Genomic DNA, 144,179 nt, shown 5'->3' with positions numbered 1-144,179 from the left:
TGCCAATGTAGAATGTTACTACTGCTACTTCCAATTTGATAATCATTTATTCATTCATAATATTCTGCCTTTATGTTCAGATCCTATGTCATGCTGCTGCTCTCCATCTTATTCTATCATTTGCTAACCTCTTTTTTTCTGCATATTTTCTCTTTTTCATAATCCCATCCATCATTTGAGATCTCTTCCTTTCCTTCCATTCACTAAGCCTTCTATCATATAAACTAATAATTATCTTCTTCTCATACAATGTCCAAGCCAGTTCCTTTTACTAAATTTAGTATTTCACATTTAGTATTTTCCTGTTCTCTCTGATTTTCCTTAATACTTCATCTGTTACATGATCTTGCCATCTGACATTTATCATTCTGCACCACACCCATACCTCAAATGCCTCAATTCGTTTTCTGTCTATCTTTTTCATCGTCCAAGTCTCAGCTCCATAGAGTATTATAAAACATCTCATTAATCTCTTCCTTAATACTAAGTTCAACTTTCCACACAACAATCTTCCCTTCTTATTAAATGTCTGCTTACTTCATGATATTCTTGTTCTAATCTCTATTGTGTAAATCAAGTCATCATTTATAAAGCCCCCTAAGTACTGAAATACCTTCACCTGCTCTAAAACTTCCTATCTTAATCTCAATCTCTCTTTTATTCTACCTGATACCATACATTTTGTCTTCTTTTTGTTGATATTCATAAGGATTTTCACAAGTCCTTTTGAGGATAAGACTTTCCTCATGATAACTTTTGCAAGCTTCATTTAAGTCATCAAACATTTAATTTAATTTACTTGAGCTTTCCACCAGTACCACCGTGTCATCAGCAAATCATATAAATTATATTCTTCTCCCCCTGATCTTTATTCCTCTTTTTCCATTCAGACAGCATTTAATTATTTCTTCCAGATATATACTAAACAGTGATAGTGACATGCACCATCCCTGTCTCACTCCCCTTTCAATCCCTATTCTTCCTGTTATTTTGTCTCCTACCCTCACTTTTATTCTCTGGTTTTAGCACAGCTCTTTTATTAGATGCCTATCTTTCCAGTTAACTCCCTTCTTTTCCAAAATTAGCAGTAATTTATCCCGTCTAACTCTGTCAAACACCTTTTCTAGGTCGACAAATGCAACATACATTCTTTGCCTCCTTTCCATTACGCTTTACGTAGTACTCTTAGCAGGCCTTTATCGTCCCTTGTTCTAACACCTCTTCTAAACCTATACTGTTCTTCCTCAATACTGTCATCCAATTTATTGTACATTCTCTTATTTAGAACCCTTAATAGTACCTTACGGCATGTGGTAGGCTAACCATTCTATGTTCTTCACTTTTTGTGTATTTTTTGTACTTCTTTTCTTTTCTATTGATACTATAATTGAATCCTGGAAGTCCACCAGCCACATTCCTTCTTCAAGTATTTCATTAAATAGAGGTAATAATAATTATTCTATCTCTCCTAGTGCTTTGAACAGTTCAACTGGTAATTCATTACATCCCTCAAATTTTCCTTTTCCAAGGTTTAATATAACCTTGTTTCAAGCTTCACGTTACTTCAACTAAGATTATTTCCATACATTATTGTCATATTTGATCCATTTTCTTTCACCCATAATGAATGCCATTATCAAAAATGGTTTGATTTCATTCCATTTTAACAGAGATTCACAGATGGAAATTCATTCCATTAAATTTTTCGTTGTTATATAGCACCCAAACATTGATTTTTTGTGTCCAGCCTTCTACAAACATTTTAAAACTATTTTAGGGTGGATTTTCAATTCGCTACTGATATCACAACTGCAACTTGTCAGTCTTGCTCAATCTTTTCCAAGGTTTCATCAATTTTGTTCAAATACTGGCTGGTCAGAGCAAGGTAAGTCAAAATTTTCAAACAAAAAAAACTTGAACCAACCTTGTGCCACACACATTGACTGCATCATGTCCTAACTTCCCAAATAATTTTTGGCAGCCTAAGTTGCATTCTTCCCTTTTATGTAATAAAATTTCAAAATTTTCTTTTTTTCATTCACTTTCAAAACGAAATAAACATCAATGAATTAATGCCATAACCCTTCTAAAAATACTCATTGATATATCACCTTTCAAAAGCATGCAAGTGTTGCCAGATTTCATTAATATTACCAGATATATGAAAAACTTAAGCCTTGTATCTAATTTGAGTTTAAAGAAAATTTTACCCAAACCTAATAAAATAGAAAATTTAATTTTGGATTTTAGGGTTTTTAGAAATTTCCTTAAAATCAAACTTTACAATACACTGTGAATTACAGAATACACTGTGTATTCACACTGTGTTTTACACTGTGCTTTACAGTGTAAAAACATTATTTTTATTAAAATTAATTTAGACTATTTTGTTCAGTTTACTTTTTAAAATTTTATAAAGATTTAAATATAAATAAATAATTTATCAATTTTTAGTAAGGTATATAAACAGAATGATACTTTAATTAATTTATTACTACATAATATTTGTATCTCTATTTTACATCTTTTTTTTTGTATTTTCGGAGTTATAACATAGAATTAGACTTTTTATTTTGAATTTATACATGATTAGAATATAGGGACCGTATTTCACATGTTACAGTATGCAAATGTAATTTTATTGTGTAAAGTCAATATTATATTATATATTTACAATTGGGTGTTTTTGTTATCTTATTAAACAAGGTTATGAAATCTATGTTAAACAAATTAGTAACAGAGAGATGAAGAAAATGAGGAGAAAAAAATTAAAACTATTTATTCACTATACGATCATGTATTTAAAATTATTCTAATTATTAAATAATTATCAAAATATTTTGATTTTATGATGATTTCACAATTTTTTCTCATTAACTATTAAAAAGAAGTTATATTTCATTAAAAATACTCATATACTTTAATGATAATGCATGATTCTTATACCTAGTTAAGAAATTAACTGAATGTAAAATCTATATAAACAAAAATATAATGGAAATATATAATACAAAAATTTTTTATTGTTTTGTTATTCATTAATTATTAATGTACTTATTATGACATGTTTTTTTTTTTTGTAAAGAAAACTCTCAGACAATGAATTTTCTTCAAATGAATGTCATTAGAAAATGCTTAAATTTTAGATTTAGTATCTACAAGTTTTGGTTACAACTGTATGTTTATGCTTAAATTACCAATCAAATCAACTTCAACATATTGTTCATTAATCTATAATTATACACTGTTTTTCTTTTTATTTCATTATTTTGCTATTTATGCTATTTTTGCTATTAATCAAATCAACTTCAACATATTGTTCATTAATCTATAATTATACACTGTTTTTCTTTTTATTTCATTAATTTGCTATTTATATATATCATCAGATTTTCACTTATAATAATTTTTATGAATACAGATCCAAAAAAGGCTGTTAGCTAATTCTTTAACATTAAATTTTTAAGTGCATCATTTTTTTATGTTTTGTAAATTGTAAAATGTAAATTACCATAAAATTTTTAATATTAAATTTTCCCGGCTGAGGTGAGAGAGTGAATGTAATACTTTGGTTCACCACAAAAAAGGGGTACACTAATTTGTTGTATTATCCAATTTATCCCAGACTGTGATACATGTAAAGCATCCGAGATAAAATAGCTTAATTAGAATTGTTCTTTTGAGACCAATAATATTAATTATATAGCTATTCCCTGTAATGAGGAGATAGAAAATGTCATCTGAAGAGCTAAGTGTAACCTGTAATTCAGTGTGCATGTTATGTGCAAAATTATATTTGATTCAATGAAGAAGATTAAGGGAAGCCACTTCACTTCTTATTTTCCACCATCATGAAATCATTTATTATACAATTAGTGACATTATACCATTCTTTAGGAGTGAATGACATCAAATCAAATGAAAGTTTAGCGAAAACAAAAAATTTCTGCAATTATATAGTTTTTATTATGGCAGCTCCAAATTAAGCCAATTATTGAAAATATGAATTTCTATTTTATTTTTCTACTTCCCACTTATCATGAATTTGGCCAAAATTGGTCAGTTTATTTTTAATTCATTATAATACTCACATTCTTAGTAGCAAAAGTGCCCTGAAATTTTTTAACTTATATTTAAATAAAATGCTTCCGTTCTTTACTCATGTAAAAATAATTTATTATCTATTTACATAAAATTTCTTTATAAAAAATAACTAAATTCAGTAGTATTAATATTTATATTTTTATAAATATAAATTTAAAATTCTAAATTTTTCTTGGGGGTGAATGCAGGTGGTAACGCTCACTGCCCATACATTCATATTAGTGTATTACATGTATTCTTGTATAAAGACTTGAGAACAATAATATTAAATGTACTGGTGTTACTTTTTAATTATTATGAATGTGAAGATTGTGAAAATATTTTTTATTTATATTAATTTATTTTTTTATTTTATTAAATTAAATATGGAAATTAATGAAAATATGAAATTTATGCATCCAAATGGTATAGACGTCGGCATGTAGCTACTTTTATTAATTAGTCTAGCTCAGAGCCCAAAAATGAAGTAGAGAGTTCCGATATCTTTGTGATTTGTTGAAAATATTCATTTATTCATTAAGAATGGGATGGCTGATTTAAGCATATATCTTTTAAGGATTTAGTATTTATCCTTTCCTCAAAACTATAATTGACTTATATATGATTAAAGGTATTTGATATTCTGTATTTTAAATCTCTAAATATAATTTATACATATATTTAATTATGTAACCACTTTTCACTCAAAAAATACTACTATTCTTTTTCATTTAAATGAATTTTGAAATACTTTTTACTGAAAAATGGAATTTCATTTAATCAAAACAAATATTTTGAAGACTGAACATTTTCTTATATGTTATAAAATGAATATAAAATTTTAAGTTATAGGTTGCAGATGCTTTAGATTTCTAATTTCAGACATTCAGTAAAAATGTCATAAGCTTGATATATATATAAATATATATATATATATCAGCTTATGACATATATATATAATGATAAGCAGTGAATATATATAATATATGCATTATACTAAAAAAAAACCCATAAAATAATGAATTTTAATTACTAAATTCTCTTTGAATTTCATTAGGAAAAGAGGAAAATGATTAATCCTCTGACAAACTAAAAAAAAATTCAAATAATCTGAAATTTACTAAATAATATAAATTTAATAATATTCATAGTAAATTTATATTTATCTGTTGTATAGAAACTGATTTTGATTTCTGAAGTGTATGATAATTTTTTGTATATACTGATATATTTCACTAAATTATTGAATTTTTATAACAAAAGAGCAGTAAATATATTGTTCAGTGGTCTTTTTAGCATTATATTCAGTTGGACGATATGTCATCAGATAGTTCTTAAAGGGTAAAAATGATTTAAAAGTAAATAGGTTAAAGTTAAAATTAAAAAAATTTATTGATCAGTTGAACAATATAGTGTTTAATTAAAATAATGACCCTAACAAAAGTCAAATATCTATCTAAATAATATTCCACAAATTTCTAGTTTAATATTTTTTTCTTATATCTCTACGCAAATTATCAGAATTATGAAGAAAAAAGTCAAGGATACATGACCTAAAAAACATATACTATTCCTTTACTTTGTGAAAACAAACAAAATCATAGCAACATATAAAGCAAATGAACAGTACTTGTACTTTTATAAGTAGCCTCAGTAAATTCATTGTTTACCTAATATTAATATTTTAATTTTGAGACTAATTGTTGAAATTTTTATTATAATTCAGTATTAATATTCAGTAATTATATGTTTCATAGAGATACCATGTGTACACCCATAAATTATTTAGGCGTAAAGTTATGGTTTTTTAGATCTCCACAGTTCTCTTATATTATATTCAGCTCAAGAAAAGTAAAAGAAACTACATATATAAATTGTATATAAAGTTATTTTTTTAAGAAAATACAATTCGTGAACTAAAGATGTATTTTTGGGTTAATTTTTTTAAAGAACTATAAACATAGAGAAACTTTAAATATCAGAGGTTTTTTTAATAAAAATGCATCTAAGTCTTTCATTAGTGTAAAATTAAAATATAATACTTTTCTTTTGTAATTAGGTTGTAATCCCCAAATAGAAACTGAATAAAATGGAATGATTTTTAAACAAATGTGGAACTGCATTTATGTTTTAGTTACATTTTATTTAAAAATAATAAATTCCCTATAAATTATTTAAAGATTATTTTGTACAACAATAGATGCAGAATCATTATGATAAAATTACTTTTTTTTCTTGTTAATGTAATTAATGGACACCTAAGATATACACTGGATTAACTCGTCATCGCAAATCAGCTGATTTTAAAGTCGAGAGTTCTAAGGCTCAAATCCTAGTAAAGGCAAACCTGAGGCTGTTCAAGATTACACTTCATTTGCATTCATACATACCATCCTCATTCATCCTCTGAAGTAATACCTGTTTGTAAAATTTATAGCTTATGTCATTTTTCCACTTTTAATTATAATATATAAATAATAGGTATATATTATAATATATATATATATAATATATATTATAATATATGATATAAAGTTATGGGTTTTTTAGAACTGTTTAAATGAAATACAATTAATTATTTTGTTTAAATTAATTTTCCTAGTCATTAGACCTGACTAACAGCATACCACTCTTCAGGGCAGCTGAAATCAGAATTTTTTAACTTCAGTGAACTATATTTAAAATTATTTCAATATAGTTCACTTGCATCTTTCTCACTTTATGTAGTTTAATTCTGTTGAAGTTGGAATCTAAAAAAAATTATCTGCTTTATGGAATCATCAGGTTATAATAAATTTAATATTCTTACGTGACCATGAACTGTTTGATCTTTTATTAACAATAACAATAATAGGTACAAACAAAAATGAAATTATTAAAATTTCTTGTGCACACACTTACTCACACATATACACACACATGTGCACACATACACACACAAATTATTTAATGTCATCCATTATAAATGAGTTAATTATAAATTCCTAACATATATATTACAGGAAGTTAGAAAAGTTAGAAATATTTTTATATAATTCTTGGTATCTTTAAATACTTAAAATCCAGTCATTGTAGGAGTCTTCAAATAATCAGTGATGATATTTTTTTAATATTAAAAATCATAACATTGTTACTTGGGTTCTACAAATACATAATTCTTTAATATAGTAATAAAATATATAAATAACCGTTGGGTTGAGAACATAGCAAAAATATGTAGCAGCAAAACTTATTGTGCATAAAAATAAACACATTAATAGCAACAAATCAAAACAAAGTAAGAACATTCCAGCATGGTATGTTTTTTTTATATATTGGTGAACTGTTCAATGCACTGAACAGTGTATGTCAACTGTTCCATACACTGCGTCGATTACATCTAAACCCTTAAGAGAGATTTTTTTAGAACTTCTGATAGGAAGATTTTTAAAGTAAACTAGGTTTTATTTAAAGATCATTTGGTAGAAAAATTCATTATAGAAAGTAAAAAAAGTTCATAACAAAAAAATTGTATCATAAAATATACAGATGGAAATTGACTTGATAGGCTACACATTTTTTCCAGTTGCAACACAACCTAGTTATTTTTTATTCTTTTCTATAATTAATGCTTACTGTTGAACAATAAGATAAATTCATATATCTATTATTTTTCATCTGTATTAAAATATAAAAAATAATTCAACTACACATCACTTACATTCACAATCTTCACAGTTATAATAAATAAAATCGTCCATGGACATATATTGTTTGTGATATGAGTGCATTAGTTAATTAATTAATTATAATTATTATGTAATTATAAAATATAGTATTATGATGTAAAAACTTATTTGTAATTATATACTATATATTATAAGAAACATTAATTGTATGTGTAGTATTTTTATATAAATTATTATATAAAATAGTAGGTAAAATGCAGCTTATTTATTTATTATGCGAACTGTGCTTTAGTGTAGATTTATATTTGTTTTTATTATAAATTATTATTATTATTATTATTAATTCATTTAAATTAATTGTAATTATTTATAAATTAATTATTAATTAAATTGTATACATGTGTTATTGTAATTATATATTTATATATTATAGTAATATAATTATGTTATAAAATAGTATTTTATATTGTGTTGTTAAAATGAAAATAATGACGACTGATGATTTTTAATTATTGTATTTGTTATTTTTATTTGTTGTTATTATTATTATTATTATTACTACAATAAATAAATAAATTTAAATAAATGTATGTCAAATTTTTAAAAAAGTATTCAGAAATTGATAAATTTTTTATGTTTTCATTAATATTTATAATGCTCATAATGATCAACTGTGAAGATGTTGCCAAACAATTTTTTTTTTATTAACTTGGCAGAAGATTGCTCCACTTCAGGATAACAAACATTTGACAACCCTAACAAATGATGCCTTCATTTTAGAGAGCAGTTTTAATCAGTATACCAGGAGTTTAATGAGGATAAAAGTTCTAATGTCTAAGGATTTTATTCATTGAACTGACCTTGATGTTCCTCTGGTTACTGTAGAAGATGTTCTTGGTGTTATCAAGACCTTTAAGCCAAGTTCTGGTTCGGGTCATGACAGTATTCCAGCTTATATCATTAAGAGTACTGGTCATACAATTGTTCCTGTTCTCACATCTGTTTGCAGCTGCAGTTTTCAAACCAGTACTTTTCTTCAACTTTGTAAGAGGGCAGTACTCACCCTCATTCCTAAGCCTGGTAATCTTGCAATCAGCAATTTCCAACCTATATTTGTACTCAGTTCTTTCTCTAAAGTCATAGAAAAGATTATTTTCATCCATGTTTATAATCATTTATATCACCAGTTTTCCATCCATCAGCATGGTTTCAAAATTGTTCATTCCACTCTCTCCAACCTTAGTTCTTTCCTTCACACAACCAGTAGTAATGTTGAAGAATGAAGCCAAATCAACAGCATCTATTTTGATTTTCAGAAGGCCTTCGAAAAGACGCCTCATCACATTCTGTATCAAAAACTTCAGAAATATGGTGTCAGTGAAAGACTAAGAACCTGAATATTTTTGTATTTAAGCAATAGAAGTTTTGTTGTCCAATTTGTTAGTGAGACATCCAGAAAAGATTTTCCTATAACATCCTATCCCCACAGAGTTCCAATTTTGGCCCCTTGCTTTTCATTCTATTCATTAATGAAATTTCCGAGGGTATTTCTGTTAACTTTGTATTATATTCTAACAACTTAAAGATTTTTCACAAAATTGAATCTTTTGAAGATCATCACACTGTAAAGTTACACTGATGCAAGTTCTCTTTGGTCCGAGATAGATTTTATGCTTTTGAATGCTGATAAGGTCCAACTGGTCTCTTTCTCTCGGAAAACTAATGTGTCATATCATGCATGTAATATTGGTAGTACAATTCTACATTTGCAGAATTCCATTAACGATCTAGCTATTTTTTTGAGTGCTAAATATTTTTTAACTGACCAAATAATTACAGATAAAACAAAAAAAATCTTGGTCTAATTAAGTGTCTTCCTAAGGCATTTCAAGATACTGTGACTTGTATTGTGCTCTTCAACACCCTATGCAAAGAAGTTTTGAATATTGATGGCTGATATGGAGCATGAAGCAGAATTGTACAATTGATAAAATAGAACCTGTGCAGAATAATTTTCTATGCTGACTTTGTCATAAGTTCAGACTTTCCAATTATAATAATGATGACCTTTGGCAACATTTCCATCTGCCATTGCTATCAGCCTAGTGAGATTTCTTATAGAAATCTAATTAGGTTAGCAAGTGAAGCGAACGTAGATTAAGTTTGGTTACATTATATTGATTCTGTGTACTGATGAATTGTATGTATATTAACATAACCAAACCAAACATGTTTGGTTTAAACATAATAAACACACTAACTTACTAAATCGACAAAAACAAAAATAATGTTCATTTCACTGAATAAAAGCCACTAATGTTTTAATATAATAATATTAATTAAATCTTCATTTTTATGCCTATTACACCATAAGATTTCACACAAATATGAATCCAACATTTGTCGAGCGGTTCCAGTTTCCTTCTTATTACGTTTTTTAAAACAAGCCCACAAACTTTTGATATTTTATATATGAGGTCCGGTGATAGGATCTACAAAATTTTCTGAGTGATTTACAGTATAATGTTGTATAATTATATCCATCTATTATGAGAAATACCACCATAGGCTTTCCATTTGTTAGACATTAATTTTAATCCTTTTTCAATACATGCTGTTACTGTCCTAATTAATGTATCTTTGATATGATCCAGAACATTGTGCATGAAACAATTATGTGTTTCACTGCAAATACCTCCAAATACCCATTGATTTGGAAGAATTCTGCCTGCATTCTACTTTCTTTTTGAAAATGAGGACTTGTCTATATCTACCACCATTCCTGGACCACCTACCTTTTTTTGGTTTTTTTATAAATTATCAACACACCTCTCTCAGGTACATTTTCCAGTACCTTATTACTTCACTTGACATTTGCAATTCTCTCGAACAAAACTTTGTTGTTGTATATTTATGAGCCTAACAGTATATAAACAACACAATATTTTGTGGCGATAGTTTACTATCTGTGTTTTCTCTCAAACCAAATTCTTTTCTGCATGATCTTTTCTTACATATCCAACACGAATCTTTTAAATGAAATTGCAATTTCATTTGATGTTTTTTTACAGATTCTTGTAGGATGTATTATTTTTTTTGATTACAAAAATTTTGCAGCACTTTCTTCGTCATTGATATCACTAATACAACAAATAAAGATGTGCGATTGTTCCATGACGTCTATGAATGCAATAATCTAATAACATAAAATAATGTAGTATATTGTTTCACTATTTAAATAATATTTTTCAAAATCCAGTAACCCAAAATAATATGCATTGTATCGCTAAATTTGACTAATTTTTATACGAATAGTGTTTAAAATTAAAGGGAATATGAACATTTTTGTAAAATTTTATTAAAATATATTTATGGATTATTGGGTTATTTTTAATGAATTATAGGGTTACTACAGTATTTCTCTAATATTTTAATAATCAATTATTATAAAACATGCTTCATTAATAGGCTTACCATATTTTTTTTTGGATCCAACCCAGGACATATTTTTAAAATTACTTAAAATAAACTTTATTTATTCAGTTGTATTTTTCACTAGACATAACTTTTTCAGAAATGCTTTGTTTGTTTTAATTACATCATAAAATTAACAACAAGAAGATTCTGAATCAATTTTAACATTTAGCAGATGTTTAACAGTAGATATTGAAAGTCTACTCCTTTCTGCAGATCAAAAGTTCCCCATAATTGAAAAAACTTTCTCAACTGGAGCAGATGTCCCAGGCAAGGACATTGTAAATTCAACCATTTTAGAAATATTGCAACATGAAATATCAGTCTTTTGAATCATTTTAAAAATTGCTTTCCACTTCTCTTCAGTAGTATCTGGTACTTTTTCAGAACTTGAACAACAACTTACCCTTTGCTTTTGAATTAGCTGGTTCAACAATGTACGTTCATCAAACAGTTCATCAGTATTTATGGAATCTTTTATAATTTCATTAACAATTTGTGCACTCTCTTCTAAATCATCAGACCAGGCAATTTCAGTTCATAAATTTATCCACTGAAACTTACTAACTTTATCAAAACTGGTTCTCCACAACTCTAAGCATTGGAATTATAACAATTATCTACGCTTGAGAAGCGTAGACAATAATGATGTTCCTGAACATCATTATTTTCTTGAATGCAAAGCAATTTTTTGGTATAATTTTTTGGTAGCAGAAGATGGTATAAACTTGTGGGTTTTTCTTTCCTGAAGTTGACAAATTAATTCAGAATATGTCTGAAATGCTTCTGTTGCTGTGATAGAATTAGCTTCCAATTTTAGAACTACATTATTAAATAACAGAGTGCCATATAAAAATTTCAAAAACAGTTCACTTTCTAGATTTTCAAAAACAATCAAATAATAATTTTGAGCATTTGTCACAATATAAGAAGTATGATTTTAGGTCATCAAAAATGTAAAGAATTCTTTCTATTGCAAGTAACAAACTACGTAACCTTGTGCTGCTATGAGATAATACTTTTTGGTAGATTTCATAAGAAAGCTACCTAATATAATGGATACCATGAGTCAACTTCCGGAAAATTTTGACATATCTTCGTGTTTTATATCCCCAGACCCCAAAACCACCATCAGCTCAAAAGTTTATATATATATCTAATATTTCACTTTCTTGTGAACATGAGAACTGCCGTAATTTTTCGCCAATCACTTTCTAAATGTTCGTTAAAAATAACTTGTCCCAAAATCTCAGTCAAGTTCGTTAATGTTCAAAATTGACATGGGGTGGAAATGGGGAAGCTTTTTTAAAAAAACAAAATATAGCTATAACTTACTTATTAAGTAAAATATGGAATTCGCTTAAAGTTCCTACTATTCTTTGGATAAGAACCTAAAACTTATGTAAGTAAAGTTTTTTGATATCACCAACCATTGGCCGAGGGATGGAAAAATGGAGTTTTGAAGGCAAAAAAAATCATACCTCCCTTAATAGGCACAGTATCAAATCGGTTTAAAGTGGTCGTTAGTTCTCTAACCATTTCCTAAAACCTTTGTCTGAAACAATTTTGAATATGACCAACCCTTATGGCAAGGGATTACCAAAATGTAGCTGGAATTGTAAGAAGATGGGGCTTGTCCTATGGTAAACATGTGAAACTTTTTTCACATGCAACCATTGTCGTATTGAGTAAATTTGAAATTTTTCTTAACTTTAAGGTGGAAATCTTTTTTATCCCCTACTTGGCAGCGATGAAATCTTACCTCCACCTTCCAGCGTGCCGATAGGAACGTTTTTGTAATCTGTTTCCATAAATTCACATAAGTTTCATTACTCTTAGTGTATATGTGAAAATATTTATAAATTTTTATAACAATAACTTCTATATTCAGTAGTAGAGAATCACTTGTTGTTTGTACTGAATTGTGTACAGTGTGAGCCCATTTTCCTAGGTTATGGTTTTATTAGCTAATATCCACCATCTCAATGGCAGAATAGTAGCGTCTTGGCCTTTCATCCAGAGGTCCCAGATTTGAATCCTGATCAGGCATTACATTTTTCATATGCTACAAATTTTAATTTTAATATTCTCATGTAAAAGCTTCTTTGTAAGCTTCTGTGGTGAATTAATTCATCAGTCAAAAAAAAAGCATATATATAGATCTAAAAATTAGAAAGAAATTCTTAAAAATATTTACGGTTGTGAAAGAGATAAAGGATAGAAAAAACAGAGAGGAAAAGATATTGGCCTTTGAAATCATCATTTATTGATCTGCCTGGCGACAGGTAGGTAAAACAGCTAAACTCTTTTCACGTGTCATCAATATCACCCTTTCCTTTATGTGCAACAGAAAATTCTCCAGTACATAATTTTTGTGCTATAAACATATTAATTGTTACTATCATTACACAATTTCAAAAATTTGTATTCCTGTTGGAGGTTAACATTAGGTTAACACATTTTCTTTTGTCCATTGCTAAACAGAGAGACAAAACACGAATAGAGATAAAATGATCAAAAACCTGTAGACGAGTTACTCACACACGAAAACAACATAAACACATTGCCCCTGTTGTGTTGCCAAATGATTAAGTAAAAGGTTGTAGCGCAACCTTGGAACAAGCGCTGACGTCCAAAATGGACGTGGGCACTTGTTCCAAGGTCAGCTGAGAGAGAATGTTTAAAAACACGAACAGTAGGTCTAAAATTAAAAAAAAACCGCCAGTCATAAAATTCTCAAACCCCGTACAGTACTAAAAAACCAGGACTGTCCGGGATAATCCCGGACGTATGGTAAGCCTATATATTAAGTAACTTTTATGTGAAAAAATGCGAAAAAAGTTGGGAACTTAAAGAAAACTCATTTTTACCCCCACTCCTACCTTACAACTGAGAGTAACAGTAAGTTTTTAAACTTTTCATAACAATAAAATTTTTTTTACAAAGGTCGTCCTAAAAAAATAATGTGTTCCTCGTCCGCATTTCTTCCAAGAAGTTCTCCACGGAATGCTATTGAAAGTATTGCAAATATTCAGGAGGATCATCAATGGTATCTTTCTGGTCCACCGGGTGCCTGCTCTACCTGTCTCTATCCACCTCACCACTTTGGTGAGGGCATCCACCGTAGATTTTCCCTTGGTAAACCCAAATTGCCTCCAATAGAAGCCATGGATGTGATTTTGCTAACGCCTTTAATAGGGTGCCCCGAGACCCCGTCTGGACCCGGGCTCTTCTTTGTATGTATTCTACCAACTGCTTCGTGTAATTCTGCTACAGTGAACCTTCTCTCTTCCTGTGTTGTGACAATCACGCGGGGCACTTCCGTGGTTTGAAATAATTCTGTAATCGCTCTTTTAGCTTAATCTCTGGATAATGTGGGCGGCGGCGAGTCAAACTTCCTTAGAATGACCCGATACTCCCGGCTCCATGGGTCAATATTTAGGTCCCCTAATACTTCTTCCCAGGCTCTTCTTTTTTCTTGTTTGATCGTGGCACTAAGATATCCACGTGCGGTCTTAATTGCGAACTCAGCTTCTGCCACCTCCGTCGGTCGGTACCGTTTTGCTATTTGCATTTTTCTCCTCGCTGCAAGAGTCACAACTCATAGTTCCGAAATTTCATTCCACCAGTGGACTTTACATCTGTCCCCACCGTTCCTTGGTTTTAGTTTTTCATTTTTTTCACAAAGAATTTTCTGTAAGAACTCTGGAGTCCAGTCCTGCATTCCACTCTCTCAATAACGGCATTAGCAAAAGATTGGGTCTGTGACGTCGCCGTTTCCATTTACCACCCTTGGCCTGAATTACGGGACTCTTCAGTCCAGTGTAGTATCGAATCGCCAAGTGATCATTCATCAGTTCCTCGTCCAAGACGTTCTATTGAATCATTCTCGGAAGCAGCCCTTTCGTTACCGCAGTTATTGTGGATCCTTCTCCACGTCCAATAAAAGTGCGCACTCTCGGCGTGTTTATAACCGACAAATTTAGAACTCCGAGAAGAGCAGCCAGTTTAAACCTCGACAGGTCGACTTGTTCCCTCAACTCAACACATTCTGCATTAAATTATCAGAAAGAACCACCGGCCTCCCCGCCTGTCTGATTACCACTTCCAAGTCCAACAAGAACTCGTCAAATTCGCAGTTTGGGGAAATGTAGCCACTCACAAGGGGGAAAGAATTTAACTTCACTGCCACAATTCCCTTGCCCATTGTGACATCCAATATAACGAAGCGTTGCTGACATTCTTTATTGCTACGTCACACTCTTCGTCAACTAGTCAGCCTCTAGAGGCCTTCTTGTGGTTCGGTTCCGCTACCAAAATAAAGCCGATGCTCTTCTCCATCGCAACATTCCACACTAACTCATGTACAACTGACCTGCCAACATTAATCTGAAGGCAGATTATACTCGGAGACGTCCACACTCCCGGCCACCGGTCCGGTGTCCTCCTACGCCATAGTCTAGGCACTTTATAGGTTAGACGCAATCACCAATTTTGTGGCCTGCCCCCCCGGGCCAGAGATTGGCCCGGTTGGGCCCTTTGCAATTCGCCGACGCATGCCCAAACCCCCGACATCTATAGCACCTCATGTCATCCAGTCGGGGTTCTATCCTACAAGAATGCCAACCCAGAATTACCCGGTCCTTGTTTGCCAGTTTCTTGACCTCTCGGGCCGGGAGGTGAGTGGTCGCCTTCTGGGTCCCCCGTAACCCAGTCTCAATTCTGACACCCGGACCGGTGTATCTGCTCCCATCTCTTTACGAATCGCCTTTACTATCTCTTCCGCTGTGGTATCTGAGTCCATCCCTTTGATGTGAAATACCGCTGTCCTCCCATCTTGTGGCTCTTCTGTTGCAACCACGTTTAAAATTTTGGTGCCTAGACGTCTCAGCATATCCTCCCTCTTCGCAGATAAACTCCCGACCCTGATTTCCATCATATCCGATTTCACCTTCTTTACTGACATAATATCCTCAGCCAGCAAGTTTATCCCGTAGATCCGTTTTCACTTGCTGGACCAGGTCTGCATAACTAACACTAGTCTTTTTGTTCGTTACTAGGGTGTTTGGAGGTACCTGCGTCTTGTTTCGGTTTGCCTCCTTTATCGATAAGGTAAAGGGGCCATGATCCCCCTGATTTACCCTCTCGTCTGGTCCAGAACTCTAATATCTTGGAGAATTTATCTTCTAGCTCATCATTGAGGGCACAAAAACATAGTTTATCTTACTTTTGTAAGGCAAACGCCTTACACGCCTTCCTTACTTTTGTGAGGGCCTTCATAACATGCCTCATCATGTTTTCAATGCCTTCATCCACAACTATGGCAAATACTGTAGTTTTGTCTTCATCTTCATCCTCCAGGTAGAGATACGCAGTATTACGAGCGTTCTTAACCACTGTGCCACTGGATATGCGGTTCCAGCGCTCAATTTTTCTTCCACACTCGGCGTCATCTCCCGTATTATATTCGTATATGTACTATCTTGCCATTTTTTTCCAGGAACCAGGAAAACTTCAGTTCCATCGTCCGTCGCTGGAAGTTTACCTCGAGTGACTTCTACTGTCTGGAATCTGTCCCGCTGCCATCGGGTCCCTATTACTGCTTCTAGATCTTTCATCGTACCCGAACATTATTAGTACATTATCTATTTCTTTACCTGATTTCCTCCTGACTCACCTCTAGCGTCTGTGTTCCTTTGTCGTCAGTGTCTTTAATCACGATTGGTAGCCCACAGACAACACCGACCACATCTCTGTCTCTGAGCGTCGTAGCCAGGCCTCTTACCATGTTCGCGGTCATAATTCTCCCTTCACTGAGTGATATCAAACTGTTGACAACCTTCATTAACCTATCACAGTTATCCATGGCCATCAGGTCCCCTTCAACCTCTGAGCTGGCTGGCTCTCGCCTCTTCTTCACGGGGGGGGGGGGGGGGCTAATAGTTGCAGGAAATACATTGGTCTCCTCCGGCTCCATTGTAGCCGCTCTCTTGGCCGAAACCTCAGCCAGCGCCATCCTTTCGTCGTGGGATACAGGGAATCCTCCAGCCCGGCCTGACTAAGATATCCCCCGGGCCCCCAAGGAGTTCACCCCTCCGCCCTGCAGCAGGCACTCAGTGTCGGTCATACTACGATCCGCCTCGCCGGTACTCACCTCGAGGCTCGACAAATAACTACGCCTGGCTTCCCGAGGTAATATCCAATTTTCCCAATCCTTCTTCCTAGGCAAGTCACACAGTATGAAAAAGAAACTTCAAAACTGAAGGTAGTTAAACAATATCGTACGTCTTGCAAACTTAATGTAAACAAACTTATTTACGTATATAAACAGACCTTAGCAACGCTAGATTACTACCAAAAATAACTTCTTAAATTGTAATTAATAGCAAGAACTGTCAAAAAGCAATACACTGCTAATAACAATGCACCGATAAATCTAAAAAAAAAAAAAACACGGCAAGACATCAGAACACCTCCAAAAAGTCACAAAGTTTAAAACAGGTTCCCAAAGCCTAGAACAAGATTTTTGGGAACTTTGATGGTCTTACAACTCTCGACTTCGAAATCAGCTGATTTTCAATATTGAACCACTAAACCAACCCGGTAGGTAGGTAGCTAACAAAACCTAAAACTAACTTTTTTTAACCTCCGGGACCACCGGAATGTTAGGTATTACTGCAGATGATGAAATGAATGACAATTTTTGTAGCGTGTGAAAATTCCATGCCTGACCGGGATTCGAACCCTAAACCTAGCTAACTTCGTCTAATTAAACGTAAATATTAAGGTGGCCGATTGTTAGGCTAAGTCAGTAATTGTATGCAATAACTAGATATTTAATCCAAAAATAATGTATAACGCACTTGTACAGTACTGAATTACGAAATTTTTGATGAGAGTACAGTGTAACTTATTACTCGGGTGAAAAGCATCGTATTGACGGTTTTTTTTATGGTATATGTGAATCATTTCCATTAGAGCAGAGTATACATAAAAATCTTGTTATTTGAATGTTAATGTTTGTGTCAAGTTATCTTTTATCCCCTTCTCATACGCTTACAAAAAGTAAAAAAAAACACAGTATTTTTACAACGAAAAGATTGTAAAATATAAAATCTGATGAAGACACCACATGACTTCCTTGTACGCCTATTAAATTACATATACACATTATCTGCTGTACTTCATTTAAACTTATTTCATTAAGTGAGATACCATCCTCTAATTTTTTTTAATAAAGTGGACAGTTACACAATTGCATTGTGGTGGACACCACATTGCATCACATTTTTTAGTGGTGTCCGTATCAGCATTCAGCACGAAGGGCAGCCACAAAAGAAGATTAAGATCTGCAATCCTCCTATCTATCTACCCATCATCCTTAAAACTTACAATTTATTTCAGTCCGCACATGCGACTCCCTCTGGAGAAGGGAGCGCATTGCTCCCTCCAAATAACTAGGGGCCCGGTAGGCGTATTCCTGCTAGCCCATGGTGCTAGTACCGAAAGGACTTCAGCGGACGGACTGAAGGGGAATCACGCCAGGAGTACGACGCTCAAAAGCCTAATATCCACGGTCAGACCCAGTAAATAAATTTCACGCTGGTCCATACGGATAAGAACGCAAATCACCAAATCCGTACATAAATAAAACTTAAAACTTATAACCGCCACTAAATAACACCCAATAATCCGCCCGATAATAAAAGACACAGCAGCAAGGGACATTGTCCAGGCTCTGTGATATGTAGGTAAACATAATGAAACTCCCGCCATTCTTGCCTTCCATTCCGTATCAGTATTTTATTAGTTTATATATTAATTTTGTTTCACGTCGCTCAAGTAGTTATGTGGTGTGAAAACGTGTCGGATCCATAACCACGCACTCATCGGTTCCAATCCGACTTCATATACACACAAATTTTTTTAACTTTTTTTTTAATTTAAATATATTGATTTATTAATAATTGAATAAACCTCTGTAAAAATATCTGAATTAAAATGAAAAGTACATAAAATTTTATTTCACTAATAACTTCTGAGTTTTTCATTTATTTTTTTTATTGTTATTATTGAATTATTATTATTATCATCATTATTATTTATTGTAATTCTTTTTACATTAGAGTTTAACAATTTATTAATAGATCAATATATTTAAATTAAAAAAAAAGGAACTAAAGTCTGATTTGAACCGATGTGCCTTCCCGGTGTAAGATCCAAATATTTCATTAATTAAAATTTCATTTGGCTAAAACTCTGAAACCAAGGAAAATAAGTACCACTTATGATATATCGTTGAAGAGCTCTCAATAAGGGCTTATTATTGTAGTTAACAAAAAGTACAAAATCCAAATGTTTTGGATGTTGGGCTTTTTTGGACACTTTTGGTCCAATCTATCGCAATCAATACCGGAGGTGCACTACTAGATATTACAAAGTCCTAAATCTAAAATTTCAACATCCTACCGCTAATCGTTTTTGAGTTATGCGAGATACGTAAGTACAAACATCATGCCGAAACTAGTCAAAATGGATTCAGGAATGGTCAAAATGAATACTCCATTGGAATCTGAAAACCGAAATTTTTCGCGATCATAATACTTCCCTTTACTTCGTACAAGAAAGTAAAAGCTAAGATAGAGCGATACTTTTTTCTTCTTTATTTTATTGATGTATATTTTTTTTGTATTTTATTAACATAATGACCATAACAACATATGCCAAGATTATTGACTTTTGAATACGCGTCATCTTTCTAAACAATTATCAAAACGACTTCAAAAAATACATTTTTCATCAATTCTTTAAATTTCGTATTTGTGAAATCGAAGTCAAATTGAAATGGTAGTAAGTTTTTGGTCATATACATTTTCTTGTTCTTTTTTTAGTAACTACAATACATAGAATTCATTTGAGGATAAGTTTAATTTGACACCAACTGCAAATGTCAAAAAATTTAAAGAAATGAAAAGTTTTTTTTTTTTTAATTTTAAAGGTTTTTTAGATAGTTTTATTAATTAATTTATTTTTAACCCAAACTTTTAGTTTCCAGTAAATAACTTATCAATTCTGAGACTTTTTATTATTCATCTTCCTTAAATTATTATGAAACCTAACCTTCAGTCATTGTTAATACAAATATTTTTTCATGTAATTTAAATTTAGATTAGACCATAGAAACCTGAATTGAATAGAATTGTTGTATATGTAAATAAATACATTTTATATTTGTTTTCATCTTATTTATAGAAAATAAATATAAATGTTTATTTGAGTCTAAAATTTGATTTGACGTGATGTTGAAAAACAGTAAATATTTAGTTAAACTTAAGAGATCCATTACTGTGTGTCAAGAAGCTCAAATAAATTCTTTGCCTGATTTTTATATTGATGAAGATGCTTTTAGATCTAAAAATTACCTCACCTTGCTACCAGAAATAAATAAACCATCTAGAGAGGTAATTTATTAATTACTTAAAATATTCATTTTAATTGATTATTCTTTTAGTATTATTGATAGAAAAGTGCAGAGAAATCACTGATTCATTCATTTCTGTGAGATATGCAAGATATTTTGTGATTTCTGTAAGATATTTCTTGAGAATTTTGTAATTTATGACGCAGCAACTTTGGACCAGACATTATTACATGACTGCTGAAGTTATGGTATGAGACTATTGTAGCATATTACAGATGAGGAAATAAGAGCATGAATGTGAGTGATTTCATAATAGATTCTAAGTAAACAGTAGGTCTGGTTTAGAGAGATGACATATAAATTGGGGTAAAATACTGCAGAGAGTGTGGAACTGGCAATCAGTAGGAACTAGGAATAAGGTACGGCCAATGAAGAGAGAGCAGGAGTGAAACGCATGAGGGCTACTTTACGTACAACTTTCAAGATAGCCAAAAATGTTTGTGATTACTGATACTTTGTAAGAACAAACTGGAGCCTTATTTTCTAGGTGAATTTTTTAACATGAGTTAAACTACTGTTTTTTATATATTTTGTGTCCATAATATGACAAAATTAACTTCAGAAATAACATATAAATTTGGGGTTTCAGAAGAATTTGGTTTACTGCAATGTTAATAATGGGAAAGCTTTTATCTTTTAAAAATTAACATTCATGAGAATCCTTTGTTCTACAAAGAATCAGTAGGATATTTAGAAGCACACAAGCATACAGTTACTAAAATAAGAATTACTAAATAAGAATTTGTCCAGCATCTTGTGGAAATATAGCAACAATAACAATTTAGGCAGACATAAAAAGATACATTTTTTATTTTTACAGACAAACTCTGGTTCTAATACTAGTTATAGTGATTACTAAATAGGGTAAGAGTGACTTTAGGTAATAATAATTTGTGGATTTTCTGAAACTCAAATCCTAAAATTTTAACAGAACATTAAAATGGGCGTTACTGAAAATCTGTACAAACATTTGATGAAAATATTAACAGTATATTCACTCCTTATTGGATAAAAATCACTTTGATATTACTATCACATTTTTTTTATATCATTATTTCATAATAAACACATTTATAAACAGATTTTCTGGATTACAAAGATGTCTTTCTTAATTATTTAAATACTTTCTTCACTAAGAAATTTCTTTATTGAGAATGAATATTTCTTTTTCAACTAGACCAGTGGCAAATGCTGTTCCAGTGTGGAAGCTGTTAATTAAAAATATATTTCTCTTTGTGTTAATGACACATTCAAATCTTCTTAGTTATACTATGCACTAAACATTCCTCTAAATTGTAATGATTCCTGGGAATAGCATTGGGTATGTTGCATGATCATATTCCCCTGCGAAATATTCTCCAATCCAATATTTCATAAACGTTACAAATCTTTGAATGTTTTCTCTTTAATTTTGGTGTATGTTTAATATCAACATTTTTAGTTTTCTCCTTCCAATCAAAGTTTCAGTAAATTAAAGTTGCACAATTGTTATACAGACAATTTAGTATTTTAAAGTAAAACTTTTTAGTCTTTCTTTTTTGTAAATAACAGAACAGAAATTAAGTTTATCATCAGTGTTTTTAATTGCTACACAATGTTATGTTGTTGTAATTTAAAATCTTCTATAAACAATTAAAACAATTTTATTCAGTGAAAAAACTTTAATCTGTACAATTATATTCAATTTGCAACAATGGCTTAAAAAAATTTAATTTTGTCCCAAGTAAATATCTTATCTTTATATTACGTTAGTACATTCATTTATTTTTGGGAGTAATACTCTCATCTCTCTAGCTCATTCCTACATGCCTTTTCTAATTGAGGATAGATGTGATGGGAGGACACACACATCCCAGTGTAAATATAAAACAAAAGTTTTATTACACTGAATCATTGATTTTTTAAAATTGTTTTTATTTATATATATAATGTATTTTTTTAGTATTTTACCTGAATTTTTACGTGCGTCATAATCAACCAAATTTCCATATTTTATTGCTAAAATAGTGTTTCTAATGTACTTTTATCATTTTTCTATCTTTATTAAAATTTTATGTGATGAATTAATTTTAAAATGGATTGCTACCACCATATTATGGTAATTTACTGTTATTTACGATGTGCTTAATGTTTCAGTATTACAGGTCATGTTTGGTATCAAATATTCAAAATGTAGAAGAAAATCATATTAATAAACAATTACATATGAATATACAAAAAACTGCATCTTCACACCATTTAAAGTTTGGAGAATTTAATTGCAGTTCATGCAGGAAATGGAGTAATAGTAGTGACCCAGTCGCATATTGTCCTTTACAAAATAATTCAGTTGTTAACTTCAGCAATGAAACTATATTTAAAAGTGCTGCTTTTAAAGATTCAAGTGATGTTTTAAAACAAGGAAACTGTATTAAAGAAGTTAAAAAATATATACCTATGAAAACTGTATTTGTATACAATGTGAACAGTCTTTCTTCTAATTTTAAACAGTACTTTGCAGATTTTAACCATTTTAAATCTTTTCTATTCATGAAATTTAAAACAAATTCAAATTTGGAAAATTATAAGTTTTTTCATACACAAAAGATGCCATTTAACCATGAAATTCATGTGAAGAATCAGAAACAGACTTTTCCAGAGAAACGTTACTATTCACAAACTGAAGAACAGTTTGAATGTCCTTACTGCCATCAATCATTTTCAAGTAGGGCATTATTAGAAAGTCATGTTATGTATACACATTCTACACATTCTTCGCAAGCAAGTAATACTTCTCTTTTTGACAGTTTTAGAGATATTATTTTTAGGAGAAATGTAGATGAGAAAGAAAATTCTGAAAACAAAGCTGCAGAGAGTGAAATTTTTGAAAACCAAGTTAGTACAGACAATTCTGAAAGTAAAAACAACGAAATTAATAGTAATGCTGACAATAAACTTTCTGAAAACAAAGAAAGCGGTAGGAATAAAAATAATGAAATAGATGAAATAGTTGTACCAAGTGATGGTGGTGGTGGCGGAGGTGGTGACTGTATGTGAGATAGTATAAAATTATAAATCTAAAGGAATGAAAAATAATAATCTGTAAATCTAAAGGAAAGAAAAATAATAATCAGTAAATCATATAAATTAATGGAATTATAAATAAATTATAACAAAATGTAATTTGATAAATGCCAAGATATAATTCTGAGGATAAGTATGACATAAGTCTGTGCTTGTGTAATTGTAAAATTGATTTATAACTAAATTAAACAATATTTTTAAATTAATTTTACTTTCACAGTTTCATTTTATTTTACCTCCTCTTGTGATACGCAATTATTTCATTAAATGCCATGTTACATGAAGGCTTGCACCTAGACCTGCCAGACTGGCTGCTCTGTTAACCAAATTTTTCTCAGTCTGCTCAAAGACTTTCAAATTCTGCTACAAGGAGGACTTCTTGCCTTGGAGAACTTTCAGTTAGCAGCTGTTTGAACTATTTAATTCATGGTTCAAAGGTTATCTAGGCACAAGAAGAACCAACAAAATTGTTTGATAAATAGGTTTAAGAAATGGTAATTGTAATTGCTCAATTGCTCAAGAAAGTCATTGTGCACATATGGGATACTAATGCAAACTCTGAATACAAGAGTAAAGTAATATTAGCCACATAGTAGGATCCACTCCTTGATTTCCAGATCACTGATAACCTAAATATACTTAATGTAGAAACAAATCTACTTGCCAGGATAGTAAAGTAAAATCCTGGGAATTTCTCATTTTACTTCTCATATTTCTCATTAATTTAGTATAAAAATGTGTCCCTCCTGTGACAATTTTTTTTTTGTAATTGACATGTTAAGGATACATTTTGAAAATGAATTTAAATATATATAAATTTATATTAAAAAATAAATATATAAAAATTTTTCCTTGAAAATTTACTTATTCATATCAAACATAAATAAGGGGTTCTGATGTACTTGCTGAGAATGCAGTTAAGGATTTTAATTGATAAAAATTAAAAAGGATTCTGGTTGCTTTTGCCGTTTCATAGGAAGTTTATTTTGATATACTCAATGGATGCTTATTTACAAAGATTTCACGGCCAAAACTGATGCAAATTAGAAATTACACCACTTTTTTTAGAATTTTTTATAGTTTCAGATTAGCATGATAGATTTGTTATAGCTAAATGGGACAAAGAATGATTGTATTATTCGTATGGGGGCATTTTTGAGTGGGGCATAAATAATTTATGCCCCACTCAAAATGGTAATTTGTGTTTCAATGACTCATTAAAAATATTTTTAGAAGTTATTTCTGCAGGTTTCTGCAGTGTCCCAGAGGACCTGAAGAACCAAATATTAAATATTTTATTTCCATCAATAAATATAGGCCCTATCAATTGTCCACAAACAATACCTGCCTGTACATTTACTGGAAGGTGTATTTGACTGGATGCTGTGTATGTGCCTCACAATACCAGTGAGAATTAATCTAAATCCAATATAGACAATTATGGAAATTTATATCATTTTTAAAAAAAATGTGGCCTCATTAAGAACTATGTTGTTTAATAAATCAGGATTTACAAAAATATTGTTTATCATTTCGCATACCTCAAGATAACAATAATAGTCATCTTTAAGTTCTTCACCAGATGCATTTTGAAGGGTTTGAAATTTTCATTTTTAATTTTCAAATCGCTTAACTTTGGCTAATGCTATGTCTCATGCTGCTATTTGAGTCCAGCAATGAGAATTCTCAATAAATTCTTGATCCCTCATCATTAAAAGTGACCCTCTCATGTTCACTAAGGGACATGATAGCAGTGTTAAAAAATAGCACAGAAAAAATTAATTCAAAAAAAATAAATAAAAAATATGTAAATAAAAAAAATTGCTTACAAATGCAGTAAAGTAAACAAATAAATTGGTCAACAGATTAAAATAAATTCTGATAAGAAACGAACAGTGTATCTTGTTTATAATACATTATTTGTCTCCAGCAAGATAAAAACATTTAAAATTAGTGACAATTTAAATATATACATTTAATAATTTTTTAGTATGATTTCCTTTTTTAATAACTCCCATGAAATCAATGCTAAATTATTTTCTTGTTTCTGAGCAATGATCTATGGTTAGAAGGAAAGATAATGGGCCATTCCTTTGTGAAGGCATATGATTACTGGAATATTCCATGGAGTAACATCCTGCAAATTGGTAAGTGTGAAATAAGATAAAATGCCAAAGGTTAAGCGAAATTGAACAAACTGTTTCCTGCAGATCATTGAAGTTAATCAATTCTGGAAATAGTTTAACTGCATTATTGAAATTTATTATTAGCTAGTGAGTGAAGAATAATATGGTAATGTACACGCATTACTTATTTATTTTAAATATCTTTTTACAATTTTTTTCTGATTAGGTTTTGCACCTATTTTGGACTATTTAATTTTTCTGCTGCCTCAGTTTCCTTTTAAGCCTACATCTTATCTTACTATTTGTTATACATTGTATTTAAATCTATGACTACAACATAATGTTGCAAATGAAAATCTACATTATATCTCAAGATTATGGTTATTATATTATGGTTATTATTATGATTATATCTCAATCTAAATGTCTGAAAGTAAATTTGGAAAGTGGTGACCTGTGCAAGGTCAAAGTTGTTACCACTACTCTTGTCAATTAGCTATCAGTTTTGTGAGTTATTGTGTTATCTGTTCAGATGCTGCAATATGTGAAGAGAGATTAGGATTAAGGCTAGAGTTAAAGATATATTTTTGAATAAAGTAGTTGGAATAAATTATAAAGGTATTGCTAGACATAACACCATCTTGTATGTCACTTGCTGAATTTGTTTAAATGGAAATAGTTGCTACAGAGAGAAATTACACCACATGTTCCTTGCTCTTGTTATATGTATGACAGATAATCACCTTATGAAGGCCGCAGTCAGTCATCTTCAACAGCTGTATCTGAGTCTGACTCTGCAGACTAGTAAGGTTAGTTTATAATTTAAGCATATGAACAGATCTTGATACAGTGGCATATCCAGCTCAAAACGGAAGGAGGCAGCTTTCTGAATTTAGTTTCTTTCATAACTATAACAAAAGGAATAAAATATTAATTTTTAAAAAAATCCAATTTTTTAACAATAGTTAGCGGGGGATTAGTTGTAATTATTTAACTACAGCTTCAACTAATTTCTCCTTGTTAGCGAAAACACAGTCGGTGAATACAAAACATAGCTAACTCATTTAACCTGTATTCATCAATGGTGCTTCTTAGCTATGTTTGAATTCGATGAAGAAAGCTAAATGAATGCTCAATAGTACTTGTGCAGGGTTATGAACATAATATCAGCAGTCTTTCTAATAGTCAAGAAAAAGATTATTCTTTTTTAAAACCTCAATTATGTCTGGCACTTCTTGTCCTCATTCCACATCTTGAATCGCAATTCCCTTTCTTCTTCAATGCCTTCTAAGACTAAGTACTTTCTATTCATTGCTCTAATGAAACATCTCTAATGTTACTTGGATGGAAATTTATCAATGAAAATGCAGGCGATTTGTCTCCAGAAAATGTGACTTATGATTAAATCCAAGTAAGGAATTAAAGAACAAAATTAGGGTAATTTTTTGGCTGGATTTTTACTTCTATGTTTCTGTCGGCCTGTAATGCAAATGGCGGTTATATTAACATTTAAATTGCATTGGAATGTCAAGTTCTTCATTTAAAACGGCAGTCGTGACGTTCTCCGCATCTTGTAGATGAACTCGTAGCATGTCAAAAATAGTTTGAATGTGCTAGTTGGATTTAACTATATCAACTGTCATCAATTGAAGTATAACGGAATACTTACTTAGCAATTAATGCTACTGACACAATAAATGAAGATCTACATGCCGCTGCATGCACTTTATAAGTATTTATTTCTTATTGCTGCATTTCGCTCTTTAAGTAAGGTCTCTAATGAAGCGATCCTTGTATTTCTCTGAGCACCTAATCTCACACAATTTAGGAATACTAGCAATAATCTTGCGTCGTAATATGGACTCGCGAAAAACTGTGATTCTCCTTAATAGTTCCAAAGCAGTTTCAAATCTCTGGGATAACAATTAAGTCGTTCAGTTCACCTTAAGATTAAGCTTGTGAAAAGAACAACGGAATAGTAGACGGAAACAGCACATAATATTTTCAGAAAACAACTTTGAGTCGCTACGCGTTCAGCCACTGGTGACTGAATTCCCTCTTGAGGTGTTTGGCATCTGCCAAAAAAATCGTAGTTCTTCGAAGGCATCCAGGTATTTTCCAAGAGACGTTTTGCTTAACAACCGGCATAGTGCTTGCCAGGCGAATTTTCCCATTCGTCTTCATGAAAACCGTCGTCTTCAATATTTAAGTTTATCAAATAATTGCTTATAAATACCCATTTATTTTTTACGACGGAAGTGTGCACTAATTGTGAATACAAACTGCTTTCTTTAAAAGTAATACTGATCATATATCTGTTGTAATGATGGTTTCCTTATCATAATATTACATTTTAATTTGTATTATATTATTATTTTATTTTAGAAACGTTCGAACACTGGCGATCTCTGTGGCGGATTGGTAGCATCTCAACCTTTCATCATCCGGTCAGGAAAGGTATTTTTCATACGCTACAAATTTTCATATTTCAGCGTACAAGCTTCGAACTTCTTTAATGAATCAATTCAACAGCCAAAAAAAAATCTGATGTGGACACCACATGACTTCCTTATACGCTTATTAAATTATATATACACATTTTTTTTAAAATGAAAAGTACACAAAATTTTAATTTAAAATACTTGAAAAAAAAAACATATCCTTTCAAGAAATAAATAAATTGCTTCATATTCATCATGAAAAAGATATTAGGTATAAATAATTTTATTTGTAATAAAAATTACTAGAACATTTTCATTACTATAATAGTGATATCATAATTAGATACGGTGTAAGTCATTGCAGATTAATTGATGTGACTTTTGGGATACACTACTTTGCCTGCTGGTGTGAGAAGTCGCTGAGTAATGTAAAGAGCAGTGGAGGGGATGCCATAGCTTACTACGGACCCGCCTTCAGATATTACATACACTATAGCAATAGTTGGTAACTATCAACTTGGCAGTTTTACGATGAATGGTTATAAAGTTATAAAATATTGAAATAATTATAAATGTTCTAAGGTTTTCCCTGTTTAGCCTCAGGGAATCACCGTCAGGTATTGTTGAACATATAAATAAAATAAAATGAATTGTTTTGAAATTATTGAGGATATAATTATTATTATTTCAGAGGATGTACGAGTGTAAGTGAAATGTAGTCTTGTACAGTCTCAGGTCGACCATTTCTGAGATGTGTGGTTAATTGAAACCCAACCATCAAAGAACATCGGTATCCACGATCTAGTATTCAAATCCGTATAAAAGTAACTGCCTTTACTAGGACTTGAACGCTGGAACTCTTTAACTTCCAAATCAGTTGATTTGGGAAAATGCATTCACCGCTAGACCAACCCGGTGTGGGTTAATTGTTCTAAGTTTTTTTTGTTTTTTTTTTTTGTTTAACCTCCGGGTCCGCAGTTAAGCATTTTTACCGCAGAGGCTGAGATGAATATTTTGTAGCGTGTGTGAAAAATTCCATGTCTGACCGGGATTCGAACCCAGGACCTCCGAGTGACCGGAAAGGCCGAGACGCTACCACTCGCGCCACGGAGGCCGGCTAATTGTTTTAAATTAATAAAGTGTAAACACATGGATACGCAGAAGCGATTGGGAGTGGCATGTTAATTGTTGTGGGCAATGCTAACACGGTCGCGGGGATGGTGTGATGCGATCAAGGACTGAGTAGAAGCGGAAATTTAGTTGGAATGGAATGGAATGCAAAGTTGACGGGAGTTTATTTCTCCCTACTTATCGCAGAACCTGGACAGAGTCCCTTGCTGCTGGATCATTCTAATCGGGCTTGTTTTTTAAAGGGTTATTTTAGATAGCGGGTCTAATTTTCTCAAGTTTTGGTTATTTTTATTTAGTTAATTTAAGACGGATTTAATTGCATTCCAATCCGTTGTTGAACCAGCGTTATCGAACCCATGGGCCGACCGCGGAAGGCTAGGCTTATAAAGCCTGTCCTCCCGACGTAATTCCCCTTCAGACCGTCCACTGAAGTCCTTTCGGTGCTAACGCTTAATAGGCTAGCAGGAATACGCCACAACGAGGCACTAGCTATAAGGAGGGAGCAATGCGTCCCCTTTTCTGGAGGAGTCGCAATTGCTGGGTTATTTTATCTTACTTGTAAGTTTTGAAAAGGAGAGGTTGTGTAGAAGCTCTTCATCCGCTTCTGGTATGGCCAAAAATTTAGTTGCCTTCTTTTATTCGTGAATTAGTTGGCCCAACGTATATTGTTACCGGCGTTTATAAACAGTATTTTTTAGTATTGATTATTTTTATGAACAGTATTTTTTAATACTATTTTTTATACAGTTTTTTCAAAACTAATTTTGTTTCGATTTAATTTACTAAGCATTTGGCACCGTTGGTATTAATAAAATTGTACAAATCAAATTTCCACTTAACAACAATTTAAAAAGTGTAAATCCTAGTAATAGTCGCAAACATCTTACAAACATTACGTTACTCTCTTATTGACGTACGAATTAATTTTATTCTTGACGACCGACTATTATCAACATAACAGTTTAATTTTAAAAACGATTATTGATTTGAATTTAAATTAACGTCCTTGAAAAGCCCTGAAGATGGAGTAACAGCTCCGAAATTACTAGGATTTATACTTTTTAAATTGTTGGTAAGTGGAAATTTGATTTATACAATAATTTTGTTTCATTAACGTTATTCTTAAATACTTAATCCTCCTAATGCCTCATCCAAGATGAAATCGTATATTAGGAAGAGGAATACCTCTAAAAAGCCAAAGTAAATGTATAATAACGAATGTCTATAGCATACCAGTCGAAGAAAATATAGCGATAGTACGTGCAGAAATTCAAGCTCTTTAGCAGATCTTTGTGGAGTATCTGTTCATATTGTGCGTAAAGTGATAACAGAATCAAATAAACCCGGAAAAAATGAGAATGTTAGTAAGCTGGGAAAAACTCGTAATAGAATGAAAATGAAAGTTAACATCGACAACTTCCAAAGATGCTCGTTACTTAATATCATAAACAATTTTCATATAAAACATAAAGCCCTGCCGACATTGAAAAAAAGTTATTATTCGTTTAAAAAAGTAAACATTTTAGCAATTTAAACAAACAAAAAACGTAGCGTAGTAAGTAAATGTAAATAAAAATAACAGAAGGGAAATGGTAAGACATTTATTCATGAGCATTCAGCGCGCTGATGAGCGTACGCATGCGCACAACACATACTTGCGTGTGTGTGAGTAGCCGATCCTCCGTTCCTCCCGCCGATCCATCCCCACCATGTGCATGGACTTGTGTGTATACACTTGCTTAAGTTTGAACACTTAAAATAATTGTTTTTTTTCTTTGGTCTGTAATACAAAAATAAAATCAATACAAGAATAATTTATCGTAAAGTGCTGAGTTAATGTAATATGACGATATCGATATAAATAAAATTGAAACATCTGTACAACTTCGTAGAATAATGAGTGTTGCAAAATAAGTAAATTACCAAAAGAGGCTCGTGGTAGCGATAAATTTACAATCGATTATTTGTCACTTTCTACTTGACAAAAAAAAAATATGTGATAAGTTAAATCTCTTAAGTATAAAACCACTTACGAAAAATAACAAATGTTTTAATAAAGCATAACATTATAGCTTACAGACTATACTGTCTCACTTCATGAACATTTTATTACTGCATCTATAAAATAAAATCGTAAGTAAAAACTCAGCATTTTATTTTGTTTAACTATATTAATGGACATTTAATTGAAACTGTAAACAATTGAGTTTTACTCTTTTATTAAATATGAATATATTTACATATAGTTTAGTATGACACAACCGCAAATCAACTAATTTTATGTTTGATCTTTAAATTAACGTAATCATTTGTCTATTAGACTTTCCCATAAATACAGACGACATGTAATATTTACTGTTTTTAAAAACTGCAGAATAATAATTATTTAAATTATAATAAAAATTTGCGTATGATTGCTTTAGATTTTTTTTTTTTGTCTTCAGTCATTTGACTGGTTGATTGCAGGTCTCCAAATCTCCTATCTGGTGCCGGTCGTTTCATTTCGGAATACCCCCTGCATCGTACATCCCTAACAATTTGTTTTACGTATTCCAAACGTTGTCTGCCTGCACAATTTTTTCCTTCTACCTGCCCCTCTAATATTAAAGCGACTATTTCAGTATGCCTTAATATGTGGCCTATAAGTCTGTTTCTTCTTTTAACTATATTTTTACAAATGCTTCTTTCTTCATCGATTTACCGAAACACCTCTTCATTTGTCAATTTATCCACCCATCTGATTTTTAACATTCTCCTGTAGCACCACATTTCAAAAGCTTCTGATCTTTTCTTCTCAGGTACTCCGATCGTCCAAGTTTCACTTCCATATAAAGCGACGCTCCAAACATATACTTTCAAAAATCTTCTCCTGACGTTTAAATTAATTTTTAATGTAAACAAATTATATTTCTGACTGAAGGCTCGGTTCGCCTGTGTTATTCGGCATTTTATATCGCTGTTGCTTCGTCCATTTTTAGTAATTCTACTTCTAAAATAATAAAATTCTTCTACCTCCATAATCTTTTCTCTTCCTATTTTCACATTCAGTTGTCCATCTTCGTTATTTCTACTACATTTCATTACTTTCGTTTTTTTTTCTTGTTATTTTCATGCGGTAGTTCTTGCGTAGGATTTCATCCATGCCGTTCATTGTTCCTTCTAAATTCTTTTTACTCTCAGCTAGAATTACTATATCATCAGCAAATCGTAGCATCTTTATCTTTTCACCTTGCAGTGTTATTCCGGATCTAAAATTTAGACTTAAACACCTATTTCAGGTTAAAGCAAGCCAAATTTCATGATGTTTTACTATCCCGGCTATAACGATATATGCTGTTACAGCAGTTATAACAAAAAGGTATTATAGACCGCTAAAAAAAAAAAAAATCTAAAAGAAATTGATCTCTTTTTAAGTTTTGTGCCATTAAAGAGCCATTTTTAAAAAAATTTTTAAAAAGTAGATAAATTGTAAATAATCTGCGAAAAACTATTTTTATTCAACACTCCCAAGTCCAAAATATATATTTTTTTGTTCGATGGACGTTTGTACGTTTGTATGTATTTACATTGGCCTGTATATTACCTTACAATTCTGAATCCCGTCGATGATTTTCTTCAGAATTGGTAGGCAAGTAATATCTTCGAGGAGGAAAGAATGTATTAAACTTTTGCTAAAATTGGAAAAGGGAGACGGTTTTGGCCAAAATAAATTTTTTAATCTTCAGCAAAACATTTTTCTTACAAATTTTAAAGATTTTTTTATCAAGATCACAGATTACTAAAAATTTTATTCCCTTCCTCAAAAATGACTTTATATATTTTCTTTTTTTAGATACATCTTACTTCAGAAAAGGAGTTTTTTGCATCAATATTTTCTACATCAATAGGTCATTAAATCATTATAAAAATTTGTTGTAAATCCCTTTCAATGGTATGTGGTCACAAAAAATATTTTTTAATTTTTAAAAATATATTTTAAATTTAAATCCATCTCGCAAGTTATCCTTTATATTTAAAATGTAAAGCTTTTAATTTTTTGATAGCTTTTACTCTTTAATATTTCTTGAAAAAAAAATTGCCAAATTTTTCATCTCTTCGTAGAAAATGATAGATAACTTTGTTTATTTAAATTTATTGCTGTATCTTTGTACTTCGACCATACTTGACCGGTCCGCCAAAACGGATTGAAGCATCTAAAAAATATACTTTTATCAAACTATGCTAAAAGTTTTTTAACGAATTACTAATTTTCATGATTTATTTAATATTTTTATAACATTGTTCACGCATACAACCATCCTTTTACAAAACAGAAATTTATCTCCGAATTTATTTTCAAAATTTGTGATCATTCTTTTTGTTACTAAAAGGAGTATTTAGGAGCATGTATGTCTTTACCTAGATGGAACTTTATAAAAAATTTCAACTCAACGCAAATAATGAAATCAAAACACATTATGTCAAATTTAAAATTAATTCGATCATTTTCCTGCTACATAAAGTTTCTTTTATGTTTAAATTTGACATTTTTTTCTACATACAACTCTAAGTAACTCCAAGTAACCACATTGCCCCACAATTTATTTTCAATCGCGACTTTGATGCGCCCCACTTTGATATAAAAAGACAACAACGCTAATCGAAAAATGATTTTGTGCGTAAGATTATATTTTTATTCAGGATTCTTAAACATAGTTCATATATCCAAAATCATTCTTATTTATTTAATAAAAAGAAATTTGAAGGTACGGAAGGTGTCGAAAACCCCTATTACTTCCTTGTACGAAGTAAAGGAAGTATTGTGATCACGAAAAATGTCGGTTTTCTGATTTCAACGGAAATATCCATTTTGACCATCCTTGAATCTATTTTGACTAGTTTCGGCGTGACGTCTGTACGTACGTACGTATATATCTCGCATAACTCAAAAACGATTAGCTTGTAACATCTATTTGTGCACCTCTCCTTTTGATTGCAATCGACTGGACCAAAAGTGTCAAAAACACCCCAAAATCCAAAACATTTGGATTTTGGAATTTTTCTTAACTGCAGTAATAATCCCTCATTGAGAGGCTTTTCAACGATATATCATAAATGGTACTTTTTTTCATTTGTTCCAAAGTTATAGCCAAATAAAATTTTAATTAATGAAATATTTGGATCGTATAAGGTGAAGGCAAATCGGTTCAAATCAGACTTCATCTCCGTTTTTTTTTTTAACTTCTTTTTTTTAATTTAAATATATTGATTTATTAATTATTAACCTCTGATTGTAAAAAAAAAGTTACAATAAATAATGATTCAATAAAAAAAATAAATATGAAAAAATATCAGAAGTTATCAATAAAATAAAATTTTATGTACTTTTAATTTTTTTTTAAATTTGTATGGAATAATAGGCCTACAAGGAAGTAATGTGATGTCCACATCAATTTTTTTAAAGATTATAGAGGTAGCGACTCCGCTTCTCTGTCAAGTTGTCATACTTGTCAGAGGACAATTAAAAAGTTTTTTTTAAATTTATTATCACTGATTAAGGATTATTTTCTTAAGAATTAATTTTACACGAATGGTTCCTCTGAGTACAGAGCCCCCAAATTAAAAAAAAAAATGAATTTTTCAAGAACACAAAACAGTGGTCCCACTGTTCAGATTTCGTTAAGCTCTCCAAAAGTATAGAATATATAGTATAGAATTAGTATTTAAAATTTGATAAACATTTAATGAAACATATTTTGTTAGTTTTTCTTACCAACAGAAAAATGTATAAAGGATTTATTAAAAACGAGTTGTAAAATGTATAAGAACTCCTAACTTTAGGGCTCACAGTTTATTTATTAATCAATTTTACTCGCTTTAAAAAAATATACATTTATTTTTAAATTTATGTTAATAGTTTTCAACAGAAAAATGATAAAAATATTAGATGTCAGTGGGTTTTTCAAAACTTTTTAAATACTTCTTCTAATTACATTTTGAATAACACTACTTTTTTTAGGTTTTATAAATTGGCTTATTCTTTAAGAAGTTAATTTTTATTAAACATAATCCCTTCGAAATAGAGGGTCCCCTCAATAGCAAGTAACTTCAGCGATTTAAAAAAAAAAAATTAATATAACCGGTCTCCTTAAACCCCAAAAGTGACCTGGCTAAATTTAATTATTTTTTTACTACTTCGGGAACAGAATTACACATTTGAAATTCAGAGCCTATTTTTATACAGGTTACAAATGCTTTACTTCTTAACACACAATAACAGTCGGAAAAGCAAAATAAATAAAAAATTTATGTGGACACTACATGACTTCCTTATACGCCTATTAAATTACATATACATATTTTTTTAAATTGGAAAAAACATAAAATTTTATTTCACATAATAATATTAACTTTATCTTGCAAATTATCCACTTAAATAGTACGCTTTATAAATGAATATTTAATTTACTAATTTTCAGTTAGAAAAATGGCTGCAGATATTCCAACCTGGCTGACTAAAGATTATATAAAAACTGCATTACAACATGATGAAAATTTAACCAATATTTTATCAATTGAAAATATGGAAATTGATTGTCCTGTCGCAAAAGGTAACAATTACAGTTCTGTTATATTTAGAGTACAAGCAGTATATAAGGTAAAAGATGAAAAAGAATTACAAAAAATATCTTTAATTGTTAAAGCTCCAGCGCAAGGTAAATTGCAGGAACACGATTTGCTAAGTAAACTACATGGAAAAGAAAATATCATTTACGACGAGGTAATACCAAAATATAAATCGCTACTGGGTGAAAAATGGCCGAATATAATGGCAAAATCATTTTATTCCGTCCATAAAAATATTTTACTTTTAGAAGATCTGAAAGTAAAAGGTTACGTATTAGCAGATAGAATTGAACAATTAAATTTTGAAGAGTCTGCATTAGCTTTAACAAATTTAGCCATATTGCACGCCGCTTCAGTAAAATTGTTTGAAACAGAACCAGAATTAATAAAAAAGGCCGGGGCAGAACCAGTATTCCGTGACGAAATGAAAGAATTGTTAAATGTTTCGCATAAAGGTTTTATTAACATAGCTGCAAACATATGTGAAAATCGACCCGAATTAAGTAATTATGTTGAATCGATGCGGAAAGTCGGGGAATATGTGTTTGACGCTCTTATTGAACTAAGCAAACCTAAAAAAGGTGAATTTAATGTACTAAATCATGGTGATTTTTGGACATGTAATATGATGTTTAAATATATAGATAACAAACCGGTTCATAATATACCTATCGATTTACAATTATGTCGATATGCAACCCCTGCTTTCGATATCGTATATTTTATGAATGGAAGTCCAAAAGAAGAAGTAAGAATAGAGAAATATAATGACCTTTTAAATATATATTTAGATAAACTAAATACACATCTTGAAATATTTGGCAGTGACAAAAGACTTAGTAAAATTGAATTGAAAAAAGCTATTGACGATTGTGGAATTTACGGTGTCCACGTTACAATATCTATATTACCTTTATTACTAGCGGATCCAGATAAAATTGAAATTGTGGAAGTCAAAGAAATGTCAGTAGAAGAATTTAAAAATATTGAAAGTAATAATACAATGGATGCCTATTTCAAAAACGAGGAGTATTTAAAAATACTCAAAACTCGTTTCGAGGAATTTGAAAAGAAAGGATGGTATTTAAAAAATCTATAAATTTATATTGTGTGAGTAATTTACACAGTAATTTTTGAATAATAATTTAAAAAATCTAATAATAAAAAAATAAAATGTAAAGAATTTACTTTGTAGTATATAAAAAAAAAATAAAGAAAATAGAAAATAAAACCAGTTATCAATGAAAATTCTATTAATATTTCCCCGAACGAACATTCTTATTATTATTACTTTTCTTTCAATTGTTAATTAATTTCTTCCATAATTATTTTCTCTAACTTCTACTTACGCTAAGTTAATATAATTTATTTATCTCGTGTTTTGGCAGTTTTATCATTTTTATTTTTTTTAATTTAGTTAGTTTTTCCGCACCAACCGGGTTGGTCTAGAGGTGAATGCGTCTTCTGAAATCAGTTGATTTGGAAGTCGAGGGTTCCTCCATTCAAGTCCTAGTAAAGGCAGTTACTTTTAGACGGATTTGAATACTAGATCGTGGATAGCGGTGTTCTTTGATGGTTGGGTTTTCAATTAATCACATATCTCAGAAATGGTCGAACTGAGACCGTACAGGACTACATTCACACTCATACATATCATCCTTATTCGTCCTCTGAAGTAATACCTGAACGGTAATTCCCGGAGGCTAAACAAGAAAAAATAAAATTTTAATTAATGAAATATTTGGATCGTACAAGGGGAAAGGCACATCATTTCGAATCCGACTTCATTTCCTTTTTTTATTTATTTTTTTTTATTTAAATATATTGATTTATTAATAATTATTAACCTCTGATTGTATAAAAAGTTTTACAATAAATAATAATTCAATAACAAATAAAAACAGTTAATTCATTTCAGATTTAACTGAATTTATTTTTGAAGTGAAAACTTCTTTAGGCGCTTATGTCAGAATTTTTTTATCTCTATGTTTCCGTACACGTAATTTTGTTAATTCTTTTTCGTGTTTTTTTTCATCAGACATTTCTGATTGTGAGAATTGCTCTTTTGCCTTTCTCTATATCACTGGACACGCAATCTTGTTAATTCATTAGAATGTTAATTTTTTTGAGAAAATGGTTCTGTCATGTCTTTCTCTATACCGCTGGTTACGTATTCTTAATTCTTTTGAATGTTCATTTTTAACCATTACTTCGTCAATATTTTTTTTCTTCATTATTACTGTCATTCTCTTCATGTTTTCCTTTTTTGAATATTTTATAAGTCAAATTTTCATCTTCGCTTTCATCGTCAGTAACTCTTTTGCGGCTGTTTATTAAACTATAACATCAATTTTATTTTCCTCCATAATGATCCTAATAAAATATTTTTTTGAATTATTATAAAGCTCGGTCAGAATATATATACAATAACCTATTATTATATTTTACATCCGCAATTCTACATGAATTAAATGTATGCAAAGGAAATTTTTATTATGTATTAATTAGTTAAATTTAAAAATACGCGGAGTATAAAAAAAAAATGTTTGAATCTGCTGAATTTTAGAATGTACAATATACGTAATGCTTGTCTAGGTTAGTTCCCTTAAAATGCAAGAGATAGTGTTGATTGCTGTGAGATTATTTGAATATCGTTAAAAATTATTAAGTAGGTATTTATTTAATTAAAATAAATTATTACTGGTAAAAATAAATATTTTATCAATTCAAACTAAATTTTAATTGTTAAAAATTATTTATTCTCTAAATTAGCTAAAATCAACCATTTTTAAAAACCCTATATTAAACTATTTTTAAGTACGCGGTCTCACTTCAGCGCCATCTTTTGTATTTTGTGAGAACTAACCCATTTATATGTTATTAGCGTTTTGCGTTACGATAGAAACTTTGATAAGGAGAGCGATTTTTTCCCCATGTAATTCGTATATCAAAAAATTCTGATACAATGCGCCTAAAGAAGTTTTCACTTCAAAAGAAAAAAGAAGTTAGTTTTTGCGCCATTTTGACTTACAAAATTTATATATGTTATGCATTTTAGTTGCATTAGTATGTTTTAATTATGTTTTAATTTTATTACATTAGTATGTTTGAATAAACTTGATACCTTACACCATTATTGCGTAAGATTTATTACAAAATTCTCATTTTGGTGGCCATTTTGAGGCAAACCCGACAGCCTATCGTGTATTTTTATAATCTTCTAGAGATGCTTAATCCGAATCCGAGGCAAAAAGTATTCACACACAAACGTACATATTGAATCCAACAACGAACAACAGTTCGTTTATAATGCTTTGTAGAATTAGTTGAATTTTCTAACGATGAAAGTAGAAAAAATTTTTTAAGACAAGATTTTTTTTAAATTAAAATAAAAACCTAGCATTTGGTTACGTCTCTTAAGTAGTTTTATTTTTAAAAATTATACTCAAAAAGGCTATAAAATAAGTAAAAGCGTCAAGAAATTAAAATAATGCTTAATGAATCATAAATAATAATTTCATGATCAAATAATAAAATCTATCTGAAACAATAAACGTTATAACAAATTTTCGTTTTTTTGTATTTAAGAAAAATAAAATAACTAATTTCTGAGAAACAAATCTTCAAAATAATTAGCATCCAAAATTATGACTAGTCTTCTAATGAAGTACTCTTCAATCTTAGTAATTTTACAAGTATTCTTATAATTATAATTGTATTATACTATATCTAATAAATATCACATTTACAGAAACAACACAATTCTTATGATGATTATTCGTTGTTTAATAATTGAAATCGAGCCGATAAGAGTTTTGTAACAAATTTTTTTTTTTTTTGCTTATTATATGGAACACTTAAACATTGCTTATTATCTACTGTTGTATATCTATTGTCTATTACATATATTTTTTTTTAAACAAAATTCTAAATTAATAACAGATTTTGATAATAGAAATGTAGTGTCTTATCTTTTTTGATATCAGTATCGTTTTGTTAAAAACAGTTTTATTTGTATTACGAAATTTTTGTTTTTTTGGCAAGAAGAAATGATATCTGCAAGACTCTAACTGTCAGTTTACAATTTCATTGTAATTTTTTTGGATAACTGTGTACCCATTTCTTATCACCTTCATAAACTATTTTTAAAAGGTTTCTTTCATTATTTCACCGACTCAAAAGTTTCCCAACAGTGACTTGTGTTTCATGGTGAGCAACTTGATGTAATACAAATTCAGATTTTGGTTGAAATCAAGTGATAAATGCATTGTTTTAGAAATTTCTACTTATGATATTTCACAGATAATGTACTATTGTATTATGTTGTTTTTTTTAATTGATGTTCATGACTGTCCAGATTTTATTATTCTAGGTTGTTATTTTTTGTAGTTTAAAAAAATTAAACCATTTGTTACACTGAATGTAGCTCATATACTTTTGTACTACTCCCAATAATTCTTTTGCACATTTTAAAAGTTTTAGTGAAAGTATACCCATATATTAAAATCTTTTATAAATTTTTTTATATATTAAAATAAAGTAATGAAAAAAATTGTATGAATAGGTTAAGTAGATTTATAAAAGAGGTGCTGCTAGGCAAACCCATTCTTTACTAATAAACTAGTTGTTTACATTAATTTTCCATGAAGAAAGAGTTGAGAGTGAATATTTTTTTCTCCTGAAAGTAATACATTAAGATATATTGCTCTTTTTATGATACTGATCTACGTAAACGGTTTTTTGTAACCCTTAAAAACTCGTAATAATTGATTTGCATAAATCTTGAAATAATCTTTGTTTTATTCAGTTCTAGTAATATTAAAAAAAATACATTACAATTATTTGCAGTACTATCTGTTACATAACTTCAACTGGAAAGTATTGTTTCCTAATTTCAATCACCTATACTTCAGGGAGTCAGGTACACTAAGCCATTGTTACAAGTGCAAGTCTCTCTCTCTCTCTCTCTCTCTATCTGTATATATATATATATATTTATATATATATATATATATGTATGTATATATTGTACAATGCAGTATTAACACTACATTATAGTCTATACATAGTCAAAGAAGAAGGTAGTAAGAAAAGTAATTTTCAAAACTGAAAGGTACTTTTCATAAACAGATTGTAATATTTTACACAGTTCTTTATGTTCTATTTGACTAATGTCTGTTGCAAAAAAATAATAACAAAAAAGTTTTTAGTAAATTCAAATTTCAAAATTAAAATTAATATATTTGTGCGAATAATGGATTTTACAAATAGAAATTAAATAATATGTTTTCATGTGTCCTCTCTCTGAACATGTTCATATATGTGTATGTGTATCTTTATGACCAAGAATGATTTGCAATATTCAAACACCAGTAGCAATTAAAATAAAAAGCGTAGTATTTATTTTTTTAAATATATTTTTATTTATTATTTCCAATGATTTGCAATATTCAAACACTGTATTTATGTGTTTAAGATTTCAAGGACAAGTGGCAGAGCATACAAAAAATAATTACTATTCTGGTACGTAATTATGTCACTGAATGGTAGTTCAACCATCATAACAATTTGTATGTGGCGTACTCTAACAAAAGAGATGCAATTGTCACATCCTATAATTATTTTTATTTATTTATTATTTTTTTATTGTATCTTCTAATTATAAAAGAAGAGAAGGCAAAAGTAATTTAATTCATTAAAATGCAATTGTCATATGGAGTGTAAACAAATGATCATTATATTTGAGGAACATTGTCCGATTATTCTCTGTATTCAAAAGAAATGTAAGCTTTATTTGCTTTAATATAAAATATACAGATTGGTTTAATGGTTTAAAAAATAAAAAATATATATTGAAAAGAAAATAATTGCAATAATAATAAATGCACGAAAGAACGCAGTAGTTAATCTGTCTTGTTAGATGTTTTGAATTTTATGATTTCTGAAGGAAAATAATTAACTAAATTTGTAAGGATCATCTTCATGTAAAATTGTTTTATACAATTAAAACCACAATTTTTTTTTTTTGAATTCATGTAGGGTTATACATATGTAATCATTTAGTATAACTATTTGTTGTATTTATGTCTTTATGTTCACTTGCCTATGTAACCAGCTGTAATGACACTATTTTGTCCAACAGGTGGATGGTTTACCACCTTTGTGTCTTATAGAAAAAATATTACTAAATATCTATCTTTCAATAATAATCAGAAATTCAGTAAAAAAAGACTTCACATGAAAATGAGTAATTTTATTGAATACATCAAATTAGTTTATCAGCTTTTCATGCAGTTATCTTTATTGTATTCTTAATGTAACCAATGGGTTACATTACAAAGTAAATGTACTTTATTATATATTTATAATACTTAGATTAGAATACAATATAAAACAAATAATTGAAGATATAGGATGTGATAACTATGTTGAAATTAAGAGGTAACACAGAACAAAAGGATGTAGATAATTCCATTAAGCTACAGGGTCATTCACGGGAACCGGATGTTTTTGAAGTGGGTTGTACTCGGGCGTTCGTGGGGGGGGGGGGGGCACGTGGCTGGTGTCTGACATTTCCTTTGTTCATAGCATTTACATTTTAGTCGTTGAGATGGAGCCGCGGACGCTAGACCAACGCTTGTACGCGTATGACAGTTTTGTGCGAAATGACGAATCCGTAACTGCTGTTCAGCGAGATTTCCTCCGTCAGTTTAATATCCATCGTAATGCAAGTGTCCCTTCTCGTAACACAATATTGCGATGGGTAAACAACCTTCGAACAAGCGGTTCAATATTGAAGAAAAAACCACCGGGTCCCCGACGAACTGCTAGCACTCCGGAGAACATCGAACGAGTAAGGGAAGCCGTTGTCAGAAGCCCACGCCGCTCTATTCAGAGGCATTCAGCAGCTCTTCAAATGAGCACAAGTACGGTAAGACGAATTCTGCATACAGACCTGCATTTCCATCCTTACAAGATAGCCGTCGTGCAGCAGTTAAACGAGCAAGATTTCACGCAGCGATTACAATTTTGTCGACAAATGCTTACCGTTTTTGAAGAAAATGAAAATTTGTTATTGTTAATGAGTGACGAAGCCCATTTTCATCTGAATGGCTTCGTCAACAAACAGAATTGCCGGTATTGGGAAGAAAGAAACCCACATCAGCTTCACGAGAGACCACTTCATAGCCCAAAGGTGACTGTCTGGTGTGCAATAGGAAAGGTCTGTGTTATTGGACCATATTTTTTTAAAGAAAATGACGCTGCAGTAACTGTAACAGCTGATCGTTCGTTACATTGCGATGTTGAATACGTTTTTCATCCCTGAGTTACGAAACCGGGGAATCGATTTTCAAAATGTGTTATTCCAGCAGGATGGAGCTACAGCGCACACAGCGAGGGCAACGATGGCTGTTCTCCGTAACTTGTTTCCGGGACGGATCGTTTCCAGATTCGGCGACATTCCTTGGCCCCCTCGGTCCCCCGACTTGAGTTGTTGTGATTTTTTTCTGTGGGGGTTTCTGAAATCGCGTGTGTACGACAATAAAATTGGAGGACCTAAAGATCGCAATTCGTCATTACGTCACCCAGATTGATGTAGACATGCCGCAAAGAATTGAGGCCAGTTACCGTGAAACGCTACAACAATGTATTGCCCAAAATGGACATCACTTGCCGGACATAATTTTTCGTTCATGAGTAAGTAACAAATGCTTTGATTTAACAAGTGTTTCAGTACCAATAAAACTTTTTTAAAGTAAATATTCAATTTTTTATGATTATTTTAAAAACATCCGGTTCCCGTGAATGACCTTGTACTAAGTAATTGATTATACCCAAGTGACAAAAAAATACTAATCATACGAGTATTATAAAAGTATTATAAAAATAATATTATTCTATTGTTTCAAAATGTTTTAATTAATAATATTACTCATGCCAACATTGCTTTAATTAATTAATTGATACAGTACTCACAGTAAATAAAAATCTCTTATCTCATCTCTTCTCTTATATATTCTAGTTTTTTCTTCTACAATGGTACTAGACTTTAATACTTGTACATTTTTTTTCAAAAACTGTATGCTAGCCTCTCTTGGGAAAGCCTTAATCTTTTCAATCCCTAATGCTAGTGGACTACTGAAATACTCTAGGAATTTGTTTCATTATCCAATTCTGATGTTTTCTTTTAACATCAACTATCAGTAGCTGTAAAATGCACTTAAAGATGGTAGATCCATTGCTTCTGTAGCTTAAAGTGAATCTTCTAGATGATGTAGACCTAGGGTAAGACATCCCCTCCAAGTAATTCATAATATCATACAACCCAGTGGACATTGTAAAAACTGCGGACTACCAAAAGAAGGGCTGAGAGTGAGCAAGAGGAGAAGAAAAATAAGGAAGGGAGCATCTACTCAGCTGTAAAGAATGTGATATATTCTGATAACAGTTGAAGAAGTAATAGATTGTACAATGAAGGATATTATGGTTTTATGACTGAGTGAACTGGAAAATTAAAGGAGAAAAAGAATTAAGAAATAGCTCTATTTTGTATTGTAGTGAAGGACAAGTGGAGAGAAATAGAATGAAAATAATAGTTTACAAGAAAGTAATAAAAAATCATACAGAAGAGATTTTTCTTTCATAAGTCTTTCTTACTATTTCTATTCCATCTGTATGCCCCCAAACAGGATATGTAGAAGTAGATATAAGGAGTTTTTTAGTTCAATAGAGAAGGAAATAAAAGAAAGAGAAGTAATAAAAACAATGGGGTCGTAATATAATTTGCAGCTGAATAGAGAGAAATTAATAGATGAAGCAGTAGTTGATCCTAAAAGATTTGGAATAAGAAATAGGAAAGGAATACTCTTGGTAAATATTTGTGAGAGTGATAGGTTGATTGTAAATAATAAGAATAGCCAAGACTTTTTTTTTATGGACATAAGATGTGAGTCAAAGAAAAATTCTTAATTTGTTATTTAATATTCATTTATTTATTTATTCATTGTAAATTAGATTAACACTCTGACATAGATGTGGAAGTTTTAAAATTTCTTGCAGCTTTACATTGGCAAACTGCTTTAGCCAGTTTTAATTGAAAAAAATTAAGTTAAATTGTGGTTTAATCTTAAACAAATTTATGGTTGCACAAATCTAAAATTAAAACATATTTTGTAATTTGAATTCTCTGTTATCCTCTTCCCACATTTGTTTTTCGATATTGTTTCTGTTATCCTCTCCACACCATCATAATATTGTAAATACAATGATGTAATATCTGAAATGTAATGATAAGGATGAATAATAGTTCAATAAACAAGAGTAGTTAAATAAAACATAGTTTTATTTAATTTAACAAAACCTGTTCACAATGTGTAATATGTCATATTACAATGTTTGTGTAAGTTCAATAAATAAAAAATATAAGCTACATTGAAGGGAAGGCAATAACAGAAATGAGGTTAGACAATCGAGGGGAGGATAATGGAAAAGAACCATAATTTGATTTATAGCCTGTTATGAGGAAATTATATCATGTGGTTATCTGCCTTGAGACATGTCCAGCTCCATTCTTTTCTATTTCCAGGAAAAAGGATGTGCATCCCTTATTTTCATAACCATTTTCCAATTTAGAAATAATTTTTTAATAAATGTCCTTTCTTGATCTGCAAATTGTTTTTTTTTATATTTCTGTTAGTTTATCCCATTTGACAAAGATGAAATGCTTTTGCCATATCTGGGAAATATATACTTATTTTATATTGCTTTTGATGCACTACCCATTAATAGTTATTATTAACCCAATTGCATCATTGGCTGCTTCTCTTCCTAAACCAATATTGTTCTCCAAACATTCACTCCATTTTTTTTTTTTTACTTCTGTTTAGAATTTTCAGAAGAATATTTGTAGGAAATTAAATTAGATGAAGAAAGAACAAAGTAGCACAAGAGAAGATTTTGAAGCAAAAAATTTAACAGAAAAGAATAACATAGAAACAGGAAGATTCTATAAAAAAACAGTAAAAAATGTAGATGTGTAATTATTCTGTATATAAGACATCTTTCTTTCAAATTGTTCAGATGGTTAATCTCAAATATCTCAATCTCATTGACCCTAAAAACTAACCTCATCTATTCCTTGGTCTTTTCCTAGGTCTCTGCAGTTTTTTTTTAACCTTCTATATTTACATAGATTCATTACACAATGATTCATTCTAATCACATGTACTAAACATCTAAGTTGTTAACTCAATCTTTTCTAATGCAGGTTTTACCTGCATTTCTTCTAATTACTTGTTCCTTAATCTGTAAATTCTTGTATTCTGGTACGATGTGCCATCGTACCAGAATATTTGAAAAGCTTTAAGAGAAGAAAATTTAAAGAAGAGTGGGTCTTAGAGAAAAGCAATCAAAATCAATAGTAGATCTAATATCTACCAAAATTAAACTCTATGATTTACAAATATGGGGGTATCTGTTTATATTTTACAGTGAGAGATGTATGATTATAATTTGAAAGAAGCAAGTGCCCTATAACTCTTATTATTGATTCTATCAATAAAATATATACTGACAAAGATGGAAGCAGTGATTGAAGAAGAATGATCTAGTAATATAGGGAACTATGGAAGGAAAACTTCAAGGGTTGGTGAAGGCATGGAAAACTGTGGATGAAATTTAACGTGATTTTTAAATTGCACTTCCTTGTTTAAAAGTTTGCAATTTCCTTTGTTAAGACATGTAGTTGAATAATTATTATGTTTGTACATATACTTTTTAATTAGTTTTTATGATTTTTAATAGCTGATATATAAATCCGTATAATTGATATTGGTATTGAAAATATTAAAATCTGGCCCTTACAAATAAGTGATTCCTTGTAATACGAGAGACACAATTCAGCCTCAAAAATAAGATATTCAAGCTTAAAAACAATTGGCATGTCATTAATTGGTAAGTTAATAAATGAAAACCAGTACATATTAGCGAAAGTGGGTAGTTACCAATTACTTTCTTCAGTGATCCAAATTTAACACATTAGCATGTCAAGTCCACGAAAATTCGGATAGCATTCAACCTTACAAGTGACTTCATTATGTTAATTATAGATTAAATGAATTGTGAACTAAACTCTTCACATATCTCATTAGTGCTTTTGCACCAAAAGTGAAGTGATATGCCACACATAATCACCCAATACCAGAGGTAAGCATTATATTAACATTAAGAGATATTTTACATTAATCCAAAAGCTAGTTTTACATATACAGTACTACATCTCGATTCCCCCCCGAGGGGAGAAGATCCCACCACGTACCGTGTCCGGTCGCTATACCACCCCCTCTGTTCCTAGCCAGTAGTGGCTTTAACGGAGGACATCTTCTCGCCCTCAAACTGATTGCGCACCACAGCTTTCAGTCCAGGCCCCCGCAGAGATGCCACCGATGCAGATGCCCCGAGGGACATCTGCATCGGTGAAGTTCACCCCGAGATAGTTTTTCGTGTTTATGCCTTCAGAATGAAGACAACGGACACCTGCAGCTACCACGTCGCCCTCAGGAACTAAGCTAGAAGCCTAACCACGAAACGAAGACCCCGCGCCTAGTACTAACTTTTAAAGAGCCAATTACTGAATGTCTCAGATTCGTACTGATAGCCTCAACAACAAACTTTCCCACTAAAGTTCCATACATCGTAATTTAGACCTAGTTCCCTTAAGAACCCCGCTTAATACTCAAAATGAGATTCTATCTGACTCCGCTCCGGTCCGCCCGGGAGAAGAGAATTAACGCCTACTCCAGCACAACGCCATCACAGAGTCCCGCGTGACATTCACCATCTTTCGCAGACCGCCGTCAAGACCCCCCTGCATACCACCAAAGCAGTACCCAGAGTAGCCCCGCCGACAGTGTCGTTAGCTCATAAGTGCCCTCGTCGGAGCGCGACCGCACCCACCGGGCAAGGATAAACCCGCCTGCCGGCAACGGCCGCAACTCCGCCGACAGCGTAATTAAATACATGCCACCAATACATCCAACCGAGGCACGCTGCCTTAAGCGCCTACCTTCGGCCAGTCAACTGCCCAGGCGGTCCCTAGCCACCCAGGTTCCTATCACCTACTAAATCCCTTCGGCAGCCCTGCTCAGGGCGAGGAAGCCAGCAACTATTGTCCACTTTCTACGAGTCCTCCAGTTGACTCGTAGATCCAAAATAGAGTTTACTCTCTCGAGTTCCCTAGCAACTCTGGTACGCTCAGCTTCGTACCGGGGACATATGTGAAGGACATGGTCCACGGTGTCATCGACCCTACAGTCCGGACAGAAGCCGGAATCAACCAACCTAAACCTTGCCAATTTATCCCTAAAGGCACCATGTCCAGAGAGGAACTGAGTGGTGTGCCGATTGGGGGATACCCAGCTAACCGCTCGCAATTCTCTAACATTGGGAAATATACCATGCGTATAACGACCTATCTTGCCAAGAGTCGAAACCTTTGTCTTCAATCTCACGCATACGCCCAGCAGTGAGAAGGCCTCCCTTCTTTGCATCATACCGCTGGCTACGTTCCGTAGCCAAAATATCTACAGATTTGATGCCCGCGATCACAGTTACTGCCTCTCGCGAGACAGTCCTGTAACCACCGACAATCGCTAACAAAAAAAGACGTTGGGCTCGTAATAGAATGTCTCTATAACATTGGTACCGCTATACAGTACTACAGTTAAGCTTGCACTCTATGCAAGAATGGTATATTATATAAAACCTTACGTAAATTTCTCAGTTTAAATTTAGGAATTAGATCTTAGCCTCTTAATCTTAGAAAACCGGATTCAAAATTAACAACATACCTCCCACCCACCATTTTTTTCCTGATAAACATAATTTACTCAGGTGGACTGGGATAGAATAATCCTTTTTTTATTTTAGTTCCATTTTTTCCATTTCACAGGAATAATTCAGAATATCATAATCGACCAGGGGATTTTTGTTGATAATTTGAAATGTGTGGCTGAATGATGGCACACTCTGGTGGTAATGACTTGTAACGCGTTATAAAGATTGATTTTGGAACTATTGCAGGGTTCTGCCCGTAATGTTAAAGTGATAATGGGAATGCTAAGTAAGAAGAAGAATTTTTGTTTGTAACGATTTTAGTGTAACATTGGACATAGTAGACGTAGGTAGGTAGTTAAATTGCAAGTTAAATGTTTTGTTGGTGTACATAACCTACAATAGTGTTAGGTTAGAAAAATTTTTCGCGTATAATTAACTATTGCTAACGTGATTGTTAGAAAAATATTTGTACTATACATTTACTCCTACCAATTTTTATAGATTTCTTTCATCATGTTAGTTAAGTTTTGTAGAAATCATTTTTGCTGTAATGGAAGTGCTGTCTACCTATCGTATATTAACAAAATCCATAAACTGACATGTATGAGATTTATTTCCAAAGAAACAAAGACCCAGTTTGAAGCCAACATAACGATGCCAAAGTACATTAAAGCTGCGATTAAATTTAAGGGACCACTTACTGTTGCGGAATACATGAAAGAAGTTCTAACAAATCCAGTGCTTGGTTATTACATGAATAAAGACGTTTTTGGGCAGAAAGGTGACTTCATTACTTCGCCAGAACTCAATCAACTGTTTGGAGAGGTAATTAATAGCATTTTTAAATGATATTTAATTTCAACCTATTCATAAAAATATCTGTTATTTATTAAAATGAATTTAACTGTCAATTTGTTACTCGCTGCTCACTGAAACTTATGTTAATTAATCTTGATAATTACCTGATACCTTATTTGTATTCTAGCTTTTCAAGATCATATTCCCTTAGTTCTTTTCTGATAAAATATATAAAGCAGCATTCATAAGATATTTAAATTTTAGTTTCTATCATTTATATTTATTTATTTTAAGTTAAATGTTTAACTGGGAAAACAGTAATGTTATAAAATTAGAGTAATAATGGTTTTTAATTAAATATTATTTCATTATTAGCAATCAAACATTACCTATTTACCTTATATAAGTAAGATATAGTCAAATCTATAACTTACCAGCTATGATCCTTCATTAAATTTATTAAGCCCTACCAATTTGTGTTGTTATGTTGTTAGCTTTTAACTACCTTTATAAAATATTGCTTGTAATCTTTGTACTTGTTGTTTGCATCACACATACACTAATAATCTATAAAAACTAACTTCAGGATTAAACTTTCAATGAAGATAATTTTTTTTAAGATTAATGTAATTTTTTTTAACAAAAACTCATACTCTTACAACTCTACTTTTAAGTTAATCACAGCTAAACTTTTTATTGTAATTTTTTAACTCTGAGATAATAATTGAACTAGGTGATTTCTTCTATAATTACATAGTTCTTATTTTACTCTCAGTTTAAGGTATTAATTAAAATTGTGTATTTATTCTTTTATAGATGATAGCAATTTGGATGATAAATGAATGGAAGAAGCTTGGTAGTCAAAAACCTCATTATATCGTGGAACTTGGTCCTGGAAGAGGTTCAATGATGGCTGATATCTTGCGGGTAAAATATTATCTTGAATTAAAATAACTGATCTGTACACTTACCTAATAATAGAAGTAATCTCTCCATTCAAATAACAGTTAGAATACTTAGTAACCAGCTTGTTCATAAAAAGATTAAGTAATTATTAGCAAATCATACTGGTCTATCTTAATGTATCAGAAGAATATCCGTTTGTTTACATTTATGTATGTAAGTTTGCTAATAGTGATATTTACTTAAAACTCAAAAACCACCGGACCAGTTTAAGTGATTCTGTTACCACTGTATTGAACTTTTGAGGCCGGTCTTAAGTGTAAATTTGTCCAAAACAGCTCCATCAATAGCTTATTATTTACATTTAAACAGTAAGCATGGCATATTTTGCTGCATTATTTTTAATATAATAATATTATTATTTTGATTCACTGACTAAATCAAATAGATGTTAACTTTAAACCTAAAAGATAAATTTTTATAAAAACTGATTTTTAAGGTATTTATTTTATTAAATCAATAAACGTTTTTGCAATATTACCTATAAAATAGAAGAATATCATTGCATCACAATTTTTATTAGTTGATGGTTGATGTAATCATTCGACTTGAGTACCATGTGTGTACTATATATTTAATTAAAGTTCAAACAACAACAAATTAACCACTAAACACAGTAACAGAAAAAACTAATACCTAAATTCAATTTTCATGGGAAAATTGTACTTTAGTCAGTACATAATTCTACAATTATAACAAAAAACAAAAAAGAAATAAAAATGGTAGTTTTTGTTTAGTTTTATTTGTTAGTTTTTATTTAGTTTTTGTTTTTTGTTATAATTGTAGAATTATGTACCAGCTGATGATATGGGATCCTGTGAAAGTCAACTTTTAGTATTAGTTTTTTAGGTTCTTCTGTTACTATGTTTGGTGGTTAATTTGTTGTTGTTTGTGGTTAATTTGTTGTTTGTGGTTAATTGGCGCAGTGGTCAGTATGTTGATGAATTATTTGAATTTTCAGAAAGTTATTAATTAAAGTTATACCTATAAATAATCCCTAAAATTTTTTTATATATTTGTTTGTATTTCAGGTACTTTCTGATTAAACAGAGGCCATCATAGCAGCATGCTGCAACTGTTAGGTTGAGGTTATGTTAGGTTAACCAACCGGGTTGGTCTAGTGGTGAACACATCTTCGCAAATCAGCTGATTTCGAAGTAGAGAGTTCCAACACTCAAATCCTAGTAAAGACAGCTACTTTTATATGGATTTGAATAATAGATCGTGGATACCGGTGTTCTTTGGTGGCTCTTCTTTCATTTTTATGTTTAGCCTCTGAGAATTACTTCAGAGGATGATATATATGAATGTAAATGAATTGTAGTCTTGTACAGTCTCAGTTCAACAATTCCTGAGATGTGTGGTTAATTGAAACCAAACCATCAAAGAACACTGGTATCCACGATCTAGTTCAGATCCATATAAAAATAACTGACATTACTAGGACTTGAATGCTGGAACTCTCGACTTCCAAATCAGCTGATTTGGGAAGACGTGCGTTCACCACTAGACCAACCCAGTGGGTTAGAAATGGTTGACCTGAAACTGTAGGAGACTACTCTTTACTACACTTGTACATATCATCCTCATTCATCCCCTGAAGCAATACCTGACGGTGATTCCCATAGGCTAAACAGAAAAAAAAGATTGAGGTTTGTTTGCTATCTACGTTGAAGAAAATACTTTTCTTAATAGATTGGCACTTATCGCAGTCAAGGTCAAGTTAGTCGGGCCAAAGTCTGTGCTCTGTGCAACAACAATGGATTATCATGATCACTATTTGTCACTGTCGCTGCATTTTTTTTGCATTGTTCCTGCCGTTTGTTTGTTTGTATGCTTACTAGTGAAATGAGTGACTGCGTGTTGATTTGGAATTTGCCCGAAACTTTAGAAGAAACTGTTTGTTTCCATCAGTTTAAAGGGTGTTTGCCAACATCAAAACAGTGTGTTAACAAACATGACATGTGTTTGTATTTTAGCCGCAAAAATATATTTTGGTCATGTAATACAAGACCATGCTGTAAAAACGTAGGCCTTCATGTGGACACTTGGTTTTCACGTAGCAGACTTCTGTTTTTGACAATTGTGCGATTTTTGTATTGGTGTGAAGAACTTACCTCCATATCATGGTGTGAGAAGCAGTTATATATGTTGCCAAATACCACTGTTGATTGGAATTATTAATGCGGGAAGTATGTGCTATCTCAGTGGAGAATAAAAATAAAGGTAAAATAGGAGGTTTAACCGTATTGTTGATATTGATAAAACTTTGTTTACCAAACACCAAAACAGTGCTGGGCAAATTATACTGCAACAGTGGGTTTTTGGTGGGTTATGTCGGGAAATGGGAGGAGGCTGCTTTCTTGTGAAAGTGCCAAATAGAAGTGTGAAACTCGGCTGAAACAAACTCAAGCTACATATTGAACCTAGCCCGACCATTATATCAGATTATTAGAAGGTGTACAGTTCTGATGAACTTGAAGCTAGATTCACACATTGTAGTGTTAATCACGAATACAATTTTGTGGTGGATCCTGAAGCTGGAGCTAATAGTCAGCAAATTGAACAAATGTGGGGGTCGGGAAAATGGCAGGACAAAAAAACATAAGGGCACAGCTCACTACTATTTAGATTCATATCTGTCTGAATACATGTGGCGATCAGTGGGCAGTGGCAATGTATTCAATCGGCTCCTCAGTGACATCATTAAGTTTTGGGACTCTGTTGAAGCACAAAAGTAGTTGTTAAATTTCAAAAATTTTGTGTAATATAAATAAAGACCTATACTGTGTGTACATGTTTGAGTTTTTTAAAAACATCCTTCCTTCTGAAAACAGGTGGCCTTTGTTTAATCAGAAAGTACTGTATTTCATTCAAAACTAAAGTAAAAAAGCTGTTGTTTCAATAGTTGTATGCGTTTTCTTTTTTACCATTATTTCAACATATAACAACAACATATCTCAACATATTTACTGTTTTGTGGGACTGTGCATTAAAAACGTAACCTATTTTAACAGAACTAAATGAATAAACTTACTTTTTATTTGACAGGAATTTATGTGAATAAAATTATACCTGTCATTTATGGATGTTCTCTATTTATGAAAAATAGGTTTTTTTTCTATCTACTCACTTATGATGAATATTACAAAAAAGTAAGAAAACAAAAAATTAAACTTCCTCCTCATTTGGTTAAATTTTTTAATTTAGAATCTAAGAATGCATTTTAGAAAAAATTCTAAATGATTAAAAGTTAAAGCGCAGAGTTACATATTATTTTAAAAGAAATCTTTTTGCAATTCTAAACTAGTTCCTTCCCTTATCTTACAGGAACAAGTTTTTTTTTTTTTTTGATTTACATGATATGGTTGAATTTTAGTAAAAAAATTTCAGCTGGCAAGAATCAAAACATTATCATTTTTATTAATCAAGATTTTTTTTTCAAATTTTGACTTGGGAAAACTCATTGGATCTGAAATTAAAAAAATTAATACATGACCATATATTTGATAGAAAATTGAATCTTAAGGCACTAGTGGCATGAAAAGCATTCATAGACAAGGTTTTTTTAAAAATAAAAATGGTGAATATCAGTTAATAGAGCAACTTAGTGAACTACAAAAATTTAAGCTGCAGAATGTTATTGAAAATTATTTTTTTACATTCTCATGTGTATTTCTTCTCTCCAAATTTGGGAGGTATAAAGAACACTGAGAAAGGTTCCATCAAAATCTTTTACAAATAGGATAGAGCTATTAAGGCAGACAAGATAAATCTATGATGAGTGACTATTGCTAGATTGTACAAAAAGAAGAAGACCTCAGTAAAAAATAAAATATAAATTTATCAGTTAAATAAACACCAATTTGGAAAATATTGGTGTAAATTTATATTTTATTTATTTTTGTCACTTTTAAAATGACAAAAATATTTTTAAAAAGTGATCTAAAATAAAATGTCACAAGTTACATAACAATTAAAATCAGTCGTTAAAGTTGTCCTATTATTTTTTAAATATCATGACTAAAATTCTGAGATTGCTAGAGAAAAACTGATTTAATTTTAAGATTCAGCATAAAAAATAGATTTTAGCTCACCTACTTGTATTTCAGTTGTTAGTTTTTTTATTAATTCAAGGCGCCAGTGTTTGGAAGCTTTGGAAAACCTTTGAGAGAAAAATTTATATTTGTTTGAACGTTAATCATTTAATATAATTTTGAAATAAATTTTGTTATGTTTAAAATGTAATTTTCTTATCTTAAAAATGTGCTATTTTAGATGTGGTGATTTCAAGGAAATTAGTAATTTTTATATTACAAAGTAAACATAGGGATGTAATTTAATGATATGTATAATAATATCTTACCTTGACTTAGAATTTTCATCTAAATAGATGCTGGTAACATATTCTTCTTCATACTGATATGATACTTATTGTGTAATATAATTGTACTTTTAGGTATAAAAATATTCTATCAGCTTGAAATGTGTGAATCCATTGAAAAGGCTAGTTAATAGTAATTTTATTATTTTAAGATTTACAATAATGTTATATTCTAATGGTGTGTTGCACTTAAAAAGAAATTGAATTTGGTATTTTATTTACTGATTTGTAATTATGATATTAAGGAACTTTATGCGGTAATGAAAATGAGTCTTCATTATTTCAAAGTGTATAGTAATATTTCCAAATTGCAGCCTCTACCAAAAATGATCACATTAAAAAAAAATACATGCAACAAAAAACAGCAATACAAAAAAAATAATTACAAAAAAAAACTATAAATAAAATTTGAACCTGGATTAAGGAAATAAATTAAATTTAAATTATTCAGAATTTATTGTTTACATTTAAAAATATCTTTATTATATGTGATGTCAAAGTAATAGTTTAATACCAGAAGATTATAACAAAATCAGAATAATTTATTTCAGTAGCTGAAACAGTAAACAGCAGTCTACAGTTTTAAAGTTTGACTTAATATTATAATTATTATTGAAAAACAAACCTACAATTAAAAAATTATGTAATTTTATTATTGTTTCGTCATTATTAAAAACATTTTAAAGAAGCAATCTCTGCAAAAGTAATCAACATTGTAGGGCGATATAAATGAAATGACTCATTTGATGGTTTGTAAAACATATATTTTTCAAATATGCTGATTACTACTTAAATGCTTTTACAGGAAATTTCTTGAAAGTTTGTTAATATACTGTGAAGCACAACACAGTTATTACATTGTTGTCCAGTTCTTCCTAAATATGTGATACCACGTCCCACCGAACACTAGCAACAGGATTTCATTATTTGTCATCTACATCAGTAGGAAGGAGATGCACAGAAACTTATCTTTTATAAAATCCGAATGCAGTATACAATGTCTGCACTTTCTCAACTCATAAGGGATTCATAGTATGTATATTAACAATAGAAAATAATATCTTTTTAATTAGTTTATAACCTAATATTTGTGACAGTTTGTTCCAGGTTTATAAAACACTTGATTATTTAGATGACTTAAGTTGTCATCTTGTTGAATTAAGTCCAGAAATGAGCAAATTACAAGCACAGAATTTGGAAGTTAATTTACAGAAGTGTGATGATGTTAATTCACAGTGTTTTCAAAAAGGTATTACCAAAAATGGTGTACCAGTTACTTGGTATAATCATTTAAAGTCAGTACCACCTGAATTTTCTATTGTTGTTGCTCATGAGTTTTTTGATGCTTTACCTGTTCATAAATTTAAGGTTAGTTAAAAATTTTGAATAAATGATCAGTTAATTTTAAGTAATTGTTATTTTTTTATAGATCAGGAACTTGAAGTTTAGAACATGTGATTTGTATCCCATAAATGTTGTTGAACAAGATCTGCATTCAGTATTGATGTTCTCATATATATTTTAATAAATGTGATTAATTGTGCATAAATTTATAATGATTACACGAATGAAAATGTTGAAATTAATTATTAAATAAATATATAAGTAAAATGAATACATTTATTAACAAAAAATATGTCTGATAAAAAAATTTATAATTAATTTTTTATTAAAAATTAAAAAAAATACTTATTGCATATAAATTCCCAATGATAATTACATAAAAATGTAATAAAAATAAATGTACCATTGTGTTTATAAAGATTATAAACAACTTTTTCATACGGTAATGATAAATTTGACCTACTTGGATTATATAATGATTGTATAAGTTTTATATTAAAAAAATAATGTTTAAAAAGAGATTCTCAAAATACTATACTTATTAAATAAAAAAGGAATTTAGTAATAGATTACAGTCAGTAGAGTTGATAAAATATTGAAAGAATTAAATTTAAAAAATGTAATAAAAAATTACATTTTTACTGTTTATCAGTAACTTGTTAAATGTTTTATATAGTAAATGGTCTTGATAGATCAGTTATAAATTAAATAATGTTACGGTTACAACTCTCTATAAATTCAAATTATTTTATTGTGTGTATATAAATTGCCTGGTATTTAATTACAAACATCCAATAAACATGGAACATAAAATAATATAAAAACTTCAACAGTTTCCATAAAAATATAGGATGCATATTGGAAATTGAAAATAATAATAAAATATATTTCTTGGGCATTGGCAATAAATAAAAAAAATTAAATTAAAATTAGTAGTTTTTTTTTATCTACAATTAATTTATCACATAAGCTTAAGACTTAAAACGTGTGTGGGAATATAATGTGGAATATTTCTAGCATATGAAAATTGCCAAGCCTGAAAGGATTCAAACTCTGGACTTTCTAGATGACATGAGCACTCTAACCCCCATTGAAGTGGTAAAACTTCAGTCGGTACATCCCTATAATCCCCCCAAAAAATGCAGTTTACAACATCTACCTAGCCTTTATTTATATAAATGATAACAAAGAATTTGTTAAATAACTTTTTTAACAAAGCGCGTAGTAGAAAAATATAAATAAAATCTGTCAAAAATAAATATAAGGAACGATTAAAAACAGGCAATAAATATTATATACCTTTATCCTACAATACATGTACTCCAAAATTAAAAAAAAGATAAAATATTTCATTACATTATATATAAAGCATGCAACAAAAATTTATTGATCAAGCAAAACGAGGTCCTGCTGTAAATTAATCTTTTTATCATTTCATGTGTTTGTGTTGCTGTTCATTCATTCAAATGTTTTTTCTGAGACTTTATGATATTTTTACAAAAGGTTCCTTTCTGTTAGGCAGAATGATGTAAATGCAGTGATTTTTCATTTCAAAATAATGATATTACTTTTCTTATACTGATAAGGGAAAGTTTTTATCACCCAAGCCCTCCAACATTAGTTTCCCTTCTACTCTTGACAAGACCTACTCTTATTCTTGAAGTCACCAACCATCTATGAATTAGATACCTTCATTTATTCCGTTTTTAATCCTGTTATTTGTCTCAGAGACTATCTTCTACTATTTTATTGTATTCTCAGAACATGTAGTAAGTACTTAATCTTGAATTTGTTTCTGGTAAACTTGTTTATTACTATTTTCACTTCAGACTTGATTTATAAATTTTATTTTTAATAAAAATTACAAAAAAAATGAAGATACATGACATCAGATCAAATTTTTAACAGTTATTGGTCATCATGTCTAGTGTCCCTGGAAACAGTGTTTAAAATATTCTTTATAGACGAAGACTATTTTTTCCACTAGCTGAATTTTTCAGTCAGTTATGACTGAAAATTCTGTATTGTTCTTTATTTTAATTTTCAATTTATTAATTAAATTTCATTTTACACATTAGCTAATAATAATTTAATTAATGAACAGTAGAATTTGATAAAGATAATTAGATCAGAGAAATTGCATATCTAATTTAACATTCATTGTCAATATATTCATTGTTGTGTCATGGAAGCGTGGACTACATTAGGTTTTGTATGTGCCTTTGTGTTTTGTTGTTTTTGACTATTTTTTTCTTTGGTTTTGGTTGTTTTCGGGTTTAAAATATTTCTGCAAGTTTCCTGTTTTTGTTTTGTTTGAGTTTTTTTTGTTTATAATAATATTTGTTAGATAGCTTATTATTTCAGGATAAATATTTTTTGTAAATTGAGAATATAACCTTTTCCTTTTTCCTGTTTAGCCTCCCTGAATTACCATTTAGGTATTATTTCAGAGCATATATGAGGATGATATGTACAAGTGTAAAAGAAGTGTAGTCTTGTACAGTCTCAGTTTGACTATTCCTGAGATGTGTAGTTAATTGAAACCCTACCACCAAAGTACTCTAGTATCCACGATCTAGTATTCAAATCCGTATAAAAGTAACTGCCTTTACTAGGACTTGAACGCTGGAACTCTCAACTTCCAAATCAGCCGATTTGGAAGTCACATTCACCACTAGACCAATCTGGTGGATTTGAGAATATAACTTGACCTTACCTATTCAAAATTTTCACCTGTTTTACATTTAATATCTTTTTTCATCTAATTTAAATATATGGTACCTTCTTCATAACTAAATAAAGATTATGTGGATTTTCTTTCATGTTTTTTTTTTTTACGGGTTATTTATATGAATTTGCATTTTTTATTGTAAATATTTTTTCTTGTACATTATTTTATTAATTTTTATAATTAAATTTTTGTTGAGAGTTTAAGATGGTGGGGGAGTCGGTCAGCAAAGGCAATCCCTCCTGATGTTTTTTAAAATGATATCATAATCAAATGTTTGGCGTAGTTATTTGTGTTCTGTGTGATAACGCATTTGTTTTCCAAATGGAGTATCCAGGTTGTAAGGTTATGTAATATTTAATTAGTTTTACTTACACTGATAAATTATACATGAAATAAAAGAGCAAATCAAGCAGTTTTTCCTAAAAGTTTTCAATGTGAGCATCATTCGTCACACGGTACACAACTAGCTTATAGCTTATAGGACGGTTCATCCCATACCTTAATCAGCAAGTCTGGAGTAATTGTTGCTACAGCTGTTTCAGTCCTGTGTCTCAAGTCAGCTAGGTCAGCTGGTAATGGTGGCACATACACTCGATCCTGTGTAATTAATCCTAGCGTTTATAATTAATCAATGTACATGAAACTTGAGAAATATTACTAAGCTTTAAAACCCTGATATTCATTTTGAAACAGCCTCTGTTACAAACCTAAAGTCACTAAATTTTATGGATCCATAGGGAATAATAGCTACATTGAAGAAAGAAATTAAGGAATTTAAGGAAATAAATGTTCTATGATTGAGCACTCATACGGTAAGGTTGTGCCTGGGCAGTATTGGCTTATCTTTAGTGATGGTAGAATATTTAAACTGTATTCAATGTTACGTGTATATGTTTGCCATTTAAATAATATAACCATAATAAGATATTCTATTGATTTATATTCTACTGATATTCTATTGATTGTTTATTTTTTACTCCAATTTGTTTTTCATGCTGACTTGAATATGTCTGTTCTACTTGTCTAAAAACAGTGCGCAGATCGAAAAGTATTATGTGCAGCAACTGTAGAGGTAATTTTCACCCACAGTGCATTAATTTTACTCAAGAAGAGGTTAATTTCATTGAACAAGAAAATAAAATTTGAAGGTGTGCCATCTGTGAAAATGAAAAAAGAGTGTTCCATAAAAGAACACTCAGCAATCAGCAATTGAAGATGGTTCAGTTACCATGAAAGATATTGTGGAGTTACTGAACAAAATCCGCAGAGAAAACCGCGAAATGGAGAGAAATTTGGGGTATAAGATTTCCACAGGGAAATTGGGGCACTACCAAAAAACTCAAAGCTCAAGAAGAAAAAATACTACCTCTCCTGACTAAGGTTGACGATCTGTCAGGTGAGCTAAGATCAGAAAACAATAATAATTTAATTTTCCTAAACAGAATAAGTGAACTTGAACAGTACTCTCATGCAAATAATTTAGAAATACCTGGTATTATACCTGAACAGAAAAATGAAGATTTAGATTTAGTAATTCAAACTATTGCTAAAGCTCTTGATTACTCGATATCTGAAAGCGACATAGATGTGTGCCATAGGCTGACTAACAGAACCCAAAAAAGACTAGCTATGATTATAATCATAGCTCACTTTACCAGAAGTTCTGTAAAAGATGGCATCTTAAATAGAAGGCCTATCAAGAGGTACTTCTGAAAAAAAAAACCTTGGGTTGCCAAATGATAATCCAATGTGTATAAATGTGAAAATCTTTCAACTGATCGTAGGAAAGTGTTTTCAATGGCAAGAGAATTGCAAAAGGAAAAGGGTTTCATAGCGGAAAAAGTTTTTTACGCAGAAGTAATGGTGCTCCTGTAATTGTGCTTACTTCAGTTGATGATGTCAATAAATTTTGTTAAGTTTTTATTATTCTTTTCTTTTTTTCTTTTATGGAAGATAAATCTATTTCTAATTCATCCAAATATAAGGAGCATGCATATTTTCAATATTTCTCCCTACAGATCGATTATTCACAAAATAATCCAATAATAAAAACTGAATATTTTACACTGTTAGTTCGAAATTAACATTTTTAACCCATACCTGAGTTAACGTTAACTAAACTGAATGGTTTAATTGTTATTATTATTAACTTTTAATTATATGACACACCAGAAATCTAAATCTTTTGTTAATCAGCAACTCATGAAGTTACAAATAATACTGATTTAGTAATATGAGTAATAAAGGGACTTTTACTCTTTCCTAATATTTCATATAATATTGTTGAATTAATAATTGTTTAAATATTTGATGTTAATAAAAACTAATATTTCAGCAATTGTGTAACTGTCCACTTTATTAAAGAACTGGAGGATCATATCTCACTTTCAAATGAAATAAGTACAGCAAAAAATGTGTATATGTAATTTAATAGGCATACAAGGAAGTCATGTGATGTCCACATCAATTTTTTTTTTAAATAAGCCTGTTAATACTTAATTTCAGACAGTTGTGTATATACATATACACAACTGTCTGTCTTTTCCATTCTGCAAGAGAATTATTTTCTGCTAATCCTGGACAAAAGTATTGATATTTTTTTAGCTAAGACATCCAATAACGTACTTGTATTGTTCTGTTTTGAGCAGCTTTTTCTTTAGTAGTATCATGTTGTGGTCCAACTTAAAGATAAAGCTCAGAAAATTGCTATAAAATACTTGTAATTGATCAAAAATATTGTAGCTTTATTGTTAGCTGAATAGTGTAATATTATTACAATATTGAATTAGTTTACTACATCTAAAACTGTTGCATCTGATTTAGTATAGTACTCATATAGATTTTATAAAAAACATGTTTAGAAACTAATTGTGTATTTATTACTTTTTAAATTATTATTTATGTGATGTGGATATTTTAACAGTTAATCATTAATTTTTTTATTTAATTAATTTTTTTATAGAAGACTAAGCATGGTTGGAGAGAAATACTCATTGACATAGATTCAAAGGATCCCAATGAGCATTCATTTCGTTATGTTATTGCACCTGGACCTACACCACATTCAAGGATTTTTGTTAAGGTAATTAATTACACAATCCTGCGATGGTTGTGTTTTTTTAGGTTTTGATAATTGATTCTTATGTATTTTTTAGCGCTGAATCCAAAAGTAACTTTCATTTTTCCATCACGTCAGGATTTTTCACAAAACGCCATTTTCAAAATTTGTAAAAAGTTAAAAATTGCGAATAGAATAAAATAAATATAAAACAATTTTTTTGTAATAAATGAATATAAATATATTCTCTTTTTTGGCTTATACTACTATGCAGTCTTATTGCTAAACAGTTGAGTGATCTGAAGAGGAGGGTGTGTGGGGTTGTTGACCCCTTAATTTCTAGTGATAATTACTACAAAATAAACCTGATCTCTATTATAGGGCATTTTTAAATTATTTTTTTTAAATTTATTTAATTATTTTTATAAGGTACGTCATGACTTTGGAAATCACTCCCCCTCTTCACCCACCCTTAATGACAAACTATGTAAAATACTTAATTTTATTCCATGTGTCTAAGTTTCTTTGTACAGCTTATACTCTGATTTACACTTTTCCTTCTACGTTCTCTATAGAGTTCGTCTTGATGTAACATCCAGCAGTAGTCTGCCATCATTGTAGTCGTCCATTTACCTTGATACCTCCTTTCCATTTCTGTCCTGATGAAGTCTCTCACCCATCTCTAACAGCAACCAGATTTTCAGGAAAATTGTTCACATGTGAATTTTCAAGCTCATGGAACAGCCTAAACTTTTGTACTTCTGCAACCTGTTCTCGAATGATTTGAAGTTCAGATCCTTCTTATTGCTCAGAAACTTGGTTACTATGTCTTTAAAGGCTCCCCAGGCTTTTTTTCTGCAACTTCCATTTGTTTCGCAAAATTATCATCTTTGAGAAGTTTTTTAATGTCAGGACCAGTAAAGACATTCTCTTTCAGTTTGGCAGGTGATAAAGACTGGAAATTCTGCACAGATGAATTTCAAACATTTACCTTATTTTAGTAAGGCTTTGAAAAATTGCTTTCTCAACCTAACTTTATATACAGAGGTGGAAGGAGAACTTTATTCAGATCCATGAGAGCTTTTTGGAGCACATTTTTGGTTCCAGTTTCTAATGAAGCTCTTTTTGGCCAATCTTTCGTTATCCAATGATTTTCTCTGTCTCTGTTATCCTAATCACCCAAAAAACAAGGAAACTTTGTGTATCCTCCTTACTGTTCTAGGAGCATCATGTTATTTTGAGACCGCCATACATAATCCACTTATGATTGTCGTATTTAATGTTATAGATAACAAATTCTAAATTGTTGTAACCCTCTTTTAAATGGACAGAATGTCTGATGGATATGTGTTCTCATTGTGAAGAAAGACAGCTTTGAGGCTTTTGGATGAACCTATGAACACTCCAATCGGTACTGTCGTATGGAATGTTAAATCGAGTCAAAAGTCCACATACATCAGAGTAGAAGACTAATTCTCCTTCTGAAAAATATGAAAGAAAATCCTTTTCTCTGTACATGATTTTCTCTGTAAAATAAATGTCATGACATCACTCTGAACTTCATGAACTTGTTAGGAGGACTATTCTCTGCCAAAAATAAATAATAAATGACATGACTATTAGTAGTTTATATCTTAAAAAAATATGTTGTATTTATTTAAATATACAACAATATATAGATAAATACTTCATTAAAAAGAAATTAAATTGCATTTAGGTAATGAATGACTGCCTGATTTTCATTTTATAAAATGAAAAACTGACATGGTACAGATTAGTTTTAATGTCACTGCAAGAAATATGGTTTCTGAAACCATCTACATTTTTATTGAAGTTTTCAAGAGGGGTTACATCACAAGTTTATTGGAGTATTGACGCATTTAATTACATGTAGTAATATGTATAAATCCATTTTGGACATCTCGCACAGTAAACCTTATTTGTCTTTTTCCTCTTTGTAATTATGTTACTGAGAACAAATTGGAGAACTCTTTGATAAGTATGTGATCAATCGTGTATTTTTTTTTACATTAAATCCCTTATATTCTATCTACTTGAGAATATTCATCCTTAAATGTCTGGTACCCGAATCTTATTTCAATGACACCATATTCTCTTGTGCTGTGCAATTGATAAATTCCCAGTTTAACTTCTGTCTTGAGATTAGTATCAATCTCTTCACCATGATTATTAATGGAATATTGATAGCAACAGGCATTGATGTAATATTACATTTTCACATTTGTTGTTAATAAGTGTTAGTGATAATGTTATTAATACTGAATTAATATTAATTACTGATAATTTTTATTAACAAATTGTTCTATTTTTGAGTTTTAAAAAAATTGGCAAAATAGCATACTTAGAATAAAAGAGATTTAAAAGACACAAAGTTAAACGAATAAAGAAATGAAAAGATTGATTGAATTTAAAAATAAACTGTTCACAGATTTTTTGTTAGGTAGATATTAATAATATATTTATTATTTTTATTTTTTATTATACAAAAATCAATTTGTTTATCAATGGCTAAAACTCTTAGGGATTTGTTTAGTTAATTAAAAGATAACTTTTAAGGAAACTGGTTTATTGTAATTGTTGTGATTGGTCAGTTCTGAGAACATTAATAGACTGGAAAATTTATAGTAAAAATAAAAATAAACTAAATATTTGCAATAAATCCTAAAATGGCTGTATTTCAGTACGGTTATTCAAATTGTTGGGTGAAAAAAGTTGAAGTCACAAGAACATCGCATCTACTGTGGGAACAAAAGAATCTTTGCTCAACCAATATAAAATGTAAAAAGTGCATTTGCTAAATGTTATGTTCTATACACAGTAGATACGTCAAGTTAAATAGCAGTTTGACTTGAACCATGCAGGTGTTTGAGATAGTAACCAGATAATACAAATTGTATACTTTCTTTCTGGTTATGAGTCATTTGTTTGGTTTGGCAGGCTTTTCCATTCCTTGTTCATTGTTCTTTTAAATCAAAGTTGCAATTAATGAATGAATGTAATTTATTTTTTATTATTTATTTCTGTTTAGGAATCTGAAACTAGAGATGAAATAGAAGTAAGCCCAGAGTCTGGCGTTATTATGAATGAATTAGCTGTGCGACTTGAACAGTATGGTGGGTTTGCTTTGATCGCTGATTATGGTCATAACGGTACATTAACAGATACATTCAGGGTTTGTACATTATTCTATTATATTTAAATTATCTATAATACTTGTTAGTGATTATTTAGTTTACTTTAAAAGCACATTATTTGGTATTTGTTTGTATTATATTATGGACTGTTCAAATATTTTAAAATAATTTTATGGACTTTTGCATAAATGATGGAGCTTTGATTTCCTTAAAGTTAACTCTTAGGTTAAGTCATCTTTCTTAATAGCTCTGTATTTCTGAAAGCAGTCCTAAAGCACATTTTTATTTTATATATTGTTCCATCATAAGTTTTTCGTTTTATCTTGCTTATAATTAAAAACCTTCTTTTTTCAACAAATGTCTCAGCTAAAAAATCTCCAAGAGTAAAATTAAATGTGATTTGAGGGAGCACAATCATTTTATGCATCTTCTTGCGGGAAACTTGAATTAGTATCTAATTGTTTGTTGTATTATCATGGTGAAGAAACCAAAGGTTATTTTTCACAGACCAGGGCTTTTTTCTCACCCTTTTTACTTCCTTGTACAAAGTAAAGGAAGTATTGTGATTGCAAAAATAAATCTCGGTTTTCAGATTCATTGGAAATATCCATTTTGACTAGTTTCGGCGTGATGTGTGTACGTATGTATCTTGCATAACTCAAAAACAATTAGCCATAGGATATTGAAATTTTGGATTTAGAACTGTTGTAGCATCTAGTTTTGCTCCTGTTTTAGTTGCAATCAACTGAACCAAAAGTGTCCAAAAAAAATCCCAACTTTTTCTTAACTGCAGTAATTTGCCCCCATTGAGAGCTTTTCATTTATATATAAGTAGTACTTATTCTCACTGGTTCCAGAGTTTTAGCCAAATCAAATTTTAATTAATGAAATATTTGAATTTTATAAGGGGAAAGCACATCGATTCAAATCAGACTTTATCTCTCTTTTTCTTATTTTTAACTTTTTTTTTATTTAAATATATTGATTTATTAATAATTATTAACCTCTGATTGTAAAAAAAAAAATGTACAATAAATATAAATTCAACAATAAAAACAAAAATATCAGAAGTTATTAATGAAATAAAATTTTATGTACTTTTTATTTTAAAAATATGTGTATGTAATTTAATAGGTGTACAAGTAAGTCATATGGTGTCCACAGATTTGGTGAAACATCTGATTTTTTTTTTCATATTTTTCATTTTTTTTTTCAATAGTTTAAAAAACATAGTATTAAATTGATATAAGACTTACATTTATTTAAATAATAATAAAGGGACTTTTACTGTATCCTAATGTTTCAGGTAAGATTGTTGAATTAATAATTGTATAAATATTTGATGTTAAAAAAAAACTAATATTTTAACGAATGTGTAACTATCCACTTTACCTAGTACTATTATCTACTCTTATCTACTTTCTCTACCTAGTCCTTTATGTACCTAGTACTATACGTCATTTTTATTACACTATTAGTATCTTATTCTACTATTTTATATCATACATACTTGCTTAAAATTTATATAGCATCATAATAAATAAATAAATAAAAAAATTGTGTATAAGATTTTTAGTAAGAAATATTTTAAAAGAAATAATCATGATTGCAGTTTTTATTTAAATTATTTTTTCTATATTTTAATGAAAAAAAATATATAGCTTTAAAAGATTCATTTCTTCACAAAAATTCACTCTCAACACAGGAGCACTTGAATTAACACCATCATGATCACTACTGCCAAGTGAAAATAAAATGTTTTCATTATTTGATTTTTACTCCCAAAGGATATCATTTTCAGTTCTATCTAATATATTGCTAATGCAGAATCTTTTTAAATCCTTGTCTAATGCTAATTGGTGTTATCAATCTCTCTGACTTATTAATCCATTTTTATTACAAGCTCATGGAATGATTTTTTTATTCTTCCAGTAGGAGTTAGCTTATCAATAATTATTCACATTCAACAATTATAATTTTTTTTAAGTTTATTTGTAAAGGGTTGTTCACAACTACTTCCAAAACATACAACTGTGAAGTTATACCATAACTAAATCTGTGTTTTTTTTTTTCTTCCGATTTAACATTTTCACTCAAATGACCCCTGAATGCATCTAATATTAACATGGATCACTGTGTTCTAAGATCTAAGTTTCTGGACCAGAATGTTTTAAGCCAATCTTTGACCAAAGACTCATCCATCCAACCTTTTTCATTTACCTGTACAATAATAGTTTTTGGTAGTGTTCTTTAGACAACATTTTTCTTTAAAATCGCAAATGGTAGCAATTTTGATCCATCAGATAACACACACTGCATAACAGTCATTTCTGCTTGTAATTAACATAATTTTTTCACCTTTTGCATTAATTGTTGTGTTTGTAGGCATATCAAAAAAAAAACTGGGAGTTTGATCACTAGTGGATAATTGTGTACTATCTATTCTCACTGTTCAATGTTAGACATACCTTTGATGTAATAATAATTAAAATTACTGTATATATTCTATTATTATAATGTACAGTGGAATTTAAAAATTCTTGGACATAGGTTATTTTAAGAATGTATAAAATGTTTTTCTGTATGAATAAATGTAATTTATTATTATTTATTTTTTAAGGCATATAAAGGTCATCGCCAACATAATCCACTAGTTGAACCAGGTTCTGCTGATTTGACTGCTGATGTTGATTTTAATTATTTAAAACAAAATACATTAAATAAGTTGATTTCTTTTGGTCCGGTAACACAAAGAGAATTTCTATTGAGGATGCATATTGATGATAGATTAAAGGTAAACGTTTTAATATAAATAATGATTAAATTAACAATATTTGTATTAGTGTCAGTCAGCAGAATTTAACTTTGCTTACTATTATATAATTTGCTGACACATAAGTTTTTGAAGTTCATGCGTCTTATGTATTAAAGAATATTTTACAGAATGGTATTTATTTTTGAATGCATGAATTCAGTTATGATTTTGTGGATTAAAAGAAAGCCAAGGGGCCATGCCCCCCTGGAGGTTAAAATGGTGTATTATTTTTAAAAAATAAATAATATCTTTATAATGAAATAAAAATATAAGAAGTTTTGTGATTTTTTTATGCTAAAAAGAAATTATCTGACTACCCTTCAGTTTTTGTGTGAAATTTTCCACAGCTTGTATAAATGGGGCCCCAAATTAGAATTTTGTCTACGACCCCTGATTACTTAAATATTTGACAGGTTATTCATAAATTTAAAGAAATTTGGAATAAAAACATACATTCAGTTCTTTTATTGCTGCACCTGTAATTACAAGATAAAACTGACAACATGTAAAGAAAATTCTACTGGTTTATTTTCAATAAAAATTATTTGAAAACTCATCCTAGAAGGAGATTAAGTTCAGCATATTTAATTTTATTTACTTTTTTACTTTCATATCCACTTATGGATAATTACATAAGCACTTACATAATTATCATTATTACTTTGTCAAATATCTAAATCGCACATGTATATACTTCAGTAGTAAAAATTTTAAAAAAGTAAAAGTTAGGCCAGTATGATGTCTGTGCATCTAAGGTACAATTGATTATCACTGTTATTAAAATATGAATGAAACAGTATATTTATTTAAATTTTCTTAGTTCAAAAATAATAATAATAATAAATGAAAAATAGTAGTATCTTTAGCATTTACGTCTCTATTGTCAATGTTTCGTAAAATAGTGATGCCTTCATAAGCTCTTGCAAAACAAAAATTAAAAATAAATTGTTTTAATTAACTTTAAAAAATATCATTTTTGGACCAATATCATTATTTTTTTATTGTATAGGAAGCTCCTCTGGCGGTCACATTGTGATTTTTTCTAGTAACTTAAGTGGAATATTTAAAAGCAAAAAATTCCACCGACTATAGACAATTTAGACATGACTTTGAAGATGAAGTTGTGGCAGTTACAAAGTATTAAATTATTATATCACAGTGGAGTACAGTATATCATTCTAATGTTTAGAGTATCTTCTTAGGAAAATTCAAGAAAATTATAAAAAATAATTATAAAAGAATAAATAAAACACATTAGACTTGATTGCAAAACTGAAAAAAAATATTAGAAAACACGGAAGAAGAGAAATCATTAGAAGGCTGAAAATGTGCATTTGCGCATCTGCATCATAAAAGGGGTAATAAAAAAGGGTTAGTAAATGTAAATGAATATCCCTTTCATTGATGACATACAAGATTTTATCATGAGACTTATTAACCAGAATATAGGTTAAAGTCGATAATGATCTGGGAGAGTATCAAGGCAGGTCATGTGCAGAACAAATTTTGAATTTAAAATTAATCATCAGAGATAGAAAGAATAGAAATATAAATCTTTTATTTTTTTTGTAGACTTCAAGAAAGCTTGAATTTATAAAAACAAGAAATCATTATTTGGTATTTTGAAAGAATTTGGGATAGATGATAAGACTTAAGCAATAATTAAACAAACTTTAACGAAAACAAAATCTAAAATTAAATTGATTGGTGATTATTTCCTTTGTTTGAAATTAAAACAGGAGTCTTGTGTATTGAAAAAGCAAACTGATTAAATTGGCATATGAAAATCAAAATCTAGGGATCAATTATTTGGTGTTGCAGATATTTTAGGAATTTTTCAGAAAATGTTGAAACAACTACAAAACAAATAAACTTATAAAAGAAATAACAGGAAAAACTGCATTCAGAAAAATTACTTTGAGCAGGAATATGCTTTGAGTAAAAAATCTATGACCAATATAAAACCTTTACCAAAACATTAATGCAAAATATAGAAAGATCAATGAATAGAAAAATTTAAATATTTTGGGGAAATTTTCCAAAAAATGTACTGGAAGAAGGAGCTAATAAAACCCACTGCCTGAAAAAAAATTGAATTAGCATTTCAATTGACAAAGGATATGTACAGTTAAAAAAAAACAATGTCTATAAAAAGGAAAATTATACATTACAATGCAGTTTATTAAACTGGTATAAAAGAAAAAGGTAGAGAACAAAAGACAGAAACAATTTAGTGAAAGAATTCTGGGGGAAGAAAAAAAAGAGAAGAAGAAATAACAAAGTTATTTCATGAGGTCCAAAAGCGGTCAAAATCTGAATTGAAGAAGAAAACATATTCTTGCCTTTCCATGAGCCTGTAGCTTGGATTTTTGTAGATGTATCCATATTTTAAATAAAAGTAAAATTTATGTATGAAATCATTTTTTAATAACTTCACAAATAAAATTACACTGAAAAGTAAAAAGTGATGGTTTTTTAACCTGCTGCTGCAGGTTAAGAGTTAGTAACTTGTTTTAAATTAGCTACTGGACATTCTAATATTTAAAGAATATGTGAAAGTGTTGCTTTTTAATCTTTAAGTTTTTTCATTACCCATTTTATTATTTTTTATGCCTATTTTATTTACCCTTTTTTAATATATCACTGCCAATAGAAAAATAATACATCCATTATTTTTTTTTATAATTACTTACCCCATATGTAATCCTAAGGGACTGTGCAGTGGATGAATCTCCATTATTATTATCATACCTACTGATATAATTTCAAAGGAGACAGTGATTTCTTTAACAAGCAGGATTACATTGATATATGAGAATGTTTTCGTTGTAAAATACTGTTAGGACATTTTTTTAAGTACTCTTAAAGCTTTCTTAGAGTTTCCTTTCTCATTTTCAGTATTAAGTCACTTTTTGCTTTAAAGAGTAAAAAAGAGTAACACCTACACCAAACATTAATTGCTTATAGTTCATGGGGGTGGTGGTCGTCCATTCTGACACTTGTCTCATCATGGATGATTGACCTTTACTGAATGATATACATTCCTGACACATGGCATTTGATCAATACCTTTGCACCAGTGTTTCGTGAATTTTAATAAGTTTTATGTTTTAGTTCATAAAAAATGTGTCATGGAATGCATTTTTTCATGGATGTAAACTAACAAAACTGTACTTATTTTAATGTGTTGATACCAAGGGCTAGAAACTTTTATTGTACATTTGAATGGTAGTGTTATCTAATGTAGGAGGGATTATATTTATTCCCAACACCTGATTAATGAATTTTAAAAAAATTTGTAACACCAGATTTGTTAATGGACATGATTTTTTTAATATTGTTTAGTAAAGCTGTTTGGATTAAAAGAATAGCAAAGAATAGAAATAAAGTATTAACAACAGAACTCTTGTAATATTCTAATTTTATTGTTTTCATTTCCAACAGTTTTATTATAATTTTTTATAATGATTCAAGATTGACAAGTGATCTCATCCTTGCCAGATATTGTTAGTTCCTTTTGTTCCATCAAATACCATTAAACCATATTTGTTTTTTTTATTTTCTATCAAATTTTATAAATAAAATATTTGTTGTATTTTTAAATTCTTATTGCATGTGACATTGTAATATTTATTATGTTACAGATGTTATTGAAAAATTGTCCTGATGAAGAAGCAAGAAATAGATTAATAACTGGTTATAAAATGATGATGGATCACAAACAGATGGGAGACCGATTCAAATTTATATCATTTTTTCCAGCTGTTGTTAAACCTTACTTAGAAAAATTTCCTGTTACCGGTTTTGGCATATGAAAATTTACCAAATTGTTTCTTTTCAAGTTTAGATATATTTTTGTTTTTATTGTTAAATTATTGTAATATTTTTAGTAAATATTAAATAAAATATTTATACTTTATATTATTAATCACCATCTTGTTTACCAACTCTCATTTAGCATAAAAATATACTATGCTTTCCCTTCTACTTACATAATAATTACTTAAAAGTATACTATAGAAGGAAAAATGAGCAAAAATATATTAACATATAGCGAACCTGGTTGTCATTCATAAGATATTGAGTTATCGAATCTTTAATTAGACTCCTCTTAGTTGTTATATTCATTGTAGTTGAAAAACAATTTCCTGATCGGTTTCATTTGTTACTTGATGAAAAATATTACATACAAAACAAAAAATATTCTCATAAGGACTTAATCGTCCACATTATGGATGTGGCTCAGTAACTGAAGGGCAGCCTTGAAGAACTAAAAAGAGCAACAAAAGCTGTACACAAGCATGCCAAAAAAACTTGTTGAAAATTGTTGGCTCATTTTTTAATATTTATTATAAACTGGTACATATCACTTTGGTCTAGTGTACTGTTTCTAAATAAAATTCAAAATTTTCTTTTCTTTGTTTTATTAAACATATTATACACCATTTTGTTCAGAATGAAAATCTCTACAAGTTTTTAACGTTTTTTGTGTTTATTACCATTTAACAAAGTTATTGTACATCAAACATAAAAAGCAGGATTTTTTACCCCAATTTATTGATTTTCACTTGATTTCTCTAAAACTACGTCCATGGAAGCATTAAAAGAAAAAGCATTCCTATTCTGACTGATATTTATTGTTATCCTATATTTAATCACTTAAAAACAGTAAATTTTAGAAGTATTAATTAATTTACTTAGACTATATTAACTGTTAAATTAAAAATTCTTATTAAGGACATAATTGATAAAGAGTTCTATGAAGAACTCTACTATGAATTATTTAATTAATTTTGCTGGTAATAGTGCTGACATAAATGACATACTGTAAGTAAGCAGTAAAATTGGATGCAGTTATGAAATTGACCTATTATCCACTCTTCCCTAACACTGTGATTATATTCTAACAATTGAAAAATGCACCTAAACATACACTGCAATAAGTTCTCAATAAATCATCATAAAAAAATATGCAATTAATACTGAACAACAGCTTGTTCTCTATATATTAGTTTATAAGAACTTACCAAACCACAATAAATGAATGATTACATTTTCAAGGAAAAACAAGAAACACATTTTTTGCAATCTTTTCTATACATAATTTTTTCCTTGTTATATTTATTTTTGACTACAATTTTGACAGATCTTTGTATGTTAGTTACACATGTAAAATTATGGTCCTCCTACCTTGATCCTCATCAAGTTTCAGGGCATTGTGTCTAATATTATGATACAGTATGTTCAAAAAATAACTATGCACCTACACAAACACAATTATGTGTTGTGGGATTATATTTCTTGCCTTCTGAATAATGTTTTCTGCAAAGGATTATTAATCCTGCATTGTATGCAATTTGCCTCTGCAAGTCAAGCTGGAGATCAGAATATGTTTAATTCTTTGTTTGTGCATTTGTAATCTTTGAATGATTAAGACCATGTCTTTCCATATTTGTTAACTGTAGAACAGAAAATATTTCTTGTTGAATACATCTTCCATGAGTATGGTGAATACACAGATAAGTACAGAAAGACAGACCAGTTTTCAGTTAAATTTTCAGGTACCAGTACCTAATTGACATTCCGGTAAAAAAGCTAATCAAGAAATTGAGGGAGACTGGATCAGTAAAGAATATGAGCCAAGTCTGCTCTACATTCTTATCATATTACAGAGACATCATATTTAGCTTATAGTTGTGAAATCATTCACTAGTTTATGGGGAAGCTAACAAAGGATAAAATTAATGATGTTTGGGTTCAACAAGACAGCATATTCTCACATACAGCCCATAAGGTTACTGAGAAGTTTTTGGAAATTAAATCATTTCTAAGGACTTGTGGCCACTTTACTCTTTGAACCTAACACCATTGGTTTTTTACTTCTGGGATTGTGTAAAAAGTAAAGTTTACTGGGGAACTCCCACAACCTCCAGGTACATCAAACTGCTATTTGTGATTTCTCCAAGAACATTCCACATAAACAACTTATGAAAGTCTTTGTGAACAAGAAGAAATGCATTCAGATATATCTGGATATTGATCGGGTTCATTTCCAACAACTACTATAAAGTAAGTCAATGTTACATATTGTTATATAGTTCATGACGCTGGTAGTTTCTTTTCAAATGCATTGTATTTAAATCATGTTTTCTGCACTTTGCTGAAGAATGAAAACATCATATTTATGTTTCTAAATCAGTTATTTATAAACTAATGTAGAAATGACAAGGTGTAATATGTAATATATATTACATTTTTTTATAATGGTTTATTGAGAAATTATTTGTCTTAAGTTCAGGTGGATTCTTTCATTTGCCAAACTATGGCTTATTTTTAATATTGGATTAGGTTAGTTAACAGAAATCTCATAATTGCTCCAACCTTTCCCCTTATATAGCTTCATGAACTCTTTGAATTCCCTCGCTAATTTTTCACACATGGGCACTGTTATCAGTGAGGTTGACCTTTTTTGGGTAAATTAATCCCAAAAAAAAGGCCAGAAAGTAAATGGAAACAGACCTATATCCTAGGATAGAGTTAAAATAATCATGTAATCGAAGTTTGATTTAAATTGTACACTATCAAATGTCTGATTTGGCTTCATGCATTTTTTATGGCAGATATTTAAATAATTTTAGATTGTTCATGAAACTTTAAATTCTTTGTCAGGTCAGCTTCATGTAAATGTTTGACATTTAACATGTTATAAAGAAATTATATGTAAAGTAATTATTGCTTTATAAAAAGAACAATCTACAAGGAGGGGTTGAATTGTAATACATACTTGAATGTAACAGAACAAAATGTCGTCCTAAGTGACAGGTGCTGCCATTTTGTAGTTTCATTACTGTGCTACTAACATTTTGAAACTTGTTAATCCATGCCCTCTCATTTTCTGTCAATCACTATTGTTTGATCTGAGATCCTTGCTGTGTCAACGCATCTAAATCAGTGTACAATAATTGAATTTTTAACAGGATGTGACATTCATCATTGTCTACACTTTTGTGCATCAGAAGCTCTAGTAAAGTGAATTTTGAGGATGGACCTCAGTAGTTGACCAGTTTCTATGACTGATAATAAGTACCAAAAAGAGATGTTTGCATCTTCTTTTGAATACCAAAAGTTTCTTTTGAATACCTTAGGAGATATGTATGTTGTGTTTGACAGTCTACAACAGAGGTCCCCAAACTTATTTTTCGAATAGACCACTTTCAAAATTTTGCTGGTTCCGGTGGACCCCCTGCAGCTACATTTCTACCATATTTCCAGTCGATGGAAAATGTGAAGATTAGATCTAACTATGAAAATTTGCGTTACGGCTGAGTTCCACAAACTAACAGCTTCCTAAAAAAAAGTGAGAATTGATTGGTTCATTTTTGATTTGACTATGCTGTGAGTGGATGTCAAAAAAGTAAAGTTGGCCAATCAAAAAAAATGCTTCCATCCAACTTTACATTTTTGACATCTATTCACAGCACAAGAAAGCAATCAATTCTCACTTATTTTATTTAGAAAACTTCCCATTCAGAGTGGTAAAAAGCAAAAGAAAAATAGTATATTTTTTTGTGTTGCATTTATTCAAATATGTAATCATTACACTATTAATTATTATTATCATATTGCAATGTAATATAATAAAACTGTCGTAATATAATTAAAATCAAACATTAATAACGTAATATAACTTCTACAATGACAATCACAAAATAGTTACAATTTTAATGAGAGGGATGTACTTGACGGATTGACAGCAAATTATCAATATTTGTGTTTACGCCGTTTTAGCGTAAAGTTTCCGTTATTTTCTACGAATTCCAAGCTAGGGTGGGTCCCGTTGTTTTGTTACAGGAATGTTAAATTTCACTTTGTTTCGTATTTTTGGGTTTGTCAAAACTACCTGTTTTATTATTTGTTCTCGTGTTCGACCCTCCCTCCGTCATCCTTAGTGACCGCGTCCATTCTTCTATCGAATTATTTTTGACTACCCTTTTCATACACTCGTTATTCTTTCGTCCCCTTACATGCACACATCTCTTGTCTTTTACACACACCCTCTCCTGTCCACTACCTGGATCTGGTTTCCCCCTTTTTCTTTCGCCATCTTTTCGGCAGAGTAGATCCAACAAATCACCAGTGCAGTCGCCTATGGCCATACTCTCCTGCAAACTTTGTGGTAATATTCTCATTCAAGCAGAATCTCAAAACTCGTCACTACGCATCATTCTACCACTAAACCACATCACACCTCTGTATTCCTGATACACCAGTGCGGACTACGCCCAGGATTACATATGTATTCATATGTACTTGCTTTTACGAGTTCATCTCTTGCTAATATTTGTGTGTGATACAGGCAAGTGCAAATTATTCATTATTATTCATATTAAACGTTTATGTTATCCTTGTTCATGTGTAGCCCATTTTATGGGTTATTAAATGCAAACTATCGTTCTTATCAAATCTACTTTTAATTTAAACACTACTTCAGAATTATAAAACTTATGTGCGATATATTTCATATATTATTATTGATAACTATTATTATATTTCGTGTTGTTCATCAAAAGTGCGTGTTCAAACGTCAGTTACTCAGAGCAAATTACCTTTACTTGAAAGGTTTATTGCAATCAACTCTATCATTTAATCTAATTTAACTTGTTAATCGCCGAGATTAATTCTTATCTATTCATGCACTGAATTCATATTCTCTTAAATTAATCTAAAGAAAATTACTCCGGATATGACGTTATGTTTTTGTGCTTCTTTGTAACTTAATACTTTCAAGAAAACTTACTATTAGAATAAATTCTATTTATATTATTATTTATTTTAATGTGATTATATTGTGATTTAACGCCTTCTATACTGAAATTATTGTAAACAACTCTCTTATTTTCCGGCTCTGTTACACTGTGTATTTAAAAAGGTTTATTCATGTATTTTTGTATTTAACAGCATTATTCATTTGTTGATTCAGCTGATATGTTAAGTATTATTAAGTTATGTTAATTTCATAATTTCCTGTTATGTTTTAAGATTATGATTATAACATAAGTTCATTTGTTACACTTTCAATAAAGTCCAATTTCTTTTGGCAAATACTAGCTGTGTTTTTTTTTTTTTTTTTGTTAACTTTACCCAACAATTTGGCTTCAGTTTAGTTAGGAATAAGCACAATCTCCCCGTTCTGTGATATTGAATTTGCTCCTTTTTATTGATAAAAGGTTTGTAACGACACTAAAACTTTTTTCGACAAGATATGACGAGGGAAACGCTACCAAAAGCTTTCTCGCAATTCCCCACAGTCCAGGATATTTTTCTGGTATTTCTGCCTGCAGCCAAAATGTTTGATACCCTCTTTTAAATTTCACCTTCAGCTCCTCATTAGTGCTAAGCTCGAGTAGCTCCTCTTGTAATATCACATTCTTACTTCCGTTTCATCAAATGGATTTATGATCCATAGTGGTATTTCCATCCTCAGAATAAATTCAAATCTGATTTTGAAGTCATCATGCAGGGCAATTAAATGTTGAACGTATGTCTGAATATCCTCATCAAGGCATTCTACCCGTGACAAGTTTGAAAACTGGGAAAATACGCACCGACTAATATTTTGCTTCATAAATTTCAATTTTCCAAGATAAGCTGAAATTACATTATTATTAAATTGAAGTTTTTGTTAAATTAAGACTGTCCCCTTGTAATTGTAAGTCATTAAATTTTTTGAACAAATCTGTCAAATACGCGATGTCAGGTTTCAAAGTGATCAGGTTTTCTTTTAAATCTGAATCTTTACCTTCCAGAAACAATAAAACTGATTCAAAAAGTGAGTAAAATCTTGTTAAACATGCACCTTTCGACAACCAGCGTACTTCAGTATGTAAGAGCAATCGTTGGAAGTCTTCATCATTTTCATCGCACAATTGGGCAAATAAAAACGTATTCAATGCATTGCTTCTTATCTTGTTAACAGCATTAATTACAAGTTGAAGTGATTGGTGCAATCTATCACTCTGATTTTTCGCTACTAGGTGTTGTCAGTGGATGACACAGTGAATTGCAGTTACCTCTGGTATAATTCTTTTAAGATGGCTTATAAATCCACGATATCGCCCGGCCATGGCAGGAGCTCCATCTGTTGCCACCGAAATGATGTTTGTGAATGGAATTGATTTTTCGTTAAAAAAATCACTCAGGACATTAAATATTGATTCACCTTTAGTGTCCGTCTCCAAAGTTTTCGCGAATAGTAGCTCTTCATGAATTTCTTCGTCCATAACAAATCGAACATATGCCAATAATAATGCTTCATTACCAGGTAAAGTTGACTCGTCCAGTTGAATAGAAAAATGAGTTGTTTGCAGATAATTACACAAGAAATTTTCAATATCAGAGCTCATTTCATCAGTACGTCTTTGTACAGTGTTGTTACTCAAAGGAATTCTTTTGAGTATGTCAAATGGAGATTTGTGCAGAACAGTTTTTAAAACCTCTTCAACAGCGGGTAAAATTAACTGTTCTCCATGGGTGTGCGGTTTTCCAGATTTCGCTATAAGTAATGAAATATTGTACGATGCCTGCAAGCCATCATCGTTACTTTCAGACGTTGAAGCGAACATACTGTGCACGGTAGGTCTCTTTTCATATTTTTCCTTCAATGTTTGAAAATATTTCAAATCTTTACCTATTTTATCAGAATGACACCTTCTTAGATGATCTTCGAGCTTCGATGGTTTCATAGAGTCATTGCTCAAACTTTTGCTGCACAAAAGGCATATAGGCAATCGCTTGTCTGCCTTTGATGGAAGAAATCCAAATTTTAAATAATCAACACTGTACAGTCGACATTTCTTCTTAGATTCAGCCATGTTTCGTATCAGTTACCTACCGGTAAATAAAAAAAAAAACTTTGTTTTAGTAATCTCAAGGCGGTCTTACTTAACAGGATATGACTATTTTAACAGAATAGCATTAAGTAATTATTGCAATGAAATAAAGTACCAGCGGCAAACTGATTCTAATTATTAAAAGCAATAAATCGGTAAGATCCATAATAAAATTTTATGAAAATGGCTGAACCGATTTTAATGTGATGTAAACATTTTTTCATTAATTATATTTTGATATATTCCTGTAAATTCTATAGAAAATACTTTTAAATAACCAATATTTTGATATCACAACTCTGCGATTTTAATCATTTATTTATTACTTTGATGCACGTTACGAGTATGTAAAGACAGGTACAATTTATGAAAATATACAACATGTTACAGAATAAGGGTTACAACCGGGAAATGGTATGTTCAGGATCAGTTTTTAAGTCGATTCCAATTTTTTTTTTTATATATCTGAAAAAAAATTTAGACCAAAAATTAATAAATCCTTAACCGGAGACAGTAAAAAGTGGTCACATTACAATATTGTGATGTCGCGCAAGTAGCGTAGCCCCTGCGGCTTTGACCGCGCCGCGCGCGTTTCAATATTTTGATTTGACTACTTTTTACTGATTTTTTATTAATTTTTGGTCTAAATTTTTTTTCAGATATATAAAAACAAACTATTAGAATCGACTTAAAAATTGATCCTGAACATAACATTTCCCGGTTGTAACCCTTATTCTGTAACACGTTGTATAAATGTATATAATTATTAGTGAACCACCACGCAGCCGGGTAAAAACAATATTTCCTTAAAGTAGGGACAAAAAGTTCAACCTTTCTCGGTTTTCTGTTCTTTTAGGGAAGTCTCTAATAATAGCTCTGTTCAGTATTTAATTTTTAATACGTACCTTATTACACGCAAACATTACAAATATACTTATTACAACATAAATATATCTTTATCGCAGGTGGGTTGGAAGAGATTTCTTTTAGGAATAAGCCTCGCCTTTTGTACCTACGTATTTTTTGTAATTTGTGCATTTTTTGTTTACTGACGTGTACAATAAATTGTCAAATAAATAAATAAACAATAAATAAAAAAAAAGTAAGTATAACAAAAAAGCAGGTAAGTACTTACCACTTTTTCCGACACTGGCAAACGCTAACATCTATTCACTTTACTTTTCTTTTCGAAATTCCGGAAAAAAATGAGTAACGTTTATCCTTGGCAATCGTATTTATATTAGTCAAGAATCAAACAAGTTCATGCAAGATTGCGCGCACACACCACAAGTCGTATTTCGTCCCTTTGCACGTCTGAACAAGCGTTGCGGACGGCGGCGGCGGCGCTTTGCAAGTCTCGACACGTTCGTTGTACTGAATATGGAATATGCAAGTTTTTACAAGTAACAGTCGCTGAGCTTCTCAAAACATTATCTGCCTAGATTGATGCGCAAAGTCAAGCCAACATTTTAGTTCTTCACTATCGAAACCAGATGAATTTTCGTGGACCCCGCTTACGAATTGTGAACCCCCATTTTTTTTGTCACGCCAACGTAGACCTCCGTCGAGTCTCCCGTGGACCCCTGGGGGTCCACCTGGACCACTTTGGGAATCAATGGTCTACAAGGTCAATAATTCTGCAACAGACTAATGCTCAGCCACACAATTGTGTGTAACTGTCGAGGCTCTTGTGAGTTTGAACCTGTTTCACACACTGTACTCACCAGATCTGCTGCTCTACAATTTTCACAATTAAAAGAGTAATATTAAGGGTACTCATTCACCATAGATGATGAACTGTAGGACCCAGTTAGGTCATGGATCAAGGAAACACCACCAGCATTCTTCATTGACAGAATGAAAAAATTGTTCATTGGGAGAAATGTGTAGCTGTCAATGGTGACTACATGGAAAAATCAGTGTAAGATTTTGTAGCAAATTAAATGTACTTTTATGCTATATTTGTTTCATTTGGCCATCTCTTCTCATATATGAGGGACTGTATATTACATTTCATTCAGTTCTCGTATTATGTAATTAATAATTATTTCGTAAATTTCAGTAATGTGGTGTACTTTAGGCCATGTAATTCGATGGAATAAAGAGTAAATTGAATGAGTAATCAGAACTATTTTAAATGTAGATATCTGTCAGTTTTATAATGTTGATGGTCTGGTTAAGTTGATCCAATAAAGTGAAATGATTATTGAATTAGATAAATTCATTCTAGTTAACCTAATGATTTTTAGGTTTTAATTTATTTAATATTGAGCGAATTTAATATTTATTTTAATTTATATAAAAATGATAGTTAAGATTTCCAGTATTACTCTTTGATGAAAACTCCTGCTTTTAGATTGAAAGTTGGGTGTAAAGTTCTGATGTCTAACAAGGGTTAAAGACTATCAGAACTTTACTAGGGTTTTTTTAACAAGGGTTAGACTATCAAAATATATTAGGGATCTTTAATAAGGGTTAAAGACTATCAAAATATTCTGAAGCTGTAGTAAATGAAACAGCACTAATTAACCCAATCAAATCTTAGAAACTATAATTATTACTCATCGTAATAATAATTAAATGTCCTGAGTAAGGATATAAGCATAGTTTTTATGTTTTTGAAAGAAAAAGCCAATAAAAGTTTTAAATTATTTCGGTGACTGAAACCCAAGAAAGGGCCACACAAGTTATAGGAGTGTAAGTACAACATATATCAACAAATAACTGCAGTCTGTGTTAGAAGCAGATTATAAACATCAGAATACTGCATTCTTTAAAATATTTGGCCAGAGTAAACAGGGTTATCATGATGAAATACACAGTAGCAATTGTTTGAAGTAGATGGTCGCAAAACTACTTCCCAACATGGAACCTAATTCTTTAATTATTACTGATAATGCATTGTACCTCAATATCCAGTTTTGAAAAGCTCCCAATTCAAACAACATGCAAGTAGAAATGTTTTATTGGTTATACAAAAAAGTTAAGTTTGATGAAGCCTCCGGTTGCATTTCTTAGTAAAACCAAATAAATTGATGTGTTCATTATTTAGTGAATGATATTGGAAATGATGTGCTACAACTGCCATACATTCTGATTTAAATGCAATTGAACTAATTTGGACATATGTAAAAAAGTAGATCGTGAAATAATTTTGAATAACAAAACATATGGCTAGAAGAAATGAGTGTGATGAGTCCAGTTTCTGAATTCAGCTAGATGAAGAAACTTCAACAGAAGTTAGAAGTTAATGATAGATGACTGCTTTGATTACATTATTATTAATTTAAACAAAGTATATAGTAAATCATTTGATCACTGAGTGGAGTAGAAAAACTAGTTAGTTACTTTAAATGAATTCTTGTAAAAATTGTTACTATAAAGAATTTATTTTTCAGTAACTGTTAGTTTTAGTTTGAAACAAATAACTCCACATTTACACCAATCTTTTGTAAATTGTTACCAAAATCATGGCCTGTATTAATAATAAAGTGGACTTAACTGACTATGATAGAACAAAAAAATTTAACTATAATGAAATTTTAGAGTACAAAATAAATAACTACTGATTATCAACATAGCAATAACAACATAAATTTATGTCATGATTAATATAATATATAATTGAAATAAAATTTATTTATAATTGAAATTAAACTAATAAAATCCATAATCTCATTCAGATAGGAATGTTTTTCGCATGAATGGTGAAGTATTAGAAAAAATAAATAAAACTGTTGCTGCATAATATACATAAAATGGACAAAACTTTTCATTTATCTATAATCTATTCTGATTCTTAAAAGAAGAAAACGTAGAATGAATTTCATTCTCCTTTATCTAGTTTTGCAATGCCTAACATGCAAAGTAAAAATAAATTTAATATTAATTTTTTTGTGAGCTAACTCAAAACACTTAATATTAATAAAAATTCCGATATTTGTTAAGTAGTAATGATGACATGTTTGGCGATTGTTAAGTTATTCACTTTTTTAAAGTACAGGATTATAACCAATTATAGTTACTGTTTTTCAATATAAAATGTTCATTTCCATACAAAAGATAAAGTACAGAATGTTCAGTATATGTTGCAATGTATGTTTATTATTCTTTTATGTGGTGCCGTAATACATCGAACTGCAGTGCCGTTTTGAATTATGCGCTTCAATATGGTTCTTTTTATACGTTGCTTCATGTTGAAAGCGCCATCTGCGCGTGTATCTCTGTTAACAATCATTTGAGTCATATAAACGGTCGCTATTGATTATCAAGTGCAAGTAACGTCGTCTGTACAGTGTACAATCCGCATTGAATCTGCATTACGACACTTTTTGACTGACAGTCTTATGTGGTTCAATTTCTCGCGTGATCAGCCCGAATGAACTTCAAATTGTGTAGTTAGCGTACTGTTGTGTTTATTTTTATTTTGTTTTGTAAGCGTTTTTAAAAATTTCAATGAGCGTTGAAGAAACATTCGAAGATATGGATGCATGTTTTTCAGCGTTTGATAAAGATGGGTAAGCTATATCTAATTTCACATTTATTTTATTTGAGTTATTTATTTTTTTGTATTGAATGGTGGTATTACTTATATTAGTTAATTATCATGTACCCGCACAATAACCTAATTTTTACAAAGTAAACGTGTTTTGCATGGACACAAGTTCTTGTATTTTTCATAACAATTATTGGGACATGCTAAAATTATAAACAGTAAACATTTAAAATCATTTATAATTGATGTTGTACCTGAATTTTAGATTTTACATTTAAGTTAGCATCAGTTTTAGTTTAGTAAAGTTCGTTAAAAGCTGTTAATGAGCGGCTTCTTTTCAAGCCGGTTAGCTGATTTTGAGTCGCATTGAATATAGAATAACAGTTTTTTCGAATCTTCTCTAACGATTGGCTTGCGTGATGAATGTTTTCAAGTGATTTAGCAAGTTTAACAAAGTCGTCCCTTTTATAGTTTTATGTAATTGTAGGGGTTTATTGTTGAAATTAGTATTTTTATACATTGTGAAGGTGTAATGGTGCTAACTTATCTATGATTTCTTTTTTCCCTTACCATACTTAATACACAAATGCATTAGTAAGATTCTATATTTCTGCTAGTAATTAGAGGTTCAAGATGCTGAAAATGATTTTCCTAATTTAAACGTCTAGGTTTTACAGGTGTATATTTTAAAGGTATACTCGTTCTGTTAATTTGTATGAACTTTATTTGTAGTTTGTTATTTCAGTATCACATTGATGTTTAAAAGGCTATATTTCTCTGTTCTTCTTGTTATATTATAATTGCTGCCTATGTAAAGTACAAGTTTATTGATAAAACTATTTATCAGTATACTGAAGAACCTGATTTAATTCCCTGCTTGGATTTGGAATTTTTTTCAATCAGATCATCATGTGTTACTGTTAGAAAGAATGTAGGCTTATGGAGTGTATAATTTAGACCTATATTAATTTAATGCCTTGTTTATTTTTACTGTTACTTCCTTCATTATAACTCAATGTTTTTTCAAGTATTTTTCATGTTCTCAAATCTTGCATCCTTAATTTAACATTCTTCCTGACATGCCGATTGATGAAATTTTGCACAGTTACTAATGTTGGGTGACAATACAATATTCCATTATTACTTTTGCAAACATCCCTCCTCATACGGGAGTAAATTAAGGATGCAGGTGTAAAAAATTGCAAAATGGCTATGCAGGGTTTTAAATCCAAATTAACCTATAATTAAACTTGTACGATAATAATTTGATTAATGTATGACTAAAAAGTTTAAATATAGGTATGATTTATTTCTGTTTAAGTGTGAATCCTTGAAAATAAACTGCAAATTAGTTACATTTTGTCTTTCTTGTTAATTTTGTCTTTCTTTTCAACATTTATATTTCAGGATGTGATGAACCTTGCAAAACATGAAACCTCTTCACAACAAATTATTATTCTGACTTAAATAATTTTTTGCTGTGGGAAAAAACAGTTTGTCAGATCATTCCTTAAATAACGGTTGACATCCAGTCACTTTTATAGAGGAGAGTATTTTACTGTTTTATTTTGTGAGATACAGATAGCTGTGACTGTTCTTTTGCCTAGTGATATTTTATTTTCAACTTAAAATAGTACATCAGTCATAATGTAATTTACAATAGCATTTGCTTTTCACTCTTTTTAATGTAAATGTAAATTTATAGATTATGTTTATCAGTATAATGAAATATGGTAACATTTCTTTTATATTAAAAATTATTATCTTGCTTCCTAAATTGTGTAGAAGTTGTGCTGGCAATTTGAAGAAGATTTCCTGAGAAATTCATTGCAGTTTGTAGTAAATTCACTGTAGCTCCATCTACAATAAAGAAGGTAGTTCAGCATAGGAAAGGTCTTACGGATGTACAATTTACAATTAATTTGAAAATGAGCCATTAATAATTAAACAAAACAAATCATTCTTTAAACAAATCCTAACCTACTCAAGGGCATTTGTATGTGTCTGTGCGTGTCCGTCTCCATTAGCTTAGCACCGGAATGTACCGATCACTAGCTGAAAATCCCGATTCGTTAGTACATGTGGTGGTCAGGTGTACACTATTACTATATATCAATATATATGTGGAATATATATTAATAATATACTCCCTTCATTTATGTGATTATTTTTCTTCATAAAATAATAAACTGTAACCAAAAAGTAGGCACCGGAATTTACCGATCACAGGTAGAAATCCTGATTCGTTAGTATCAATTTTTAGGGTTAAATTTCTAATTTAAGTTTCGTTACATCAGTTTTTATCATTCAAAAGAAAATATTCTTATAGAAGTGATAATCAATTTTGGACACCTAATAATCCCATTCCGAGACGCCGCCTGCCAGGGCTTAGCTGCAGAGGGCGTGCCCACGGCACGTCTGCAGCTAGTGTTTAATATAAATCGAATAAAAACTTTTTTTTTTATAAAAAACATTAATTGCAGAAACTTACTGTTTCCCTTTTATCCCATAATTATGTACCTTCAATTACCAAAAATTGCCCACCTAAAATTTTTTATTGCCTTATAAAACAATATTAAATGAATTGTCATTATTATTGATTTTTAACTAACAAGTTACTTTGAATCAAAAGTATTTATCATGATGGAATTAAAAGAAAGAGGTTTCTTTTAATCACTTTAAGGCTCTTTTTTTAACTTAAAAATTTAGCAGATTGTAATGAACAGATTAAGGAGAGAGAAAGAATTCTTTTGGGTCACTAACGAAGTCATCAGAATTTACATGTTAGGTATTAGAACACAAAACCTATAATAATTGACCAGTCTTAACAGCTATTAAAATATATTCAAATGTAAAAAAAAAATTAAAGAACAGTTTAGCAAAGAAGGATTATGGCCTCCATAATACGTAACTCCATTTTTCATTTTTTGAGCATTTTTAATTGAAATTTAGTAACGGAACTTGCTGAATATCATGTTTAGCTAGATCTTAAACACTGTTTTACCATACAATCAGTACAGTTAGTTCAATGCCATCAATACGCAATGAGAGTTCTACTTATGATAAAATTTCTAATTTGTTTTTTGCTGATTAGCTTGCTACAGATATAAAGCCTACAGATAGATATAGAGAGATATAGAGCCTACAGATATCTAGTGCAGCGTTTTTGATTTAGAGTTTGTAAGCAGCAGGGGTTCCTTGTTTATGTAATGAATGTATATATATATATATATATATATATATATATATATATATATATATATATATATATATATATATATACATTCTGATATCAATTCAGTGTCAGGTGGGAATTTTAGTTGTTTATTAGAGTCCAATGACAGAAGTCTGACAAGGAACCATTGTTATTAAAATAAAATTGGTCTAGTCAGTAACCTCAAATTGTTTACCAGATTCTAAGACGAGCACTAGCTCTTTCTGCCATTTTGACATTGAGATGTGTAATTAATATGGGTATAACGATTACTGTAATGGGTATATTGTTGATATTGAACGTTTGTGACTGTTTCTTGCTCATTAAAGAATGTTTTAATGATATATTGTAATATTACTTAAAATGCCGATTTTTTTTTCCCCCCCACAGAGATGGATATTTGAACTTGGCTGAATTTGAATGCATTTGCCGAGCGTTGTTCCGAAGTGATAGAGGAAAAATTTATGGTCTTGAACCTGACAGATTACAAGAGGTTTTTGATATATTTGATACTGATAAGGTCAGTTTAAATTAATCATTTAAAGTTTGTTCTTTTTATCTCTAGTTATGATTGTTGCATGCTGTTATTTAAATCTTATGAAGTATCTGGCAGACAAGTTTTTAAAAATGTTTAGAGTTTATAATAGTTTTATGTTGTTATCAGTGTAAATATTTTAATCTGTTATTCAAATTAATCAATTGCTTAGTAGGGGTCAGTTAATAGGTATGATTTATAGATATTATATAATTTGTAATTAATTAATCTTATCAAACCGTATCTCAATCCATTTCAAAGTAGCAGCCACGTAAACATTTTAACTGTAATATCTTTACAACCGCTGGTTTATTAACAAACAAATGTTGAACGTTTTATGACATAGAAAACTACACCTTATTTATTCAAATCCATTCTTAAATAATAAAGTTATGGCAAATATTCTTGAAGTGAGTCATTCTAGATTAAAAAACCAATTTTCATTTCCTTCCGAATAAAATTAAATAACATAATCTTAAATGGAATAATTTTATTAATGTTACATAAAATAATTTTAATAATTTAATAATATTGAAAATATTATAATAAAATAAGATATTATTGAAATCATGAAAATATAGTAAGTAAATTTAATATTAATAAATAATTTGCATTAAAACAGATATTGTAATTAACTTTAGGCTGTTTTTCTTTGCTATTGACTAAGTGACTGCAGTGATCTGAGCTATACAAGTTAATTCATTTTTTTTTATCATTATCTTATTCACAATGAGAGGTGATATCAATCACTTTTATACTAACTCTCTGACTCACTTAAAAGCACTGTGTATTCTTGATGTAAACATATATATATATGTTATATATGTATGTATATAACTGTATATATATATATATACACAGTTTGTGTATGTCTAAATTATCATATTAAAAAAAATTTTTTTAAAAGTCATAGAATAAAAAAAATATCAAAAAACAGTTTTAATAGCAATAGGTTTATCACAAATATATTGATTAAATTAAATTATCAGACTAATTAGGTTTATCCAGATAGTAATAATTGAATCCACTTCACTGTTAATAAACCACTTTAAAAGTACCTCCTTTAGTAATGATGTGAGGTAATGAAAAATTGGTATAATGTGAAGTAACAAGTAATACGATTAAAAGACTTTTAGAGTAAGAACAGAGTAAAATACATTTCATTATTTTTTTAAATTCTAGTTGAATATATTTGTGAAACTTTAATGTTTGTTACAGTTACTTGTTTTAATTACACAAGTATTATACAGGTTTTTTTTAACAAGTAGTTAAACTTTTGTAAACAGCTATAAGAGTTTAGTTATTTGAATTGTAAACATTTACTTTAAAATAGTATTAATTTGAAGTGTGCTTATGAAATTTTGGGTTTCAAATGTTGTGTATTTTACAGTTAATTAATGTTAAAGTAAATACATGACTGTATTTCCATTTCAGTTGTACATATATAAACAGAATTATATCTTATAATCCGATATTATATGTGTTGAAAAAAAGATTACTATACTTCATTTCATTTCTATTTAAAATAAAATATATAAGTAAACAAAGTTCATTTAAAATATAAATCTACTTTATTTGGTTATTAGGAACATAAGCAACTGGGGAAATATTGATATTTCGTTATCAGCCTTGTACTAGCACTGTTCTGTTCTCGATTGGAATGTTACATGCAGGTGGTTAGAGACAGGGTGAATGATTTATGTTCTTTTTGGGTTGCTGTTGTGATTAATTACTTTGTACAATATGTTTATAATGTATATTGTATAATTCATTTATTGACGGTTGATTTTAACTTTAAAAAGAAATTGAGTATAAAAAAATTGTTCATATATTTGTTCTAAAAATATAAATATGTCTGTGAGGTCTGACAATAAAGTTCTGTAATAAAATACTGAAAGTTTTTAAATTACTGAGGTAACAGTAATAAAATTACTGCCTACGTCATTACAGAGCAACTTTGTGAAATGACCTTCCGACCTGTTTTCATATTTATTAATCTTAGTTTTTAGAAGTAATATCAGATATAAGCCCAATAGCTTTGTCTTTTCATTAGAAATGAATTTTATATCTTGTGAAATATGACAAATCTGGCAGGAATTCAAGCATGGAGTATTCTGGAACTCTTCTATAATTGCCTACATTATTTTAAAAAATTAAACATTTAAGACTGAAAATTTATATATTTATAAAATGTTCATACACGTGCACGCGCACTACTAGATGAATGTTACAATAAAAACTTAACATATATTTCTGTGTGGGAATTATAAAAAAACAATAGTATTCATTTGAGTAAAGTCGTAAGAAAAAAAATTGTATGTTTTAATATAAAAACTTAACATATATTTCTGTGTGGGAATTATAAAAAAACAATAGTATTCATTTGAGTAAAGTCTTAAGAAAAAAAATTGTATGTTTTAATATAAAAATGTTACTTTAAATTTGGAAAATAATTTTTGATTATTTATTTATTCAGAATTTTGTAGTAATGTTTTTTATTATTTTTATTATGTAATGTAGTGTTTGAATAATAAACAAAGAATACATGTAACTACAGTTAATAAAGTATACAACAAATTATGTTTTAATATCATAAAATAATTAATATACTAGTCATATATAAATTTTTTTTCATTTGAATAATGTAATTCTAAAAATTCATAAACACAATATAATATTTATATTGTGTTTAGAATTTGCATTATATTAATTAATATTTTTACATTAACAGACATTAGATGTGCTTGTGTTTATTTTGTTGTCAATAGAAAAACCCTATCAACAGTAAAACAAAAAAAAAAGTTTAGTTTCTACTTAAAATAAGTTTCTAATTGAACTGCTATAAGATTGTATCTGTTTAGTAAATCTGGTAGACCAGTGTTTTCCATTAATTTACAAAGGTATACCCTTCAATGAATTATAAAAAAAATTCACCACAATTGTGTTTTTATGTACTTAAAATCCCCTCACAGAAGCGTTGTTTAAGCAAGACAGTATAAATGAATTGCTAAAAGAAAAGTTTTTATTACCCCTAAGTGGAAAACTTTATAAATATATTTTAGTTTTTACAGTGTTGAGAAATTCTTTATTGATAAAACAATTTAAGATAGTAATAGGCACTAGTAACTGTTCAGACATTTATTTTAGTTTATTTGAAATATTGTTTGTTTTGTATATAATTTTTTATGTATTATTTATTCAGTTTTTATTAAGCAATTCAGTAGAAGCGTTTTAATTTACTAATCCTGCAGTTCATAAAAATTCTAGAATTTTCGGATAATTGTGAGTTTCTAATTTTCATGTGAACTTTTCATCACTTCTTTGTTGTCTAGTTCTTTGTTGACTGTGTTCTCTACTGTATTTATGTACAAGCTGTTTATATAGACGTTATTTATAAACATATATATATATATATATATATATATATATATATATATATATATATATATATGTTTATATATTTATTTTTTATGCTTTAGCTGCATTTTGGATTTAATGTTAAGACATCAGGTAGGAAACACAGTGCCACAGAGGTGTATCAGTAGAGTTACTATCATCAAACCAATCAAATATCAAGGTTGTAGTTGTAGGTTGTAATACTAAATGTCTCCTTATTTGTAGCAGATTAAGTAGGTACCTAGCTGAAAATCCTCAAAACACTGCTGGAAAAAAGGGATCAAGGATAAGACAAAAAGTGCCTATTGAGAAAGGAGTGGTCATCTTCACAGGTACTAGAAGTTGAGATAGGCAGTGCCACCTAGAAGGAGTACTTCAAGACACCTTCCAGACAGAGAATATCTCTTTAGCCAATAATTCCTTAGGAGATCTTGGTGTCATTACCAGAAATTGGAACAGACTTAATAATGAGCAATTTTATTATTACCAGCTCAAATATATGCTTTTTTAACTCAAAAGCCAATTAACTCAAGAAGCCAATTTAGTTTTTTTGAAGAAAAAACTTGCAAAATCCTGACTATAATTGTGTAGTATTTGGAAATATCAAAATAAGATAGTTTTGACAAATATTCACTGAAGATTGCTTAGCTAATATGAATGCTTAGCCAGCAGTTGTTTTTGTAGCTAAAGAAAGTTATCACAGTTGACAAAAAATAATTGGATTCCTCAAATGGAATGACAAAATTCTTTTGGGTATGGGGAGTTGGCAGTTCTCTATTATGCATTTTACTGCTTCATTTCACTGCATCATATTCTCAAAACCTGTAAAAATACAACCCAGATTATTGTCTTTTTTCCAAACCTTATTTGTTTCTCAATGGATGGGTTCTATTTTTAGTTGTGTTTCTGTGTAAAGCTCTGACAAGAAAGCACAACACAACAAATTCACAAGCCTTAGTGTTATATAAATATAAACTGTTCTCCTACAGTTGAGAAGAAAGAAGATCAGGCGTTACATAATAGATATCTCAGGTACTTGTTTAGCTTTTTGTTCAAACCATGCAGATGAAACTACCAAATCACTGAATACAATAAATAGTGGCTGCTTTGTTGGCTAGTAGAAGATGTATAGATGGAGTCAATGGCAGTTTGACAATTCTTATGGTACCTATCCAAGGATGAAAGATGGAAAAGAAGAGAGTAAAGGAATTGGATGATCAACCTATAGATCAGAGAAAGCCTGTGATTGGGATATAGTTTGCCAAGTTTACTTTCTTTTGCAAGTTCAAAATACACATGTATTCTATTAAATTATCTACATATGAATATAATTAACAATACCATGAGATATATTAGAACAGGAGATAATGCAAATAATTTATGTTATTAAATCTGAAGAAGCAATTCATCACTCAAAAAGAAACCTACAGCTTATATGAGAACAACTGTTAGATTATGTAATATCAATTCTTTTAGAATATATGGCTAAAACAATTTGTTACTGGTCAGTTATAATTGTTAGTAATTTTATGCATAAATTGGTTCATAATACTTGGAACATTTATGAAGTACTTAATTAAAAAATAAAAGATTTTAAAAATACTTATAAGCCTCTAGCCTGTATTGTGATGTTTATTGTTGTGAATCTAAAGTTAATTAAAATAGTGAGCAGTTAGAAATGATATTAATATAAAAACTAAACTTAAATTCTGCAAGTAAAATGTGAATAGTGGACTATGATATTGGAATAAAGATTAAGTATTTGTTGTACATATGATTATGAGTAAATCAACTTTTTCAATATTATAAAGGTTACGTAGTTTAGTTTTTTTTATGTAACATAATTATTCGATTATTATCAATGTAAGACAGTTATAATATATTGCAGGTTCATACTTTATATATTGCCTCTCCTTTGTATGTTTATTCATAATTATTGATGAAGTATTTTTTATCAGTTTTAATTTGTGTGCTTTAAAAATACTCTTAAATCCTAATGTCTAGACTTATTTTATTACGTAGATGAAATAGTAATGAAATACAACTTCTGTATTATATGGTTATATAAGATTTCTGTCAGTAATTGAAAGCAGCAATTGTAAATAACAGATATTTATTATAGATTATCAAGTATACTTTAAGATAAATGTTATTTATTTTTATATTGTAACTATTGCACTGGTGTCTATAAAAGCTTTCAGTTCTTCATTTTGATGAATGCGTTTGTAACCTCCAATCTTTGCTTTTCAGTAATCTTTTCCCTAGACAATCTTATGATAAATTATATAAAGCATCAATAGGCAAAAGTTACACTAGTGATAATTGCTCTCTGTGGATGTAATGTTATTCATTCATTACACAGCCAGCCCATGTAGGAGGGTAAAAGTGTTATTTGTAAGGCTGAATATTATCTTATGTATTTAGGAAAATAATGGAGCTCATGGTATTCCTTGCTTTTCCTTGTAAGCCTTAACTCCTTGCTTTTCCTTGTAAGCCTTAACTAAGATGCTTGTTTTTCCTAGAAATGATTACTGTATTTTCAGCCATAATTGCCTGAAAGTGTCAAAGTATCTGAAAGTGTTTGGTTATGGCAACTAACTGATATGAATAATCCTTATTGTACATATATTTTTTGGTGATACCAAATCCTGAATTCTGTATAAGTTTATTTTAGTTATTTGATTAAAATATTTACAATAGTTAACAGAGAAGATTTGTGTATTTATGAATTTTATGTGTGCAAACAGGAATAATATTTAAGTTAATAAGAGAACTGACTACTTATTAACTCTCTCATTACAGTCAATATTTACTAAATTCTATTAACACATCTACCTTCAAAAGTAAATAAAATATTTATTATAAAAGTAAATGAGGAAGGTCACTGCATATTTTCTTTATATAATAGGATTTTTTTAGATTACAAATAGCTACATGTTATAAATATGACAAAACTCTGTAAAATTTGTTTAACCACATTAGTTTGATGCTACACTTTAATGGATTTGAAACAGTTCTTTTTCTTTGTTTTTGAAAATGCATTAACTTAAGACAATTTTAAATTATTTTCCTACCCATTAAAATAAAGTGTACCAGTTTATGTTGGACTACCTGAAATATGTAATATAAACATATTAAGTGATGTTGATTAATGTAATAATCTTGGTTTATTTTTGTTTTTTTTTTCCAATAATGCAGTATGACATTAAGATTTTTTTAGAAATATTAGGCATTTTAAAGTTTTATTATATTTATTATAACTTATATTTGGATCACTTTGCTTCTGTCAATAAAGCTGTAATTAAATAAAAATAAACTTTTTTCAGTTGTTATGTGGTGATTTTAATCATTATTAACTTTAACATTCTATGGGAAACTGGTTTCCTGAGTTTTTACGCCACCAGCATTTTATTCATACTTATCCTTTTAAGATTTCTGAAATGTTATGCTTGGAAATTTCTGGGTACTGAAGAACTAGAAGATTTTAAGAAGAGTCAGCTTATCATAATTTCTAGTACCTAATGTTTGTTTTAAATTGCACACTAAATTAATTTCGGGGGGGGACAAGAGTTGTATGATTTTTAAAAATTTTTCTTTCAGTTGATATTGTGTATTGCATATTTGTATCTATATAATACAAGTTGTCAACAGACTTGCCTCTGATTTTTAAATCTTAACTTTCTATAACATGCACTTAGATACAACTTTTCAGAACTGAAATGCAAGAAAAGATTGTGAAAACTATGTCAAATAACACTGTTTATTACTTATATTATTGTTTTGTTATTTTATTGGTAAAGTTTATTTTTCAAGTCTTTTCCTATATATGCGTATAATGATTTATATTCTTTACATTTTGTCTGTGTGATGGTAAAAAGTAATTACAAATATCTTTAGAGGTAGAATGTTAATGCACAGAAAGTTCTGTGGTATTTTTTTAAAAATTCTAATAAACTGTTTTTCCCCGAAATTATTTTACGTATATCTACCTTTAGGGTTATAAATAGGCAACCTGATAAGAGAATGGCATAGCCATTCCAAAGAGTAACAAGCTTTTATAGCTTTATAGCTTTATAAGCTTTATAGCTTTTTAGTTCAGCTTATCTCTCAGATGCTTTACATATATTACATTTGTAAGAAAGACAAAGTAATAAATTATATCCCCGTTCTGTATGAAACAGAACATTATATATCTACTCCATTTAGTGGATAAAAGGATATAGGTTTTTACTGTAATTTCATTTTATTCTAGTTTTTTTTTTTACATTTCATTAGAAGATAAGGACAATTTTCTGTATTGCCGTTTCATGTCTTAGAAAAAATTTAGACAGAAGTTTCCTTTGTTAGGTGCATTCATGGATTAGTCTCGCTGTCAAATTCTTTGTAATTTCGTATTATATATTTAATAAAATGTGATACAGTGTTGGTATATATATATATATATATATATATATATATATATATATATGGTATATATTAAAAAACATTATATATATATATATATATATGTAGTATATATATAATATAATTGTATGAAATTTTGAATTAATTAAATTTTTATTATGTGTAATTATTATTTACATATATATATATATTTTTTAATCAAGTGTTTTATGATTGGTGAGTGACATCAGTTTTATATTAAAAGTATTATTTAGTAGCTGATTATTTATGTTTCTGTAATTTACATAGTTCATTTAACCTTGAACTGCTGCTGTACAACTATTTGTTACAAAGTGTAATTTCCATTTTATTTCTTTGAATTCACATAATTCAATCTAATTGTATTGTCAGTTGTTATGCAAATTACTCTTTTACAACTGAATTCACTCTTTATCAGTTTTATAAGTTACTATTAAATGTAAAACATCATATAACTGTATACATAAAGTTGATCGTATTTACAGTGCTCTATATATTTGCAGTCTTAAATTTTAGCAAATTTAGTATACATTTTTTTCTTTGTTAACTGTAAACTATTTCAACTAATAATTTTTGTTTTATTTTTCATTTTGTAACAGCCTTTGTAAGGGGAGTTGTCATTTTGGGATTTTTACAAAAGATAAAATAAAGTTACTGCTTTTTCTAAGTTTATTAATGTATTTTGATGGGCATTTTCGCTATTCTACTTGTTAGTCATATCTGAATATTTTTCTGATATAACATAACAAAAAGAAATGAAATTAATATTTATTATATAATATATTATACAGAAAGTTAAATGTTAAAATAAAACAAGAAAACACTTTTTCATTCAGTTGAGATGTACAGGATATCAAATGAAATGTCTGAATTGTTTTTCCTCTTTGACTTATTTTTAGGTGTAAAAAAGTTTGTGATTTTTCCCTACAGTATCTCTTGAAAAGATACTACTATTATATCCAATACCAAATTAAAAAAAAAAACCAAGTGAAGTTACATGACCTTGAATGTTACATCATTAGTTTCCCGAATGAAAAAATTTAATTTCCTACAGAAAATCTTTTTATAGACTTGGATAAAAATAATTATTAAAGTTTTATGAGTTAATTATTAAATTATTATTAATTTTATTAGGAAAATTTACAGTGAACTCCATATCCTAGTGTTTTAACTACATGATCTATTTTTTTTCTTTACCTCTTGATCTGTTTATTTATTCTAATTTGTTTTCATACAGTATATAATAACTTGGATTTTGAGAATGAAAGGGAGTTTGAGAAAGGGTTTCACGCCCCATAATCATGATTTCACTACAGGGTAGTTCATTGTGAATTTAGGATTTTGAATTAATTAGAGTAAAATGCTGCTTGTCAGTAGTATGGATTTACTGTTTAATTAATTTACTGATTTATTAATTTTGTGGGCAGTATTTTCACAGATTAAGAACATCATTATTTGGTTGCAAGCCATCTTATGTAGGACCAAAGTCATAGAGAAATTGTGATTTGATATTAATATCTGGAATAATAGACAAAATTTTCCTGAACTAGTTTCGTATTGAAAAATGTTATTACTCTGTTGAATATTACCTTCACTTTGCAACAATAATAATTATATTATAAAAGTAATTTAAGAAGTACTAGTTATTGATCTAAAGTTAGATCTGAGTTCAATATCAAACTTATTGAGTCTTCAGTGAGTATAAAAAATTTGTATTATTTAATTATTTTTCCTATATCTCTCGACAGAATATTATTATTATATTATATTTTTTCTGACAGAATGTGGTTTTATTGTGCTTTCAGTAAGTTTTCTTATTTTCACCATAACTGATCTATATCACCATCCCAGTAGTTCATCAGTAGTAATTGGTCAGTACTTGATTGAGGTATATTAGATTTAACTACTTTCTAAGGAAGAAAGTAATTAACCTTTTATCTTGTAATCCTTTGTTCAGCACACCTCATCAGTTATGTTTGATTCAATGGGGAATTGACCCCAGTAATTCTAATTACAACCTCACTGTATATAATAAAAAATTAACAACGCCTCTCGTCTTTCAGCAAAACATTTTACCAATTTCTATGTATGACAGACCCAGATGGAGGAATATACACAGATGGGTTGAAGTAGAATGATAAAGCACAACTGTGTGATGTGCTTTTGTTGTCAATATGACAGAACTTACGTATTTGGTCTATCTGTTATTACAAGTGTCTTCAGTGTTGAACTGTACACTGTCAAAATAGCCTTGAATATCATTAAATCAAAACAGCATCACATCCTTACCTTTAGTGACTCATATAGTGTTCTCCAAGCTTTAGAGGATTTGTATTTCAGACATCCTATTTTCACTGAAATACATAATCACTGAATTAAATCGTCACAACACACAGGTGAATTTCTTCTGGATCCCTAGCCATGTGGGAATCCTGGGTAATGAACGTGCAGATTCCGCTGCTAAAGATGCCCATATTCAACTGTCTTTCACCACTAGAGTTACAACCACAGATTTCATTACTTCCATTAAACATACACTTCCAAGAATGTGGTAAGGTGACTGGACCGCTATTACGGTTAATAAACTCTGACGCATCAAAGCTACACCATATCTTTGATGCACCGAGAGGAAGTGGTTCTGTGCTGATTGCAATTAGGACATACTGGAGCTACTCATGGATATCTGATGTTAGCAGAGAGCATACCACTGTGTGTCCGATGTGACTGTTGCTTGACTGTGCACATCCTTGTGGACTGTACATTATGTGGCCTTAGGTTGCAAATTTAAATAAGGACATACGGTGTGTCCTAGGAAATGACAAGAATGTACTAGACCGGGTATTGTTAATCAAAAAAAAGAATTAATTACAATAAGATTTAACCTGTCAAAAAATGTTGATATTATTTTGTTATTCATGTTACATGTATTATCATAATTATTGAGTTTCTTTTACTATTTCAATTTTATTACAATTATTATCTTAGTATTCATCATAGTTTTAACCTTACTTTACTATTTTAATATCCCAAAAGAAGCCTCTTGTTATTATTTTGACCCAGGCGATGATAACACGAAAGTGTTTTTTTGCCCCCCCCCCAAAAAAAAAAGTTATGTTTAAGTTTTGTATAACTGTGGTGTAGTTAGTAAAAGTGTCTTCACTTATACAACCAAGTTGAAAAAGAATTATCTTAACTGTAAAAAAAAAAATAAATAATATTTCTAGTTTTAAGAAGTTTTAAAATTATTTCCACAATTCTGATAATATGAATACTGATCATTTTAAATTTGAATTACAAAAAATAAATATAAACACTATTTTTAATTTGTGTATCTTTTCTAATGTAAATTTAATTTTGTTTTAACATAAAGAAATGCAAACTGGGTATGGTTCCACAAAAGCTTATAGTGATGTATAATATGATGATACAGATCAGTTTTATAATGTATGTAAACATGCTATTGCTATTTCTGTGGGTTCCAGATCTATTTATTATTCGAAAGGAAACTTTCAGTAAAAATTCCAAAAAATTATTTAAAATTTTATTTGCTTTAATTCTTTGTGAAATTTTTTTACTAATATTTTATCTACAGACTGAAAATTACAAAGAAATGTACCTTCAAGATGCTTTATTAAAGCAGATTGTGATGTTCATGTGTACCTTGTACAACCTACACAATCAGTAATTGAAATAAACAAATGCAACATAAAAATATAATTTGGCTGATAAGTTATTTACTGGTGTAACTGTAATTTTCCTATATGTTATATATATTGTCTTGTTATAAATATATCAATTATCTCCCTACAAAAATTATGATAACATTTTTTATTAACTAGTCAATACCTTGACAACAGTTTAACAGATTCTAATGAATGAAATAACATAAGTGTAAGGATTTTCTAAATTTCATTTGTGGCAACCAATCTCATGTAATGTGATTTAATTAGCTACACAAAATATCACTACAAGAAAAATGTTATGAAATTTGACTGGTTAAGTGTTCCACTCAGTAATGGAATTACAAGGTGCAGTTCAAAAGTTTGGGCGAAAAAAAATGAGAACAGTTGAAAAAATGAAAAAGTTATTAATGATTTCAATTACTTACATTACATTGGTTTTCTACATAATCACAATTTCATTCTTTTGATGTCGTGAAACAAGCATTTTTAAACCCACCGCATAAAATTCCACCACCTGGGATTGTAGGCACTTTTGCACAGATATATTCAACTTCACTTTCCTTGAATTGTTGAGACGCAAGCCATTTTTTGAGGTATAGGAAGGGAATGGTAGTCATTGGGTGTGAGATCAAGACTGTAAGGGGGAATGACAAAAACTTTCTCATCTGAATTTTTGAATTGTTTCTGTTGTGCATGCAGCCATGTGTGGACGTGCATTCTTATGAAAAAGAACCATTCCTGATCTCAGCATTCCACATTGTCTGTTTTGAATGGCTCAACACAGTTTAGAAAGTGTTTTACAATAGACTTATGATAAAACCACACTCTTTTAGTCCCAGAATGCAATTACCATGAGTTTCCTTTAAGACTGGCTTGTTTGAATTTTTTCAGTTTAGGTGAACCGGAGTGATGCTACTGCACGGATTGTTGTTTGATCTCAGCATTGACCTATGAAATACATGTTTCGTCACCAGTGACGATATGGGGAAAATATTCATCTCCCTCGTGATTAAAGCGGTCAAGAAAAGCACATGCAAATGTCATTGTGTGATCTTTGTGAGCACTTGACAACATTTTCGGCATTGTGTACACAGTTTACAATAGCCTAGAGTGTCAGTCATGATTCTCAACAATGTTGTTTGAAACTTCTGGAAATTCTAGAGAAATACTACAATTGTATAGCAATGATTATTTTTTCACTTTTGCATTCACATGTTCGATGGGATCATCAGTCTGAACACTAGGACTGCCACTTCTCTGTTTGTCAAGAACATTTGACTCACGATACCATTACCTCACTTTTTCTTTCACTCATTGCAGTAGATCCTGTGTTTCACACAATTGACAGTGAATTTCAGCAACATTATCTCTTCTTGTATTTGAATAAATAAATGAAATGTAAATAAATAAGTGAAATGTAATCACTGATCAAACATCACAATTGGTGGGATTTGTTATTATTGCACACATTTTAACACACTGTCTCGCAAAGACGGACAACATTGCACTGGTGGCAATGTGGTCCAACAGATACTTAAAGCTACTGCGCATGCGTGAACCAATCAGTGTTGTCAGTTGATATTTGTAACTCATCAGGCTTTACTTTTGAACTGTGCCTCATATATTTGTAATTATTGTTCAGATAAAACCATCCTCATATTTCAATAAAAATATTATTAAAAAAAATAATTTACTAGATTGCCCCACTGTTTTTAAGTTTTAATAAAAACTCTCCACAAAATGAACATATAAATATTCTGTTTATAAATAAAGATTGTTAACAATGTTTCTGTTTGATAATGTGTATTTTGTTTTATAGATAAAGTAATGTCTGTTTAATCATTCGTTTTTCCTCTTTATTTAAAAATGAAACAGAAAACTGTTTCACTTTTGTTTTTCCTTTTATCAGCTTATTATAATTGACATGTTCACTTAAATTTTCTATAAATAATCATTGAACAACTAGCATTATTATTTTGCTCTTGAATCACTTAATTCTATTGAATCAGTTTACTAAATTAAGTGGGGGCATACTTGTGTTTAAGTATGTGTGTATTTAATAGTAATGTATCTGAAGTGTTTCAGGTCTTTTTTTATAAATAGCACTTGTTTACATTTTGATAATTAAGAATGACATAAAGCTGAATTAAGAGGTTTCATATTTATAGAAAAATTTAGTTATTAGTATTTTTTTATCATATCCTCGTACTAACCACATTAATTTGGTAAAGAGGGAGCAGCAGCTTTATTGATACTGATGTTAGCCGCATAATGCATTTTTTTTTCAAGGACTGTCATTGTGTAAAGGGGAAGGAAGCTAGCTTATTTTCATTTTGGCCATTAAGTGTCATGGTACACCCATAGCTATTGAGAAACAAACATCAGAAAATTACTTAGTTTTGCATTGGATTCTGATAACGTGAAGCATATTTTGAGAAGTCCCATAGCCATTCCCCTTCTCATTACTACCCATCAACCTAAATTGCTCTTGTTTCTGGGGATGGCTCCATGGTTGCCCTTTTAAAGTCAGTCTATAGATTAATGACTTAATACTTTGATACCCTAACAATAGAAACTTATAATTTGTGTTCACTCACATTCATCATCCTTTATTAATACATTTTTTATTAGTTTATTGATTTTTCAGGATGGCCTTATCAGCAGGGAAGAATTTGTCTTTTGCTGGAATCACTGGATTAAAACTGTAAGTAAAGTAATATAAAAGTACAGCTCATCCAGTCTAAATTTGCCATAAATCATTTATATTGTATTACATTAAAAGAAAACATTGTTAAAATTTATGCCCCTTTATTGCCATTTTTGTTTTATTGATTTTTTTGATATTCTAGAACTCTCCAGATATTTAGTGCAGCCTTACTGATTCAGAGTCTGTAGGCAGTTGTATTCAGTGTTCATTTACAAAATGTACTTGAACCTTGTTAAATCTTAAGTTGTATGGCAAGTGTTTTTATTAGAACTCATCAACAGAATGTTGGCTAAGAAACAATACTGGAGAGCTGTTAATATTAAAATATAACTATTTCTTATTGGACCTGATTATGGGAAAGTAAGCACTAATCCTCTACACTCCTTCAATTTATCTTGCTTTGAAAGTTATGTACATTCATTCAAATAAATTATTATTATGTATAATTGCAGATGAAGTGTTTCATGATGATATTTGTATACTTATATTATAAAGGTCAGCAATCATATAAATTTTTGGTTCTGATTACTTCCAGAACAGATTTGGTGCACTTCTTACATAAAAAAGGGGTTGTATAAGATATATTGAAAAAATACATTGTTGGTTCTATATTGTGAATGTGGTTTACATTTTTTTTATGCTTGTTACTGATTCAACCAATTTGTAATTCTAAAAAAATAACTTATAATTTTTAATTAACTGCTTTTAACTTTTATTGTTTAGGAGCATTTTGTTGCTAACTGCACCAGTAGAATTAATTTTTACTTTATTTTTTTAACGCAAATTTTTAAAATTGAAGTGACGCATTTCTTCTAAAACGTCTACTGTTAAGCTTGAACCCACTGAAATATAAGGTGATGAGCTTAGAATTCAATGGAATTCCCATAAAAAAATCATTTCTTTATTAACTAGTTAATAAATATGTTACTAATGTTTTTTCATGACTGATGATGAGTATTTTTTCATAAGTAAATTTTAAATGATGATTATTATGGCTATTAGTCATAAATAAATACAGCAGAATGCAATGAAATTTAATTCAATGTTATTTAATTTTGGTGATATGAGGAACCAGTTTATTAAATTTGGATTTTGACTGCTGGCATTTTACTTTCACATTTTTCAGTTTTTAGGTGATTAATTCCTGAAACATGCCAGGTGTTGTGGTATTTCAGTTTTTAAAGAATGCAGTGAATTAATTTGAACCCACTCAATTACGATTCTACCTGTGGTAGAATTGTATGTGAAAGTAATCCTGTTGTGTTGCCTAATGGGATATATTGATCGATTAAACAAAAGATCCCCGTAATGGATATATGTCGTAACTTAAAATGTGAGTGCCCGTTGAATATATTTTGTTATTCAATTTGCTTTTTCCAGATTGTCCGTCCAATTAGTGTGTTCTTAGTTGTTGATGTGCAAAATGATTTTATATCTGGAACATTAAATATCAGCAAATGTTCTGCTCAACAAAATGGTCTTGAGGTATGTTTAGATGTATTTTACTTATTTATCCTTATTTTTTTAAAATTATTTTTATAATATTTACACAGTGTTTTTATTTTACAAAATTTTGTCATTAGTGAATTTATTTTATATTGTACGACATTTATTTAGTATCTACCAATTGTATGGTATTTTCATAAGATTTTTCCATTTGAATTTGTCAGTTTTTTCCCCATAAAATATATATATTTTATTCTTATAACTATCAGCATAAACACATGTATTGTTGTTAATTAGTTTATAACTTAACAATTTATATTAATCATGTATGGAATTGCTTAAGATATTTTGGTTGAGTCCAGCTCAATTTTAAAATGTTATCTTCTAATGAGTTGTATGATAATCCAGAGAACTCTTGTTTGTCTGATATTACTTTATTTGATTGGTATTTGTAAACTGTATAGCTGTATAGTTTAATTATCTTTCAGGTTTCATAGGCCAGGCAGGATAGCTGATAAATCAGAACCATTAAGTAAATAGTAGTTGGAAAAAATAAAGAAATTGATAACTTTAATTAAACTTTTGTATCAAATTTAATACTATGTAATTTATCACCTAGTTGAAATAGTCATTGTTGTATAGAATGAGTGTTATCTATAAACTTAGTACTGTTGGGATTTAAAACAAAATTTTAATTTACATTTTATAAAATTAAAATATTATTGAAACTTCTTTTTATTATAGGCTTAATTATTATTGAAGCACTTTTCTTTTTATTATAGGCTTAATTATTATTGAAGCACTTGTCAAAGCATACCATAAACCTTTATATGCCATTATCTAATGATCAACTCTTTTCATCATTAAACATTTTATGAATTTATTTTGCAGTTCATTGTCAAAATGTTGACCGTTAAGAAACTGCTTAAGGTTTAGGAAGTCAAAAATCATTGGGCACCAATTTAGAGAATTGTAGGTTATTTGTATACATCCAAATGATGTAATGAAATTTTGCATGACAATTACCATAGAGGAAAAATACACTGGGAATCAACAACCTTTTTTTTTTGTTTTTTTAGATGACCAATTCTAGGTTTTTTCATTATTTTAACGTTAGAAAAATAAATCTTTAACCTCAGGGCATGAATAATCCTCTTGAAAGAATTCACATTTGTTCCAGAATATGGTTCATATAATCTTTACTTGTTAACATTACTTGAGCTTTTTTTGTTTTCAGTTTTAATTTGTGAACTTTCTATAAGAATTGTTGTTTTACTTCATTTGTGATATGTAACACCCAAGTCTTGCATCATTTTATATCAGTATAGAGAATGTTTCCTTTCTGGCAACTAGTTAGAAAATTAGAAATGTCAGGGCATTAGTAAGACATTTATTGTGCTTTTCTGTGAACATACTGGCAACTTAAATGTATATAATTTTCAATAATTAAAATAATACATGATAAGTTCTTTTGGTATATGTTCTGAAATTCCAGGAAATTGTAAGACAAATTCAAAAATTATGTAACATCAGTTCACTTAACTTTTTTTTGTTGACATTATACACCAAATCACCACCACCATTGGCCCCACCACAGTGGCATATTCTCAGAATCCAGAATATTAACTGCAGACCTGATTTTACTATCAGTGGACAGGCTAATTAATTTAAAACAGTTTTAATGCTGAGTAACAATCATAAATCTTAAAAAAGCCAAGGTTACGATATATGTGACTGATCAATGAAATGACTAGCCGACCTCTGTAGCTGAGTAGGTCACATCTCGGCATTTCATGCGGATGTCCTGGTGAGCATGGATTCTTTTCATTAGCAATCTCCACTAGGCTAATGACCATAGATGTTGATACCTGCTCTTTCATAATAAAACATTGTCAATAAGTTAAGAAGGAATTACAAAAGTGGCTTCTGTAAAGATCTGCCTAGATGTATGCTCAAATGAACTTAATTTCCTGATTAACTGTCTTGCATCAGTATTGTAATTAGGAATGGAATGGAATGCAAAGTTGGTGGGAGTTTATTACTCCCTACTTTATCGCAGAACCTGGACAGAGTCCCTTGCTGCTGGATGATTCTAATCGGGCTTGGTTTTTAAAAGGGTTATTTTATATCTCGGATCTAATTTTTTCAAGTTTTGTGTATTATTATTTTAGTGAATTTAAGACGGATTTAATTGCATTCCAATCCGTTGTTGAACCAGCGTTATCGAATCCATTTCATGGGCCGACCGCGGAAGGCTAGGCTTATAAAGCCTGTCCTCCCGTCGTAATTCCCCTTCAGACCGTCCACTGAAGTCCTTTCGGTGCTAACTCTTAATAGGCTAGCAGGAATACGCCACAACAGGGCACTAGCTATAAGGAGGGAGCAATGCGTCCCCTTTTCCGGAGGAGTCGCAATTGCTGGGTTATTTTATCTTACTGTAAGTTTTGAAAAGGAGAGGTTGTGTAGAAGCTCTTCATCCGCTTCTGGTATGGCTGCCCTTCAGGACGCATCTCTGCTGGGCTCTGTTCCGGACTCCAGTCCGTGATGTTGAGACGAGTGGTGGGTCTTCCTTCTTCTTCATCTTCTTCTTCCGAAGACCTCTTCGTTCTTCTTTGGCCTGCACTTTCCAAGAATTGGTAGTAACCGAAGTTACATACCATTAACCTTGAAATTCCCGAGGCCCCAAAGGGCTGAACGGGGGAAAGTGCAAGTTTCTTCGTTCTTCCGTGCTGTCAGTGGCTGCTGGGCAGGTGACTGCTGGGCTGATGGCTGCTGGGCTCGTTCCCTCTTTCTTCTTTCTTGAAAGGAAAGGAAGGTAATAGGGAACTTACAGAATGGTGATACCTATTCGCGATCGCGGTTTTGGGGCGGCGATTTTCTTAGAAGAAGTAAACAGAAATTATTTACTCCATGTAATTATTAACCTTCAGACACACGTGTGTCCGAGAAGGGGTTGGGGGGACCGCGTGGCCGCAGTGAAGAAACCATTTGTTTTGTGGTGGCTGTTGGTATCTGCAACAAAAGAAGCAGAACACACACACACGAAAAAAAAAAGAAGTAAAAAAAAATAAATAAATACAAATAAAAAAAAATAAAAATTTGATTTTTACTTTCCTTTGGACTGGCAGGATGAGAGGAAGGAAAGGCCGTTTTCCAAGACGGCACGACGAGTCGTTCCACATCCACGTTTCTCCCGTTTCTGAAACAAGAGAAACAGAACAAAACACCCGCGGAAAAAAAAAAAATTAAAAATTTTTACCGCGTTTTTATTTTATGCGCGACTTACCGTATTTTGCTGTATTATCTTCTGACTGTATACCTCGCGAAAACTATTCACTCGCGACCCCGGAAACGCGTCTTACGCGCCATTCCGTCTATGGCTCATGCGATGTGGAGGCCCCTACGCCTGGTTTGTCGATTCTCGGCTCCCGCACCGCACCATCCCGGTGGTTCGTCCAGTACGGCGTGAGGCCGCTTCCTTACAACTATTGTAATTAGTGTAATTATCTAGCAATTATAATATTGTAATAAGTGGAAATACACTATTTTTATTATTGTTAATTAACAGAGTATTTCTCAATCTGTCAGTGTTCCTTATACAAAGGTAATTAGTTAACTACTATGCCTTTCAAATGCATTTATCATTAGCAGAGTAGTATTTATTACTTCTTTATCATATACATTTGTAAATGCATATCTTTATGATTACAAGCAATTGTTTTTGCTTTAAATAATTAAATAAAAATAAGTGTACAATTAGAAAAATTATATAAGTATACAAAGTATTTGAAATAGCTTTGACATAACAGTTCTGAAGTTACTATATTTCATCAGATTGTCCAATTAAAAGTTGAGGTATGAATTTTGTTTTTACACACAAATATTAGAACTTGAAATATCTGAAAACTGTGTTTTGATGTTTAGGTCCTAGTAGTATGTAGCAAATTTCAGTTCTCTTTTGATTAAACATTACGAAATATGTATTGATTCACTATAATAATCAAATCAATTTTTTATGTTGACATCATTAAATGAAGCTTAAAAAAGGTTGGTAGGCTAGAAAATTTAAAAAGGGAAATGGATAGGGTGAATGTGGATATAGTAGGAATAGTGAGGTTCGGTGGGAAGAGGAAGGCGACGTTTGGTCAGGTGATTTTAGAGTAATTAACTCAGCGTCAAATAATGGGCAGGCAGGAGTAGGTTTCGTGATGAACAAGAAGATAGGGAGGAGAGTGGAGTATTTCAAAACGCATAGCGATAGAATCATTGTAATAAGGATAAAATCAAAACCTAAACCGACAACGATTGTTAACGTTTATATGCCTACAAGCACCCGTGATGATGATAAGGTAGAATGTGTATACGAAGAGATTGATGAAGCAGTTAAACACGTAAAAGGAGATGAAAATTTAATAATAGTTGGAGATTGGAATGCAAGCATTGGAAAAGGCAAGGAAGGAAATATAGTGGGTGAATACGGGCTGGGCAGAAGGAATGAAAGAGGGGACCGACTTATAGAGTTTTGCACGAAGTATAATTTAGTAATTGCCAACACCCAATTTAAAAATCATAATAGAAGAATATACACTTGGAAAAAGCCAGGCGATACTGCAAGGTATCAGATAGATTATATCATGGTTAAGCAAAGATTTAGAAATCAACTCGTTGACTGCAAAACTTACCCTGGAGCAGACATTGATAGCGACCATAATTTGGTGATAATGAAATGTAGATTGGGGTTTAAGAACCTGAAGAAAAGTTGTCAGATGAATCGGTGGAATTTAGAGAAGCTTGAGGAAGAGGAGGTAAAGAAGATTTTTGAGGAGGACATCGCAAGAGGTCTGAGTAAAAAAGATAAGGTAGAAAATGTAGAAGAAGAATGGGAGAATGTTAAAGAAGGAAATTCTTAAATCAGCAGAAGCAAACTTAGGCGGAATAAAGAGAACTGGTAGAAAACCTTGGGTTTCAGACGATATATTGCAGCTGATGGATGAACGTAGAAAATATAAGAATGCTAATGATGAAGAAAGTAAAAGGAACTATCGGCAATTAAGAAATGCTATAAATAGGAAGTGCAAACTGGCGAAAGAAGTGTGGATTAAAGAAAAGTGTTCAGAAGTGGAAAGAGAAATGAACATTGGTAAAATAGACGGAGCATACAGGAAAGTTAAGGAAAATTTTGGGGTACATAAATTAAAATCTAATAATGTGTTAAACAAAGATGGTACACCAATATATAATACGAAAGGTAAAGTCGATAGATGGATGGAATATATTGAAGAGTTATACGAAGGAAATGAATTAGAAAATGGTTTTATAGAGGAAGAAGAGGAAGTTGAGGAGGATGAAATGGGAGAAACAATACTGAGATCTGAATTTAAGAGAGCATTAAAAGATTTAAATGGCAGAAAGGCTCCTGGAATAGACGGAATACCTGTAGAATTACTGCACAGTGCAGGTGAGGAAGCGATTGATAGATTATACAAACTGGTGTGTAATATTTATGAAAAAGGGGAATTTCCATCAGACTTCAAAAAAAGTGTTATAGTTATGATACCAAAGAAAGCAGGGGCAGATAAATGTGAAGAATATAGAACAATTAGTTTAACTAGTCATGCATCAAAAATCTTAACTAGAATTTTATACAGAAGAATTGAGAGGAGAGTGGAAGAAGTGTTAGAAGAAGACCAATTTGGTTTCAGGAAAAGTATAGGGACAAGGGAAGCAATTTTAGGCCTCAGATTAATAGTAGAAGGAAGATTAAAGAAAAACAAACCAACATACTTGGCGTTTGTAGACCTAGAAAAGGCTTTCGATAACGTAGATTGGAATAAAATGTTCAGCATTTTAAAAAAATTAGGGTTCAAATACAGAGATAGAAGAACAATTGCTAACATGTACAGGAACCAAACAGCAACAATAACAATTGAAGAACATAAGAAAGAAGCCCTAATAAGAAAGGGAGTCCGACAAGGATGTTCCCTATCTCCGTTACTTTTTAATCTTTACATGGAACTAGCAGTTAGTGATGTTAAAGAACAATTTAGATTCGGAGTAACAGTACAAGGTGAAAAGATAAAGATGCTACGATTTGCTGATGATATAGCAATTCTAGCCGAGAGTAAAAAGGATTTAGAAGAAACAATGAACGGCATAGATGAAGTCCTACGCAAGAACTATCGCATGAAAATAAACAAGAACAAAACAAAAGTAATGAAATGTAGTAGAAATAACAAAGATGGACCGCTGAATGTGAAAATAGGAGGAGAAAAGATTATGGAGGTAGAAGAATTTTGTTATTTGGGAAGTAAAATTACTAAAGATGGACGAAGCAGGAGCGATATAAAATGCCGAATAGCACAAGCTAAACGAGCCTTCAGTAAGAAATATAATTTGTTTACATCAAAAATTAATTTAAATCTCAGGAAAAAATTTTTGAAAGTGTATGTTTGGAGTGTCGCTTTATATGGAAGTGAAACTTGGACAATCGGAGTATCTGAGAAGAAAAGATTAGAAGCTTTTGAAATGTGGTGCTATAGGAGAATGTTAAAAATCAGATGGGTGGATAAAGTGACAAATGAAAATGTATTGCGGCAAATAGATGAAGAAAGAAGCATTTTGAAAAATATAGTTAAAAGAAGAGACAGACTTATAGGCCACATACTAAGGCATCCTGGAATAGTCGCTTTAATATTGGAAGGACAGGTAGAAGGGAAAAATTGTGTAGGCAGGCCACGTTTGGAGTATGTAAAACAAGTTGTTGGGGATGTAGGATGTAGAGGGTATACTGAAATGAAACGACTAGCACTAGATAGGGAATCTTGGAGAACTGCATCAAACCAGTCAAATGACTGAAGACAAAAAAAAAAAAAACTCTTAAGTAAAAAAAATATTAGTTTGTTATTGAAAATTCAATTGTCAAATTAATTTTTTGTTAAAGATGTACAACTTCATCTCTGTGTTTCCACCACTATAACTACGTCTGTCCAAATAAGTAACTACAAATTTATCTTTAAAAATTTATATAATTGTTATGGAAATGAAAAACAAATAGTTATTGTGCAGTATTAAAATAGGTGGTTGTTAAATAACAGTAAAAATATATTGAAAAATTCTATATTTTATATATGTATTATAGTTATATAAATATATATATTGTATACATTTTACAGTCAAACTTAAATAACTAGCCTCATTTTCTCAAAAACATTGATTATTTAATTTTCCTTCTTTTTATGAAGTAAAAATTTTTAAAATTATATTGTAATTGATAATTAAATTAAATATTTTTAGCTAAAATTGTCGGCTTATTCTGTGTTTTACCTTTTTTTTTTTTTTTCATTAGTTTAGTTACTGTGATTTTGGGTGGAGTGGGGGGGGATCTGCTTCCTCAAATAAGGTAGCAAAGAAAAAGTGTGTTTATTAGCTTAATTCATTTTTTAATATACTAAAATTTATCAATAAGCATTTCTTAGAATTTTCTTTATTTTTGATGTCATCTAACTTTACCTTATTTTGATTTTTTTTTACAGAAATGAAAAAAAATTAATTTTGTCTATTAAAAGAATTGCCATATAGTTCAGTTAAATTCTTTGCCAGGTGCAGTTTGTTTAATTTGTTTCTATTTACAGATTCTGATGTTTGTTGTGTAATGTTATATTACAGTTTTTTATTCTTTTTATGTATTTAATATATTAGATACTTGAGATATATATATATTTTAATACTTGAGAATTCTTGTCTACTGTCTGCTCACCAACTAAGCAATACTGTTTTAGTATACAAAAAATTATGCTTGCATTACACGAATATTATCATTATCATTACATGTTAGCCCAAAGGAACAACATTGCATCACTGAACAGTACTGCAACCCTTTACTAAATCAAAATTTCAGTAATTAAAAAAAAACTGCTTCTCCTTAACTTCGTGTTATTCAGGCTTTACTATTTTATGCATCAAGTTATTTACGGTTACAGGATCACATCAATCTTGATGCTTCTATCAAGATTTTGATACCAAATTTAAAAAAAAAATATTTAAGACGTTAAGCTAAAAACTAATTTATGTAAATATAAATTGCTGTCCTTAACTGCCATGTACAGATTGAACTTAGACACGATTATTTTAGATTATGAAGAAAAAATGAATGAATCGGGAGATCACACTTTAATGTTTTCACTTAACAGAAATCAAGTATAGAATTAACAAAAATTATTTTTTGTTCAATTAATGCAAAGTTATATTATTTGCAAGTATGTACAATTTTATTTATAATTTTCTTTAAAAAGTTACTTTTTTCATTTTTGTTATAAATATTCCTCAGTGGATTTTCTTTTATAAAGTGGAATTGATTTCTGTGGTCTTGTTCTTTAATAAAATTAATTATGCTTAGTATTTTAACTTTGTTTTCATTAGAGAACAGTTATGGCATTAGTTGTTGATTTATTTATTACCTTTATTTTACATCCTTTTGGTTTATCACTTGGTCACAAAGAAACATAATTAATAGAAAAACAGTTCAGTTTATTATTAATTAATATTGCAAACAAGCCATAGGAAAGAAAATTTTTTTCCATTTTCAGAATCCTTATCTGTAGATAATTCAGTTGTAAAACTATCCATTTGTAAGTATATGGAAGTTTACTGCTCTCTTCATAACTCAACTGTTGCTTTTCTGTTTCCAGTAAATGTAGTATTTCATTTACAAACATTTATTTCTTAATCTATATTTATTTAAACAGCATGTAATAATTTACATACTGTTTAAATAAATTGTTAAATAAAAAGTTAAATTGAATTTTTTTTTCATTCATTTTTCTTAGATTTGGTACTATTCAGTTAGTTGGAGGAATAAAGTGAAAATATGTTATTTGTTTATTAATGTTTTTTATTAAATGTGGTGTCTAAATATTTTACAGGTTATAGAACCTATAAATAAGTTGCTAGATACTGTTAATTTTGATACAGTATTCTATTCATTGGATTGGCATCCAAGTGATCATGTGTCTTTTATTGATAATTTACCACAAAGAAAAGTGCATTCTTCTAGTGTGGTATGTTTTACTATTGTTGAATTTTATATATTATTCTTAAATGTAAGTTAGAATTGTAAAAGAGAGTTACAACAAATATAATGCTGTATGAGAGTTTTATTATCTTTTATATATGAGTAATATATATATATATATATATATATTACTGCAGTATGAGTTTGTTGCATTTAATTTCCTTATGTTTGCCATAAGGAAATAATTTTGTAATTACTACTTAAACTTTTTTAAATAGTATAATTTTTACTTTTCTTTGTAAGTGAATAACATAATGAATGAATAATGGCAGTTAATATCTATTCTTTGCCTTTTAATTATTATTTTAAACGTGTTTTGATTTAGATAATTTTTCAGTATTAAAAATGTATATTTTTCTTAAAAGCAATAAAATATCATATTAAAATTTATCAATTTCATTTAGTAGTATGTTAATAATTAGTTATTTTTTTACTTTAAGAATGGATTTTATTTTTCATTGCTAATAACATCAATATAAAATTTAATATAATTATCATCATATACCTCTACAGCTATAATTATTTAAAATAGTATAACATAATTGTATTACATAAAAAAGTCTGCAGAAATAATTATAGAGGCATTTAAAAGAAAAATGTTACCAGTATAATATTACTTAGAAAAATCAATGATTGTAAATTTGTATGTACATCTTTGCTTTTATATTCTAAAAATAATAATACTACAACAGTTTAGTATTACTGCAAACATTTAAATGCCCTCAAAAAGTAAAAATTTTTTGGAACAAATCCATCTTTCATATGCTGCTGTAATTGGTTAGACTGTATGGAGGTATTCCTCAATCCCATTCAGACTGTTCTGTTATTATTTAAACTGTTTTCTTATGTAGTCATTTTTTTTTTATAGTTTTGCTTTAAAGTTTAGTTTTTAAACATGCTATACTTCTCCAAAAAAAATTCTGTTAAAGATTTAGGCATAATAAACAATTATTAACAAGTTTTCACAGCTATCTGTGAAAATATTATTATTATATTATCTATTATTATATATATTATTATAAATATCTGAAGAAAAAACCACCAATTTATAACGCACTGGAACCAGTAAAAAGCAAAAATTCAAAATAATGTTCATTCTAGTCCATGAAATGATTCTAGAAGATGTATATTATTTTTAATGTAAGGTGTTATAATTGAAGTTGTGAAATTTCAAAAAAAAATCTAACTAGAATATGGACTGCATTATTCTATATACAATTAAGAGTAATTCCATTATACTCTATAATTATTTTTTTTCTTCTTTTTTTTTAATTTCTTGAGCAAAAACTTCTTTAGAGTTTATTTTAATTACAAGTAATGACATTAATTTTAAAAATTCTAATTGCATAGGTTATAGTTGAAGAAATCAGCGTAAACTTTATGATGGCATGTATTAATACCATATGAAGGATTAATACCACCTAGAAATTTTGTTTATCATGACTTATTCACTTGGGAAAGCACTAATTTTGAAGAAAAAATGTATAACATATATATATATAATTTGCTTAAGTTTTGTTTGATCAGATATATGGACCAACGCTGATATTTGGAACCAAATTGTAGCTACTTGCTCCCATAGTATTGAATAAAAAATTTTTATTACTCATAACAAAGTTGCACTTCTGGAAATGAGTTATAATGGATATTAAATGTTGTATCCAACATGCTCTAATGACATTAGTTTTAGCTAATGACATTAGTTTTGCTATTAGTACAGGTTGAATATCCCTGTGATTGTGAAATTCTTCCTGTGATCATGGAATTCTTGCTATATCAATTAATTTAAAATGATCCTTATTATTTCAATTTATATAATTTGTATCTTTGCACATTTAGTTGCCGTAACTACAATCTTGCAGATTCACTCACATGTATGTAATTTCTTTTTTGGTATTTCTAATTTTACATGTTCTTAATCTGCAACTTTTCAATTGCTTTTAGTAGCTTTCTTGAGTAAGGTTAACCAATCTTACAGCTTACATCTTTGAGAGCCTTAAATTGTCGACCTGAGACTGTACAAGACTACACTTCATTTAGATTCATATATATCCTCTAAAGTTATACCTTACAGTGGCTCCAGAGGCTAAAAAAAAAGAAAGAAAAAGAGCCTTAAAACTTAAGTCATTTTTAATGACATACTAAAGTAAGTATAAACATTATAAATGATTTAAGTTGTCATTAAAAGTAAATATTCCATTAGAGTTTTTACTGCCTACCATTTTAGGCAGGAGTATTGCAAACCATTAATACATGTTCTGAATAATGTTTGTATATTTTTATGAAGTAAAGAAAGTATATGTGCTTTTTTTAAGTTATTCCATTCAGTAGTTTTTTGATTCCTTTTTTGTTCATTCACTAAGACATTGTATTTTAAACACAGCTCCTTACTTTTTCCCATTACTCCATTACTATCCTTTAATGGTATGGGAAAAGATCAAATTACTGACCTTCTGTTGTTATTGAAGTTAATGTTGCCTTCCAGTTATAGATATATTTAGTCTTTTTTCAAATGCTTTGTCTGATAGTCTTCATAAAAAAGTAATTTTTACAATGTTGCTGCTAATTTATCAACATACAGTAATCAAGTTTTGCCTTTTTTATTTTTTTATAGAAGGTTAAGTCTTTGAATTAAGTTTGGTTAAGACTTTGTTTGCTAATTTGTAAGTTACTTATTCCTTTAATTATAGGTAACTGCTGAAGAGGCACAGCTGTATGATACTGTTGTATTTGAAGGCCCACCTCTTATGAAACAACGACTTTGGCCAAGGCATTGTGTACAAGATTCATGGGGTGCAGAATTGCACAAAGAGCTTAAGGTAATTATTCAATATTAGGATAAAATAATTTTGTGAACTTTAGGTTACAATTTTTAATGATAAATTTGATGAAGAATGACAGTTTAAATTTTTTTTAGACGTATTTGTACAGTTACGTTTATTTATTTTTAAATTCTGACTAAAGGAAAAAAAGTCACTGACTTTTTCTGATATTACATTAACAATTGTCATATGGTCACAGAAATTGTTACATTCTTAGAATTTTAATTCTGGTAAGTTTGTAATATTGTTTTATTACATTTAAAGCAATTTATAATCTTTGAAGATTAAATAAATTCATTCTATAAATAAGCAGTGTTAAAGTTGGTGTACTTATTGGTTAATATCTATGTTTTTAATTATCAAGGTAACTAAAAACATGGTGACTTTCTCTGTAAATTTATGCAACTTGTTTAGGTTTTACTGAAAACCTAATATATTGCAAGTAAAATTTTCGATGAGAAAATCATTTTCCATTCACCACGCGTTTTATTGTATATAAAATAGGAATATTGTAAATTATTTTAAGTGTAATGAAGTGCATTTTCCATTTCGTCATTTTACACTCCATTTCATTCCTTTTGTTAAATTGATTATATTTACATTTGCAAAATCCCTTTATATTCTAATCAGTCTTTTATCATCGTGTAGATAACAACCGTGTATACGCAATCAGTTATTTTATAATATTAAAAGGAAAGAAAAATTACAAATATGTTAAACTTATCACATTAAACATTTTCATTTGCTATTACCGTGTGTGATGTAATAAATACACAGTTATCTCCTTAAATGTATATTTGTTTTATTGTTTGTATACAATAGAATAAATCCACATACAGTGCACCAATGTGGATTGTATTATTATGATAAACAATCATAATAACATAATTCTACATTTAATTTATAACAAATTAACTAGAATTTACTATCTTGTATAAAACAGTAAACAGAGGTTTTTCTTCAAACAATAGTATTACAAGATGAAAATTAAAAATAAACAAAAAAAAATTGTTTTTATAAAACATTAGATACAGTAATACACTGAATTCAGCTCAGGACATCATGTTGATTTAACCTTCGATAATGTGTAGAGATCATGTTTAGAAATTCGTTGATATTACAGTCAGAAATGTTTATTTCTGTACAAATTTAATTCATCAACTTTTTCATCATAAATAGTAATGTTGAATCAACTTACTGTAATATGTAAGCTCTAAGCATACTGAATATTTGCCTAGAGTGCATTTTAATTGCAGGGACATGTAAATCTATTTTACCTAATAGCCAGCAGTTATCTGCAAAACCATTAATGATTCTATGTAAATATATTGAACCTGTGAAATTTCTCTTTTACAGTAAAGAAGGCAATTGAAATTCTTCCACTAGACTTAGTGAAGGATTTGTGGTATTTCTCATTTACTGCTAAATGAAAAATTTCTATTAAAATATTCCTGACATTAGTCAGAATTAGATGGTTGATTTTTTATGAAAGACCATAAAGTTACTCACGGTTTAGTGCATTCTCAGTACTATTGATATAATTATGATATAATAATTTAATTTTTTGTTTGACATTATTTCTTAATACCTGAAATTTTTACATGTAAAAATTGTTTCTAAACTTGTCTTATGTAATATTCCTTAACTTTAGTATTTTGATTAATTTGCTGTCATTCCTTTCAGGATAAGTCCTTTTTTGGTATTTTGTGAGAGGTACAGCAATATTGAATACTTCTTCTTTTTTATTATAAAACCAGTCTAGTGCTAAGTTTACATCATTAAGTGTTTTCAGTTTATTCTACTCCATTTGATTGTTTGCATATACATGTTAACAAAATTGCTTTCTTAAAGTTACAATCAACTTTGTTGAGCAAAGGAAAATTTTGAACCTTATATGTTACCTTTAATCACAATATTGAGAGCTAGATGATATACATCCCCTTTAATAAGTAGTTAAGCTTTTTAATACAGCTAAAGAATTAATTAGCGATATAAAATTATTTAAGCTTTTATCGTTACAGTATTGTTTAACTGATATTTGCTGTCTGTTATTTTGGATAAATTAAGATTGCCTAGGATTGTTAATTTATATTTAGAATTACTTAGTAGGCCTTGAGATGAGTTATAAAAACATTGATATACTTCTGATTTGGAGGAGAGTGAAATGTAAACACAACATTCTATAAAAAAAGGCACTATATTTTAAATAATTTTCAAGCATGTAGCTTCATAACCAATTTGAGATATGTCATTAAATTTGTGAAATTGCCTGCTATGAATTCTATTTTTCACATATTCATTTTGTAGATTGATATACTGCAAAGGTCATTTGATAGTTTTCCATAATAGCAATGAAAATATAATAAAAGAAAGACATTTTCTCTTTTAGCATGATACATTTATTCAAGTGATATTCATGATTTTTGATAGTGAAAGAAAAAATGATTAGTTGAAATCTCCAAAATAGGGAGAATATGTGGATGCAGTGTATTGACACTTTACAATTGATGTAAATTGGGCTGTAATTTTTTATTGTGGAACTGGTACATTTTCATTATTTGTCAAATACAATCATTTTTGCGTAATTCTATCATTGATTTGTTATAATAATAATAATACTTCTTTATATTCTGTGATGATTTTTTTTCTAGATAATCCATATTATGCCTTATGCAATCAAAAAAGCAGGTTATTTAACAACTTTGCCTTTTTTGAAGCTTGTCCACAGATACTACCTGTTGTTTTGATTTTTCTTTCGTTTCCAGTATTTGTAATAGCTTAATGTTTGACTAAAGTTATTAATCAGTGCGGAATTCATTTGGATTATGTTTTAAAACCTTAAACAGTACTTACAAATGGTCACTCGATTGATTTCTTTTGTAGATTGGCAGCACCCAACTTGTTATCTCCGTAATCATTAATCTCCTACTACCCCTGCAAGAGTAATGCCATTACTCGACATGTGAGCGCCGCACTCTCTCTCTGATGCAATACTTATAAAAATAATTCATTACTGGGGATTTTCCACAAGCCAGAAATGCAACACTTGCTTATTGCATTCTAAATATGCATAGGCAGTTAGACGATGTTCCAAATATTTTTAAAAAGTTTTCAAGTTCGTTTGCCAGGTTCAGCTAGTCCTCGAAAAGTAGATGAACTAGATATTTTAGCCATGTATGACTATTACGATAGTAAATGTTCTGACATGTCCTCCATGTGGAGTATCTTATTTGGTGCGAGGAGATAAAGTCATTAAATTTAAAATGTGATCTAGAAGTGTTTGAAATATTGCATCATTACAATAAAGAATATTTGCTGAATATCCATTATCTCTTGTAAGTTTTAGTGACTTTTCTGGTAATGTAGTAATGAACGCTTGTTCTCCACAATGATGAGAGTCAAAACGATTGTGTGTAACAAGTTGGGGATGGAAGATTAAGTTTGTTAGTGCACAGAGAAGTTTGATGGAATTTTAGATGTTATGGCGAGAAAAAATCGATGACTAGCTTTCTAATAATTCATAATTTTTATTTGAGTGTAATTGTGTGAGTGTTAAGTATAAATGTGCATTATGAAAAAAATTATACACTAACATTATGATTCTTGTTTACGTAATAAATGATGTACAAATCTAAGCGTTTTGTATTTTTCAAATGCAGTAAAGTATAAAAAACTGTTAAATATAAAATGTTTTTCATTATTATTATTATTATTATTATTATTATTAATCATCATCATCAGCCCCCTTAGCTCCCCCCTAAAAAAAATCTTAACTACTTGCCTGGTGTGTAAACAATATTTAATTCAGTTGATCATATTTAACCAGTTTTATAATATTGGTGATGCAGCATGAGTTGATATAGCATTTTATAACATGTGATAATCTACAAATTTAAAAAGCATATTACAGAAATTTATAAGTTTATATTAAATAGCTTGGTATTTCAGTGTGATTACTGTTGATTTTTTAAATCAGATTTTGTGTGTGTGTTGTAATACAGTATTTTTTGTTATGCCTATGTATTTATTTGTTTATTTATGTATTAATTTCTATCTCAAGTAATTTTCTTTAAAGGTTGTTGAGAATTCAGTTAAAATATATAAAGGCACAAATCCAGATGTTGATTCTTACTCAGTTTTTTGGGATAATAAAAAATTAACTCAAACAACACTTGTTGCCCAACTGGAAGAAAGGGGTGTCACTGATATTTATGTATGTGGTCTGGCATATGATGTTTGTGTTGGTAAGTTTGTTGATATTTATCATAATCAATTATTCAATAAAATGTATTTTTTACATCTTTATTTTAGGTTAATGTTTTTGTATTCATAATTTTTTGTGCACAGTGTTCAAATGGGTGACAAACATACCATGAATATTTGTGTATTTTTAGGTTTATAATTGAGCAAAACATACAGTGATATATAGGATAGATTTTGTCCCTTCAACTGAAGGTCACTTAGCAATGCTCCTTAACATTATATTTATAATGTTAGTGAAATTTCACAATTTATACTAGAACATGTTGTGAAATTATTATAAAATCTGCCTTCTTTAAAAGTGTATCATGTTCTGTGTGGCTCTTGTAAGTGAAGTTTAGAAAATAAAAATGAATTTTTTTAGCATTTATTAATTAATGATTAAGGTTAATTGTTTTAAAATTTCTGAAATTTAATTGAATATTTTAATGCGGCATGATTTTCTGGTAGGAGAGTAACATTTTTTATTGCTCGTGCTGCTTTTTTATTGAATGTAGAGGATGTATCACAAAGTTCTCCTGGGACTTTCATAACCTGTTCTACTCAAGAAACTAATGGAAAAGGTTCATATAAACATATGACCTTTGCTAGTTAGAGCTAGTAGAAGATCTCACTTTGATTTCAGCTACCCTGGTGAAATGGTCATACACTTGAAAAATAAAAAAAAAAAAAAAAAAAAAAAAACAGAATCATAGCCGTAGTATTTGTTGAGAAATATGGGGTGAAAAATCAATGTGTTTGGGGTAAAAAACCCTGTTTTTTATCGTTGATTTACAATAACATTGTGAAATGGGTATTAAACAGATAAAGTTGAGTAAATTAAAGAAAACTTAACAAAAATTTGAATTTTATGTAGAAACAGTACACTAAACCAAAGTGTATTATACGTACCAGTTTATAATAAATATTGAAAAATGAGCCCGCCATTTTAAAAACATTTCTTGACACACTTCTGTACTAATTTTGTTACTCTTTTTAGTTCTTCAGGGCTGTCCTTAATTTGCTCAACCGCATCCATAGTGCAGACAATCAATTTCTCACAAGACAGTATTTTTGTTAATCAATTCCTCACAAGAAAGTATTTTTGTTTCGTATACAATATTTTTCATCCATCCCCAGATGCAAAAATCTGAAGGTGTTAGATCAGGCGATCTTTGTAGCTAGGAATGTGGACCTCCATGACCGATCCATTTCTCAGGAAATGTTGGGTGAAGTGAATGGAAATGGCACAAGAGAAGTGGGGAGGAGTGCCATTGTACTGTAAGTATGCTTTCCGTCTCAGCACCAGAGGACATCTTCAAGCAGCTGCTGTGGCAATTCTTCTTAAAGAAATGTCCAAGTAGACCTCAGCATTTAAGCAGCCAAGTAATATGAGTGGTCCAAACAGCTGATTGTGAAGGCTGCACCATACATTGAAGCTAAATTGGTGTTGAAAGTTGCCTTCCACTGTTTCATGCGTATTTATTTCTGCCAGTGTATGCTTTTCATAAATTGTCATTTCAAGTGAAATTTGCCTCACCACCGTAAGGTATTACTTCAGAGGATGATATGTGTGAATATAAATGAAGGTGTAGTCTTGTACAGTCTCAGATCGACCATTCCTGTATACCGGTATCCACAATCGTATTCAAATTAGACTGCACTGAACTGCATCGATAATAATTTCATCAGCACACCATGTTGAACAGAGCATTCGTATGAACGCTCTGTTCAACATTTGTAGCTGGATACAAATACTAGGTAATGAACTTGTTTTCCCGAAGATTGTGAAAAGTCAAACTAATTGTTTTGGGACCTAGAATCCTGCAATTCGGAAAACGTGTTTCATATTCTACTGTAGCGTTACCAGTACACATACTCAAAATGAATACTATATCAGCATAGTTCTCTGTTAAGTATGGCATTACTTCATTGGCAAACAGATCACATTCAAACTAAAATTCACAGACAACCTTTGCTAATGACAGCACAGTTCACAGTACTCGATAAGGTATCGAGTACCAGTACCTTAATATGCCTTATAGAACAATTTAAACGCTAATACGGTATTGTGGATTGTTGATCAGCTGTTGTTATTTTATTGCCAACTTAGAAATAATAATTTTTCAAACAGTTTTATGTATTTCTGTCATTAATAAAAAAAATATTATCTAAATAATTTTTATTTATTTATTTTTACTTTATATTTGTTGTGTAATTTCCAGTCTTTTTTTTTTTTATTTTTTAACAGTAAATTTTGTTTTTACAAATTTTTCACGAAAAAAAAAAACTTGTTTTGTTTTCATCAAATAACTATTTTTCTGACAAATGTAGTAGTAATATATTGTTTCCAAATAAAATTTTAATTTTTCTAACTTTTTGTTTTATTCAACTTATCTAACCATTTGGTTTAGAATCAAATTCTCTACAAGTTGTGTTTAAAAGTTTTCTGTGTTACCCATTTAACAGAATTATTGTATCTCAAGCATAAAAAATAGGGTTTTTTACCCCGATTTTTTGGTTTTATTCCCAGATTTCTCAAAAACTACTGCAGTGATGGTTCTGGGACTTATTTTATTCGATGTTTCAGGTCAAAAATCACTAATTCTCTTCTTAATTAATGACCTAAAAATTTCAGTAAGACTTCATTTCATTGGGGTAGCTGAAATTTGAGCAAACTAGCTGTAACTCACAAATGAAGCATTTTAGGACATATATTTATATGAAATTTTTTTCATTTTTTTCTCGAGTAGAATAGGTTATGAAAGTTCTGGGAGAACTTCGTGATATACTCTGTATAATTAAAGTTCCACCTGAAAATAATTACTAAGATTTGTTTTAACTTTTATCTTTGTGCCTCATATAAAACTGAAGGCTGTTGCTTTATTTTTTGTTTATTTCAATTTTTGCCATTCCTGTTAATTATTGAAGTTTATGGTGAATGCAATTTCTATGAATGCTTTGGTGCTTCAAAAAAAAAAGGTGATTGATCATTAATAATTACATATAAAAAAGCATAATGCAGGAATGACAACTAAAAACAAAAACTGACATAAGTAGTAAAATATATGGCTTTATTAATATCAGAATTGTTCAGAAAGTTCTTGGTCTGACATATAGATGGTAGAAGTGTTTGATTATATTTATCAAGTATAATCCTGTAAATGGCATGCTACCAAGTTTCAGATCATTTAGTTGCTTGTTTGTGGCAATCAGGTAAAGGAAACAAGTTTTGACAGTTTTCTGAAAAATGGAATTCCAGTTGCTATGAAGTACTTTGTTTTAATAGGTTAACCCCAACAGACATACAAAAGAGTTAGATTCCACTCTAAAGAATTTTTCCCATTCATTTTTAAAGATAAAAAGTAAGCTGCTGAATTTAAGCATGGATGGTCCTACATCCATTCAGCATGATGAATGCTCAAGATGATCAGACCACTGTAATCGACAAAATCATTACGTAAATTCACAGTGCCATATTAAATGATTGCTGAATAAAGATATGTGAGCTTGCTGACATTACAAACTTCTTGATAGACAGTGTCCACAACATTTTACACAATGTTTTGGGTATGAAAAAGCTTTAAGTTTGATAGTTGCCACGTGTGTTAACAATTGACTGAACTTTTCTTGAGGGTATTTACACTTACTTAAACATGATTCTACTGAGTTTCTTTAAAATTTATAACAGTAAATGAAATATGGGTTCACCATTACATGTCAGATACCAAACACTGGGTGGGAGCAGGTGAAAGTACGCCAAAGAAAGTAAAAATGATTGCATTTGCACAAAAATCATGGTTATGGTTTTTTTGGATTCTCATAGTGTGGTGCTCATAAATATCCGGGAAAAAGCAGGATTATCACTGGAGAGTAATGTACTTCACTAATAGACAAGTTAATGAATGCTATTCAAATGCCTACATCTGGCCAGAAATAAAAAAGATTTTCACCATGATATTGTGCTTACACATATGTGTCTGGTTATTGCTGCAAAATTTCATGACCTGTGCTTTTGAAGTGCTTTCATATGTGCCAGATTTGGCTCCCAACAATTACTTCCTCTTTTCAAACTATAAAACTAGTAGAAATGAAGATTCTCTTCAAATAATGAGGTCAAAGCTTAGACAACTGCTTACTTTGCAGAATTTGACAGATCGTATTATACTGACTGTATTAAAAAGTTGAAATGTTATTGGTCTAAATATACCAAACTTCAAGTGGACTGCATTGAAAATTAAAAAAAACATTTCTGAAAAATTTCATGTTTTCTATGCAAGTGGAAAATTTCTGAAAGACCCTTGTATATTAATTGTCTGCTAAAAGTAAGTGAAATTCTTAGATTTCTTGTGTGTTGCTAAAGATAGTTCATTATTAGAATAATATTTCAGGTTGTATTGATTTTATTTCCCTTTGAAATGCAGGTGCTACTGCTGCCGATGCGTTATCCATTGGATATCGTACTATATTAGTTGATGATTGTTGTCGTGGTGTTGATTTATTGGATATTGAAAAAACCAAGAATACTCTTACTTCAAATCATGGTGTAATTATCAGCTCTAATCAAGTATGTATTTTTATGCTGTACTTAATTAATTCTGTTTTTCATAATTAACTTTTTGTTATTCAGATTCAAATTCTCTTCACTTCTGTCTATTTTTGTAAAACTTTTACTTTACTATTACTTACCTTCCGTAGCATCTTTTCAAATTCTTTTTTTATATTGTTTGGTTATTATTCCATAACTTCAAGTGCTGTACAACCTAAGGTATATTTTTCTTCATTCAAAATACTATCTATTTAGGTTTCAGAGCTGTGTGATTTCTTGTTTTACCAATTTAAAATCTATTTAATTAAAAAGATATTCTTAAATGTTATTTTTTTAGTTTTGTAGTCAATTGATTTGTCAGACCTGGAGCAACATTGTTTTTTGTTTAATTTGTGCTTAAAAATAAGTAAACAAATAATGATAATTAAGTAGTGTTATGCCTTTTTAGATTTTTTCAGATATATAATGATAGTGGTTGGCCTAGTTTCCTTGTGTGTGAATACAATTTTTGGGTAATTGATTTGGAAACTTGAAAATTCAATTATTACTTATACAATGAAAGTACAATCATTTGGTCTGTATATATAAAAAAAGATAATATTAAAAATATTTTGAAGTTTTCTTGCTTTCATAAAATACTATCATATTTTTGAATAATAATTGTTTTCTGAAAGTGTTAAATGTCATGTCAATCAAGTATTTAGTGAAGTTGAGCAGATTGTAAAATTTATATCTACTGCTTTTGCTATGTTAGGAGTAAGAGAAAATAGTTAGAGAGCGAGATCTCAATAACGTTTTTAGATATGCACTGCTCTTCACCAACTTCATAATCTTCTTTATGAATCAACTGCAAAAGAGGAAATTAGATTTACATTCATAAAAATAAAATTTAAAGTAAATGTTCAGCATTGGGTTTTTAAATTACTAATAGCTGTAGGATTATTTGGTATTATGTGAGGAAAATTATCAAACAAGCTTAGCATTAAGGACAAATAGCTCATAAATGGCGATATTTTATGCATTTCTGTAGGTGTTTTCTTTTGAAATTGGTTAAATTTTTATCTTGTGTACAGAAGATCTTATTTAACTGCATTACATTAATAAATTTCATATCAAAGTGTGCCTAGAATTTTGCATGTATACTATTCTATATTGAGAAACGAGATGAAACTGCTTTCAAGTTTAATTATCTTTTATTTATATCCTTGTTTCAAAGTAACCACAAAATTATCAGCTTTACTTATAAGAAATATAGACCAGATTTATAGGAACCTTTGCTAATTATGTAAATTTATGATTTAGCAGATCTGTTTTCAGTTATTGTTTGAACATATAATGAAAAAGAGTGCAAGCTAAATATTAATTATTATATAATAATAATTATAAAGATGATGACTTTAAAAAATAAACGATGACTAGTAAAAAATAAGATGTTAAATGATGTAAAGTAAAACTAAGAAAAAAGTGATTTTTTTTAGTTGTTAAAAAAATTTATTTATAGATTTAATTGTTAATAATTCCATTAAAAGAAAACAAAATTACATTAATTGTATTTAATTTAATAATAAAAGATACATTTTAGTTTATATACATATATACACAAGGTCTGTTCAGAAAATAACCACCAAACATTTTTAATTACACGCCAGTGGAGATATTTAGTGATGTGTGGTTGGCAGCATTGTGTTCCGCATAACCTCCTGTGTAACCACATGTTCTTGGATTGTTGATATCTAATTTGGTTTACATGTTATTTTTATTTGAGTGCAATGTGTTAGTAGCAATTTATGTAACGTGCAATTTTTTGATGATTGAACGTTTGTCTCTGTGTCATAGCCATAAACCCAGGTTTCGTCTCATATTATAATCCTTTGCATGAATGTTTCATTGCCATTGGCTTGTTTAAGAGTTGCCAATGAACATCCACTTGATGTTCTTTCTGCTGTTCAGTCATCAAACAAGGAACAAACTTTGCTGCAACTTGATGCATGTTCAATTTTTCGGTCAAAATGTCATGGCATGATCTGATTCAGATGCTAACCTCTTCTGCAAGTTCTCTGATAGTCAATCAGTGATGTACATGCATCAGATCGTTGATTTTGTGAATACAGGTATCATCAGTTGAAGTCGAGACCTTCCTGGTTGAGGGTCATCTTCAGTTGGTTGAAGACCACCTTTAAATTGTTAAAACCATTCGTAACATTATGTACAACCCAGAGCATCATTTCCATAAGCTTGTTTCAAAAGTTGAAATATTTCTTTGAAAGTTTTCCCTGGTTTCATGCAAAATTCTACATTGTATCTTTGCTCTTGAAAATCACACATCACAAAAATCACTACTAACGTGTTACACTCAATTTAATAACACAAAAACTAAACAAGATGTCAACAATCCAAGAACATGTGACTACATGTTATGCAAAACAAATTGCTTTCATCTGCATGTCACTAAATATTTCCATTGGCGTGTAATAAAAAATGTTAGGTTATTTTCTGAATAGACCTTATAATATTTAACCACTTATTTAACCACAATAGCCCAATATTTAACCACTTTAAGTTAAAAGGTAATATTTTATAAATATATGAACTCTTAAACAAAAATTAAAATAATTGTCCTTGTCAATTGGAAAACAACATTATGCGCATAAACTGTTTTCAAAATTATTATATCAAATCTAAACCTACATGGAAATTTTGATTGTTAAACAATTATCTTCACTAGACACTACAGAAAAAAATATTAATAAAGAAAATAAATAAATGAAGAAAAAGAATTAATTGACAAATAAACAATACTATGAAACTGCAAAATGACTGTTGTATTATAAATTAACTGATATTGTTTAAGCTGGTGGTTGTAAAAAGGATAAATTTAATTTAAAACCATCTTAATTATTTAAAACATCCATTGGAGGGATGCTGGCTCCGTTAATAGAGTTTATTCCTAAATAATGGTTTAATAGAGTTTATTGTTGAATTAATAACTCATGATAATTTTCATACACTATAAAATTTCCATATCATATTCCCATGGCATGAGCTTCATGCTTAAATAGTGAATTAATCATAAAAAAAATGTTTGCTAACTCTCCATGTAAGAATTTATGAAGAGCTATCAGTAGATAAATGATAGATATAATATACTCATTTCTAAAAGTGAACTTTGAAGTTATATATAACAATTTTCAGGTGAAGGCCATGGTTGAAGGACGTGATCGTCGTCCAGAACTTGGATACAAATTGGCTCTTGAATTGAAGGATAAAACTGATAATGGGCTGAATGACAAAGCTGAGGTTGAAGAGAGTGGCTGATTTCAATGATATTGAGAACCAGTGTTTAAATAATCAGCACGCTCTTGCATGCTTTGTCATTAATTGCTTCCACTAATTGCACATAATGTCATCCATTATTCTATACATACAGTATTAAATAAGATATTATTATACCTGTATATAGAAAAAAAAAGATTGTTAAGTGTTCTTGGTACAGAATTATTATCAGTACTCCAATTATATAACAATTAATTTATAATTGATTGATTGATTGATAACCTGACAAAAGATAAATGATTGTGGCCTTGGTATAATTTCGTTATAGCCAGAGATGACATAGTGCCTCGTAAAAATTAATATTTGTATATGTTTAAGTGTCCAGTTAACAATTATTGTTATAATTATTTATTAATGTTTGTTATTGTTAGTAACGGTTTATTTTTGTGAAAACTCAATTGCAATAATTTTAATTTATTCAATATTTATTACTTGAAATTTATAATACTTAGAATAGATTTATATTGTCCTTTTTCTGTTTTTGATGTAGAATTTAGTGATGCTTAAGTTCCTGTTATTTAGGATTAAATTTTACATTATTTATAAACGCAGTAGAACCCTGGTTTTGTCAAAGTTTTTAACCAGGTGTAGAGAATTGGTTATTGGAAGATTTCAGAATTGGAGTTTTACTAAAATAAGGTTAAAAATTTTTGAAGTAATCCCTTTGATATTAATGTACTGTTTCCATTTTAAATACAAGTTTTTGGCATAATCATATAACAATCACAAACAGATTAGATTCAAACAATTTATGCATCTTTCAATGAATTCTTGATGCCTTACTGTTGACATAGAAAAAAATTATTACAAGTTTTTCCCTATGATTTTTTCAATATGTACTTTTTTCTGATGAGGAAAGAATGTTAACCTTTTTGGGACTAATCTACTGTAAATCTTAATTCATGCACAGACTAGGTTAAAAACTGTTAGTAATGGCAGATTCCTCTCATTTGTGTCTGGGATGTATTACTTCTCATCTGGACAAATCACGAAATTTATGTAATAATTGAAATTTTGCTAAACAGTCAGGGGATGAATGTTAAAGCAAATGTTCTAGTATACTTTTGATGATGATAATAACATGTTAGCAAATGAGAGCTTAATTTTAGTATATTTGTTGGTAGTGAGGCTGCATCAATTTCTAATAAGAATAATCAACTACAAATAGAAATTGAATCTGAAACCTCAGTTACAATTGGGGCAACTGTTTAGTTGCAACCTGTTGATAGTGCAAATAATTCTTTTTAAAGCCAATATAGTGCAGCACATGTCGGTGAAAGGATTATATTAGTCGCATTAACACAATGATAGTACTCAACCGATAAACTTTTAAAACGAGTTTACGCAACTGATATGTCTGGACAGTTTACTACAGCTATGTAAGTATGACTGCAGTCCCAAAAACGTTAAGCACTGTTCTGAATGTTATTGGTGAAAATGTTAGCATCTTTATTAGTCAAATATTTAGTTTTCTTTGATCTTAAAGGATCCTGGTTAAAATTGTGTTTGGGGATCCATTTAATTCAGATTCTCAGCTAGGAGAATGAATAAGGTTTGTGTGCTGTGATCAGTTAGTTAAATATAATCTATATTTTTTAAATTTTATTAAGAATAAGGGCAGTCTAATTTATTTCAATTAACCAAGTTTCTACTGTATTCTTAATTCTTTTATTAGCATTTTTTTATTTAAAATTATATTGTAATTCCAGTTAGTTTTTTCTTATGTTATGCAAAACATTTAAATTACAGAATGCCTTTATGAATAGTGATTAAAAAATCTATTTACTATAAAAATAATATATTTATAAATTATAATGTATTATAAATTGCAGTATTATTTTTATACAATTTTATATTTATATTTTTGTTATTAATGTTATTGAAAAATATTAATTTATAAAAATATTTATATTTTACAAATTATTTTATTATATGAGTTGAACATATTTTATTAAGCAGTGAAGTTAAAATTTTCCAATCAATATCTTTTTTAAGTTGTTGAAGTTATATACTTTTCTCGGGTTAGAAGTAAATTTAAAATACAGAAAAAAAATGTTTTTATATTAGTTTGTACTACTCAAATCTGTTTTTTAATAGATATGTCTGCTGTCTGCTTTAAATTTTTTATAAATATATTTCTGTACAAAATTTTATTAACTATTACGATATTCTTTTATCTGTTTGCATTTATTTTTATATAATAGTAATAGTTTAAATTTGACCATAACAAAAAAAAACTTCAGTGTTGGATAGAATCTTATGATATTTTAGGTCTGCAGCATTTATGTACTTTAAAAAAAAAAAATTGTACTTAATTGCATGAGCTATTCTTGGTTGTTGATTTTAGAATGAGCATAGAAATTATTATAAGACAATTTACTCAATGAATTGGCATTTATTTAACGTGTACTTATTATAGAATTAATTGAAAATAACTGTTTAAAAAAGTTTACATTTAATAAGTTGCTTAAAAAAAATTAATTCAAAGTTCATATTAATGTGGATAATAAAAGTATGTTTTACTGGTCTACATGTCGGTGGTAGCAATTCAGAGTTTTATTCAGAAAGTTCTAGGCTTGTATCCTGGTCAGACTTAATATTTTTTATTTCTACAAAATTTCTCTTTCATTTTCACACACTTTGAGCTTAGGTAAATTAATTATGTAAAGAAAATAGTAGTGGTATCCTCCCCATCCAAATATACAATAATGAATATACAGATATGTAAATGTGTATTAAATATGGCTGTATTTCTTCTCTTAAAACAATCAGTGTAATATATATTTTTTTTAAATATATTATATTAATATAGCAGTCTTTTTTGTCTGTTTTTTTTAGATAATTTTTTTTCTTTGTGAAAATTTGAATGTTTAAATAAAACTAGTTATATCTGTGAAAGAAAAATTAAATTTCAATAAAATACAGTATTTTAGATCTATTTTCATAACAAAAATTCTGAATGATATTCAGAAACATAATAAAGTGTAATTTTCTGACTTACCTCTTATGCAATCTATATATTCAATAAGATCTTTCAGTGCACTGTTATATGCTGATTTCTGCAAATTTGTAGATTTTTGCATTGTTGACAGTTAACAATAGCACTTTTAAAATCTTCATTTCCTTTTATGCCTACAGTCAGTCACTCTCATGACATCTTGGTCCTTTACAATCGCTACATATTTTCATCTTCTTCATCGTTATCATATTCAACTTCAACCAAGCATGTGGATTTTTCTTTCGATCAAAAGTCAATTATGAAAATTGATTGCAATCTGGACCTCTGTGTTAGATTGCCTTCTTCTACTACTTAGCTGTTCAGTTTCTTTAATTTCCTCAACACTATGTTTTTTCCAACAAAGTTTTCATTGAGTTTTTGTATTCATTACAGATATTTGGAACAATTGTTAATTTTTGCTTAAAACTTTTAATGAATACCATTTCCATCTTAAGACGGTTTTTTTTTTATAGATAGATTTAAAATTTCTTGGGGACCTAATAACTTATACTGTATTTTATAGATTTCCATCTACAAAGCCCAGCTGTAAATTTATTTATGTATATTGTTGGTTTCCTTGCAGTAGTTGACATTTTGTAGAAAAATTTTATCCTTGAGAAAAAATTGCCTAGAGGTATAAAGAATCTCATTTGACTACAGTGTGTAGATTATTTTTTTTTAAAAATCCAAGGTAAATCAAATTTTTAATAAAATTAAAATGTTAATTTAATTTCTATATTTGTGAAATTATTTATCTAGCATGTTTCCTTTGTAGTAAATTATTTGTTTTATTTATACATTTAAAAAAAATGAAGTACTAAAGACTTCTGAATAAATAAAAAAATTGAAGTTTAAAGACAGATTGTGAAATTGAAAACTGTTCTACCACATATGGAAAATATCCAAGTAATTTGTATATGTATCCTTGTACAGCAGTAGGTTAAGTAAACTTAAAACTAATGATATATTTTGCAACTTTTTTTAATGGCCCTTAGGCAGATGTGTTTTTTATACAGCGAGTGTTCTGCAGTTTGTTACATCTCTGACGACCAGCCCAGGGTATCTTGTTAGAATCCAACAGTGGTTTGGTGATTAGGAGATAGTATTTAGAAATCTTAATCATTAGAATGTTTCCAGCCTGGACTGGCTTTGAACTAGCTACTTCCTGCATTGAAAGGCCAGTACTAACCATCTATGCAAAATCGGTGCGCCAGACGTATAATGATGTTTGAATTGGTAGCATTGTTTGCATATATTGTTTTTAATTAGCAATAATTAAATTTAAATAGTGTAATTTTCAATTATTTTTTCTTTGTTTTTTTTTTGTACTTTTTAAATGTATTTATTATTAGTATATGTATTTACTATTATTGATATAATTTTTTTTAATATAGTTTATTTTTTATTGTTTTACCAAGTATTTCCATATTGGTAAAATATTGAACTATTTTCTTGTGAATTGCATTTCTTTTAGATTATTATTTGTTAATGAATTTGCTGTTTTTGTTAAATATGAATGTTAACATAATGCTTAGTTTGTGCATGTATGGTAATTTACTACTTAGTGTTCAGTAAGTAATTTATTATTGATTGTTCCTTTGTAACAATGCTGTAGAATCATTGTTCCGCTTCATATTCATTCCATGTCTTAGACAAGTTCTTAACTACGAGAGAAGTACAATAAGTTGTATTTATGTATAATACAGATTCATTGAAATTACATGTATATATCTTAATGAATTAAGTTCCTTTAATTCACTTTATCATACAATCTAATCTTAATATTAAATTAAAGTGAAGAAATTAAGCAATAATATTAAATAAATAATTCCTGAAGATGAGTGATCTTTATTAATTAATTTTCTTTATGTTTTTAGTTAACTATTTTTGTTTATTGTTGCTAGTCATTTTTGTTATATTAGTTGAATAATTATAATCAGTAATTAACTTTATAATTGTCCTTAAATAATGTGTTTTCTCTTAATAATTTAATTGATTTGTTTGTGTATTATTATCTGTTTACTATTGCTTGTAGACTTTTCTGGATATTTTAGAAACAATTAACTTACTTTTTTTCAACAGTGGTTTGACATTAAAGAATATACTTTCCCACTTTCATCATCATGCTTTTAGTCTTTTCGAACCCACCTTCAGTAACATAAATGTCTCCAAAGTTGGTCACCGAAGTGGACTGAAAATTAAGTGTTAGTTTACAGTAAAATCTGCAGTTTATTATTAAATATAAATAATTTTCATCTGCAGCTGTCATAGACAAAACATTGTTGGTAAAATGTATTTCTTCATTTGCAAAGAAAGAGCTATACTAAATGGAAAATATTGAAAACTATTTAAAAATGAATAAATTAGAATTAAACTTATGTTTCATCATGTATTTAATACTGGTTTCGACATTCATCATAGATTTTTTGAAGTCTGTTTTAAATTAGCATTACCTAAGTCAAACTTCCATCTTTAGATAGTAAAATCATCTTCTCATTATTGAACTCTGTTATGGTTACGTCTTGAACCAATTTTTAATCGTAAATAAAGTACAGTAAAACTACATTTCGAGTGAGGTTTGTTTTTTCTGCCTGTTTAAATTTCTCCATATAAGGGCGAGTAAACATGTTATTTTAGTAATTAATAAGTCTTTTGGTCTTGTTCTATTAATTTTTGTATTATATTTATGATGTACAATCTCTTTAGTTGCTGTGAAGTTTATTACAAAATGGCTGAAACATGTCAGATATATTATTCTTTTATAAACATTGAGTTCAAGAATATAGTAACTGATAATCATATGAGTATGCAAATAAGGAAAAAGTTCGCTAAAACTCATGTCTAGAGTGTTCTAACTTATGGGTGTGAACAGATGCTTGGAAAAGCAGAAAGAAGAAGAGTAGAAGCAGTGGAAATGTTAATTTGGAGGAGAATAACAATATCAAGGGAAAAGATGTGGGTGGATAGGAAAAGAAATGATCAAGTGTTATCAGAAGTGAGTGAGAGGAAGTCCTTGCTAAATTTTATACGAAGAAGAAGAAGAGAAAAATTGATAGGACATGTAATACAACATGACCAGTTGTTGATGAATATATTTGAGGGCAAGGTTTTAGGTAAAAAACCTAGAGGTAGACCGAGAGCAACCATCATCAATAATGTTAAAAAGAAGAGATGGGCCTTGGTTCATATAATGACTTGAAGGGTGAGGCGGAGATGAGGGTGATGTGGTTAATCAACAAGGCGTAGCCTTTAGTAAATGATGATGAGTTCAATTACAGATTTATTTGTTAAAAGCATTATAAAGAAAGAGGTTAATCTTCGTAAATATAATTTTAAAAAATTAATAAAATGAGACTATAAATTATTAATAGCTTTTATAGCAAGAAATTTAAACTGACACAAAGTAAATCAATCAAGGTATTTTTTTCAATTTCACTCACTTATAGTGATGAACTAATTTCTGATCATACAGTTCACTTATGAGATATATTTTGAAGTTTGCTGTAGGTAACTCTGCTGTACCCTTTTTAACCTTTCTAAGGTTTGCTGTAGGTAAGTTAGGCGTAAAGAAACAATCTGCTGAGCATTGAAGTTAGTATTAAACAATACAATAAAATGTAGTTTTGGATTATTTTTTTTATAAACAATTTTTGAGTTTTCTGATTCAAAAAGATTTTTATTAAAAATAGATAGCTTAAATTTACTAATCTATGTTTACTCACTATGCATTTATTTTGATTAAGCTTAAGTCATTATTAGACATTTTAGTTATTAATTTAGTTCACTTTTTTTTATTTAATTTGTATAAGGGTAACAAAAAGACAAACTCTTTAAAGAGAAAAATCTAATGGTGTTAGTTAATAGAATTGAATTTTTATAGTGGTTAATGTCCATAATCTCTGAACATTGTTGACCAGTTTTTATCAATTCCGAATGATTTAAAAGATTACTAAAATATAGATACTTTGAATTAAGTTATTTAAAAGTCATGATGAAAGTGAAATCAGACAAATGATTTTTATTACTATTATTTTTGATTTTTTCTTCATGTTTTAAATAAAACAACTAATGAAATTCTGCATAAATCCAGAATTTCATTAGTACACAGAATACTGTGTACTCTTCGTATCAGAATTTTCATTTTTTATTATATACTTAAGAAATAACTACTTATATATTTTATTCTTTAATTTAATTGTGTGTATTGCTATTATTGAACTTTTACCAGGTAAAAACTATTAAAATGGAAGTATTTTTTGATAAGTGATTTATTTCATGATCTGTAAAATTATTTATAAATTTTAATAATGTATTGTTAGTCTAAACATACCTATACTAATTTTAATCATTGATTTTAAAATATAAATAATCTAGCTTGTTTGTTCACTTGTATTGGGTTTATAATATTTATACTACTTGTAATAGTGTCATTAATTAATAATATTTATTACGTATTATATAGCAATATCCAAATCCTAAACAATCAATACTAAAGGATGTTGGGTTAACCAAGACTATTTCATTTTCGTAGAAATGGTTAAAATTATTCTTATTCTTTATTAATTCAAGTAAATGCCTTGAAATTCTGAAATGTTCGTAGAATATCTGAAAACTACAATTTTAATGAGTATCAGGTATACTATTGCTTGCATGGTGTTCCACTAAAAATTAAAACTGATTGGAAGTACACTTTACATTACTTATAACAAAACATAAGAATAGTACAAGCACAGTGGAAGTAATTTCATATAACAATAACTATTATGCATAAGGCATGCTGCAGCTGTCACTATAAAGTCAACATATTGAAAAATGTATGCCTGACTGATCTCCATATCATCAGTTGCATCTTTTTTTATATCATCATTGTATGAGTGGAACATTAATCATCGTTTGTACTAAAAATAATAAAATCAGCAGATTGAACGCCATTGAGTTCTGACAAAACACATTACATTATTGAGAATAAATTAATGTATGGATAAAGTCATATATACTGATGGTCATCACTGTCTAGATCATTGAATTATTTCAAGTTAACATGTAATGTCATTAGTTCATTGATTGTCAGGTTTGTGAGATTGTTATTTTAATAATTAATTTTTGTTTCTGTTAGTGTGATTTTTTTATCTTATTTATTATTATCAAAACATGTATTAATATTCATGACATATTGAATTATATTACAATGACATATAAGATTATAATTATATTAAATTTACCGGTACAGTCCATTCCGTCATGCATGCTGGGCTGCCTTTATAACTAGGCACACTAGGTATCTGTCTTGAAGCAGGATGAAATGAGTTTTAGTACCGTAAATCCTAAAATAACATAAATATCCTGTTGAGCAAAAATAAGACAGTTGAGGGAATAATCTAATTAATTTACAGTAAATGCACTTGTGTCAAAAATGACCATGTAAAAATAGTTAACATTTTTCTAATTTCTGAGGTGTCTTGAAGTAAAAATCTGGCCTCAACAAAAGAAAACATACACACTGATCAAGTCTTCCTAAATCAGTTCATTTGAAATTAGTTAAATCAGTTTCACTGCAGAATCAAATACCTTTTCCAAGCTAAGCACTATTGATTTTTAATAAGAATTAATTCATTAATAAATAGAATTATAATGCATATATGTTTTTGACTGTACAAGCAATGTACAATGCTCAATATAGAGCAAATAACTGTATACAATTTTTGTCTAGCATTAGAAAAACTGATAGGTAGACATGACTAAGGAGAGGTTTAAAAATAGTGTCTAGAAGAGTGGCACCTTTAAAGCCAGTCCTGAATATATGTACCTTATTTGAATTATTAAAGCTGGTACTACACATATATATGTGTACGTTTAAATAAGTGGACATATAAATATTTATTTTTTCAATTTTTGTCAGTAAATTTTATTAATCCTTTTATTGCAATTTTTTTCTCTAATGATATATAATGACATGTAATTTATTAGTGTTATTTTATTTATTTAAATATTTTATTTCTGTTGATTATTTTTATCATTTAAGTTATGTTATGATTTGTAATGAGATAAATTAGATTTATTGATTCAGATCTTGAATTAAATTTTTAATAATAGATTTGTTAAAAAGTATTTTTAATAATGTGCCTTTAATTTTTTTTATATAAGAATACATTTTATTAATAATAATAATTATTATAATCATATCTATAGGCTATGGTCTTAATTTTATTAGGCTACTGTATTATTTTAATTTAATCTAATATATTTACAACAAGATTCTGTAAAGATATCATTTATTTTGATTTTTGTGTTCCAAAAGTGTGTTTATTTTAAAATGTATGTACAAAATGTTTATTATTGTGTAGTTGCTATTGTTTTATGAATTTTATTTTTAATTACAAATGACTCAATGACATTTAGTTGGTAATTAAAACATCATCATTCATTGGTACCTTTTTAGAAATAGCTGGTATTAAATTAAATTTTGATATTAAAAACTATGAGTATTCCTAGTTTGTACTAGTAAAAAGGAATTAAAAAACATTTATTAGTTAAAATTTAATACATTCATTTAATTAGATAATTAAACATATTAATTTATTAACTAAAATGATACCATAATTTGAATTGTCTTGTGCCCACTGACTTAATATAAATCATGGATAATAATCATATTAATAAAAAGAAGAAATACTGATCATAAGGTTATTTTAGATAGATATCTCAAAATAATACTATGTTGATATTGTCAGAGCAACTTAAAAAAATAATAATTGATCACACTGTTGTGCTATACAATGAAAATTAACTATTTATTTTATTGGACTCAAAAGTGCTTGTCAAATAGTAGTTATTCAGGGATCCAAAACGACAGCTTGACACAATCCAAGATTTTATAAAATTAGCAGTTAATTTGAGTTTAGATATAATTTATAAATTGTAATAAATATAAAAAAAATTATATAAAAATGTGATTTTTGCCGAGATTTTAAGTATTGGTTTTCCATAATATGTTAGGGAATTTGGATGTTTTCCAAAATCATAATATCGGTTTTGGTTTATAATGAATCATATGTATGTAGTATTACAGAAAAAATTTATGTTATGTCCAGTGATTAATTTTGTAGATGCAGGTGCCGATTAAAAAAAGTGTCTAAGGAATTAAGTATTTAGATGAAATTTCTTACTTTTTAGCGCATTTTGATGTCGGTTCCTTTTTATTTTTTTTCAAATAATCAAAATATTAAGGCATCTTGAATTTATTTCAGCCAGATTGGTACTAAGAACAACTTTCTGAAGAAGGTATTTTTTTTTGTGTACTTACAAAAATGTTGCTTTAAGTTATGATTATGATACTTGATAATAAAGATACAGTGGGGCATATTTAGAGACATTATTGGTCAGTATAATTTAAATTACTGTTATGTTTTGTATTTTAAAATGGTTTAGCAGCTTTGGTGGAAGTCATTTTGTAGAAAATTGTTTCTATTAAAAAAAAAGTTGATTAAATTTTACTATCATTCCTATAAGTATTGATGGATAAAAACTGTTTATATAAATAGAACTTTCTTTTCACAGTTTGTAGGTACGTGCCATTTTTTTTGTGGTCTTTTTTATTAAGTTACAATAGATTTAAAAAAATATTTATATATACATTTATATCTCCCATTGTATTGCAATTAAGGATTTTTTCTTAAAATTAAATGTTTTCATTGTTGGTCTGTTTTCTGTTAAAACAGTCTTTATTATTTTCTGATAATATAATTTGTGTGTTTTTCTTATTTTTTATCGTTTAAGAAAAGCAGTGCAGGTATTTGTAACACCAATAATATATATAATAATTATAGTACTTAATGTATTAGGATATATTAGAATAGATTTAGTGTGTGGTACCCCAATAATGTATTAAATATTAATAATGTATTGACATCTGAACAGTGAAAGTTAAAAAAAAAATCTGATATATATTATATATGATAAAAAAAATTTTTTTTTATAAATTTATTTTTTATAAAAGAGTATTTTTATTTGCTATTTCTCAACCTGTTAAACATTTCTTATCATTTGTTTTGGAAGAAAATGTGACATTTGTATACTAAAATACTGAGAATTTTTTTCATTTGTATTTTTATTATACTTCATGTAATTTATAATGTTCTACATCTGTTTAGCCTCCATTTATGATAATATTAACAAAGTTATTTTAAATTACATTTTTATTTTGAATATTATTCTTATTTCTTGCCTTATGAATAACATTATCATTTTACAAACAGAAATGATCAAACAAGCTTTCTTTGTCACATTCATTAAATCTTTTTTAAGTAATCTTGATCAGAAAACAAAATTTAGCATTATATAACAGTATGTCTTATAATCCAACACATACATATGATATTTCTGAATTATTTATTTATATATAAAACCATATTTATGTTAGCTGAATATTGCACTCTTATGATGTAGGAAGAAGTTCATTTCACAAGTAGATTAGAGTATATATTTTTGCTTTTAATTCATTTAAAGTACTTACCCAAAAAATATTGGAATTTAAAAATAAGATTTTCATAATCATGTTACATCAGTCAATTCAGAAAGGTGTACAAATTTTATAAAATAATCATTAGGGTCTATTCACTTTCTAAATACTGGAGATATTCTTCCAGAAAATCTTTTCATGACTATAAATCCAATGTTTTCCTAGTGATATTGCAATAACATAAATATGTTATTTAATGAAAGTGAAAACTTTATTTTGTCTTACTAATGTACAAATTCTGTTTTAACAGATAGAAGTTAGTCCTAGTGTTTATTGATTACAAATTAATTTGATTTGTTATTTAGTAACTTTTTCTTTAAATTTATTCTATGTAAATTTCAACTTATCTTGCTTTATGTTCAAATACATATTTATTGGTAGTTAACTTTTTATAATTTTTGTTGCCAAATTGATCTATTTTATAACTTGTGAAAGTGAGTGAAATATAGCCATTCACTTCAGCCCCAAGAAGTTTTTTATACACTTCTGTTCCTAGGCCTTTAACCTTCAGTTTAGTGCCACTTAACAGTACAATACCAGACAGTGTAACAGTTTTATTTTCTTAAGAGCTTTGCCCTCTACAATGGAAGTTTCATGCCTTCTATGAATCATGAACACAGTTCACATATAGAATCATTGTTCTCTGTTTGTAGAAAACTAAGAGTTTGACAGAATTCTGTATTCTTATTTAGGATCTTATCAAGCTTTGGCCAGAAAAAGCCCACCGTGATCTCTGCTGTTGTCCAAATTTAAAAGTTTTGTTATCAGTAAAATCACCCTCTTGTTTATTCCGTTAGTATTTGTATGGACTGAAATATAGTATCATGTGACAGCATTAAGAACTGATAACAGCAATTAATAATGCTTTCAACCAAGCTCAGAATTGAAGTGTAAGGTTAGATACCATAAGTGCCATTTGACTATTCTTAACAATGAAGCCCTGTACTCTTGTTCAGCACTTTATTAAAAATAGCAATAATTTCCTTTTGACAACTGTAGACCACTCAATGAGGTTGTAACTTAGTCTTGTTTTAGGCATCTCGTTTCAAACTGTAAGCCAGTCCAAGAAAAGCGATCATACAAAAACCTTACACTTTATGTCTGCACCGACCAGAAGTCATCCTGAAAGAGATTTTGACTATAAGTGGCTGTATCAATTGGCTTTTAGTCAGCATTTGTTTAAACTTTATGTCCAGCATAGAATGCTTTAGCCACATAGTTATGAAGTGGGGATCCATCTGTTGATTCCCTTTCCACCACCATATGCCATTAGTTATTTAAATAAACATAGATTGTAGATTTACTTGAAAAATCATTAAAAATATAGTGCAGTAGGTTTTAACATCGTAACTATTAAGGAATTACTGTGGTTAGTTTGCAAATATGATAATATAGTTTTTAAATTTTTGATTAACTGCAAACTTTTATTTTTTAATAAACTATTATTTCTTTCTAGAAGACTTTGTTATTATGCATTATATAAGATGAGTATATTTAAGCACTTTTTATTATCTCGACAGCTTATAAATTTAGATTAGTTTATACAAATTAAAACTAATAAATGCTCAATCCAATTTTTAAACTGTTATTTGTAGTTATAACAGAATTAATAAAAAATAATAAATCAACAAAACATAAGATTAATGTGTAACCTTTATATTTTGTGTTGATTTAAAACTTCATTCCTTTTCTTTTTACATTTTAAAACGTTTTTCCTTTTCTTTTACATTTTTATTTATAATCTGAGTTGAAAGTCAAGAAGTTATTGGGGTTCTACCATAGATATTTTTAGGCTGTAATTGATATGTAGTAACCTTCTATTTTTTAGAATACAACTTTTCTCATTAAGAATAATCAGGTTGTATTTTAAAATCTGTTATTGTAATGGTAGTTACTATTAGTGTTGTGTATTTAATGGGTAATGTAGATTATATATATATATGTATATTGTATTTTTTTATTTAGCATATTATGGATATAAATTAACTTTCTCTAACACAGTTTGCTTATATTATTTTATTATTGTTAAATGGGAAATTGTTTCCCATAATTATTGTTTTTATTTTTTTGTATTGTTTTTTTTTATATTTTTTGTTAAATAAAAAAACACAAGGTATCTTAAGACTACTGTATCAAGGTCTAGGGGGGGTGCTGAGTGGAGTGGTAACATCTCAGCCTTTCATCCGGAGGTTTCGAATCCTGATCAGGCATGGGATTTTTCATATGCTACAAAAATTCCATTTCTAAATCTCATGGAGACGGAAACTCACTTATGTGGTGAGTTCATAAAGCAAAAAAAAGAAACAATATGATGCTTAAAAAAATGAAAATGGACAATTATTTAATTAATAAAAAAAAATGGAATATTCAAATAAAATATTAAAGTGAAATTAATTAAAATTAAGATTCTTTTTCTGTTATCTACATTCAACTATTATTGTTTCATGTTGATTAAAACAAGTTAAATTTTTGGTCTTTGTTAAATTACTGCGGATGGTCTCTTTTTTTTTTTGTTAAGCTTACAGAACAACCGTAAGGTATTACTTCAGAGATGATATGTATGAATGTAAATGACATTTAGTCTTGTACAAGTCTCAGGTTGACCATTCCTGAAATGTGTGGTTAAATTGAAACCCAACCACCAAAGAACACTGGTATCCATGAACTAGTGTTCAAATCCATATAAAAGTAACTGCTTTTACTAGGATTTGAACCTTAGAACTCTCAACTTTGAAATCAGCTGATTTGCAATGATGAGTTCACCACGTAGACTGTTGTTGGTCTGGTATTTTTTTACTACTTATATATCTTCCTGTTTAAAAATGTAAAAATCATGTCCAAAGTTCATTATGATACAAATAAACCAAATGTTTCTGTTTATAAACTTTTGTTTAAACAGTATGTATACTTTTTAAACCAGTAGTATACTATTTTTTGAGGATAATATACTGCTTTTGGGATTTAACAATAGTTTACTTTTGTTTTATAATGTAATAATGAAGTAAATATGATTTATAAATTAATGCTTTATTACAATCCATGTTTACATGCTGCATTATATACTGATAATATAGTTGATTTTTGAAATTGTTTTCAAGGTAATTTGTTAATAGTACTGTCAATATATAATGCTACATTGTAAGCTTATTATTTGGATCAATTTTGTTTATATGTATTTGATGACCACTAACAAAATAATTTCTTTATAATAATTTTTAAATATCCTCAAGGTAACCAGTCCCTGCTATTAGGTCACAACAATCACCTCAGGGTGTCATGACAGCAGTCTCTGCCCTCTCTGTACCCCTTGTATGACAAGGGTTTTCCCAATAGGGTAACTAACAAAATAATTATATAACTACAATAACTATAAATGTTACTTTATAACTTCTGTGCCTGATATTCATTGTAATTTTTTTTTTTAAATATCATATTTATTTAATTGTACAGATATAATTTCAATGATATTATCTGGTTTGGTGATAGTTAATTTATATATTCCTTATGTGTATTTTATAAAAATTTACTAAAGAAGTTAGTGCTTTACACTTTTATTACTAGTGTATTGTTAAGATGTGACTAGTAAATAAAGAAATAATTATAGTTATTATAAAAGACTGCCATAATAATTGTTTGCACAAAATAACATGTTGCATTGACAATCTGCTTTTTTTTTTTAAAAAAAAAAGCTTTTATGTTTAAGAAAATAATTTTTATTGATTTTATTTTTAAAATGATGCAATAGAGATTTTAATAAAATTAATTTCGTTTTAGTATAATTATGTTATTGTAGTATTGCTGAATGAAATTTGTTTTATCACTTTTTTAATTGACAAAAATCAGGTGTTATATACAATTCTGGACAGTAAATGTAGATTAAGATTTCTGTTTGATTATTATATGTCATATTATACTGATCTTTCTGTAATTGGTAGAGCAAAAAAATTGGCTATACTCTATAACTGTTGGAATGATTTAGTTGGTTGGACTGGTAAGGTTCATAAAGTTACTAGTAATAGTATCATAACTGATGCGAACAATAGTGTAACTATTATATATTATTGAACATTCTTTAACGATTACTTTTATCAAATTGCTAGATTTACAGTATCCAGTACATTTATCATAGATATCAGTTGAATTCAGAAGATTGGGTTGTCTAGTCAGAACATTTTTTATGTTTCTTACTTGGCTGTGCAAACTAATACCAGTTCACAACCTCATATATGTCTGTTAAAGATACATTCCAGTCAGTTCTTGGCCAACTTATTTGTTAGTAATTTCAAGTTGTATTAATTCATAGTAAATAAAAATTTAGAAAAATTTACAGAAAAATAATGTTAAAAAAGAAATATATGTGATAAAAAATGCAGTGGCTAGCTTATACATACTATAATTGCCACTGTTATTATTATGATAATGTGTGATTCAATATATAGACCTGATTGTTTTTTGTATGTTTTTTCATGTCTGAAATTTTGTAATTATTTTAATTATTGAAATTGTGAATTAATGTTTGTAGCAAATTATAAATCAGTAAAGATAATGTTGTAGGTTATAGTATATTGCATGCAGTTAATTTATATTTATTTATTTTTAAAATTCTATTAGATCTGTATCATTAAAAATCACATATCATTCTTTATTTATGTTTTTTGTTTGTTACATAATGCTTGTGATAGAAATATACATATATTCAACTATTTATTTGTTAACTAACTTTTTTCATTGTAACCTTATGGTAAATAGCCATTAGTGTATTTGGCAACTTTATACTTAATATCTTGAATTCTTATAATTTAACTTGTTTCTTTCTCTTTCGCTAAAATATCTTCAGCTACCTTTATAATGTTTGTAACCTTTTCTTTATAGGTATTTTTATTTATCTGGTACATTGAAAGTTCATGGTTTTGTGTTTTTATATTGGACAATATTGCTAATTTTTCCTAAAAATATTTTAATAATAGAAATATTATTACTTACAGGACTATACCATATTATGGGGAGCAGCTACAGTATCCACCATAACCTATAATAATCAAATTAAACTCGCTGCTTGTAGAGCAGTTGTTGATGAATCTTGCAACAAGTGTTTATCATTCCTATCAACTGTGATATATATATAATGATACATTCTTGCTGTTGGAAGGATATAATGCTGCTGAGGTACATGACAATTTTACATTTTGGTAATAATGTTGGAAAGCTTTTAAAACTAACTGTAGCATACTTTATTTTTAGGTAAAAGTTTTACCTGTTTTTAAGGAAGCTTCTGTCTAGGTTAAATTTCAGGCTGCTGGTGTTGAGCTGTTTGATACAGCTGCAGCACTTGAAATGGGTTTTAAAATATGGTGAATTAAGGGAGGGTGTAAAATATAAATTGCTTGTATAGATAAGCGTCTAGTTTGTTGTACTCTGTATTATTTATATATAAGATCTTAATGTTGTTTGTAGATGTTCATGAAAATTTGGCTTGTTTCAATGAGCTGATTTTTAAAAGTGGAGTTATTGGTGGACTGACTGGTTTGATATTCTTTGTATTGTTATTAAAAGTGCATTATGCTTGTCCTTTGTAGAAGTTGTTTAAATCTGTAACTTGTGCATAGAACAACCAGAATGCAGCGTCTTACAGTAATGGTAAGAACACAAAAAATGAAACTATTTCATTCCATATTATGGGGAGCAGCTACAGTATCCACCATAACCTA

The 144,179-nt window shown here is 29.4% G+C and overlaps 3 protein-coding genes across 5 annotated transcripts; all 3 read left to right on the top strand.

The window, feature by feature from the left end:
- Nucleotides 1-31,298: 31,298 nt before the first annotated feature.
- On the top strand, nucleotides 31,299-37,331 carry LOC142327546 (uncharacterized). 2 transcript variants are annotated; one of them, XM_075370696.1, is made up of 2 exons: nucleotides 31,299-31,600; nucleotides 35,926-37,331. In XM_075370696.1, the coding sequence occupies exon 2, from the start codon at nucleotides 35,934-35,936 to the stop codon at nucleotides 37,170-37,172; it is 1,239 nt and encodes a 412-aa protein (XP_075226811.1). In that variant the 5' UTR covers nucleotides 31,299-31,600; nucleotides 35,926-35,933; the 3' UTR covers nucleotides 37,173-37,331. The 2 variants fall into 2 exon arrangements, with proteins under 2 accessions (XP_075226811.1, XP_075226812.1); XM_075370697.1 differs by having other exon boundaries at nucleotides 31,299-31,604; nucleotides 35,930-37,331.
- An 11,764-nt stretch (nucleotides 37,332-49,095) lies between these two features.
- Nucleotides 49,096-72,083, top strand: LOC142327550 (protein arginine methyltransferase NDUFAF7, mitochondrial). The gene is made up of 7 exons (XM_075370706.1): nucleotides 49,096-49,732; nucleotides 50,522-50,632; nucleotides 56,160-56,420; nucleotides 62,090-62,209; nucleotides 65,235-65,378; nucleotides 67,961-68,134; nucleotides 71,800-72,083. Exons 1-7 carry the CDS (start codon nucleotides 49,421-49,423, stop codon nucleotides 71,968-71,970), a joined length of 1,293 nt encoding a protein of 430 aa, XP_075226821.1. The 5' UTR covers nucleotides 49,096-49,420; the 3' UTR covers nucleotides 71,971-72,083.
- An 11,226-nt stretch (nucleotides 72,084-83,309) lies between these two features.
- Naam (Nicotinamide amidase) lies at nucleotides 83,310-143,631 on the top strand. Of its 2 annotated transcripts, none has more exons than XM_075370659.1 (9): nucleotides 83,310-83,561; nucleotides 87,144-87,273; nucleotides 101,437-101,493; nucleotides 102,877-102,981; nucleotides 111,864-111,998; nucleotides 114,703-114,831; nucleotides 118,910-119,078; nucleotides 123,498-123,640; nucleotides 143,457-143,631. In XM_075370659.1, exons 1-9 carry the CDS (start codon nucleotides 83,500-83,502, stop codon nucleotides 143,595-143,597), a joined length of 1,071 nt encoding a protein of 356 aa, XP_075226774.1. In that variant the 5' UTR covers nucleotides 83,310-83,499; the 3' UTR covers nucleotides 143,598-143,631. The 2 variants fall into 2 exon arrangements, with proteins under 2 accessions (XP_075226774.1, XP_075226775.1); XM_075370660.1 differs by lacking the exon at nucleotides 143,457-143,631 and adding an exon at nucleotides 126,815-128,657.
- The last annotated feature ends 548 nt before the right edge of the window (nucleotides 143,632-144,179 follow it).

This window comes from Lycorma delicatula, chromosome 7 (assembly GCF_047948215.1).
Source record: "Lycorma delicatula isolate Av1 chromosome 7, ASM4794821v1, whole genome shotgun sequence".
Taxonomy (NCBI): domain Eukaryota; kingdom Metazoa; phylum Arthropoda; class Insecta; order Hemiptera; family Fulgoridae; genus Lycorma; species Lycorma delicatula.
The sequence above is the reverse complement of the archived record's forward strand: the minus strand, read 5'-3'. Positions and strand labels throughout refer to the sequence as shown.

Excerpts from the sequence above, each read along its gene's own strand:
- LOC142327546 (XM_075370696.1), top strand. The coding sequence starts at position 35,934 with ATGGCTGCAGATATTCCAACCTGGCTGACTAAAGATTATATAAAAACT.
- Naam (XM_075370659.1), top strand. The coding sequence starts at position 83,500 with ATGAGCGTTGAAGAAACATTCGAAGATATGGATGCATGTTTTTCAGCG. Across the intron at positions 102,982-111,863 it reads CTCAACAAAATGGTCTTGAG|GTTATAGAACCTATAAATAA; the intron begins GTATGTTTAGAT and ends AATATTTTACAG. Across the intron at positions 111,999-114,702 it reads AAGTGCATTCTTCTAGTGTG|GTAACTGCTGAAGAGGCACA; the intron begins GTATGTTTTACT and ends CTTTAATTATAG.
- LOC142327550 (XM_075370706.1), top strand. The coding sequence starts at position 49,421 with ATGTTAGTTAAGTTTTGTAGAAATCATTTTTGCTGTAATGGAAGTGCT. Across the intron at positions 62,210-65,234 it reads ATTCAAGGATTTTTGTTAAG|GAATCTGAAACTAGAGATGA; the intron begins GTAATTAATTAC and ends ATTTCTGTTTAG. Across the intron at positions 65,379-67,960 it reads CATTAACAGATACATTCAGG|GCATATAAAGGTCATCGCCA; the intron begins GTTTGTACATTA and ends TTATTTTTTAAG.